The sequence below is a fragment of the Cibotium barometz genome, chromosome 10 (assembly GCF_041138505.1).
Source record: "Cibotium barometz isolate CiBa-2024 chromosome 10, ASM4113850v1, whole genome shotgun sequence".
In the NCBI taxonomy this organism is placed as follows: Eukaryota; Viridiplantae; Streptophyta; class Polypodiopsida; order Cyatheales; family Cibotiaceae; genus Cibotium; species Cibotium barometz.
In genome coordinates this window covers 46,952,383-47,096,561 of record NC_141055.1, presented here as the reverse complement: position 1 = coordinate 47,096,561, position 144,179 = coordinate 46,952,383, and the positions used below count along the sequence as shown (strand labels likewise).

The window sequence follows — 144,179 nt, the reverse complement described above, 5'->3', positions numbered from 1 at the left end:
ATTCCGCATGTTGGCTGCTGAGGATAAGTTGGATGGCACCAACTATCCATTGTGGGCATATATGATGCGACATGTATTGGTAGCAAAGGGGTTATGGAACATTGTGCAGGGTATTGATGCACGTCCTATTGTGGCTGGGAATGCTGCAAACACATCAGAAACAGGTACTGTAGATGATGGTGCAGGCACAAGTGCTGTAGCAGCTGTTCGAGAACCACCACTTTCAGCAGAGCAGATTCGTTGGGATGGTAGAGATGCGCAGGCTCATGCCTTGATTGCGCTGTCTGTCAAACGTACCATTATCCCACATATTCGCTCCTGCAGGACTTCTAAGGATGCTTGGGATGTACTTGCCACATTGTATCAGGCAAGAAATGAGGCTCGTGTTGCTTACCTCCGAAAACAGTTGGAGAATGAGCATATGAACGAAGGTGATTCTATGGATAGCTTTTTGACAAAGATCAAGGATTTCAAAGAGCAGCTCATTTCTGCAGATGAAATCCTGTCAGACAGTTCACTTGTGCAGACTGTTTTGAATGGTCTACCAGATTCTTATCAGGGTTTTGCTTCCACTCTTCGCTTGATGATGAAAGGCAATCCCAATGCCTTATCATTTGAGGAGTTAGTTTCTGTTTTGCTGCAAGAAGACCAGTCAAGGCAAAACAGGAATAATATGCGTGTCGCAGATCAAGCTTTCGTTGCTAGTCAGAGAAGCGGGAAAGGTAAAGCTGGCTTTTCTTCTAGTAAGCAGAAATCTGCAAATGCTGCGCAACCAAAGAAGGAAGACAAAGATGAGAAGAAGGGTGACAAACAGAAGACATTTTGCAAGTACTGTAAGGGAAATGATCATGTCATCAAAGCGTGTCCTAAGCTGGCTGCGAAAGAGGCTAAGAAGAAAGAGGCTGGTATGGCTGTTGCAGATGCCTCTCCTTCTAACAATGAATCTGCTAATGTTGTGCTAGATACAGAATGGGCATTCAATGCGCAGTGCAGTTATGACCCATCTTTGCATGACACATGTATGTCTGCAGTAGATTCAGATGTATGGTACTTTGACAGTGGTGCCACTAAGCATATCACCTCGCAGCGCAGTTTATTCACTTTCCTTGAGTCTGCTCCCACAGGGAATACTGTCACTTGTGCCAATAACTCCTCTTATCCCGTTGAAGGAGTTGGACAGATTGTGCTGAATGTTGCAAATGGCAACACCTTTACACTTTTTGATGCATTGTATGTGCCAGGGATCAAAAAGAATCTGCTGTCAGTCTCCGCATTTGCCAAAACAGGTTTGGTTGTAAAATTTGTGGATGACAGATGTACTGTTCATGATCTCTCTTGTGGTGACATCATTGTAGCATCTGGTTCACTATGTCGAGGGCTGTATAAGCTCAATATGGATGGCAAATGTGTAGAGGATTCAGCATGTGCTATTATGAATACGCAGGCTATTTCAAATGCAAAACTGTGGCATGCACGTTTTGGTCATCTGAATTTTGCAAGTTTGCTGCGCCTGCAGAAATCTGAAATGGTGTCTTCTTTGCCTAAGCTTGAGGCACCTGTCAAGCATGTTTGTGAGGGCTGCATATTGGGTAAAATGCAGCGTGCTTCCTTTCCCAAAGATGGATCAGTGAGAGCTGAACGCAGATTGCAGCTTGTTCACAGTGATGTTTGTGGACCCATGCAAACTCCATCATTTGGAAACTACCTTTACTTCGTGACTTTCATTGATGATTTTACCAGGCATGCATGGGTATATCCTTTGAAGGCAAAGTCCGAAGTGTTTTTGTGCTTCAAACAGTTTTTGGTTATGGCTGAAAATGTGTCAGAAAGTAAGATGGGCACCCTCCGTTCAGATCGAGGGGGGGAGTATATGTCTTCAGAATTTAATGCATTTCTGGCTGAGCGTGGGATAAAACACCAATGTACAGTGCCGTATACACCACAGCAAAATGGTGTGGCTGAGAGAAAAAACAGGTCTCTCATGGAAATGGCAAGATGTATGGTTAAGAGTCAAAGTCTACCACATGGTTTTTGGCTTGAGGCTGTCATGTGTGCCACTTATGTACTAAACAGGTGTCCCACCAAAGCATTACAGGTTGTCACTCCATATGAGGCTTGGCATGGCTGTAAGCCATCTGTTGGCCATTTACGTGTTTTTGGTTGCCTGGCATATGCATTAGTGCCTGTGCAACATCGCAGAAAATTGGATGACAAAGCTGTCAAATGTATTTTTGTTGGATATAGTGCTGAGAGCAAAGGCTATCGTTTGTATCATCCACAGACAAAGCGCATTTTGGTTAGCCGTGATGTTGTATTTGTGGAAGATGCAGTTCAGCCCTTGGTTTCATGTACTAAGGAGACAGATATCAGCTCACGTGATGTCTATGATACATTGTTGCCTCTTTTCAGTGGTGCACAGTCAAGTGCAATACCTCATGAGGCAGTTTTTCAGCCTATGCAGGTTTTAAATGATGGCACAGATCAGCCTATATCTGATGCAGATGTGCATGATGCACTTGAGGATGAGAGACAAGAGATTGAGGGCTCTAGGAATATGCCTAGATGGCTGGTGCAGACTTTGCGTGACAGCAAGTTGGATGCCCCTTTGTCTAGTCGCACTCGTTCTGGCTCTCATGGTGCCTCTTATGCGTCAGATTGTTATGCATTGGCTGTTTCTAGTATGTGCGATGAAAGTGAGCCTGTTTCATTTGATGAGGCACAAAGTTCAGAAAATTGGATGGCTGCTATGCAAGCAGAATACGATGCTATTATGAAGAATGGTACATGGTCTTTATGTGACTTGCCCCCTGGCAAGAAGGCCATTGGCACTAAGTGGGTATACAAATTGAAGCGTAAGCCTGATGGCACAGTGGATCGCCATAAGGCTAGGCTTGTTGCAAAAGGTTATGCTCAAGAGAAGGGCATTGATTTTGATGAGACTTTTGCTCCCACATGTCGTATGACCACTGTTCGTAGCATCTGTGCATTAGCAGCTCATAATGGTTGGAATGTACATCAGCTGGACATAAAGACTGCGTTCTTAAATGGAGATTTGCATGAGGAGGTGTATGTATCGCAGCCTCGTGGTTTTGTTCAAAGAGGGCAGGAAAACAAAGTGTGCAGGTTAAAAAAGGCTTTATATGGTTTAAAGCAAGCTCCACGAGCTTGGTATGAAAAAATACATGCATATTTGACTGCACATGGGTTTCAGAATAGTCCAACAGAAAGCACTTTGTATGTTAAACGTGTGGATGGTGTACATCTAATCATTGCTCTCTATGTCGATGACATGCTGCTCACAGGACCAAATGAGAGTCATATTGCTCATTTTAAGGCTGATTTGAATGCCTCTTTTGAGATGTCAGATTTGGGGCATTTGCATCATTATTTGGGGATACAATTTAAGCAGTGTGATGGAGGTATTGCTTTGTGTCAGACAAAGTATATTGAAACATTGTTGCGGAGATTTGGCCTTGAAGACTGCAAGCCTATTGCTACTCCAATGGAGACAGGTTTGAAGTTGAGTCTTCATGATGCTGGAGATCACTTTGATGTCACACTCTATCAGACAGCTGTTGGTTGCCTCATTTATCTATGCATTACGAGGCCAGACATTCAGTTTGCAGTCTCACAGGTGAGCAGATTTATGCATAGCCCAGGCATTAAGCATTGGCAGGCAGTGAAGCGTATCTTTCGCTATTTGAGTGGTACTCGGCATCTTGGGTTGTTTTATCCCAAGGGGGGATCATTGCCGCCAGATTTACATGCTTTTTCAGATTCTGACTGGGCTGGTTGTTATGACACACGCGTGTCCACGAGTGGTTTTTGCTTCATGCTTGGAAGCTCATGCATATCATGGTTGAGCAAGAAGCAGCCTACTGTGGCCACTTCTAGTTGTGAAGCTGAGTACAGGGCAGCTTTCACAGCTACGGTTGAGTGTGTGTGGCTCAGACGCCTTATGGCTGATTTGGGTGTTGGGCAGCCATCTGCCACCACCATCTTCACTGACAGTCAGAGCGCATTGGCAGTTGCGCGGAACCCAGTGTTCCATGCTCGTACGAAGCACATTGAGGTGCACTACCATTATGTCAGGGAGAGACTCTCTGCAGGAGAGATCAGTTTGGCTTATGTGCCAACACAGGATAACCTTGCAGACCTTTTCACAAAGGCTCTGCCTCGTGAGAAGTTCGAAGCTTTTCGCAAAGCTTTGGGCTTACTCCCTTTTGTGGATTCGTCCACATAGCTAGACACTTCCCTATACATGAGTGCTAGCTCTTGTTCACCGCATCACTCCAGGGGGGATTTGTTACCATATTATAGTAGTGATGTGTGTGAACACACTTAGGACCGCCGGGGCACTTTTTCCCTCACTAGGAGGTTTTTTCCCCCGTGCATTGTATATACGCCCATTATCTTCTAGGGCTTGTTATCTTTCATTTTTGGCACTCATAATACACTACTGTGTTGTGCTCAAGCTTCCTCATCTTCTTGAAGTTGTGTGTGCATTCCTGCAACCCTAATTCCAACAGGAAGCCTCCAAAACAGTCCCCAACAGACGGTATTCTTCATGGACAACCTTCAAGTGAGAGAGAAAGAGAGTAGCCATCATTAGGGCAGCCTGTACGGTGGTAGAGGCTAGTGTGCAGCAAGAGAGCCTCTATTAATGAAGAGAGAGAGCTCTAATTTATAGATTTGGGCCTCCCATGACCTAAAATGGCAAGAGAAGGCTACAACGACAAGTGGAGAGCCACACAATAGCTGAAGTGACAAGTGTGAGGCCACTTGTTTCACTTTGATCCACTTTCTAACAAGTGTCAAGCCACTTGTCTCACTTTGGTCCACTTTCTTGCCACATGTCCCAATCTAAGAGATGGGTCCTTCCATAAACTTTATCTCTAAAAATATCCCAACTGGTAGACATTCTGTCATAGGCACTTTGTCAACTCTTGGTATCTGCTCAATTCCAGATGTAATGACGCGAACAGAATTTCCATCGGAGTCAGGCCAAAAATAGCAACTCTCCTAAATTTTAGGAGTGCGGTCCTTTGTATTCTAGGATGATCCCCCATTCCCAAAGCTTGTACTTTCCAAATATTTAGACATCCTAGAGTCCACCAGACCCCTTTCATACTGGGAAATGTCTAGGCTGGTGACACCCATAAGGGCAAGGAAGGCCCTGGTTGAACCCACCAGCCATGGAGGGGCTGTAGGACAGCCCTAGGGGCAGTCTAAAGGCAGACATTCAGGAGATGCAGCCTTTGTATGGCTATAGGGCAGGTATGGGGCAGCCCATACAGGCTGCCCAACCCTCAGATCGTTTGCAAAAGCATTGTTCAGCCATGTAGAAGCATGCGCATAATGACCAGCCAACAAGGGAAAGAAGCGCTGGAATTTATGTCATTTTTTCAGCATTAAATGCTGAAATACTCAGTCATGGGACATTTAATGCTGGCCGCCCGACTGCTATTGCTGTAGTAGTATAAATAGGTGAGCCCACAATCACATTATTTCATCTCATTTCTCACCAAGAGCTCAAGCATAAAGGGGCTAGACAAGCCAAGAAGGCGCTAAGCAAAGGGGTGAAGGATTGCACGTCAAGGGCATGGAATTCCCATCCAAGAAAGGTCAAGGTTTTCTGTATTTTCTTTTCAGATTCACATCATTCTAATAAAGCAAATACACCATCCGTGGTGGGGGCCCTACAGAGGGTATTTGGGACCCAATACTGTGTCCTGTCCATCTCTCTCTCTCTCTATTTTCTACACATCTTCATTCAGTTTCTGCGTTAATTCCGTCACGAAAAGAGTAGTTTTTTCTGAGCATTGAAGTTACCGATCTTCTCCGAAGCTTTCGCATGTTACAATTAAGCAGGATTTCTATATTTTTTTTAGCATTTGGATTTTTTTTTTCGTACCGTATGAAACCCTGCGATATTGTATGGTACCGTACCATACGACACGAATGGGTTCGTACCAACAAGAAACAACTATGTGCCTCATATAGTGCCATCACACCCCATATCATCTCATGTGAGAACTGGAGCTCCTGCAAGCATCCTATGAGATGGGATTGAGGGACGGAGTCTCCTACTTTGTGGACGAGGACAATGGTGTTGGTAGTCCAAGAGGGTGGGAAGCCTTCACAGAGTGCTCTGTTAAAAAGACTTGCAAGAATGGGAGCCAACACGTCGTGCCTGAGGACAAAATGTTCCGTGCGTAGATCCTCATGATCTTTTGCTCTCCCATTATGCAGCTTTTTAAGAGCCCTAGTGACATTGGGAGAATCAAAGAGATAAGATGATGTAGGCCGAGGGATGTGTGACATTTGTGGTATAGGTTGGTTTGGCACATCATACAGTTGTCGTGCATAGGCTTTCCAAAGGCTAGGATCTGTGATAGGTGTACATGCTCTTTCTTCTTCAAGAATGCGCCAAGCTTCTGAGTTGTCCTCGCTCAAAAAGAGCTAGTATAACTCTTGTTCTCGTCTAGCAAGAAATGCTCATTCTTTCAAGTGAATGTACAAAAGATGCGTTGCATCTTATGTGTTGAAATCAGCAGATGTTCCCTCTCACATAAGAGGCGAAGCCTGGTGGTTTTGCACTCTTCATCATACCATCCATTCTGGGGTTGGGTGTCACAAAATTTGTCATGTGCACAGTGTGTATCTACTGTGTGCTACACGCATGCAAGACTAGTTTTGAGGCTTGGGGAAGCTTGGAACTAGGCACACGTGTACCTGCTTTACGCAGCCGAGGGGAGGGCAGCTTCGTGGCGGTATGGGACGTCGCGAGGAGATTGGTCGGTATGTCAACCAAGTTAGCTCAGCTCGTGGCTCGGTGGGTACAGCCAAGATTGTGGGCTTGCCCATGGCTGTTATGGTTGGGAGGTGAGTTAGGCCTGCACCCCCTTCTTGTTTGTTTGTTCGTTTGTTTTTGCAGGTTTCGAGTCTCGAACCGAGAACGATCACGAGGAGATCCGTGGGGATTTGACAGTGGTATCAGAGCATACCTCGTGAACAAGCAAGTCGGTAGGTAGAGAAGATGAGGTCGAAGAAAGGTATGTGTTAAAAAAGCTTGCTATTTTTTTGTCCATACTGTGGTTTTCAAATTCAGTATGTGTTTTTTCTTCATCAAAGAGACCCATGTTGATGGGGATGGTAGATGGTAGGGTCGTTTGCTTTGCAAGGAAGAGGAGAGTCGTTTGTGCAGTCATACGCATGAGCAAGTCGGGTGAGAAGCAGAAAAAAGAAAAAGCACGATGCTTTTCTGGTTTGATTGAGAGAGAGAGCGTATGTGAGAAGGAAACGTTGGCGAGTGGGCATGCTGGCCGAGTACTGCTGGTCACGTGTGGTCGACGTGTTGCAGGCGGGTAGTCAATCGGGCGCCTAGGACTGTGTATGCAGGCGGCCTAGGCCTACGCAGCCAGACGGCCAGGCCTGTGTAGCCAGCCCAGGCAGCGCCTAGGCCAGGCGGGCAGGTGCCCAGGCCACGCCAGGCCGGCGTCCAGGCCACGCAAGGCAGGTACCCAGGCCCACGTGGCCTTATGGCCACGCTTTCATAGACTGGCGCAGGCACAATCTCCCATGCAGGCGCGCCGGCAGCACATCAGCTGCTGACGACTGCATCCGACGACAAGAACGCAAGTGCCAGCAGCTTTAATCGCCAACGTTAATCCTGGAGGGAAGAAAAAAAAATAAAAACAAGAAAAGCACTCGTTTTGGGCTTTCGTTTTTTTTAATTTTTTTAAAGGTTTAAATCCCCCCCCTCTCCAAGGTTAAATGTGTTTTATTTTTTTTTAGAAAATTGAATATATATATATATCCATATATATATATATATATATATATTTAAAAAAACACAAAAGCAAAGCAAAAGCTAAGCCTAGCTTTTGGAGATTTTTAGCTTTAAGGGCTATCTTTATAAACCCCTTAAGTGGGCTCCTTGCCACAGATCTCTCGGTTTTCCAGCTCTCAAGCTCTCAAGTTCACTCGCACTTTTATTGTGCAAAGATCGAATTTTCTCTCCACGTACCCTCTTCACGATGTCGACCCAAGAATCGGAGTTGGAGCCCCTTGTGGAACGCGAAGGCTTGCCGGCTACGGAAGGTATCGATGCCGATCTTTTTGACAATTTTGTGTCAAAATCAGATTTCCAAGAGTTCAAAGTAGCTCTCGAAGCTTCTTCGACGGAACGTAAGGCACAAATCGCAGCCCAGATGCAAGCTTTGCAGAACTCCATATTGCTCTATTGACCACTACCCTCTCTACTTTCTCGTGTATGGATACCTTGGCTTCAGCTTTAGGCCCCAATATTACTCCGGAACCGTTCTGGGGCGAGCAAAAGCAGCGCACCAAGGAGATCGTGGACACATGGCTACATAACTAGCAAGTTCACTTTCAGTTTCATCCATATGATGACAGAAAGAAGATCCAGTTAACAGCAGGTTTCCTGTTCCGGAAAAGCTTTGCTTTGGTGGAAGGAACTCAACCCTAAGCCAACGACTTGGGCACAATTCAAAGACATCTTCAAGAAAGAATTCCTCAAGAAAGAGGATGATTATGATGTTGTTGCCCGGTTTTCAGCTTTGACCATGAACTCGCAGCACCTCACTTATGAGGTCTACCTCCAGAAGTTTCGTGACTTGCAGATGAAAGCTACAAAGATGGATCCCACTACTCTTTTGGGGTTTTTCGTAGCTGGTTTACCAAACTCGTACCGATTACAGGTTAAAAATAACAAATGTAAAACATTGGACGAGGCCATTCGTTCAGCTCGTATCTATAATGATACAATGGTCTCTTCCAAGTCGAAACCCGTTACCGAGCAAGGAAACAAGCATAAAAGAAAGTTCTCTGCCTATGGCTAACACGACTGAAGGAAAGTCTTCGGACCAACCTTCGAAGAATTCAAGTTCGACACCAGCGAAGAAGAAACGACTCCCTAGGGCTTTAAAGCTCAAGAAGGAAGAACGTTGTTTTATCTGCGAAGAAAAAGAACACATGCGTAACGAGTGCCCAAAGCAAAAGGGTACCAAGACAAACGCAGCACCCAAGCCAAAGGCAGCTAAATGATCACGAGGAGATTCGTGAGGATTTGACAGGTATGTCAATTACTGTACTTCCTCGCCCTAGTACCTGTTCTGATTGTTTGTTCAATTCTGAAGTATTTGGCTTGCATGATCTTCTCCGAGTTTATGGAGAAGTGAATGGCCATAAAATTCACATTCTTTTAGACCCTGGCAGTTCACATAACTTTGTTAGCTACAAACTTGTGCAGAAATTGAGTCTTGATACGACACTCAGCGACCATACTTATGAGATACGCCTACGTGCGGGAAGACAAGTTTAGGATCGCAAGGTGGCGATGCTTCCAATCCAGATTCAGGACTACAAAGATACTCTGGAATGCTATGTAATGCACCTAGAGAATGTAGACTTGTTATTAGGGATTGAGTGGTTTAAGACTCTTCAAGTCCAGATAGATTGGTCGTCATATTTTTTCTTTTCAGCATACGGACACCAAGTATAGTATTTTAGGTGATTGTATTCATCTCTCTCAGGGATCTCTTGAAAATACAATTGATTTTGGAAATATAATGGATTCTTCTTCGTATACCGCTTTCCATTGTGTATTGATTCGACTTTCTTCCTTTCTCATTCCTTCCTTGGACGTAAATGAATTAAGTGTGTTTGAAAGCAAAGAATTACAGAAGATACTTGATTCGTTTTAAGACGTATTTCCTAAGGAACTGCCATCCGGTTTACCACCTGAACGAGCAGTAGATCATCGTATTGACTTGATCCCTGGTGCTCATCCTGTCAGTATTCCACCTTATAGGATGAGCCAAACTGAGGAAGATGAGTTGGCTAAACAACTCGCAGATTATTTGAGGATGGACCAAATCTGTCCAAGTAAATCACCTTGGGGTGCACCTGTGTTGCTTAGGAGAAAGAAGGACAACACCTGGAGAATGTGTATAGATTACAAGAGATTGAACAAGCTGACCATTAAGAACCGTTATCCTCTCCCTAGATCAGATGACCTGATTGACCGGTTAGCAGGAGCGAAATATTTCACGAAGATCGATTTACGTACTGGCTATCACTAGATACGTATTCATGAAAGGCATTTGGCAAGAACCGCCTTTCGGACTAGGTATGGCCATTACGAGTTTCTCGTATTACCTTTTGGGTTAACCAATGCTCCAGCCACTTTCCAGCAAATGATGAACGATCTTTTTCATAAACATTTGGGAAACTTTGTGGTGGTGTTCCTGGATGAAATTTTGATATATAGTCGTACTCTTGAGGATCATGTTAGACACCTCACGATTGTCTTAGCTATTTTAAGACAGAATCGCATATATGCTAAGTTAAGTAAATGTGAGTTCTTTATGACTGACATCATTTACTTGGGACACAAGATTACTAGAGATGCATTGAGCATTGACTATGACCGAGTTCAGAAGGTTCTGAACTGGCCTATACCGCGAACAGTGAAACAACTTTGTTCTTTTCTCAGTTTTGTAGTTTTTCTTGGGAAATCTGTACGGGAGTACTCCCAGCCCACATGATGACCGACTTATTAAAAGGTCGTGGACGTAAGTCAAATCAGCCTCTCACTTGGAATAACGATTTGGATATGGCCTTCAGACTTCTCAAAGATAAAAGTCAAGGAAGCACCTATCTTAGCATTACCTGATCCTGGTCGGCCTTATGTTAAACTGATGCCAGTGACTGCTATCGAGGCTGCTTTATTTCAAGATGGTAGACCAGTTGCTTTTGAAAGTAAAAAGCTAGACGACACTCAATCTCGTTGGCCAACCCTTGAGAAGGAGCTTTATGCTGTGATTCATGCTCTCAAGGTTTGGAGACATTATTTATATGGCTCCAAGTTTGTGGTATTGACTGATCATCAGTCAATCAAGTATGTGTGTGATGCGGATGATTTGAGAGGAAGGAAAGCTCGTTGGGCAGAGTTAATGCAAGATTTTGATTTTGAGATCCATTATCGAAAAGGGTCCATGAATAGTATTGCAGATGCGCTTAGTCGAATTAGAGAGGTGAATTCTTTGTCGTTCACTGAGATTTTTACGGACTTATTTCAGTCATTGAGAGGGATTTGCAGGACTGATAGTTATTTTGGTCCATTTTGGCAGAAGATCCAGGACGGGAGCTCGTTGACTGACCAAGACTCGATGACTGAGCAGTCTATCATTCAAGCTGCAGGAGGCCAGTGGATGATTCGGAATGGTTTACTGTTTCGTAATGACAAAATTTGTGTACCACAGATCTCGGACATTAGGTCCAAGATTCTTAAGAAGTGTCACGACGCCCCTTCTGCTAGACACCCTGGGGTACACAGGACACTATCATTAGTGAAACACACTTTTTATTGGCCAAAGATGAAAGGGTATGTAGAAGATTATGTTCTCAAGTGTCAAATTTGTCAGGAAAATAAAGCTGAACGCTTTAGACAGGCTGGGTTGTTGCATCCTTTGCAAATCCCAGGTAATAAATGGAAAAGTATTTCCATGGATTTTATTACCGGATTGCCAAGAACACATCAAGGCCACGATTCTATTTGGGTTGTGGTAGATCGCTTGACAAAAATAGCTAGATTTTTACCGACCCGGAAGGCTATTACAGATACGCAATTAGCTCGGCAGTTTATCGAGCAATTGTTTAGACTGTACGGGTTACCGCAGGACATAGTCAGTGATAGGGACTTTAAGTTTACGAGTGATTTTTGGAAACTTGTTTTTGAGAAGTTGGAAACAACTTTGAATTTGAGTTCCTCAGATCATCCTCAATCTGATGGCCAGACTGAAAGAGTGAATCAGATTTTAGAGGATATGCTTCGAGCATATGTATCCAAAAGATAAGAGTTCATGGGAGGATTATCTTCCCATGTTAGAATTTGCATATAACAGTACTAAGCATACGCGTACAGGGTTTAGTCCTTTCATGCTTATGTATGGTTTTCAACCTAGATCACCTGTTATAGTAGGATTCTCAGGACTTCAGCATGATGCAGCACGTAATTTTTTGCAAGATATACAGGAAAGGTTACAAGTTGCAAAGGAATCTATTAGAAGTGCTCAAGACCGAGATAGGTTTTAATCTAATAGACATCGTTCACCCAGAGAGTTCTCTCAAGGAACGATGGTGTATTTGCGAGTTCTGAAAGATTCCGAGACTTTACGGACAGGTAGATCTCCGAAATTATTCAGACCATTTCGTGTTACACGACGGAATGGTTCAGTTGCATATGAATTGGATTTGTCTTCTCATGTGAAAGTTGATCCTGTATTTCATGTCAGTAGACTTAAGGAAGTACTAGGTGGAGCAGATCAGTTGGTTACTCCTCAAGAAATTATAGATGTCAAGGACATGACATTTGTTCCGCACGAACCTCAAAAGATTCTTGGATTTCGTGTGAACGAGGATTGCATAATACGCTTATCACTCACGGAATACAAGATCAAGTGGAAGGATCGTGTTGAGGAGGACGCTACATGGGAGACATTGACTACTCTTCAGAGAGATTATCCTGGTTTTTAGTGAGCTCAGGAGTTAGCTCTTAGAGGAAGGGGAGTATGTCATGTGCACAGTGTGTATCTACCATGTGCTACACGCACGCAAGACTAGTTTCGAGGCTTGGGGAAGCTTGGAACTAGGCAGGCTGATTGACGAGCTGAGTTAGTGAAATACTAATGGGCGGGCACTCAAGTATGGACGGGCGGGCGCCCAAGTGTGGACGCCCGATGACCGGCCATGAGCCTATAAAAGAGTGGCTATTGGGATTTAGAGAGTCTCGCGAGTTTGTGAGAGCTCTATGGTCTTGGAGCCTGGATCTAGTGCAGACGTGCACCTGCTTTAGGTAGCCGAGGCCGGCAGCAATCTCGAGGCCCGCGAGGACAGCTTCGTGGCGGTACGGGACATCGCGAGGAGGAGATTGATCGGTACGTCAACCTAGTTAGCTCAGCTCGTAGCTCGGTGGGGACAGCCAAGACTGTGGGCTTGCCCACGGCTGTTACGGTTGGGAGGTCAGTCAGGCACCCCCTTGTTGTTTGTTTGTTCGTTTGCTTGCAGGTTTCGAGTCTCGAACCGAGAACGATCACGAGGAGATCCGTGGGGATTTGACAAAATTCCTTACAACTTCTATTTTTCTATTGTTCATGTGTGCCATGTGGAGCCTGACATGACACACGTATGGCTGGTGTAGCCTGACATAGTGTCTCTGTGTGGCATATGGAGCTTGACATGACAGTACATGTATGGCTGGTGTAGCGTGGCATGATAGTACATGTGTGGCTTGTGGGGCCTGACATGGTGTACATGTATGGCTCATGAAACCTGACATGATGTAAGTCCCTGGGACTAGGTCCTGGAGATCTTTTGTATTTATGTTCTGGGAAGGTTCCGAAAGGATCATGAGTCCTGGACATTTTATCGGATACAACTGAGCAGATGGGTGTTTCTTCCAGTCTAGCTGCACTAGTGTGTGCATGACTTTGATTTTATCTTTGGATGACTTGTCTTGTTTGCCTGGACAATGCTTGAGATTTCTCCCTGCGTTGTCATGGGGTCAGGGACGCCTGGGCACCCTATGGACATGTATGTGCACACCTGTTTGGGACTGACAGGTGGTCTACATGTGTTTTGCAGGCGCTAAGTGTCCCCAAAAACCCAATTTACAACTTTACGTTTTCACATACTAATAAATATGGGTGCAAGTTCACACACACTTATAAGTGGCTGGACAACTTATAAGTTGTACACACTGGACGGGACTTATTTATTACATGTGGCAGCCATAAGGTGGCTGAAGACTTTCAGTTGTTAGGGTTAGGGTTTGGAAGTATTGCAAACACAAGCGTGGGAAGCAGAGAGAGAACACGACTCTTGTTGTGTATTCAGTTAATAATGTGAAGTACAATAGCCACATAATAAAGTGACCTAAAAGATGTGTTCACATGTCCGGCCATAAAATGTGTCGGGTGGACCAAAACACTTATAAACTGTTTATAAGTGTAACTAAGCTAAATTGGGGGGAAAAAACTCCACTAACTGAAGTAAAAAGTGCCCCTGATGATCACTAGCACTCCTCTGGGTGCATACACAGCATAAAACCCAACAAACCCCCCTGGAGTGATATGTGATCACTGTACATCATCCACCAAAAGGAAACAAATTCAAAGCAATGCGGAATGCTTCGAATTTCGGACGTGGTAATGCCTTGGTGAGGATGTCTGCCACATTCTGATCTGTAGGAGAGTAGATCAGACTGATATCACCTGCCTGGAGTCTCTCCCGAACAAAATGATAGTGAATCTCAATGTGTTTCATGCGAGCATGAAACACACGATTCCTGGCCACAGCAATGGTACTCTGACTATCAGTATAGATAGGTGTAGGCTCCTCCACTGAAATATCCATATCAGTCATGAGACGGCGCAGCCAAACACACTCAACAGTAGTAGTGTAGGCTGCTCTGTACTCTGCCTCACAAGACGAGGTGGCCACTGTGGTCTGTTTCTTGCTTAGCCAAGAAATGCGTGAAGAGCCAAGAAAGAAACAATTTCCACTAGTGAAATGTCTGGTATCAAAATCACCAGCCCAATCTGAATCACTGTAGGCGTATAACTGCATGTCACCCCCCTCAGGATAAAGCAATCCAAGAGACAAGGTACCCTGCAAATACCAGAATACACGCTTCACAGCTTGCCAATGTGACAACTGCGGGCTGTGCATGAATCTGCTCAACTGAGATACGGCATACTGAATATCTGGCCGTGTAGTACACAAATAAATAAGGCACCCAACAGCTTGAGCATATGTAGTGGCATCAAAGGAAATACTGTCATCTTGTAGTGACAGTTTCATCCCAGGCTCCATAGGAGTGCTAATAAGCTTGCAATCCTAAAATTTAAACTTCTCCAAAAGTTTAGCAACATACCGAGATTGCAACAACCCAATGCCTCTGTTATCCTGCACAAACTGTATGCCCAAATAGTAGTGTACGAGCCCCAAATCAGACATGTCAAATGTCTGTTGCAGTATCTCTTTAAAAGCTGCAATTTTGTCATCATTTGATCCCATGAGCAAGAGATCATCTACATAAAGACTGATGACCAGCAGATCTTTCTCTTCTTTCTTTACATACAAGGTGGCTTCTGATGGACTGTTCACAAAACCTTGAGTGAGTAGGAAAGCATCTAATCTTTGCATACCAAGCTCGTGGAGCTTGTTTCAAACCATACAAGGCCTTTTTCAACTGCATACTTTCCCTTCATGACCATGTTCTGCAAAACCTATGGGCTGATATACATAAACTTCCTCCTCGAGGTCCCCATGTAGGAAAGCAATCTTTATGTCCAACTGGTGAACAACCCAACCACGATGTGCAACCAATGCAATGACACACCTAAGTGTCGACATACGGGATGTAGGAGCAAATGTCTCCTCATAATCAATGCCCTTCTTCTATGCATAGCCCTTTGCAACTAGACGGGCTTTGTACTTGTCAATGGATCCATCTGCATGTCTTTTCAACTTATAGACCCACTTAGTACCAATTGCTTTCTTGTCTTTGGGCAGATCAACCAAATCCCATGTTTGATTCCTTTTAATAGAATCAAGCTCATCCTGCATGGCTTTGTTCCAATGCACATTGTCTCGTGCATCCACAAATGAATCAGGCTCATCATCATCCTGTAAACTGGCTGCCATAACCAAATTCAAATCCATGATGTGTGCATGCTCATTGGTCCGTGTCTCTCTACGAGTTCGACCAGCAAGAGGACCCTCTAGATGGCTGTCCTGTAATGTCCTCAAATACCATCTAGGTATGTGTCTGGCCTGTGGTGCCTACTACCCCATATTTGGTTCAGCTTCTGGCTCAATTTGCTGCTGAATTTCTGCACCACCTTCATGATTTGCTGGCTCTCCTGTACCCTCATGAGTTGGATCACCAACTGTGGAATGAAACTCCATAGGTAGTAGACCTTCAAACACATCATTTTCAGCCTGATTTGCATCATAACCAGCCATGGATATTTCTGATTTTTCATCAAAAATCACATCCCGACTAGTGAATATCTTCCTGGATAGTGGGTCATATAACCGGTAGCCCTTGCTCTCACGGCTATACCCAACAAAAATGCATTTTGTGGCTTTATCATCCAACTTCCTCCTCAACTCTTTGGGTATGTGTGTATATGCAAGACACCCAAAGATACGAAAATGTGATACCGAAGGCTTGCGGCCATGCCAAGCCTCAAAAGGAGTAATGGAAACCAATGCCTTTGTGGGACATCGATTCAAAATATGACAAGCACACATGACAGCTTCCACCCAAAAGATATGTGGTAGCCTCTTTGCCTTTAGCATACATCTGGCCATCTCCATGAGTGACCGATTCTTCCTTTCTGCAACCCCATTCTGCTGTGGAGTATAAGGAGTAGTAAACTGATGTTTTATACCTCTACTCTCAAGAAAGGAATTCAACATGTGTGACATATATTCCCCCCCTTGGACAGAACGGAGAGTCTTAACCTTGCATCCTAACTCTGTTTCAGCAAGTGCTACAAAGGCTAAAAATGCATCATATACCTGTGATTTCTGTGTCAAAGGATAGACCCAGCATATACAAGAGAAGTCATCAATAAATGTAGCAAAATAGAAGCAACCTCCTAATGACTTCGTCTGGAAGGAAAACCGATGCATTTCTCCCAAAATACATCCTTCACAAATGTGATCTGGAGGCTTCTCCATGAGAGGTAGGTCTGTAAACATATTATGTCGCTGCATAAGCATAAGACTACCAAAATTTACATGCCCCATGCGAGCATGCCATAACTCCGCATCAACCATAGCTGGAGTAAGAGTGAATGCATTATAAGCAGACTGATCCACTGGCTCAATGCATCCAACTGATAAAGTCCATGACATAATGTACCAGTAAGCATCAAGGTCAAAGCATTAGCTTTGTCTCTGACCATGCATTTGTCATCGTCAAAGTGGACTTGCATACCACAATGTGCTAAAGAAGAAATGGACAATAAATTCTTCTTTATCCCTGGTACATATAAGGCATCTGTAAGGCGAAGAATGGAGCCATCAATGGCTGTGAGCTCAATCTCCCCAATGCCACGAACAGGATATGAAGCATTGTTGGCACATTGAACAGTTTTGCCAACAGGGGCAGGGCCTACATGACAAAACAAATCCCTGCGAGATGTGATATGCTTTGAAGCACCACTATCAAAATACCAAGTACATGCATGCTCTGTCATACTGAGTGCCTGTGAAGACCAAGAGGCATCATAGCTGTAGGTATAGAAACAGTAATCCCTGTCCTCAACAAAAGAAGCAGTCTCTAGAGGAGCTTTAGAGGCGTCATTTACAGACATCCTAGATTCCTTTGCCTTCTCTTTGGCAATCCTCTTTCTACACCCTGTGATGTAGTGACCTGGCTTCTTACAGTAATGGCATTTGCCCTTCTTCTTGGGCTGTCCATCACCTTTCTTGGTATCCTGAGATGAACCACCATCACCTGAATTCTGATTTAAACTCTTTGGCTGAGATTTGCCTTTCCTCTTTTGACCTGTAGTAAATGCTTGTTCAGCACTTGTGTTCATATTCATATTCTTCCTCATTTGCTCTTCTTGTAGCAAGAGAGCAACAAGTTCCTGATACTTAAAGGGTTCAGCAGCATTCCTCATGCTGAGGTTCAAAGAGGTATGAAAAGCCAAGTAAGATCTTGGCAAAGCGTGCAAGATGGTGGACACAAGCTGTGTCTCAGGAATAATCTCATCCACATTGATGAGTTGCTCTCTCAAATCCTGCAACTAGTTTAAGTGGCTAGACATATCATCTCCATGCATTTTCTGATTTTCCAACTCTCTTTTTAAAAACGAGATCCGAGCCTCATTACGAGCAGCATACATCTGCTCCAAAGTCACCCATGCATTCTGTGAAGAGCCAGTTGAACGAATATGAGGTATAATAGACCTCTGTACTGACAATGCAATGAGTGACAAGGCTTGTGCATCTCTGGCATTCCATGTCTTCTGAGCATTTGTTCTTTGAACAGGCAATGGCTAACCTGGAGCCTGTACCTGCTGTCCTCGTCCACGAGCACCCCCTTGGGGAGAAGTCTCTAGAGCCAATGGACCTGGACGTGGTTCATCACCACTAACAAAATCCCAAAGACCTTTTGCCACGAGCACATTTTTCAGCATAAAACTCCACAAGGAGTAGTTCGTGCCGTCCAATTTGTCATCCTTAGACAAATATGTGAATACATCACTCTGCTGTTGATTTGCCATTATACCAATGCACAATGTTGTACCTGTGTATCAAAAAACCCAATAGCAAGAACCCTGAAAGCAACTGTACTCCACTGAATACGGTTAACCCAAATATGCCTGCACTCTCAATCCTCTGAATGTGCAACACAATGCACCACTGACAAAGTAGAGCAGCAAAAATGGCTTACACAGTGCCAAAAGATCTAACCCAACCTGTGTTGGTTGTAGGCTTATGGGAACTTCACCAGGTTCTTCTTATTGCTCGTCATAGTTTCTTGCTCCTCCTCCTTCTCGTTGACCTTGTTTATCCATCAAAATTTAGACGATCTTGCATCTCTTCATCTTCTTGGTCATCCTCTTCTTTTTCATTCAAATCCATGGAAGCTCGAATGCACATGGCTCTCATTCTTTCCTCTAGTTCTTGATTCATGTCAATAAGTCTCATAACTTCCTCTAGAGTTACGCACACACATAACAATCCCTGTAAAAGCTCCTCTTCTTGTCCGAGGTTGACTATTGAATTTTCTTAATGTGTAGCCATCTTATGACTGTACAACAAAATTGTAAAAGATTTTAAAAAGAAAAGAATCTTCTCCTTGTATCACAAAAATAAAAAATAATATGAGTCACCCAAGACCTACAACGTCCGCAATCAAGTGCAGATTGCCCAACCTATGCTCTGATACCAACTGTGATATACCCATGTTCTAGCCATATATTAATCGTACAGCTTAATCTAAGCAAACATTGAAACTCACTTAATCGTGTTATTTCTACATAGCAATACAATCAAATCAACCTTCTCAAATAACAAACAAGCATGCATGCCATATCCAAGATTCTTATCTCACAATCACGTAATCTCAAACAAACATTCACATAATATAAATCTCTATCAATTAATGCATAGCATCTCAATCAATTAACCATGTATGTATCTATCTCAAAGAGTCTATCATCATCACCATGCTCGACAACATGGTTAGTCATAATGACCAAAATCTAACCAATCTAGGGCTTTCTCCAATGCCCATCCACCCAACCTTCGCACTGGACATCGCGACTATCTCGGGTATGGCAAACCCTCAGTTGATGAGTACTTGCCGACGAGTTGCTCCCCTCCAGTGATGACTTACTGGCTTAGTAGAGTTTTGTACCAACACTTAATCCCATGTCACAAGGCTGATCAGCTTGCTCATATTCAAAAGTTGCACTTTTGCAAGCTGTGGGCTAATACGGGTCAATACTGGTGAAGGTTTCGACAAAGGTCCCAGCTAAGAAGCGGTATTGGCCTCTTTTTGGGCGGTACTGTTAGAGTACGGCATTGGTCGCAAAAGAGCTTTCTTTGAAGATAGTTATTGCAGTTGAGGGTCTCTCCATGGGCCTTTCTTGTATCTCTGCTGGTTCTTCGTCGGTCATAAGCACTGTGACATGCCCAGCCACTACTAATTGGAGGGTGGCTGTTCGGGAGTGCCAATCGGTTTGGCAATGGTTGTGGCCCATCCAGCCTTATCCTAGGAGGGCGTCTTCCTTCATTGGAGGGTAGCTGTTTGGGACTGCCAATCCATTTGGCAACTGTTGCGGCCCATCCAGCCTTATCCTAGGAGGACGTCTTCCTTCATTGGAGGGTAGTTGTTTGGGACTGCCAATCCATTTGGCAACTGTTGCGGCCCATTCAGCCTCATCCTAGGAGGGTGTCTTCCTTCATCGTGCCTGTAGGCATTATGTAAAACTTCCCTTCTAGGGGAGTATTTCCTATGTGGAAGATGATCTTCAAAGCACCTAAACATGCATTTTCAGTAGAGAAAGCAAGCCACTTGCCCAACCATCAATAAACGTGGAAGAAAAATAGCTTTCCCTCTACAAATGTGGGTGCAACTTTCATGCGCTAGTCTATACTGCGTGCTTGCAACCAGTTGGTTATACCACAAAAAAACAAAATTCAATCTCCTTTTTGGAGGAAGACCAGTTGGCCAGCTACTTTTTCTCATTGCAATCTCCTCCCTCCCACCTTGATCTGCCCTCATGCAAATTCAGCTTCTGCAAGAGTTCCTGGATCCTACAACGTAGGTAGAAAAGCAACAGCTCATAAAGCAGTTTCGACAGCATCATCAATTCCTCAACAGCTCTCTACAAACTATAAATAGCCATTGCCTCTAATAACCACTGGGCCTTCCCTATTCAATCACTTGCAGTCTCTTTAAGATGCATACCCACATGCCTGAGCATAGATTTCTCGGTAAATTCCTCAGTGCAAAAGGCTATTTCAAATTGCCTTATGAAAGCACGTGCCTTGGTGGTATCCAGCTTTCCATTATAGCTCTCGAATTTGATGTCCTTGTCCCTTGACTTGAACTCTTTGGCCTTCTTGCTGTGACGAGTATCCCGACGCTCTAAAACATCCTCCTCCTCATCATGTCTACGATGGCGACAGTGCCCAGATCTAGGGTTGATTTCCCGTGCAACACCCTCCACTCTGGATGGAACTCTGAGAGTAGGAACATACCTAGAAGGTGGAGATACCATTGACAATGCATGAAGGTCTTCTGCATCTCTCAAATGGGCTGAAAACCCCTCATCATCTCTTCGAGTTGCATGTCGATGTACATCATCTCGGCGGGCTGCATGCCTCCTCATATCTGTTGCATGGGTTGCAAGTCCCGTCAAAACACTTGATCGGGCTGAATGCCTGCTTACATCACTTGTTCAGGCTGCATGCCCTCTTACATCACTGGTGCGGACTGCATGCCCTTTCACATCACTCGTACGGGCTGCATGCCCTCACAACATCATCGGAATTCCCTTCACGTGGGAGACATACACAGAGAAGAAGGGAGAGAGAGAGAGAGACATATGTGGGGATAAGTCAACTCAAGGTATGAGTGTGTGACTCCCCTATCACACATGTATATTTGTTCTAGTACACAGTGCACTTAGTACATTAAAAGTACTAAGTGTACTATGTACTATAAAACTTATGGGCTTGTATACACTACAAGGGTGGGCATAATGCCTTTATCCCAACAACCTCCCACTTAAAGGCAAGGTGCCCTTAAATGAAGGAAAAGAAAAATCAGCATGTACATGATAATATACAAGGCCATATCAAGGCTGAAACTGGCCTCATCCAATTCCCATCAAGTGTCTGCAATAACTGCTCTGGAGGCAAACTCTTTGTCAACAGATCAGCCGGGTTGTCATCCGTATGAATCTTGACAAGCTGAATTTGCTTGTTCTCTATCACCTCTCTGATGAAGTGATACTTCACATCCACATGCTTCGTCTTTGCATGAAAGACAGGGTTCTTGGCCAACTGGATAGCACTCTGACTATCACAATGCAACAATGGAGTATCCCCTGTATAACCCAAATCAACCACTTACCGAGATAGCCATAATGCCTCCTTGTTGCAAGCCTCTGTGGCTGCAATATACTCGGCCTCTGTAGTAGATAAGGCAGTGCACTTCTGCATCCTGGATATCCATGACACAGCACCTCCTGTGACTCTAAACACATAACCGGTAGTAGACTTCCAGTTATCTGGATAATAATCCGAATCCATGTATGCACTAATGCATCCTGTTTGCCAAAGCATATGCACATATCCTGTGTGCCCTTCAGGTATCTCATGACACCTTTCACTGCTTCCCAATGCTTCTTACCAGGGTTGGCTGTGTATCTAGAAACCACTCCCACTGCAAATGCAATGTCCGGCCTGGTAGCAACCATGGCATACATGAGACTGCCACAAGCCGAAGCATACGGAATCTTGGCCATATCAGCCCTGCCACTATCCGACTGTGGGCTGTCCATAGCACTGAGTTTCACATATGGAGACAAAGGAGTACTAGTCTTCTTCCCCCCTTCCTCTGCAAAACTTTGCCAATGTATTCCTTCTGAGACAAATACAACACATGCTGATTTCTGTCCCGAAGTATCCGCATACCCAAAATGTGATTTGCATCACCCAAATCCTTCATATTAAAGGTTTGATGCAGCCTCTTCTTCAAGACATCCATCTCTTTACGAGATTTCCCGGCAATCAACATATCATCAACATACAAGATGAGGATCAATAGACTGCCATCCAAAGCTTTCTTGGTGTATAAGCAGTGATCTATGTCACTCCTCCTGAAATCCTGGGATTTCATGAATGTATCAAATTTATGATACCATTTCCTTGGTGCCTGTTTGAGCCCATAAAGACTCTTTTTCAGCTTGCATACAAGCTTCTCCTTTCCATTTATTGCATAACCCTCTGGCTGTTGCATATATATCTCCTCATGGAGATCACCGTGAAGAAAAGCAGTCTTCACATCCATCTGAATCAAATCTAGATCATCATGAGCAACCAAAGCTAATACAGCTCTAAGTGTGGTCATTTTAACCACTGGAGAGAAGATCTCATCAAAGTCCACACCATAGTCCTGCTTGAAGCCCTTAGCCACTAACCTGGCTTTGTATCTGGGCTTTGCATCAGGTGCAACTTTGAGCCTGTAAACCCACTTGCATGGCAAAACCTTCTTGCCTATAGGCAAATGCACCAACTTCCATGTTCCATTTTTGTGCAGAGAATCCATCTCTGACTTCATAGCACGCTCCCAAAGAGCCTTGTCTGCCCTCTGTAAAGCCTCCTTATAGCATGAGGGCTCCCCACAGTCAGTGAGCATCAAGTAGTCAACCCCTGGAACAAACCTGTCAGGGGGTCTGGAGAGTCTTGTGGACCTCCGTACCCAATGATCATCATTTGCAGGTTGCTATCTAGCCTGCATATCACCTATTGGTGGCTCCTGTTCCATGCCATAAGGTTGAAAGATCATGCCCGGTATCTCCTCTAACTGTGGGATATCCATAGAGATATCTTCTGCCATCTCTGGCTGTCCATTTGGACCATTTCCAGCAGCATTTAAGGGCTGGTTTTGTTGCTGTAATGGCTGATTTACAGCCCTTGGTTGTTGTCCATGATGTCCATCATCATCAAAGATGACTCTGCCAGGCTCCTGTTACCTTGCAGGCTCCTTATACATGCATGTTTCATCAAAAATGGCATCATTGCTGCGTATAATCTTTCTATTCACTGGATCCCAAAGTCTATACTCCATTTCACCTCTGTCACCATATCCTAGGAATATGCATTTGTGAGACTTAGGATCAAGTTTGGTGCGTATTTCCCTGCGTATGTGCACGTACGCAACGCAACCAAACACTCTCAAGTGCTTGTAGGACGGAGGCTTCCCTGTCCATACTTCCTCTAGCACTTTCCCACCAAGCCTCGTGTTAGGTGACTTGTTTATAAGATGAACGGCTGTCATAACAGCTTCAGCCCAAAAACCATGAGGTAACGCAGCATGTGACAACATAGAACGGACCTTCTCCTGAATGGTCCTGTTCATCCTCTCTGCTGTCCCATTTTGTGGAGGATCATAAGGAGAAGAGAGCTCCCTCTTGATGCCTTTAGCATCACAAAAGTCCTGAAACTGTTTGGACGTATACTCTCCACCATTGTCGGAACGCAAAGCCTTCAGTGTTTTGCCAGTTTGATTCTCAACATGAGCAACAAACTTCTCAAACACTGAGAATGTATCACTCTTCAAACGAAGAGGATAAACCCACACCTTGCGTGTGGCATCATCAATAAAGGACACAAAATATTTTGACCCTCCCAAAGAAAGCTGAGGCATCTCACATACATCTGTATGCACAAGCTCTAACTGAGCATCTTTCTGTCCAAGAGCTTTCTTGTGGGGGCACTGAATTTGCCTACCATATATACAATGCTCACAAAACTGAAAACTTGAGAACTTTAGAGAAGGCAAGTAACCAAAACGAGACAATTGCTCCATTCCTTTGACACTCATGTGTCCCAACCGGCTATGCCACATAGAGATTTCCGACAGCTCGGTTGCATTTACATTAACATGGTGACAAACACCAGCATGCATGAAGTAAAGAGTGTCCACCTTAGAGCCTCTGGCAACAACCAGTGAGCCCTTACTAATCTTCCACTTTCCACGACCAAATGTGGTAACATAATCAGCATCATCAAGCTGTCCAGTAGAAAGCAGGTTCTTCTTGAACTCAGGCACATGCCTGACATCATGGAGCATAAGCTGTGAGCCATCTGAAAACACAAGCCTCACATCACCTCTGCCAAGAATCTGGCATGCATGGTTGTCACCCAAATAAACTACTCCTTCATTGCCAGCAGTATACTTGACAAACAAGTCTCTGCAACCTGTGACATGAAAGGAGGCACCTGAATCAATGATCCATGAGTGCATACCATGACCATCTCCTGCAAGGAGTGAATGGACATCAAGTGAAGACGTGAATAGGACTTCATCCTCACTGTCACCTGCATGTGACACATTGACTTCTTCAATCTTGACTCCACTTTTGCCCTTTGGCTTTGCATCTTTGGCTTCATCTTTGTCTTTGTCTTTTCCTTTGCCCTTTTCCTTTTGATCATTCTTCCAATTGTAGCGTTGCTTTTTGATATGTCCCTTCTTGCCACAATAATGGCATTCCAAGTCCTTTTTGGAGCGGGACTTGCTCCTTCCCCGTTCTTGGCTTTTACCCCTTTGCTGGGATCTCCCACGTGAATTCATTGCATTGCACTTTCCAACAGAGTTGTTCTTCGTGTTCATCTCCTCTTGAAGGAGAGCACCCTCCACATCTGCATATGACAGCATAGCATTTGAATTGCTTGTGGCTGTCCTGAATGTGTCCCAACTCTCTGGCAAAGTGCATAAGAGAAAGGTGGCTTTGAACTCATCGTCCATTGCCAACTTTTGATTGATGACCTGGCTGACAACACCATTAAACTCATTTAGATGGGCTGTCATAGACACCCCTTCCTTCATTTGAAGACCTATGAGTTTCTTCAACCAATACACTTTGCTTGAGGCACTTTGCTGGGCATACAAGTCCTGCAATCTTTGCCACATTCCCCAAGCTGTCTTCTCTTCACGTATGCTGAAAAGTAAAGTGTCTGACACAGACAACATGATAGTGGATCTTGCTAGCTCATCCATATCTTCCCATTCTTCAACAGTAAGAGAAGCGGGCATCACACCCCTTTCTTTGATGGGCTTGTGCTGCTTCTTCAGGAGCAACACATTATAGCACTGGGTTTGCCAAATGTCATAATTATGTGAGCCTTCAAGCTTCTTGATGTGAAGCAATGAAGAGCTCTCACCTGTGGTTGCCGTAGCAATATGCAACCTTTGTCAATGCCTGACTCCCTGCAAGATGTGCAAACACTGCACCAAAAGCACACAAAGTGCTCACGGTTGTTCTCCCAAAGTTTATCTCCCACTCACGAATGCAACTCTCCTCCCACTGAATGTGATAAAATCACCAAAATCTGGTTGCTGCAGATTTATGACAGCACCTTAAATGTGCTATGTTCCCCTTCCAAAGTACTGTACAACAGTACTAAGTGCTCACCAATGATGTACCAAATCTGTACCGGCAAGTACAGTAGCTAAAAATGAGCCTTTTCCTCACTCAACACAAAAGCCCTTTGATTTGCACTCCAGTTTCCTGCAATTTTGGCCCGAATGTGAGATTGCTCACATCATACAGCATGTATGAATGCCCAATGGCACAATTACATCAAAAGCCCCAAATGTTGACACCCAATTTCCTGCAAATTGACCCGGAATGTGACCAATGTCACCCAATGTTGCCAATTTTGCTCAAATCTGAGCCATTTGGACCTGTACCTGCTCAATTGATGAAAATGGACATGCAAATCCAAAATTGAAGCAAATACCTCGTACAAATTTAGTAGGCGGGATTTGCTGACCGGCTGTTGCAGGCTGATGGTCGGCGGCAGCACAATCTCAAAGTTCTCTGAGCCCAGACGGTAACAATCATGGCCGCTTCTCTGACATTGCGATTGGCCCCTTCCTTCGTCCAGCCTGCACTCGAGAAGGGCTCTCTGAAGGGCTCTCTGGCTGCTGCTCTCCAGCCCGCTTCTGTGGCTACCTCCTTCGTCCTCAAGCCCTGCTCTGCAGCCAAGGTCTCCTGCTCTTAGTCAGGATGATCTGAAGGACCTGGCCTCCAAATGCAGCGAGGCGGGCAAGCTTGCCGCCGTGAGCTTCATGACCTCGGCGCTGCCCTGGAAACGACCCCTGCCGCCTGCGTTGCTTTTGCTTTAAGCTGCAAGTGGGCGTATAAGCACCGGGGACGCCGATGACGATGACCTTCTTGCCGGCCGCGTCGGAGAAGTGAGGATTCTCTGGGAGCGTTGGACACGTGGAACGGCGAGGACGTGACACCCTGCGCTTGGGCGGGCGCGGTGTGTGTTGCTACGCCTTGTGGCCAGGCCGTGTTTGTTGCCGCCGCCTTCGCCTAGTGGCCAGCGCTACAACCACTCCCCCTTGTGGCCAGGCGTCTGACGCCCAACGCCTTGCTGCAACTCGTGGCCAGTCCTGCACACAGGTGACCAGTTCTGCACACAGGCGACCAGCGACCAGTTCTGCACACGCAGCACACAGGTCCGTACAGCACACGCAGGGAGCACACGCAGGCGACACCACACGCAGCTCTTCTACAGTCAATTTCCAGCGCTGCAACTCAGCACACGATTTTCCTCTCTGAACGCTTCACAGCTCTGCTGGCTGTACATAGCACTCCTCCAGGCTCTGATACCAGTTGAAGGGAGAGAATTAGGATTTCATGTGGGAGACATACACAGAGAAGAAGGGAGAGAGAGAGAGAGAGAGACATATGTGGGGATAAGTCAACTCAAGGTATGAGTGTGTGACTCCCCTATCACACATGTATATTTGCTCTAGTACACATAGTGCACTTAGTACATTAAAAGTACTAAGTGTACTATGTACTATAAAACTTATGGGCTTGTACACACTACAAGGGTGGGCATAATGCCTTTACCCCAACATATCCTAGCGTAGGGGCATCCTTGGATGGTTAGATTGCATTCCGGCACGACCACTGACTTCAGCATCATGCCTACAGAAGAGAGTACTCAGCAACCGGAAGATGTCTCCCTCGAAGGAGACCATGTTCTTCCGCCTACAGCAGACACCATAGCTCTTCTGAGAGCTCAAAACCAGCTACTCATGGAGCGTCTCCAACTCTTGGAGGCAGCAGCAACACGTCCTCCTCCGCCTTCAACAACACCCGACTACATCTCTTTCTTCTTTCAGATGGAACAACAAAGGAGAGAGGATGAGGCCCGAAGGAAAGAAGAAAAAGCAGAAAGATGGGACTATGAGAAAGCCCAACGCACGATCGACGAAGACCGGCGTCAGGCTGAACTCGCCGCTCGGGAACACCAACGTGAGCTTGATCGAGAATGTATGTTACTCGAGCACCAACGGGAAAAGGAGGCCATACACTCGAGGTATCAGCAGCACTCCTCAGTCTCCCCAGTCATAGGTGTCACCAGCCAGCAGTCCGTAGCAGCATCAACCACCGTCATTCGCAGTCAACCAAACTTCAGTAAGTATGATGGTAAGTGTGATCATTCATCAGTTAATCAATTTATTCATCAGTTTAATGCTCATTTTCCATTAGCTAGGATCTCAAACCCCCAAGATAAAGTCCACTTAGCGGCTCCCCATCTCACTGGTGAGGCAGTTACTTGGTGGCAACATTAGTCTAGTATTCATACAGACTAGGCCACAGGTGTCAGCCTTTGACTGGGACATCTTTGTCCATGACCTGAAGACCAGATTTCTCCTGTCCCAGTACATGACCGGTCTAAAAGATGAGTTCTATGGACTCAGACAAAACGGATCCCCAGTGCTTCGGTTTTTCAGAAAGATTATTACTTTAGCACAGTAGTTAGGGCTATCTTTGCAGGCCAAGATGGAGCAATTCATTCGTGGATTGGACTCTAACATTCAGTTCACAGTTCGTAACTTTGAACCAAGTATATATAACCGGGCTCTGACTCTCGCTCAGAATGAAGAAATGAAGATGAACAGAGGCAAGCCCAAGCAGTCATCACAGTCAAGTACCAAACCCCAACAGGGGAAGGGTAATTCGTCTTCTAAAGACACTAAGACGGACACCAGTCCTAGCTCTAGTTCAGGGGGTAAGGAATCCAAGCCTAAGAAGACCCCTGAGGAAAAGGCTCAAGCAGGCATCACTGGAGGCTATCTTCCTTCAGAGGAGCAAAGACAGTATCAGTCAGAAAACCGATGTTTATTCTGTCATACCATTGGGCATGGTAAGAAGGATTGTCCAAAAAGGCAAGCAGAGCAAGCCTCCAAAGAGCCTTCTGCCACAGTTGCCGCAGTATCCCCCGCTCCTCCAGACCCGTCTGCTACCACCAATGCAATTCAGATCTTACCTTCTATGCATTTCTTGCCATCCGTGTGGTACTTGATGCTAAGTAGGAGGGTGAGGCAACAACCACATAGAAAAGCCTGATCCGAGCTTATGGCTCTACCAAGGGCCGCCAGTTTATAATCCTTTTTGAGATGGGCAGTTCTGAGGACGCCATCTCTCCCCAGTTGGCTACCAACATGAGTTGTACCTTAGTGCCCTATCATTTGGAGGTAAACGGTGTGTAAGCATCCACATATCTCAACAGGCACAACAATTTTCTTTTCAAGTTCAAAAGGCCTCATTCCAGCGAGATTTCATTGTCTCTCCTCTTTTGGAATGTGACATGATCTTAGGAATCCAGTGGTTTCGTCAGCATGAACCTATTCCCAATTGGGGGTAGGACACCTTTATTATCTCTAAAGGTTTTTCTGAGCATGTCATGATTCGGGGGGATAGGAGCATTCTTGGCGTTCCTATGATTTCTCATCTCCAGGCCCGACGAGCTATGTGCAAGGGAGCAGAAGGAGCATTGATTTATGCTCAGACAGCTTCTATCTCATCGATAACCGCTGTCTCATCCTCTTCAGTCCCTCAGTTAGCAGATCTCCTTTCTCATTCAGACATTTTTAAGGATGATCTCCTACCCAGTATCCCATAGTTAGTAGAACCTCCTAGCAAGTTTCCCTCTTGTCTTTCCAAGACTTTCATGGGCAAGCTAGAACAGCAGTCAGTTCGCAAACATTTGAAACATGTTCCCTATGGACGCATTTTCATAGTCATCACAGACCACCAAGCACTTAAGTGGCTCCCGATGATGCCAAGCGCCCAGTGGAGTGCTCAGCACACTAGACAGGGTCAGCTCTTCCACCAGGTTGGTAGAATGATCAAGTACATCCCTGGTCCGCATAACCCAGTAGTAGATGTTCTTAGTAGAAAGACCAGCATCCAGACCAGTCAGGAGTCTACCATTCTCAACATCTCTGGAAAAGACTTAGAAGATCAATATGTCGGTTCCGCAGAGTTTGGTACTCAATCCAGTTTGGCCCTCAATTTTGAGCCTGGCCATTATTCAGTTCACAGACAGGCATGTAAGTTTAGACGAGATATCCACTTCAAGGAAGGGGATTGGGTCTCTCAGTGCATCATGAAACAAAGATTGAAACAAGTGGGCAAACATTGTCCCAAGCTTTCATTCCATAGTTTTGGCCCTTTTCCAATAGTTAAAAAAGTTAAGTGATGTCTCCATGAAGTTAAAATTGCCTACCAGTTGGACAATGCATGATGTTTTCCATGTTTCTTGGCTAAAACCATATGTTGGTCCAGAAGTGTTTGATGTTTTAGATGAACAGCAGCCAGACATGGTAGATGAAGCAGAAGTTATTGAGCCCGAGTAGATCCTTCTTCATCGTTGGAAGCATGGTTCCGGTATACGGATACGTCAGTTCTATACGAAATTCCGAGATCGAGGTACCCACGAAGCTGTATGGCTAGACGAGGAGTTCTTCCAGGAGTATCCCCGGTTGTTGGCGGACTACTTGGAAGCCATGAACCTGCCGCCAAGCTAAGCAGCAGGGAATGTCACATGCACTCTGCACTCAGTGCATGGTGACAAGATAGCTCATCATCAGTAGTGCAACATTTGTACATTATTAGAACCCAGTAGGATGATATTTACTTAAATAATCTTTCATACATACACCTACATATATGTATTTATATACATACATATACCTTGTTGTACGCCGTGACCCTATTGTACATTCTCAGTCCCCAGGATAAGTCAGGCACGAGCTTCGTAAGTCATTCCTCAGCCTTAGCGGGTCATGCAGTCAGTCAAGTCCCTTAACCCACTTGGAGAGAATCATTCATGCATATAGAGTCAGTAGAAGCCTTAGGGTTTGCATCAAAAAGCACTCTGCATCTTGCATAATATGCATTCATATGCTTGTACATCATTTAGAACATCTTAGAAGCCTTAGGGAATTTACTAGGATTTACCTAGTATTTTTTCCATATTTTATGGTATTTATTTAAGCATTTTTTGTCATTTATAAACATAAAGTTTATTAAATTATTCACTAGCCAACTTGACCAACCCCTATCTAGTATAAATAGGCTTGCATAGGGCTTAGTTCTTCATTCAGTCTTCAGTAAGCTAGGCGCCTTACTCCTCGGCACTAGGAGCATTCCCCGCCTTCAGCCTAGACTGGTCCCTGCCTTTGGAGCTTGTGTTTTTTTCAGCCTTCCTTGCAGCTTAACGCAGCCCCTTCTTGCAGTCTATTCAGCATACAGTAGCCCCACAGTCAGCAGGCGCAGCTATTGTACATTAACGCAGCCATCTTTGCCAAAACCGCAGCAGTTCAGGTCCAGCCATTTGCTTAGCTCTAAGGCGCCTGCATAGAGCCTTCTGCCGGGCCGCAGGACAGCGGATTACAATCTGCGTTTGAGCACATAACACCACTAGCAGCCATTCCGTCCCCTCCAGGCCTGCGTTTGCAGATCTACAGCCGTACAGCAGTGCGTTTCAGCCCTACATGCTGCGTTTCAGTCCAGCATCAGTTCTACAATAATATTCTACCTTCTGCGCATCATCCATACATGCAACAATCATCTAGTGAAGGTAACCTATCATTCATAAGCATTTACAGCATAGTTACATAGCTTAGAACAGTCCACCGCAGTCCTTTCTCAACCTCAGGTGTGCAGCCCTTCCTCATGCCCTTGGGAAGAGTGCATAGGCTCGAGATGAGTTCATTGAGGTGTTTCTACAGCCGTGTACAATTCAGCCAGGCTTTTGATCCTCCGAGATCTTGCGTTTGGCTTATCTACAGTCCACAGTCATTCTCTCTAAAGTAATAAAGCAAATACTACTCGTTATCAAGATAGGGGCCCTTCAGTGGGTAACTCGGGACCCAATCTGGTGTACAGTTCTCATATATATCTCTCTAATCTCTTTAAAGTTTGAAGTATTAAAGTGGATTGCTAAACTCATGAAACTCAGGATACAGAAGACAGTGTGAGCAGGATCTTCCAATACAAAGACTTCCACTGCATATTACACGGAAGGACAACTGTACACAGAAAATCTTATCAATCAAATGAAAATACACATAAGCATGCCAGATAAAACAAGATGACAAATTTGCACAGTACACCACACTAGGGGCCAGAAGATGGGCTGACCCCTCCCCCTTTATGGTTAAATTACCAAAGAGGAGTCTGCTTCCAAATAAAACTTCACAGTGCCCAAGGATTCTGCACTGGCTAGCACTTGTCTCTTCCAATACAATATGAAAGCAAAACAAAAACACAAGCAGAATTTGTTGATGGTCCTCAGCACAAGAGAGCATTCCTGGCATAAAGCATATGTAGGACAACCATGGACAGCCCATAGCACTCCCACGTCAGCGCGGGACAGCTTTGCATCTTCATCTTCCTCTTGTCTGGCTCATAGAACTAGTCGACCAGCCTTATAGGGCTGTTAGTAACAGTCAACCAACTCTCAGTAGCCACAGAAGGGGTCGATTGGCAGCAACACACATTCCAGGAGGACTCCGATCAGCAAAAGATGACTCTCCCTCAAATCGGCTAGCTTTCTCCCCTCTTTTGTGCCCTGACCAGCAGCTTTCTAGGCGGCCAACAGCAAGAAAGGCTCCCAGGAGTAGTCGAATAACTTCTACCACACACCTGGATGGTTTCCGTCGCAATGGATAGTGAGAAAAGGCTACCCATAGCTGCAAAACTGATCGACCAGCTCCCATGCACCCAGAAAAGGAGGCGCATCCTCCAAATCTGAGTTTTCTACCAATAATAAGGGCTTTCCGTCGGAAGTAGCTCAAACGTGTGCTTTTTGGATCCAGAAAGGGGGCGCCTACTAGAAGTGGGTATAAATGAAGTCGGGTGCCCACCTTATCGCGCTGCCACATGTAATAAATAAGTCCCGTCCAGTGTGTACAACTTATAAGTTGTCCAGCCACTTATAAGTGTGTGTGAACCTACACCCATATTTATTAGTATGTGAAAACGTAAAGCTGTAAATTGGGTTTTTGGGGACACTTAGCGCCTGCAAAACACATGTAGACCACCTGTCAGTCCCAAACAGGTGTGCACATACATGTCCATAGAGTGCCCAGGCGTCCCCGACCCCATGACAACACAGGCAGAAATCTCAAGCATTGTCCACGCAAACAAGACAAGTCATCCAAAGATAAAATCAAAGTCATGCACACACTAGTGCAGCTAGACTAGAAGAAACACCCATCTGCTCAGTTGTATCCGATAAAATGTCCAGGACTCATGATCCTTCCGGAACCTTCCCAAACATAAATACAAAAGATCTCCAAGATAGCTAGTCCCAAGGACTTACATCATGTCAGGCTTCATGAGCCATACATGTACACCATGTCAGGCCCCACAAGCCACACATGTACTATCATGTCAGGCTACACCAGCCATACATGTACTGTCATGTCAAGCTCCATATGCCACAGAGACACACTATGTCAGGCTACACCAGCCATACATGTGTGTCATGTCAAGCTCCACATGCCACACATGAACAGTAGAAAAATAGAAGCTGCAAGGAATTCGGTGACACCCAACCCCAGAATGGATGGTACGATGAAGAGTGCAAAACCACTAGGCTTCACCTCTTATGCGAGAGGGAACATGGGCTGATTTCAACACATAAGATGCAACGCATCTTCTGTACATTCACTTGCTCGAAAGAATGAGCATTTCTTGCTACATGAGAACAAGAGTTATACTAGCTCTTTTTGTGCGAGGACAACTCAGAAGCTTGGCGCATTCTTGAAGAAAAAAAAGCACGTACACCTATCACACATTCTAGCCTTTGGGAAGCCTATGCACGACAACTGTATGATGTGCCAAACCAACCTATACCACAAATGTCACACATCCCTCGGCCTACATCATCTTATCTCTTTGATTCTCCCAATGTCACTAGGGCTCTTAAAAGGCTGCATAATGGGAGAGCAAAAGATCACGAGGATCTACGCACGGAACATTTTGTCCACGGGCACGACGTGTTGGCTCCCATTCTTGCCAGTATTTTTAACAGAGCACTCTGTGAAGGCTTCCCACCCTCCTGGACTACCAACACCATTGTCCCCGTCCACAAAGTAGGAGACCCCACGGACCCAGGTAACTATAGGACTATCATGATTGGTCACACAATGGCCAAAATCTATGGGGCAATACTAGAGGACATGATGAGCTCTATGACAGCGAGGATGGGAAATAGAGCATCAGGCCAGGCAGGCTTCAAGAGAAACTTCTCCACGCTGGACCATATCTTTACTTTATGGGCTATCATAGAGGAGGCGAGGTTCTCAAAGAGACGTGTGTATTGCTGCTTGGTGGATTTCCGCAAAGCCTGACTCCGTCCCTCAATCCCATCTCATAGGATGCTTGCAGGAGCTCCAGCTCTCACATGAGATGATATGGGGTGTGATGGCACTATATGAGGCACATAGTTGTTTCTCGGGTACGAACCCATTCGTGTCGTATGGTACGGCACCATACGATATCGTAGGGTTTCATACGGTACAAGAAAAAAATTCCAAATGCTAAAAAAAATATAGAAATCCTGCTTAATTGTAACATGCGGATGCTTCGGAGAAGATCGGTAACTTCAATGCTCAGAAAAAACAGCACTCTTTTTCGCGACGGAATTAACGCACAAACTGAATGAAGATGTGCAGAAAATAGAGAGAGAGAGAGAGAGATATGGAGAGGACACAGTATTGGGTCCCAAATACCCTCTGTAGGGCCCCCACCACGGATGGTGTATTTGCTTTATTAGAATGATGTGAATTTGAAAAGAAAATACAGAAAACCTTGACCTTTCTTGGCTGGGAATTCCCTGCCCTTGACGTGCAGTCCTTCACCCCTTTGCTTAGCACCTTCTTGTCTTGTCTAGCCCCTTTATGCTTGAGCTCTTGGTGAGAAATGAGATGAAATAATGGGATTGTGGGCTCACCTATTTATACTACTCCAGCAATAGCAGTCAGCCAGCTGAAGTCCAGGCAGCATTAAATGTCCCACGACTGAGTATTTCAGCATTTAATGCTGAAAAAATCACATAAATTCCAGCACTTCTTTCCCTTGTTGGCTGGTCATTATGCGCATGCTTCTACATGGCTGAACAATGCTTTTGCAAACAATGTGAGGGCTGGGCAGCCTGTATGGGCTGCCCCATACTTGCCCTACAGCCATACAAAGGCTGCATCTCTTGAATGTCTGCCTTTAGGCTGCCCCTAGGGCTGTCCTACAGCCCCTCCATGCTGGTGGGTTCAGCCAAGGCCTTCCTGGCCCTTATGGGTGTCACCAGCCTGGACATTTCCCAATATGAAAGGGGTCTGGTGGACTCTAGGATGTCTAAATATTTGGAAAGTACAAGCTTTGGGAATGGGGGATTATCCTAGAATACAAAGGACCACACTCCTAAAATTTAGGAGAGTTGCTATTTTTGGCCCGACTGCGATGGAAATTCTGTTCGCGTCATTACATCTGGAATTGAGCAGATACCAAGAGTTTGCAAAGTACCTATGACAGAATGTCTACCAGTTGGGATATTTTTAGAGATAAAGTTTATGGAAGGACCCATCTCTTAGATTGGGACACGTGGCAAGAAAGTGAACCAAAGTGAGACAAGTGGCCTAACACTTGTTAGAAAGTGGATCAAAGTGAAACAAGTGGCCTCACACTTGTCACTTCAACTATTGTGTGGCTCTCCACTTGTCATTGTAGCCTTCTCTTGCCATTTTAGCTCATGGGAGGCCCAAATCTATAAATTGGAGCCCTCTCTCTTCATTAATAGAGGCTCTCTTGCTGCACACTAGCCTCTACCACCGTTACAGGCTTCCCTAATGACGGCTACTCTCTTTCTCTGTCACTTGAAGGCTGCCCATGAAGAATACTGGCTGTTGGGGACTGTTTTGGAGGCTTCCATCGCGAAGAAATACTGAAGGCAAGGGTATTTAATCATTTATTATGATTTCTAGCCATTGTACTTGTTGTACCAGCCCTTGTATTGGCTGTACCAGCTTTTGTACTTGCTGTACCACCCATTGTACCGACTGTACCAACTTTTGTACTTGCTAAACCACCCATTGTACCGGTTGTACCAACTTTTGTACTTGCTATACTAGCCACTGTATCTGCTATACTAGTCACTGTACATGATGTACCAACATTTGTACTTGCTGTACCTACTGAACCAACCATCGTACTGGCTGTACCAACCACTGTACCTGATGTACCAACCACTGTACCGACTGTACCAACCATTGTACCTACTGTACCGACTGAATGGAGATTTGTACTTGCTGTACCAGCTCTATTGCATGAAGACCCGTGGTTTCTGGGGAAGAATCAGTGCCCACACGGAGGTATATGGATTATATTGTTGGCTCGGCATTTCTACAGCCTATGTTCGGGCTTGGTTGCCTCGTGTTGGGCTGTGTTATGGCATTTGTATTTGAATAATCCGGCATCTCCCGTGGGGAGAGTAAGGCCCTCAAAGCTTGTACATGATATTACTCTCCTTGGGTAATAAAATACTCCAAGGGGGGGTTTGGCCCATTCCGGCCTCTATGCGGGTGACTTGGCTGTCCTTGTATTTCACAGGGAGGAAGGCATTCATGTCATCGCTTTCAAAGTAATGGCCCAGCTATTTCACCGGTACCTTTGGAAAGGCTTGGTGAACGGCCTCTACTTTAGCAAGTTCATCATTTTCAGACTCATCCTAGGAGTCTTAAATCGGTTGTTGTTCTTCTTGCTTTTAACATTCTACCCATTCAATACTTTGTCCTTCCATAGGCTTGGACTTCCTTGGAGTAGGGACCCAACATAAATTTGCACTTGGGAGGAAAGGAAGGCGGAGAGTCCAGCTATGTCTCTAGGTCTATCGATTATCACTTACATAGTTTTCGGAGCCGATAATGGTGTATGGAATGTGTATGAACCCTGTTTTTTTTGCCCTAGAAAAAGATCCTTCCATTTGTTACCAAAGAAAAACAACCAAAATGGCTAAGTACAAACTCATCCCCAAATGAGAAACATAGTGTATGGGTCCCGTTGAGTGTGGTACCCTTCGATCATCATCCCAGAGTTTGGAGACATGGATTCGTAGCTTTTTCCTTCATCCCCTAATCCCTATTTCGAGTTTCCTTGGCTCATGGGATGGATTAATTTCTTCCATGGTCTTCTCCTAAGCAACATGAAACTAGTTTCTGCAGTGGCGTCCTCTCCAATGTTTGGGTCCACTAGAGGTTCAACCTCTAGTTGAGCTTGGCATGCTCTAACAAATTGTTGGGCTTCTTCAAAATTCTTAGGCAGGTTGCTAGGGTCTATGACTAGTTTGTCCAGGTCTTCGGCAGGCTGGGGATTCACTTCTTCCTCCGAAGAGGGTGAAGAGATGTTGGAAATTGTGTCCTCACATGATCCTTCTTGAACTGTCACGTTGTCTTTCCCTTGTCCTATCTTCTTGGTTTTTCATCTTCTAGTCTTCGGGACAACTATAGCCTATTCTGAAACGTCGCCAACTTGCAAGACTCGAGCAGCTTTCATGGCCTTTGAGTATGAGAATCTACAGCGTGGGTGGCTTCATGAACAGAAACTCTTCTCCTATTCTGCATTCTAGTCACAACATTCAGAGGAACCGTTTATAACAACCCGTCCCAATGCTTAGCAAATTAAAGCTTGTACTTGGTTTGTGCTTATGGGATGAACCTGGATTGGGTGCTCTTAACAAGAAATCCTCGTCCATGTAGCCAATGCCACGTCCAATATAGAGTGGGACTAAAGGCTATTGGTTGGTTGGTGCAAATGCCATAATCTTCTTGATGGGACACTCTGCCACCCAATGGGGCCCCTTGTAGTGATGATAGCGTTGTAATGGTATGCGGGATCCTAGAGCATTGATTTAATTGTATTGTGGCAATATATACAAGGTAGACACTATCACCAGCTTGAACGTAGTGACTTAGGATCTCACTTTGGGGACTCTGAGCCTCTAGTGGTTCTAGGTAGTTAATGTCCCCTACTATTAACTCTTCCTCACCCTCAGGGATTTTCGTTAGGATCAATTGGTTCATGAGGGGGTCACTCGGAAAATGGATGGTTGTTGTGGACATATCGAAGGCGGTAGGGGTAGTTCTGCGACTCTTAGGACTCCTCTTTGGGGCACATACTGCCTCGGGTGAGGTGTGCGTTGGCAAGCATGGATCCTCTTGGTGAAGCTCGCAAGGCCAAGTGTTGGTCGCGTGGAGCTGGCTGACTTTTTTAGTAATGGATAGTATCATGGTTTCCCATCCTCATACAGTATGTGTACCAGATACCTCGTTGCCTCGATCTTAGGTGGGGGTATTCCGTGCTTGTGTGGTTGGTGTGAGGTGAAAAAAAGAAGAAAATACCTGCCTCTATAGCCCTTCCACCTCGCAAACTTGGAAACACTACCATGAACGGGGCACCACCAGCCCCACCGGCTGGAACACTCTCTCACAATGCACCACCCACCCACACCATAAGGACAGCTCAAAACCCCAATAAACACATGATTATTTCAGCAAAAAGATACAAAGCACCAACCATGTACAACTCAGAAAATACACCAAAGACCAGGACTCTGGCCAGGATTTACTGCCAAGGGAATATACCCTTGCGTCTGACAACCAAGCCTCTGTCTCCTGGTCTCTGCACTCTCCAGAGGGCACCCACACCAGCAACCCTTCTTCACTTCACGTCTGTAGCCCAGCTACTCTCTGTCCCCAGCTGCTACCTGCCAAGTGTCGTAGGCGAGCCCCACTGTCTCCAGCCCACACATCAGCACCTCTGCAACCAATGCACACAAAAAACCAAGGCTCTCTCTCTGGTCAGCATCCACGCACTGCCTGCAATCACCGCCCACACAAAACCAGCTACTCTCTCTTCAGAAGGCGCCCACACCAGCTAACCTTCAACTCAGCAGCTCCCACATCTGTGTGTCGTGACCACCAGCTTTGCTAACACCAGAGCCTCTCAGCTCGTCAGTTCCTCTCACTCTTCACACTGCAGCTCTCTCTTCCTCTTGTATCCAGCCCAAGCCACATCAACTCAAGACATCGTCGGCTCTTCACGGCTCCCTTCTCACACGGCCCACACCAGCCTGTCCTTTCTTTACCTGCATCTCTTAGCCTCACTTGTGGTACCAACTGCCTTCCAGCCCTTCAAGAAGCTTCTCCACCTACAGCTTTCACAAGGCGGCCATACAGCGCTTCTTCGCCAACCTCTCCTCTCCCAGCGTCCTCTGCATGGCGATTCTCTCTCTACCTGGCGGTCCTTCTACTTGGCGACTCTTCTTGCTTACGAGGCGACCAAAACTACTAGGCGGCCATACTCTCTCTTCACAGCGCCTCCTTCTCAGCGACCTCTGCACTGCACCCCTTCAGAACCCGGGCTCCTAAACTTGGTGGTCCTTTTACTCTTGCCTCTGGCTGCTGCAGCACCTCTGCGCTGTCTCTCCAACCACCTATCCATGCTCTCCTTCCTCAGCGCCTGCAGCAAGGCCGTCGCTCTCCCTTCTTACCCAGCTCTCGCCAGCCTCTGCTCCTTACACCGTTTGCTCCAGCGTCCCTCCAGGCGGCCTTCGCCACGACGGCTTCACCGGCCCTTGACCTGCAGCTTGCCTCCACGCACCAGAGCCTCTCAGCTTTTCGCGCCCCTCCAGACTCTCGACTGCACCTCTTTGGGTCTCTGCAGCACCTCCGCGTATGTCTGCATAAGCGCCCGCCTGCAGCCTATTAACACGAAGCGACAACATCGCCTTGAATCACCACCAGCCCTGCAGCTGCAACAGTACCTGCCCCGGCACTTCACACACACAAGGCGGCTGTGTCTCTTGTTTTTGTCTGCAACAGCCTCAGCAAGGCCGTCGCCTTTAGGACCCCCGTCACCTTCTCGAAGCGGCCATCCTCTTCCTTCTTCACGCCTTCTAGACAATGAGTTGGCAGCCCACCATGCCTTCACGTAGCTATTTTTAATTGGCCATGTTATATTATATTTTTTATTTTTTTTAAAGCCTCAAAGCCACAAAATAATGGCCACCCACTAATGCTAAAAGACTCTCCTTCTCCTTATGCTCTGGGTCATCGCGCCGCGCCCACAATTTCCAAAATAAATGCGAGAGCTGCCCACAGCCTCGTCATCAGCATCATTATTTCTAAACACATCCATTGCTATAAAACTTTCAGATCACCAACATCTGCTCCGAAAAAAACACGTGCATATACCAGCTTACTGTAAAACCACTCGGCCTGTACATTTGCCAGGGCATTCAGGGCAAAGTTTTATTGCACACCACGCATCCCATATGTACACGGACTCAAAACACCTTTACAGAAAAACACCTGACATACTTTGCCCAACCCCCAGACTGCTGAATCATTCATGATCGGCAGTAAAAAGCATTTCAAGACTTAAATCCATATCCAAAAACTACCCTTCATCTGAAATTACATCTTCAGACACTGCATCCTGCACAATCACCATCAAACGTGCATAATACTTCTTCAGTCTGTATCCATTTACCCTGGAAGCATGTAAAGTCCCATCTAAATCTGCCAATTAATAGGTGCCATTTGCAAATCCTTGTATCACCAAGAAAGGTCCTTCCCACTTAATTTGAAACTTCTTATGAAAGGAATTATCCAGCCTGCTATTATAACGTAATACCAAGTCATCCTTCATAATTTCTTTGCTTTTAATCTTCTTGTTGAGCTTCTCCAACGTCCTTGCCTGCATATCTTCATAATGCTTCAAAGCATTATCCCTGTTTAGCTGTGCTTCTTGTAAATATAACAGCCGACATTCCAATGGCACACCAAACTTACAACAAATATCCTCATATACAAATTTTGCCACCTCCTTAGCAGTAATTTGTTTCACAGCCTTTGCTTCCGCCCATCTAGAAAGGTAATCAACTGCAGTCAAGATGTAGCACTTCCCTCGGCTAGTAATAGGCAATGGTCCCACAGCATCAATTCCCCATTTTTCAAAAACATCATAAGCAAGAATTGTCTTCCTCATTTCAGGCTTTAATATCCGTCTACTGTGAGCTTGGCATTGTTTGCATGACCTGCACCAATGATTAACATCCTTATGTACACTTGGTCACACATAACCTTCCTGCAATACCTTATGCAAGGTAATCTTTGAGGCAAAATGTCCACCGCATGCTCCTTCATGATTTTCCTTAAGAATTTTGTAGATTTCTTCCTTCCAAGGTACCCGTCACATTATCAAGTCAATTCCCTTCAAATACAAAGCATCACCAACCATCACATACCTTGCAGCTTTCTTGATGAAACCATATTTTTTTGATTTGTCAATACCATTAGGAATCATCCCTGTTAACAAAAACTCCTCAACATCCTGTAAATTCTCCCTGCCACAATAAAATGGTGCATGAGCTTTAAGAACAAAAACTTCACCAATCATTCCCTGCGCTGCTTCATGAGCCTCCTCATTATAGCCTCGATTCACATGCTTAAGACTCCAAGCTTCAAATTCCTTCAACAGACCTTTAATCTTGAAACACATCTCTTTGAGTGACATATTCTTTGACTTCCAAACTCCCAATACCTGTTTTACCACAAGTAATGCATCTCCTCGAATGCGAATCCTGTGTACACCATGCTTCAAACATATTTGCAATCCAACTTCCAGAGTCAGATACTCTGCTTCATTGTTGCTATGTGCATCCACCTTAACACCCTTTTTAAAAACAAGGCAACCTTGTGGATCATAAAGCACCAACCCTCCTGAGGCTGCATCATGGCTTTTCCTGTAGGAACCATCAAAATATAATAAGTGTGCATTCACCAACTCAGTCGCATCCTCACCTGGCTTCTTGATGGTTTCCTCCTTTATAAGAAGAGGACTCTCCTTATATGTCAGTAGATCAGCTAAGGTAGCCTTGGTACTCTCCTCCACCAAGAATGAGAAAGTAAATTCCTGCAACTCAATCACCCACTTCATCATAGCCTTAGATAAATTTGTGCCATTTATCAACTGAGGCAAAAAAGTGTAGCTCGTCAAAAACACAAAGGGGCGAGGCAACAAGTAATGGCGGAACCGCCTACATGCATACATCACACTAACCATAACAAGTTCCACCTCTGATAGCAACCTTTCTCTGGCAAGTTTCACTCTGCTAGCACAGTAGACTGGTTGCATATAATGTGATTCTTTCCCCCTTTTGTAACAACATGGCTCCAATTGCATCTTCACCTACTGAAGGATTGACATAAAATACCTGTTCCCAATTAGGCGCCTGCATTGTAGGAATAGCACCCAACACCTCTTTCACTTTCTGGAAGACTACCTCACACTCCTCCGTCCAATGCAAAGGATCATGCTTTGCTGCTTGCTGCAAAGCATATAACAACTGTGAAGATAGAGAGATAAATCGAGCCATATACTTCACCTTTTGCACAAAAGTAGCCAGTTGCCTTGTATTCTTTGGTGTAGGAAGAAGAAGAAGAGACTTCACTTTATCAGGATCTGGATCAATACCATTCTCTGAAACAACATGGCCCAAGAGCTTCACTCTCGGTTGAGCTAAAAAACACTTTTTTGGATTTAGTTGACCACCACACTCATCATAACGCTGAAAAACTGTAGCCAGCTTATCACAATGCTCTTGCCTGGAGCTGTATATACAAAAATCATCAATAAAATCCTTCACAAATTTGTTCAAAAAAGGAGATAATACCCAATTTGCCCTTCTTTGATAGTAGGCTGGTCCATTCATCAATCCAAAAGGAAGAACTTTGTAGCAGAAACACCCCCACGGTGTAATGAAAGTCGTTTTGCGCTGATCTTCTTCTGCAATCTTTAACTGGAAATAACCTGAATACCCATCACAAACACTATACCTTTCATATCCAGCTACAGTATCTAAGATCTCATCCAAAAAAGGTAGGGGGTAAGAATCCTTCTTTGTAGCAGCATTCAAAGGTTTGAAATCCACACATATACGCCACCTGCCATCCTTCTTTGGACTCACCACTGTAGGACTTACCCACTCAGCTGTATCCACTGGTGTAATGAAACCTGCACTCAACAGCTTATCAACTTCCTCTCTCAGGGCCTGCATTTGTTCTCGTCCCATCCTGCGAAGCTTCTGCCTAACTGTTTTTACACCTTCTTTCAATTCAATCCTCAAATCTGGCCCTTTAAATCCTCGAATCTCCCTATAAGAGGTGATGAACAATTCTGGAAAATGAGACAGCATATTAACATATCTAACCTTTTCTCCATTCGAGAGATCCGGACTCAGCATTCCTTCAATCAGCTCCTGCTTCTTCTTCACTTCTGTCTTTGGCTGCAGTAATTCCTCGATCACTTCATACGACCCCAAAGTATCTTCTCCCTCAGCACCCATTTCATACACTTCTTTATCTTCATTACCTTGTTGCTCTGATATTAGGAAAGCCACATCTGCCTCTTCTCCACTAGAAGCAGTGGTCGATGAATCCATCTCTGATTCAGAAGTACTGGTAGTAGTTTCCTCTTCACTTGAATCCTGTGGCCTCTCCCACACATCATTCAAAGATCTCCTACTATGCATCTCAAAAGATTTTTTATTACCCTGCTTATTATGCAAAGAAATGGTCCCATACCTCCAGTCCTGTACTGCACCCACCACTCGCAACCAGGGTCGTCCAAGAATAATTGGAAAAGCACCAAGACCCGCAGGCATCACATGAAAATCTTCAGTAGCTTTGACATTAAAAGCTTCAATTTCCAATTCCTTTATCATACCAAGACATTTTACCTTTTGATGATTAGCCATCCTGATTCGAAAACCAGAAATCCCATACAACCTCAAGCCTGATTGCTCCACACATGATTGGGTGATCACACAGATTTGAGCTCCTCCATCTATATAGGCCTGACCAAGGTTCCTACCTTTACTCCACACCTCCACAATAGGGCAAATATCTGGAAGATCTTCTAAAGATAGTACTTTGACTGACCTCTTCTCTAACTCCTTTTCCACTGGATTCACCAGTCTCTTCCATTGCCTTCTTAACTTTGGCACCATCTCTACCAACTGCCCAAAGGTGATGTTGGCCTTCCTGTTCACCAAATCAGATTTCAAGTAATAGCTGGTTTGCCCATCCCCCAGTGGGAAGTCTGATACCTGGAACCTTCTACGAGGCTTCCGTTTCCTTTTAGCTTTCACATCTTCTCCTTCCTGCTGCTTCCCCTTCTTATGACTGGGTCCAGCCACCCCTTTTCCTTCTCTTGTATCCGTTGTGCGCTTGCCAACAGGCATCACATCCCCTTCTTCTCTCACCTGAACATTCTCCAGAGTAACAACATTCATGACCTTTGCCTTCCCCTTCTCCTCAACTGTGATTCCACTGGGGCCTGCTTGATCCCTGATATCAATACCATAATCATTTGACCTGTCAGGTAGCTGTGAAGGTAGTGGGTACATATCACCACCCATACGCTGAGGCTTATCACAATCTGTACTCAGATGACCAAGCTCACCACAGTTCCAGCATGTAGGGATGAAACAACGGCCCCTACCGCGACCACGTCCATACCCTGCTTATCCATCTCCCCCTTCAGGATTATTGCCACGGCCTCTACCACGTCCACCACCTGTACTTCCCATCAAATTTAAGCTCAAATTCTTCATAAGATCAACCATCTGTTTCATATCCTGTCGCAATCCCTCATCAGAACCTGCAGAAACCATAGGTACTCCTTGACTAGCTTGTGGCACCATCTGCATAGCCTGGGCTTCAGTGGGCTTCATCCTCTCCATCACTGCATTCATGGGTGTAGCCTCCACTCTACGAATCTCCGGCTGTGCTGCAACTGGAATCATCCCCAGCTGATTCATCCGTTGCAACTTCCAATCTTTTGATTTAGCAATTTCCACCGCATCCTCATAAGACCTGGGCTTCTTCAAAAATTCCTTTGCCCACACGACGTCGCTGCTCGCTGAAGCTCCCGCCTTCACCCCTGCGCTCGCGCTGCTCGCCCTTCGCCTTCCCTCCCTCGCGTCCCTTTCCTTCCTCCCCCCGCCTGCCATTGCTTCTGCGTCCCCCCCTCTTCTCGCCATTGCGCTCCCCCCCCCCCTTCTTCTTGCGTACTCGCCCTCTTGCGCCCCCCCTTCCTCGCTGCTGCGCCTCCCCCCTCCTCGTCATCTCGCCCCCCCCCCCCTCCTAGCCTCTTCGCCTGTTCGCCCCCCCCCTTTTTTCGCCTGTTTGCTCCCCCCCCTTTTTTCGCCTGTTCGCCCCCCCCCCTCCCTCTCTTCGCTTGTTCGCGCCCACCTCTCTTCAGCAGCGCCCCGCCCCCCCTCCCTTTCGCGTTGCTGCCGCCCCCCCCCCAGGGCTTCTCCTTCGACTTTTCGCCCCCTCCCTCCTCTTTCGTGCTTTTTTTCTTTCTTTTTTTCTTTTTTCTTTTTTTTTTTGGGTCCGGTCTTCCGCCTCTCTGTGTGCAGCCCGTTTCTTGCAGGATTTCCGCTTTCGCCTCGCCTTCGCTTGAGCTTCAGACTCTAATGGAGACTCCTCCCGCCTCGCCTCAGAGGGACTCATCCGCAGCCCCCTCGCCCGCCCCCGAGGACATCCCCATCAGGCTTTCTCTTTCGCCGGAAGAGGAAGCGAGCCTCACCGCAGAGGTGGAACGCCTCCAGGCTCATTCCACCATCTGCCGTATAGTCGGCACTCGCCCCAGCAAAGGGGAGATCAGGGATCTTCTTCAGGCTCGCCTTCTTGCAGATGTGGGCAAGATCCTGGATGTACAGCTCCTGGGCCGGGGACATTATCAGATCGAGGTCGAGGCCGCCCAGAGCGTTGCCAAGGTCCTTGCCATGAGTCCCCTGGACATCAGGGGTGCTCGGGCTTTCTTCAGACCTTGGCAGCATGGATTTGACCCAGCAGCGACGGAGCAGGGAGAGCGCCTCTTCCATGTTACAGTTTGCTTCCCTGGACTCCGCCGGGAGTATCTTCCGCTCCTCTCCAGGCTCGGAGCATTGGTGGGCTCGGTACTAGAGACTGGCCCCTCAGCAGCTTCAGTGGTGGCCAGAGCAGCTGGGCTACCTTCGGTCACAGTGTTGGTGTCTGACATCTCCTCCCTTCCTAAGGTCATTCAGCTACCTAGGATAGGGGGGGGGGGATGAATAGATCAAAGAGTGGAGTTCTCGGGGCTCCCGAATCAGTGCTTCATTTGCAGGCAGGTCGGTCATCTGGCCAAGGCCTGCCCTCGCAGGAGACCCCGACCCTCACCACAGCAGCAGGCTACTGATGGCCCGCCCACAGATTCGGCTCGACAGGCTGCCTCCGGGACACCTGCTCAGGCCACAGAGACCTCGGAGTGGCAGCCTGGACAGGGGCGCCGCCGAGGGAGACAGCCACAGCAGCACGCCCAGAGACCGCTGCAGCAGCAGCCACAGTCTCAGCCTCACTGGGTTCCCATGAGGAACAGCTTTTCTCCCCTCGAGGAGGAGACCCCCGCGGCGACGACTGAGGGCCAGGAGATGCCAGCACCCCCTCCTTCACCCCCCCCACCCCCGCCCCCCCCCCCCCCCCACCGCCTCGCTTCCACCTTCGCCTCCTCCCGTCTCCGCTCCGGTTTCGGCAGCGGCTCCCTCTCCATCCCCCTCGCCTCCCCCTCCTCCCCCTCCGCCCGCCTCTCCCTCCCGGGAGGCCCTGGCGGTTCCCTGGCGTTCACCTGCAATCCGGAGAGCGCTGAGCACTGATCTCGCTCGAGCATCACAGAGGAGACCTATGCCGATTAGGGCTTCACGGATTTCATCTATCCGCAGTCGGCTGAGTCACCTTGGCATTAGACAGCGCTCCGAGGCTTTTGATTATACTTTCACACGGCTTTTTGGAGCAGAGGGCCCCCATGAGCCAGCACCCATCCGAGTTCATGTAGTGATACCTCCGGCCCGCGGAGAGGAGGCACTAGACTCAGCGGTGGCCTTCTCTTTCCCTCTATGTGGCCCTTGCGACCGGGAGTGGACTCTAGAGCTCGCTCTCAGCGCTTTGAAGACTCAGGCAGTTGAGTTTTCTCATCACATGAGCGATCTGGAGGTGACAGATGTGATAGGCCGACTTTGGGAGTTGGCTCATTTTTTCTTGGATCCCGGGGGTGTGGATACCTCAAGGATTCGGCATTTGGTCGTGCGCATAGTGGCCGACTTAGCACGCGACCTTGGATATGTGTGTATACACGAGGTTTCTCTGTCAGAGCAGGAGGCAGTCGCCATGGGCCACAGCCACTGGCGCCTGATCCGGGATTCTTGCAGTACACCGGGTGGGCAGATTCGCAGCCGCTCGGATGGGGACTACTCTCCATCCAAGCCGCTTGCGAAGGCCCGCCGCACGGCTGAGACAGCATCCACCTCAGCAGGACATCCATGAGGATCATCTCATGGAATGTACAGGGCCTTGGCGGAGCACACTTTATACGCTATCGTGGTTGCTTGAGGCAGGAGCTTCAGAGATGCCTGGTTGGTGGCAGCATTGATATTTTGATGATGCAGGAGCACCACTTGGGTGAGAGCAGGATCAGGAGATATGGTTCGGTGATGCCTGGTAGATGGGACACTTTTTGGTCTGCAGGGTTTGGTCCTTTGGGTGGACAGGGAGGAGTATGCATGGTCATTGCAGATGTATGGCGGCAGGCCATTGTGGATAGAGGGATCATTGTGCCTGGTAGAGCACAGTATGTCATTCTGAGGATGCATGATGAGCTATTGGGTGTGCTCAACGTCTATGCGCCCAATCATGCTAGTGCCAGAGCAGAGTTCTGGACCCAGGTTACGGATGCATTGCCAGAGGCCACACATTGGTGTGTCGGGGGAGACTTCAACATGCTTGAGGACCCGGCAGATAGGGTGGGAGGCAGTCATGTTACAGTGCACGGCACGGAGCTTGCAGCTTGGGATCGGTTTTGCATGTCACTGAGGATCACTGATGCATGGCAGCATGGGGCTTTCTCCCGGTCTCAGGACAGTCTTAGTTTCTCTCGGTCGGATCGCCGGCAGGGAGGGACTAATCTATCACGGATTGATCGCTTTTATGTGGGCGACTGGTTAGGGGAGCGAGGGGGCTCCGTCGGCATTCTCGCTGGCACCTCATTTTCAGATCATGCGCCAGTTATATTGACATTGGAGGAGGGGACACGGGAGCCCAGCTTGCAGTTGAGGATCCCAGAGAGGATACTTACAGATCCTAGTCTCGCTGAGGACATTGAGAGGATCTGGCATGATAGTCAGTGCTCTGACCAGGATGCAGCAGGCCAGTGTGCTCAGGGACTCACCGATCTTAGCTCTTTTCTTCACGCTGCAGCTTTGACACGGCTGGGAGAGATTCGCGAGCGGGAGCATCAGCTGAGACGCAGCCTTGCTTCGCTACAACGCCTTCAGGAGCAGCAGCCTGCATGTGAGTGGGTGGCGTCCCAGCTGCGCCAGGCACGCCAGGAGGTTAGAGAGGTAGAGGAGCAGAGAGACGAGTTTTACTATCACCGCCAGGCCTCTCAGTGGACGCAGCTTGGTGATAGAGTGACTGGAGAGTTTTTTGAGATCACTGGACCCCGTCATGCGCGAGCAGGAGTCCGCCAACTTGGTAGACCGGATGGATCGGTAGCTACTGAGCTTGGGGAGATTAGAGCCGTTGCCACTGCATTTTATAGAGACCTGCTTTCAGCGGAGCCAGCCACTGAGGATCGAGATGTATGCAGACAGACTGTGTGGGCCCATGTGCAGAGGAGGGTCACAGACCGGATGCGTACAGTTCTAGGTGCGCCTCTGTCAGAGATTGAGCTTGCCGAGGCCTTGAGGGTCCTGCCGCGACATAGTTGCCCAGGGGAGGACGGACTGACGCCGGCCTTTTTTATGCGCTATTGGGACCTTTTGGGGCCACGCCTCCGCAGGGGTTTTCAGCATGTTTTGGACACTGGGGTGATGCCGCAGAGCTTTTCAGAGGGCTTGATCTATCTTATCCCCAAGGGGGAGGGAGTATCAGATGATATTCGGCATTGGAGGCCTATTACGATCCTCAATACTGTCTACAAGGTCTTAGCAAAGGCCTTGAGTTTGAGGATCCAACCCTTCCTGGGGGAGTTGATTCATGCTACTCAGATAGGATTTGTCAAGGAGCGCAGTATCCTTGACAACATCTTTACTTTCTGGGAGGCGACGGCCCGAGCTAGATTTCTTGGCGAGGACTTGGTCGTGATGCTTCTCGATTTTGAGAAGGCATACGATAGAGTTGATTGGGGTTTCTTAGAGGGCACTATGCTTCGCCTGGGCTTTGAGCCAGGATGGATCAGAGGGGTGGCGGCTCTGTATTCCACAGCTCGCAGCCAGGTGCTGATTGCAGGAGGACGGGGGCCGAGTTTTGAGCTGACCAGATCAGTCCGTCAAAGGTGTCCCCTCGCTCCTTTTCTTTTTCTCTTCTTTGCGGAGGCTATGAGCATGTATTTGACGGCAGAGGAGGTTGGTTTGAGAGGACTGCAGCTCCCAGTCCGGGGGGAGGACCTGCTTGATGCTGAGTTTGCAGATGACACGGGCTTATTTTTGCATGGCCAAGAGGCCAATCTTCTTCGGGCAGAGCAGTCGCTCCAGGTTTTTAGTGCAGCTTCGGGAGCATTGATCAAATGGCGCAAGACAGTGGCCTTTTGGATCAGTAGTGCTCCCACTCCGGCATGGAGCCCGGACCCCGGTTTTAGATGGATTCCTCCAGGCACAGCAGTGCGGTATTTGGGATGCCAGATTGGCCTAGATTTGTCACCTGAGCAGCAGATTGCCCCGCTTCTTCTGAGCATTCGGAAGAAGCTTTTGTATTGGAGTACAGCTCGACTATCCTTGGCCGGAAGGGTGGTGGTGGCAAATCAGGTGCTGTTAGCGACCATGTGGTACATTACGTCTTGCTGGATTTTCTCGAGCTCTTGCATCAGCCAGGTACAGAGGCTGACCAGGAACTTTCTGTGGTCTGGGCGGGACGGTCAGCCAGCTCGGGCAAAGGTTGCATGGGCAGTTATTACACTTCCGTTGGTTGAGGGAGGTTTGGGCATTATAGATCCAGTCGATCAGAGTAGAGCCTTATTGGGGAAGCTTATTGTTCGGGGCTTGCTTCCAGGCGCTGAGCCTTGGAAAGAGCTCCTCTTGCAGCGGCTGCAGGCTCGGGCGCCCCCAACAGGGGGTACTTGGGCACCAGAGATTCGCTGGATCTTCATAGAGATGAGGAGGACATGCCTCAGTAGAGGATGGGAGGACAGATTTGCTTTGAGTATCCTGAGAGCTTGGGAGCTGCTGAGACCGGGGCTCTCAGCGTCCTCCTTCTTGTGTTGAGGAGCGGGCCAGACAGCTGCTCATCTGGAACCCAGCGGTTCGCACGGAGCAGGGTCATATGCTGGGTTCTCGGACTCGTCTAGCCTGGGGACCTTTAGCGGCAGGCCCAGCTCGTAGTTTTGGAGACTTGCAGACCTTCTGCAGTCTCCCAGAGGAGATCCAGGTGAAGAGGCTGAGTCACTTCAGAGGGGGATTGATTATGAGGGATGATATTCAGGAGGCACTCACAGAGGAGTGGTTCACGCCTCTTGAGCCAGTGGCCCCACGGTGGATGGGAGCTTTTACACAGTTGGAGATCCTGATTGCAGTCAGAGCTTGCACTGAGGATGGCGGTTGCCTCTACTATGAGATTCAGGATGAGGGCAGACTCCAGAGAGTGGAGATGGAGTCGCCTTTGGTTGCAGAGTACACCTTTCAGAGGATTCGGGTAGTGGCCGCCGCTTCTCGGAAGTGGCATATTGACCCCGACCCTGCAGGTGTGCTCCCGGATTGGCGCATATGGGCATATGCAGCGCGCCCTTTGGCCCGGCTACAGTGGGACCCCGGGGAGTACGAGTGGCATGATCCTTATGCATCCCTTGAGGCCACAAAGATTACCTTTTTCCAGTATACTGTTCGGCTGGGACGGCATATTTTGACGGCGAGGAGGACGGTCTCTCCAGCGGCAGCGGGGCATTGGCGGCTGCAGGGACTCTCACAGGAGTTCCTGGAGGATTTTTTGGCTCGGCTCTGGGCTGGTCGACAAGCCCGCAGGATCTCGACTTTTCAGTGGGGGCTGGTCGCCCATAGGGGCTCAGCAGTTGGCACTTGGCTTGTTTACAGCGGTCTTCCGGCGGCCTGCGTCCGATGCGGCCACCCTATGGAGACACAGAGACATTGCCTTTGGGATTGCCCTCAGGCGCAGCAGATTTGGCTGCGGATGCTGCGTATTCTGGCTCCCCTCTCTCCAGAGGGTATGTTTACGTGGGGAGCCGCTGCTTGGTCGACCTCGTCAAGGCCTGCGATGGGCTAGGAGATGGAGCAGGGCAATCAAGCCATCAGATTTATTAGGGACCAGCCTCGCCTGGTTCCGGCACCGGATTTCTCGTCCGCCAACTGGACACAGGAGAGGGATTTACGATGGGAGCTCCTCAGCAGCCTCACCATCTGGTTCACCTGGAGGGTCCAGTGCTTCACGGCCTTTGAGGGGAGATTGGAGCCACCAGCAGAGACTGTACGGGGGATTTGGCAGGAGTTGATCCACACCCTGTGAGGACAGTACGACCGCATCCGGGGAGACTCGGATGAGGCGCGCGACGCCAGGCCTTTCACACCACTTGGCGTTGTGGCCCCTTCTACACCTCACACACGGGATCCCCCCGTTGGCACTACAGGCCACCTGTTTGGCTCTTCCCCCCCCCTATTGTATGATTTAGCCTCTCAGTCCATTGTGCTGATGCTTGTATTTTGCAGCACCTAGGGAGAGTCTCCCGGGCTGCCATGCTGTATTCCCTGCTCTTTTTCTCTTATGAGCAGGAGAGATTTTTTTGTAGCCCTACGGGCGTTTTTTATATAACTAATGAAAGGATCTTTTCTCGGAAAAAAAAAGACCTGGGCTTCTTCAATTCCACTTTCCAGCGAATACTCCTCTTAAGCCCGGCTACAAACTTGTTTTTCTTCATCATATCAGGAGGTACCTGATCTTCCCCTAAAGCCCTGCATAAAGTCTCCCATAGCAAAGAAAATTTCTTCATATAATCATCAATTGATTCCAACTCACCTTGTGTCAGAGCTTGCACCTCATGCCAAACCTTGTCGGGGTCTTCTACCTTCTTGAACCTGTTGCTAAGTGTTGTCTTTAATCCATTCTCAGTCATATCAATACGTGGAACAGCAACCCTCAATGACTCCTCATAAGTCCTGTACCAGGTCCTTGCATCCCCTTTCAAGCAGATGCTCAGTAGCCGCAACACCTGTACCGACTCATTAATATGGTTGCTTATGCATGCAACCTCCATTCTTTCCAAGAAATCTGCCACATCCTCATTAGGGCTACCATAAAACTCTGGATAAGACATCATTTTAACCCCTAAACTTCACCTCGAAACCCAAGAAAAACCTTCCCTGAAACTCTCAACACCTAGGGCCTACACCCTGGTAAACTGAAGAAAATAGCAAAGCAATCCTCAGTCAAACAATGCCAGAGCAACTCCTCAGTGGGAGCACCAGAAGGATGTGAGGTGAAAAAAAGAAGAAAAGACCTGCCTCTATAGCCCTTCCACCTCGCAAACTTGGAAACACTACCACGAACGGGACACCACCAGCCCCACCGGCTGGAACACTCTCTCACAATGCACCACCCACCCACACCATAAGGACAGCTCAAAACCCCAATAAACACATGATTATTTCAGCAAAAAGATACAAAGCACCAACCATGTACAACTCAAAAAATACACCAAAGACCAGGACTCTGGCCAGGATTTACTGCCAAGGGAATATACCCTTGCGTCTGACAACCAAGCCTCTGTCTCCCGGTCTCTGCACTCTCCAGAGGGCGCCCACACCAGCAACCCTTCTTCACTTCACGTCTGTAGCCCGGCTACTCTCTGTCCCCAACTGCTACCTGCCAAGTGTCGTAGGCGAGCCCCACTGTCTCCAGCCCACACATCAGCACCTCTGCAACCAATGCACACAAAAAACCAAGGCTCTCTCTCTGGTCAGCATCCACGCACTGCCTGCAATCACCGCCCACACAAAACCAGCTACTCTCTCTTCAGAAGGCGCCCACACCAGCTAACCTTCAACTCAGCAGCTCCCACATCTGTGTGTCGTGACCACCAGCTTTGCTAACACCAGAGCCTCTCAGCTCGTCAGTTCCTCTCACTCTTCACACTGCAGCTCTCTCTTCCTCTTGTATCCAGCCCAAGCCACATCAACTCAAGACATCGTCGGCTCTTCACGGCTCCCTTCTCACACGGCCCACACCAGCCTATCCTTTCTTTACCTGCATCTCTTAGCCTCACTTGTGGTACCAACTGCCTTCCAGCCCTTCAAGAAGCTTCTCCACCTACAGCTTTCACAAGGCGGCCATACAGCGCTTCTTCGCCAACCTCTCCTCTCCCAGCGTCCTCTGCATGGCGATTCTCTCTCTACCTAGAGGTCCTTCTACTTGGCGACTCTTCTTGCTTACGAGGCGACCAAAACTACTAGGCGGCCATACTCTCTCTTCGCAGCGCCTCCTTCTCAGCAACCTCTGCACTGCACACCTTCAGAACCCGGGCTCCTAAACTTGGTGGTCCTTTTACTCTTGCCTCTGGCTGCTGCAGCACCTCTGCGCTGTCTCTCCAGCCACCTATCCATGCTCTCCTTCCTCAGCGCCTGCAGCAAGGCCGTCGCTCTCCCTTCTTACCCAGCTCTTGCCAGCCTCTGCTCCTTACGCCGTTTGCTCGAGCGTCCCTCCAGGCGGCCTTCGCCACGACGGCTTCACCAGCCCTTGACCTGCAGCTTGCCTCCACGCACCAAAGCCTCTCAGCTTTTCGCGCCCCTCCAGACTCTCGACTGCCCCTCTTTGGGTCTCTGCAGCACCTCCGCGTCTGTCTGCATAAGCGCCCGCCTGCAGCCTATTAACACGAAGCAGCAACACCGCCTTGAATCACCACCAGCCCTGCAGCTGCAACAGTACCTGCCCCGGCACTTCACACACACAAGGCGGCTGTGTCTCTTGTTTTTGTCTGCAGCAGCAGCCTCAGCAAGGCCGTCGCCTTTTGGACCCCCGTCACCTTCTCGAAGCGGCCATCCTCTTCCTTCTTCACGCCTTTTGGACCCCCGTCACCTTCTCGAAGCGGCCATCCTCTTCCTTCTTCACGCCTTCTAGACAATGAGTTGGCAGCCCACCATGCCTTCACGTAGCTGTTTTTAATTGGCCATGTTATATTATATTTTTTATTTTTTTTTAAAGCCTCAAAGCCACAAAATAATGGCCACCCACTAATGCTAAAAGACTCTCCTTCTCCTTATGCTTTGGGTCATCGCGCCGCGCCCACAATTTCCAAAATAAATGCGAGAGCTGCCCACAGCCTCCTCATCAGCATCATTATTTCTAAACACATCCATTGCTATAAAACTTTCAGATCACCAGCATCTGCTCCGAAAAAAACACGTGCATATACCAGCTTACTGTAAAACCACTCGGCCTGTACATTTGCCAGGGCATTCAGGGCAAAGTTTTATTGCACACCACGCATCCCATATGTACACGGACTCAAAACACCTTTACAGAAAAACACCTGACAGTTGGCACAACATATTGAACACTAGACCAACTCACATCTGGGGTACAAATATGATTGGCCTACGTTATCTTTCCATACCTGAACCTTCTATTTCTCAGTCATTCGCTGCATGAGCATGGCCGCTAAGTCTTCTATGGGGCTGGTGTGGCATGTGGCTCTTTCCCTTCGACACCTACCTTAGAAGGTATTGTGCCGAATGATGCTTCAGAAAGGGATTCCTTCAAGGATATTCCTTGAAGAAGTTCCCATGAAGTTATCTTCAAAGTCTATCATGGCACTCTTACAACATTGCTCAAAATTCTTATGCTTTTCTGAGTACAGGATGTTATGCAAGGTTCAATCAAGGATTCCTTCCAAGAATGTACCAATTAACTAATCGTCAAAGAACTTGTCATTATCTGAGCATAATGAGTGAAGGTATCTCACTATGTTAATATAGTCTCTGATGGATTCTTTCTCTTGCTGTTTGACATGGTAAAGCTGCATATGTGTGTTCAAACACTTCCAGGTGTACAATGGGATCTCCAATGCCATTAACTTAATGGTGCATATTTTTAGATTTTTGTTTTGATATCATGTATTAGATTTTCCTAGCCTATCTTATGATATGCACAATGCAACGTAACTGTGTTTATGCAAAGATTAATGGTAAGATTAAGTCCTATGCTGAACAAAAACTCAAAAAAATACAAATGCAAGAAAGAATCAACCAAAATCAAAGGAAATTGAACTAGAAAATTACTTGTAACCATGAAACTTGAGCCAGAAAGATTGCTCCATTGCATCAAGATAAGCAAAATAAACCATAAAACATCAACAAACAAACATTAAAACTGGTGGATTTGAGATAGTCTAGGCTGATTTCCTAGCCGACATTATGCAAGTCGTAAGCTCAATGTTTGACTTTCTTCCAACATTACACAAGTCGTAAGATCAGAGATTTTCCATAATCGTTTTACATGAAGCGCATTGTGCAGTACAAGAAATATGGCTTGAAGAAGTTGCCACACGTGAAGTAATGTTAGCCAATGTGGTTAACGCATCCCTTTGGTCTTCCTGAAGCCTATCTAATTCTCTTTTATGGTGAGTGCGAGGGAGCATCTACTAGAAAGACAACTGTGAGAGGGTGCATCCAAGAAGGTCAGCATAAAAATTATTTCTTATGCTAGAGAGAGAAAACGAGACCTAAGTTGAAAACAAAATTTTTATTGATTATTGGTTTTTTAAGATGCTTTACTTTTTCAAACTCGGTTCGCACAACGGTGCACAGGATCCACCAATTTAATCTCTCTCTCTCTGTCTCTCTCTTTCTGCCATTACTTTTCATCTGGTTCTTTACCAGTTCCAAACCTATATGTTCCACTCCGAAGTCGCTTCTGAAGTTTCTTGAACCGCTGAACGTCAATGCCTTCCATAGAGTCTTCATCATCAGATTTCTCTATGAGGTAAGTTGGCCTCGATTGGGCTTTCAAGCTTTGATATGCAGCTATGAGCATATTCACATCTGAGGCCACCTCCAGAACATTGATAAAACGCCCATCAGGTCCTTTCTTCAGCTTCGCCAGGCATTTCCTGATACGTTCTCTTCTCGGCTGAGGCTTCATGTAATCTTCGTCAGAAGCCTCTCCTTGAGAATCATCTTGATCCATCCCTTCTCTGGTTTCCTTGGAGCTTGCAAAGGCTTCACGGGAGCCATTGGTGTTCAAGTGTTCATCTAGAGGAGTGGCACTGGCCTGTATGTTTCTCTCAGAACTCTCAGGTTGATCTGTTGTACTTCTTGAACAAAAGTGAGAGAAGGTGCCTGCTGCCACAGCAACACATTAATGTCAGGCAACGAGGCACAATCTGTTGATGCAGCACAACCAAAAACTTACATGTAATTTTCAAAGACAATCCTTACTTCCTACTTGAATTTAGCTCTTCATTAGATTCTTGATTAGCTTTAGGATGTTAATCCTCCTTAAGTAGCTTTTAATTACACCTTGCAATTGGCACCTGTTTTTAAAGGCACATATCATAACAGTGAAAAATTCTCTTGCTGGTTCCGCCATCTCTAAGCAAAAACAGTGAAAAATTGGAAGGCCTTCATTCTCTCCATTTACTGCACCGATTTTTCGTGTGTATAAGAAAGATAAGACTGCATGTCTTTGTGTGGATTATCGAGCCTTGAACAAGTTGACAATCAAGAATAAGTTCCCCATGCCAAGGATAAGAGTACATCCTTGAACCGTTCGCTCGCTGAAGCCTTCGCCCTCACCTTGCCCGAGCTGCCGCCTGCTCGCACCCCCCCTCATCGCCCTCGTGACCTAGCCTCTCCCCGCCTGCTCGCACCCCCCCCCCTCCTCCTCCTCTCGCCCCCTTCCCTCCTGTTTCTTTTGCGCCCCCCGCTCCCTCCCCTTCCTCCACGTCCCGCCTCCCCTACCTGCCCCCGCCCTCTCCCCCTTGCGTGCTTTCCCCGCCCCCCCTTTCGTTCCCCGCTGCCCCCCTCCCTCCTCCGCCTCTGCCCTTTCGCTCCCCGCTCCCCCCCCCTCCCCCTTTCTTTTTTTCTTTTCCCTTTTTTTTTTTCTTTCCCTTTTTTACTTTTTTTTCGCCCCCCTCTCCCCTCTGTTTTCTCCGCCCATCCCTCTCCTCCCCTCCCAGCTCCGTTTTCTCGTGCAGCTTGGCTCTTGCAAGACCCCCCGTTTATCGCTTCGCCCTCGACTCACATCAGACTCTGATGGAGGCTCCTCCCGCCCAACCTCAGAGGGACTCTTTCGCAGCCCCCTCGCCCGCCCCTGACGATACCCCCATCAGGCTTTCTCTTTCGCCAGAAGAGGAAGTGAGCCTCGCCGCAGAGGTGGAACGCCTCCAGGCACATTCCACCATCTGTCGTATAGTTGGCACCCGCCGCAGCAGAGGGGAGATCCGGGATCTACTCCAGGCCCGCCTTCTTGCAGATGTGGGCAAGATCCTGGACGTTCAATTATTGGGCCGCGGACACTACCAGATTGAGTTCGAGACAGCCCAGAGCGTGGCCCAGGTCCTAGCCATGAGTCCCCTTGACATCAGGGGCGCTCGGGCCTTCTTCAGACCTTGGCAGCATGGTTTCGACCCAGCAGCGACCGAGCAGGGAGAGCGCCTATTCCATGTTACAGTCTGCTTCCCTGGACTTCGCCACGAGTACCTTCCGCTCCTTTCTAGGATCGGATCATTGGTGGGCTCGGTGCTTGAGACTAGCCCCACAACAGCTTCAGTGGTGGCTAGAGCAGCTGGCCTGCCTTCAGTCAGAGTTTTGGTTTCTGACATCTCCTCCCTTCCAAAGGTCATTCAGTTACCTAGGATAGGGGGGGGATGGATTGATTAGAGAGTGGAGTTTTCGGGGCTCCCGAACCAGTGTTTTATATGCAGGCAGGTCGGCCACCTGGCCAAGGCCTGCCCTCGCAAGACACCCCGGCCTTCACCGCAGCAGCAGACCCCCGATGGCCCGCCCACAGATGCGGCTCGGCAGGCAACCTCCGGGACACCTGCTCAGCCCACAGAGACCTCGGATTGGTAGCCTGGACAGGGGCGTCATAGAGGGAGACAGCCACAGCAGCATGCCCAGAGACTGACGCAGCAGCAGTCACAGCCTCAGAATCACTGGGTTCCAGTGAGGAACAGCTTCGCTCCCCTCCAGGAGGAGACCCCAGCGCAGGCTGAGGATCAGGAGATGCCAGCACCCCCCCCTTCGCCCTCACCCCCCCTCCCCCGTCCCCCCCTCCCGCCTCGCTTCCACCTTCGCCTCCTCCCGTCCCCGCTCCCGCTTTTTCAGCGGCTCCTTCTCCACCCCCTTCTCCCCCCCCTCCGCTCGCCTCGGCTCCTCGGGAGACACTAGCAGTTCCCTGGCGCTCACCTGCAGTCCGGCGGGCACTAAGCACCGACCTTGCTCGAGCACCGCAGAGGAGACCTACCATGCCGATTCGTGCTTCACGGCTATCCTCTATCCGCAGTCGGCTGAGTAGTCTTGACACTAGACAGCGCTGAGAGGCTTTCGACTACTCCTTCACACGCATCTTTGGAGCGGAGGGCCCCCATGAGCGAGTACCCATCAGAGTTCATGTGGTGATACCTCCGGCCCGAGGGGAGGAGGCACTTGATTCAGCGGTGGCCTTCTCCTTCCCTCTTTGCGGCACTAGCGACCGGGAGTGGACTCTTGATCTCGCTCTTAGTGTGTTGAAGACTCAAGCAGTTGAGTTTTCTCACCATGTGAGCGATTTGGAGATGACAGATGTGATAGGCCGACTCTGGGAGTTGGCACATTTCTTTGATACCGGGAGTGCAGATGCCGCCGGGATTCGACATTTGGTGGTTCGCATAGTGGCAGACCTAGCACGAGACCCTGGCTATGTATGCATACATGAGGTTTCTCTCTCCGAGCGGGAGGCAATCGCTATGGGACACAGCCACTGGCGCCTGGTCCGAGACTCTTGCAGCACACCGGGTGGGCAGATTCGTAGCCGCTCGGATGGGGATTACTCTCCATCCAAGCCGCTTGCAAAGGCCCGTTGTATGGCTGAGACAACCTCCACCTCAACAGGTCATCCATGAGGATCATCTTATGGAATGTACAGGGCCTTGACGGCGCACACTATGTACGGTATCGTGGTTGCTTGAGGCAAGAGCTTCAGAGATGCCTGGTTGGGGGCAGTATTGATATTCTGATGATGCAAGAGCACCATTTGAGTGAGAGCAGGATTCGGAGATACGGGTCGGTGATGCCTGGTAGATGGGACACATTTTGGTCTGCAGGCTTTGGCCCCTTGGGTGGTCAGGGAGGAGTATGTATGGTCATTGCGGATTTATGGCAGCAGGTCATTGTGGATCACGGGGTCATTGTGCCTGGTAGAGCACCGTATGTTATTCTGAGGATGCACGATGAGCACTTTAGTGTGCTCAATGTCTATGCGCCCAACCATGCTAGTGCCAGAGCAGAGTTCTGGACCCTTGTTACAGATGCATTGCCCGAGGCCGCACATTGGTGTGTTGGGGGAGACTTCAACATGCTTGAGGACCCGGCCGATAGGGTGGGAGGCAGTCATGTTACAGTGCACAGCACAGAGCTTGTAGCTTGGGAGCGATTTTGTATGTCACTACGGATCACTGATGCATGGCAGCATGAGGCTTTCTCTCGCTCTCAGGACAGTCTTAGTTTTTCTCGATCGGATCGCCGACAGGGAGGGACTAATCTATCACGGATTGATCGCTTCTATGTGGGCGATAGGTTCGGGGAGCGGGGTGGCTCCGTTGGCATTCTCGCTGGCACCTCTTTTTCAGACCATGCGCCAGTTATATTGACACTGGAGGAGAGGCCACGGGAGACCAGCTTGCAATTGAGGATCCCAGAGAGGATACTTACAGATCCCAGTCTTTCTGAGGACATTGAGAGGATATGGCATGATAGCCAGAGCTCTGACCTGGATGCAGCAGGCCAGTGTGCCCAAGGACTCATCGAGCTCAGCTCTTTCCTGCACGCTACAGCCTTGACACGGCTGAGAGAGACTCGAGAGCGGGAGCGTCACTTGAGACGTAGCCTTGCTTCGCTTCAGCGTCTTCAGGAGCAGCTGCCTACATGTGAGTGGGTGGCGTCCCAGCTGAGCCATGCACGCCAGGAGGTTAGAGAGGCAGAGGAGCACAGACATGAGTTCTACTATCATCGCCAGGCCTCTCAGTGGACGCAACTTGGTGATAGAGTGACTGGGGAGTTTTTTGAGATCACCGGACTCCGCCATGCTCGAGCAGGAGTACGCCAGCTCAGGAGGCAGGACGGATCGTTAGCCACTGAGCCCGGGGAGATTAGAGCCATTGCCACTGAGTTCTATAGAGACCTGCTTTCAGCGGAGCCTGCCACCACGGAGGCACGTGATGCTTGCAGACAGATTGTGTGTGCCCATGTGCAGAGGAGGGTCACAGATCGTATGCGCGCAGTTTTGGGTGAGCCCCTTTCAGAAAATCAAGAATTGGTGCTAAATGGAGGTAAGCCCAAGAAGGTGCACTCTAGTCCTAAGCCCCAGTAGCCCTCTACCCAGCAGTCATCCAACCAGGGTAAGGGGGCTCAGAATAGCAAAGACTAGAAGGACCAAAAGAAAAATTATCAGGGTCCATCAGACAATAAGAAATATTCCACACCCCAGAAAAAACGCAAGGAAAAATCAGAGGGCATCTCTGGAGGTTATCTCAGTCGGATGAGCAGTCATGGTGCAAGGCAAAGAACCATTGTTTCTTCTGCCACACTGTGGAACACAAGAAGAAGGATTTCACTAAGCGGCAAGCCGAAAAGTGTCCCAAGACACCCACTTCTATAGTAGCAACCGTGACATCCACTTCCACACCTCCACCGTCAACCTCTAATGCCGTTCAGCTATTGCCAGCTTTGAATCTGGTGCCACCAATGGTATTTGATGATAAGCAGGAATCTCATCTGGCACTGATGACTTACTCCTAATTATGCACGAGATCATTGCCACTAGGGGCCTCTCCATCAGCTTCCACCCATCATATACCTCCTTTGTATCTGTCTCGTCCGGCTCTCCCCTCTATCTCCTCCTGTGGTATAAGCTGGGACCCCAGATGGGGGCACCATACAGTAGTGCAGGTGTAACTAAAGTATCAAATAGCCATAGCTTCGTCCTCGGCTCCTAAAACTGTATCTGTGAGCATTGCCTCGCTAGCGAGCCAAGGGCTGCATATCCCCTCATCAATCTAGCTTCGGCCGCCTTCCGCATCGAGAATTGAGGTCCAGCAAAAGTGATCCCAAGGTATACATATGAGGTAACATACTCCACAAGCTCTCCACAGTATGTAAACTATACTGCAAATCTACTTATCCAATGTGAGGAGGTATTAAAGGTCATGACCTTGGTCTTTCCAAGGTTCACAGTGAGGCCCCGGTCCTCGCAAAAGGCCCGTAATGCATCCAAATGCCTCTACAGCCCATCTGGTAAATCAAAAATAAGAACAATATCAGCTGCATACAAGAGGATCGGTATGAGGACTCCTGCTAAATGTGCTCCTAGTCCTCCCTCTCTGTCTATGTAATCCGAGATCTTGTCAATGTATAGACCAAATAGAGTAGGAGACAACCCTTGTGTCTGCAACCCCGTAGCGCGACATCATGTCTCCCCCCCTCATGTGGTGCTGCCTGCGCCTCTCCCCCCCCCCTTCCTTCTTCACAGCTACGCCTACCCCACACCCCCCCCCTCTACGCCTTCCGTTCCTCATTCCCGCCAGAAACCCCCCCCCCCCCCCCCCTCTCTCCGGTAGCCTCACTTCCGTTCGCTTCCCTCCCCCTCTCCGTGTGCACGCACCCCCCCTTCCCGTAGCCGGTTTTTTGTTTTTTCTTTTTTTCCTTTCTTTTCTTTTTCTTTTTTTTCTTTTTTCTTTCTTTTTTCTTTTTTTCTTTTTTCTTTTTTCTTTTTTCTCTTTCTTTCTTTTTCTTTCTTTCTTTTTCTTTTCTTTCTTTTTTTCCTTCTTCTTCTTCTTCTTTTCTTTTTCTTTTTTCTTTTTTCTCTTTCTTTCTTTCTTTCTTTCCTTCCTTCTTCTTCTTCTTCTTTTCTTTTCTTTTTCTTTCTCTTCTTTTTTTCCCCCCTTTTCTTTTCTTTTCTTTTCTTTTCTGCGCCCTCCCCCTTCCTTTCCTCTCTTCCTCGCCATCTCTAGCCCGTCATTGTCTCTCCGGCAACACCCTCAAGTTGTGGTTATTTCTTCATTGTCTCGGCAAGTTTCGGGCTCTTCTGGTGTTCGTCCTTAGGAGGACTCCATGGCAGCCGCTCCATCTCCCCAAACCGAGGCCGCCGTTACCTGCCTTTCGTTTTCCGAAGCGGACCTACAGCTTCTCGCTACAACTGTCGCATCCCTAAAGGCCTCCACTCTGGTATGCAAGATTGTCGGTAGCCGCCCGGTGCATGGCCAACTAAGAGATCGGCGCATGGCCAACTAAGAGATCTTCTTCAGGCTAGCCTCCTAGGTGCGCGAGCAAAGATCGCAGATATTCATCCTTTGGGACGTGGCTACTACCAGGTTGTCTTCGACTCACCAGCGGCGTCTAATCTTGTCATGCAACTGAGCCCCATTGCACTACGTACGGCCGAAGCCTTCTTTGCATGGTGGCAGCACGGCTTCGACCCGACATCTGACCCATTAGCTGGAGTTTCAGGCTTTCCCGTGACAGTCTGCTTTCCAGGCCTCAGGAAGGAATACCTTCCTCTTCTCCCAGTGATTGGTGGTGCCATCGGGAGAGTGATGGAATCCGCCCCCACTGCTGCCTCGGCCCTCGCACGAGCAGTGGGGATTCCATCTCTACCCATTTGTATTGCCTCACCGGATTCTGTGCCTCACATGATATCTATTCCCAGTCTTCAGGGCGATCCCATTATGCAACGAGTGGAGTATTTAGGCCTTCTAGGCCAATGCTTTATTTGCAGACACATGGGTCATCTGGCGAGAGTCTGCTTTCAGCGTCAGACTAGGCGACTGTCCCCAGTGGTTCCCCCTCCTACTTCCCACTCAAACCTCATCAAGGGGCCGAGGGAGGAGCAGGTTCCCAAGCCGGGGAGCACCAGGTTCCGACCATGGATGACCCATTAGCCAAACAGTGGCAGACGGTTGGCCGCTGGCCGAGCACCAGAGCTGAGCGTCGGACCGTGCGCACCAGGCTGGCAACATGCAGGAGGATTCGGTTCTATCAGAGAACCATTTCGAGCACTTATCACGGCACCCACCCGCAAACTGCGGACCCCCTCCAGTCACAGAGAAGGTCCCCCCCCTCTCCCGAGGTGGCAGCCGATTCCTCGTCTCGCGACTTCTCCTCTAGCCTACAATGCCCAGTGGGGCAGGTTGACCCCACCCTCGCTTCGTCGAGCCTTTCCCAGCAGCCTTCCTCTCCAATGGATACCTCTCAGTAGCATCCCTCTCCAGCCTCTCGGCCTTCCCCCCTCTCCCACCCTCACCTCTGACTCTTCCCGCAGTCACTCCATTTGCCCCTTCCTCTTTCTTCGTGCCTACGATCCCTTCCCCCTCCGCCTCTCCAGAGCATTCCCGTCGGCCCCCTGCAGCCCTTGACCTGGAGAGTACAGTTCGCCACCTGATTCATCGTTTCTCAGAGTCGATGGAGATGACCATTGCGGCCTCACTAGTGAGGGCTCTCCCACCTGAGTCCCTAGGCGGGGCCCCCAGGATCTTGGGCAACCTGTGGATTATAGTTTCTTTCGGTGTCTTCCGACGGAAGGGACAGACAGGTTCGAGGAGACCATAGCCCCTATTCGGGTATGTGTGGTCTTCCACCACTCCAGACCCTCTACGCCAGAGAATGGCGCGATGATCTTCTCTTTCCCCTTGAGCGCAGCCCCCGGGACAGAGCTGGATCCAGAGTCGGTGGCCGCTACCATACAGGATCAAGCAATTGAGCTATCGCATCATCTGCAGGATCTTCGGATCACCGATGTTCTTACTCATCTATCATAGCCTTTGGCCAGGATGGAGCTTGGTGGATCTGCCCACAAAGACCAGGGAGGGGGACCTCCAGCCTAGAGGTGCTTCTTTTCATGTTCATGCATACCTCTCACAATACCTTTCCCCCCTTCTTACAGATACCTCCATTGTGATCGATGGAGCACGGAGTATGCATACTCTTGCGCTTGGGCAAAGTGGCAGTACATGGATGGCAGGATCCACGCCCACTTGGCACAACTCCACACCACGACAGATTGTGACTATTCCCCGTCTAAGCCTACGCCCAAGACTCTTCGAGTGGAGGGCAGTTCCGGTAGTTCCGCCTCACACAGAGATTGATATGAGGATTGTCTCATGGAACATTCAGGGCTTAGGGGGGCCTCAGTGCTTTTAGAGACGACGTGTCCTTAGAGGAGAGCTGCATCGTGCTATGGTGGGGAGATCTATCGACGTTCTTTTCCTTCAGGAGCACCATCTTACTGAGGGGCGTACCCGCCAGTGCGAGAAGATTCTACCAGGCAGGAGTCGTACTTTTTGGTCTCCATCCTTTGGCCCTTCAGAGACGCAGGGAGGAGTGCCTCTCTCTGTCAGTGAGCAGCTTCTGCCGTCTGTGACAGGATCAGGAGTCATAGTTCCAGGATGTGCTCAATGGGTTACCATTCTAATTGGAGAGGATAGCGTTGGCTTCCTCAACATTTATGCCCCGAATGCAGCTACAGGTAGAGCTATCTTTTGGAGCACTGTTTGACAAGCCCTTCACCAGGCTGATTTTTGGTGCATGGGCGGTGACTTCAACATGATAGAGGCAACAGAGGACAGACTTGGAGGTGGCACGTCCACTGTCTCCGGGGTGGAGTACTCTGCATGGGAGGAGATGATATTGATTCTTAGGGGACAGGACCCTTGGCCTATTCCAGAGTTTGAGCACAGCCCTGGGAGTCTTAGCTTTTCTCGATCGGATAGGTGAAGCATTGGCCCCAACCTCTCTCGGCTGGATAGGTTTTATGTTCACGAGTGGGCTTGCAGCCGTGGAGGCATTGTTGGTATTCTGGCAGGCACTACATTTTCACATCATGCCCCAGTTATTCTGTCCCTTGAGGACCCATGGAGGCATGACAGACATGCGAGCTCCAAGATTCCAAACATCCTCATTCACGACCCTGAGATTTTTTGCCGGATTGAGCAGATATTGGTGGTTCTGGACTTTTCCTCAGGATTTGCAGCATGCACTTTGGATGAGGGCCTTGGGGAGGTCAGTATTTTCTTGCCAGAGTAGATTGAAGGGATTTCAAGAGCAAGAGAGGAGTCTAAGGAGGGGCCTAGCCTCTTTACAGTGTCTTCAGGAGAGTTCCCCGGACAGCCCATGGATTGAGAGTCAGATCGCTGCTGCCCGCATGGAGATTCGGTCCATTGAGGAGAGGAGGGTGGAGTATAGATACCATGCCAGGGCCTCATTCTGGACTCACGCCGTTGACAGAGTTATTGGAGACTTTTTTGAGATAGCCGGCCCTCAGGAGGAGAGACAGTATTCGCAGGCTACGCGGCCAGGATGAAGTTATTGTTTCCGATCCCCCGCAGGTGAGAGCCATCGCCACGGATTTCTTCCGGTCTCTTCTCACTGGTGCCCCATTATCCCCCCAGGTGATGGATGCAAGTGAGAGAGTCTGGAGACACACGAGAGAGGTGGTTCCCCCCTCCCTTCGGTCTTTCTTATCGACTCCTTTCACTGCAGAGGAGCTGGCGGAGGCGGTGAAGGCATTACCCAGGGGCAAATGCTCGGGGGCGGATGGGCTTCCTGCTTCTCTCTTTCTTCGCCATTGGGACCTCATGGAAGGTGACCTTCGCGCTGCCTTCAATGAGATTATGCTCACAGGTGCCATGCCAGAGAGGCTCACAGAGAGCTTGATACATTTGATTCCCAAGGAGGGTGGTGATAGATTGGAGATCTGGCAGTGGAGACCCATCACTCTTCTAGGCACGGCCTACAAGATTTTGGCCAAGGCCATTAGCAGGCGACTTCAGCCTTCCCTCCCAGACTTGATCCATGACACTCAGACTAGTTTTGTTCAAGATCGGATTATTCTGGACAACATCTTTACCTTTTGGGAGGTGACAGCTTCGGCCAGGATGCGACAGCAGGACCTCATTGTGCTACTCCTTGACTTTGAGAAAACTTATGGTAGAGTGGATTGGAGCTTTCTAGAGGGCACTATGAGCCGGATGGGATTCCCCATGAAGTGGATTCGCGGAGTCTGAGGACTTTATTCAGCATCTCACAGCCAGGTTCTCATTCAGGGAGCCCGAGGCGACAAATTCCCCCTTTCATACTCGGTTCGATAGGGCTGTCCTCTGGCAGCGTACCTCTTTCTATTTGTCGTCAAGGCCATGAGTAGTTTTCTCTCCGCCCAAGAGACCGGACTTCAGGGATTGAACCTTCCCCTCCGCACGCAGGAGGAGCTGCTGGACTCAAAGTTTGCAAATGTCACAGCAGCCTACCTTGCTGGAGATCTTGGGAATCTCCAGAGATTCGTGGAGGCAATAGAGATTTTTTGCCGAGCATCAGGAGCGCAGATCAACTGGCACAAGTCGTGTGCTTTTTGCGTGTAGGCTCATCACCCACCCCGACTTGGAGACCAGTTGAGGCTTTCCACTGGATCTCGAGGGACACTCTAGTCCGATACCTCAGCTGGCAGGTTGGCATTGATCTCTCTCCTGAGCAGCAACTCGGTCCGCTTCTTCTGAGTATTCGGAAGAAGCTTCTCTACTGGAGCTCGGCGAGGCTATCCCTAGCACGCAAAATGGTGGTGGCGAACCAGGTACTGCTTGCCACCATGTGGTACATCACCTCGTGCTGGGCCTTTTCTCGAGCTTGTATTGGCCAGGTATAGCGTTTGATCCGGAACTTCTTGTAGGCTCGAAGTGATGGGAGGCCAACCAAGGCCAAGGTGGCATGGAGAGTGATCATTCAGCCACGTAGCAAAGGGGGGCTAGGTCTCATTGATCCAGCTATACAGAGCCGTGCCCTGTTGGGCAAGTTGATTGTGAGAGGACTCCAACCCGGTGGTGAGCCTTAGAGGGATTTCCTCTTGGCCCGGATTTCAGCCCGCACTACGAGCCTTGGAGGCCCGTGGCCACAGAGTACTAGATGGATCTTCACAGAGATGTGAGCCTGTGGTTTTAGTCCTGCCTTTGAGGACAGATTCACAACTAGTCTACTTCGTGCTTGGGATCATCTCAGGCCAGCCCTCAGACAGATTGTTCCAGTGGCCTCAGAGAAGCAGCTTCCGGCAACCTTTGATCTGGAACCCCCTAATCCGTTTACCCACAGTGGCCACATACTAGGGGCCCAACCGCACATATCCTGGGGTGCCTTGAGCATGGGACCAGCCAGGTCTCTTGGAGATTGGGTTGCACACAAGCAGTTACCTCAGGAGGAGCAGGAGAGAGGCCTGACAGGGATCCGGGGTAGAGATAGGCTCAACATCGACATTGACTCAGCTATTCCTCCAGAGTGGCTGACTCCTATTCCAGACCCGACCCCCCCCCCCCCAATGTGGCTAGGCGTGTTCACCAGACACGATATTCTTGTGGCGGTCTATGAAGCATATGAGGACAGTTGTCTGCTCACTTTTTCTATTGGATTACATGGCAGATTAGAGAGATCAGAGCACCCCTTGAAGGATTTCAGAGGCTGCACCTTGCAGAGGGTGAGGGTGATTGGTTTTCGGGCACGTGCATGGCACATAGATCCAGCACCGGCCAAGGTGGCCAAGGAGAGATTTTGGCGGTTATAGATTTGGGAGTGCTCACCACTCACGCGGTTGTAGTGGAACCCTGGAGAGTGGACATGGCATGATCCTACAGATCGGGTGGAGACTCTGGATACCCCTTTCTTTGCATATACAGCGAGGCTCGGCCACAGGATCCAGATGTCGGAGATAGATGGCACACTAGCAACAACAACACACTGATAGTCTCAGGGCCTATCACAGCGCTTCCTTTCAGATTTCTAGAAGAGGCTTTGGGATAGCTTTCGGCCGAGGAAGATCACTCTCTTCCTCTGGTTGACGACACACAGGAGTCTGGCAGTGGGTACTTCGATGGCAGTCGGAGGGCGGTCAGCAGCTTGCCCGAGGTGCGGCCACCCCCAGGAGTCTCAACGACATTGCCTTCGGGATTGCCCGAAGGCTCAGCAGATTTGGCAGCGGATTCTCTGCATCTTTGCTATGGACAGAGCATCAACCCGGATTATCACTTGGGGTACTGTTGCTTGGGCCACCGAGGCTAGAGTGGTTAGGACTTACGAGGAGGATGGGGGAGGCCATGCCCCTCAGGTCTCCCACCATCGTATTGCAATAGTACCATTGACAGCCCCACCTGGTAGTGTTTGGCGTCCAGGCTCATGCCAACGCTGGGAGATTTGCAGTAGCATAGCAACCTGGCACATCTGGCGTGCTAGATGTAGCGAGGCCATCGAGGGTACCCACACTCCACTGGCCGAGACCATCAGGAGCATATGGCTCGACATCATTCACACCCTTCGTGATCAGTGGGGGAAGCTGCACGGAGGTTCTAACCGCATGCGGAAGCGGCGGGAAGCCTTCTTGACACTTTGGAGGCTTGGCCATTTCCTCACAGATAGAGGTGGTGACCCCATTTGGCACTACAAACCACCTGTGTGGTTGTTTCCCCCCCCCTCTCCCTATATGAGATAGCCTTCTCCTCATAGAGCGGCCAGCCCGAGGAGAAGCATCTCTCCCCCTTATGATCACTTGTTTCTCCTCATAGAGCGGCCAGCCCTTCGTGGTTGTACAGTGTGCTTAGCCCTTTGTGGCTGTTTTCTCTTTAACTAATTGAAGGATCTTTTTCCTAGAAAAAAAAAATAGAGTAGAAGACAAGGGGCAGCCCTGCTTCACCCCAATAGTGTTGTGTATGGTCTCTAAGTCACCTCCTGGAGCCCGTACTCTGCATGTGACTGACTCATAGAGTGTAATGATCCCCCAAAGCATCTTTGCTGACACTCCCATATATTGCAGTCTCCTCATCAATCTGGCCCGTGGGACGGTATCAAAAGCTTTGCGGAAATCCACAAAGCAGTAATATATCCAATGCCCGTGAGCTCTCCCCTCCTCAAATGATCCCCCGTAATGTAAAGATATGATCTAGTGTGGAGTGCCCTCTCTTGAAGCTTACCTGCCCCGGTGCTCTAAGGCTCTGCTCCTCAGACCATCTACTAAGTTTATGCTCCAAAATCGAACCATAAATCTTGGCCAGGGTGTGACCAATCATGATAGTCCTGTAGTTGCTGGGGTCCATGGGGTCACCTGCTTTCAAGATAGGTACAATAGTATTCGATGACCAACTGGCGAGGAAGCCCTCACATAGAGCCTTGTTAAACATGTGAACCAGTAAAGGGACTAGCGTGTCCCTAGCATGAGAGAAATGCTCGGTGAGCAGTCCATCATGATCCTGTGCTCTCCCAATCTGCATCCTGTCAATAGCATCTCTCACCATGCTCAGGTGAAAGAAGGAAGAGTGTGGGGGACGAGGTTCGGGTGGATGGGGGAGAGGTGGCTGCTCAAGGGCATGGTAGAGAGAGGTGGCATAGGTGTGCCAAGTGCCGGGTGAAGTAATCGGAGTCAGCAGACGATGATCTTGGAAGACCCTCCATGCCTCCTTACAGTCCCTCCCAAGAAATAGCTAGTATAACTCTTGCGCAAGCCTGGCTAGGTAGGCTCTCTTCTTTCTCCGTGTGAGACATCGAAAGATCACTCACACTTGCTGGTGAGTGGTGGCTCCTAGCGCCACCTCCCGATGTAGACGAGCTTAGGTATCACGACATTCCTCGTCGTACCAGCTATTCTGTGGGACAGTCAACCAAAGTGTGTGGTGATCACAAATGCAAGTCAACCCTTGTGAGTCACATCCATATGATATACAAGTACAAAAGTTATATGGATAGAGTGTCCTTTCACACTTGATATCCAAGGGCGAAAATCACATGGGAAAGAGTGCCCTTGATTAAGCTCTGTTCAGACATAGCACTACTATAATTGAGCATATGCCTACAAATCCCCCATGTAGTGCAAGTGTTAACTTGTACAAGGTAGCAAATCACTCTCTGTATGAGAGTAAGCACAAAGCTTTGCGGAAAGCTTCAAACTTCTCTCGAGGTAAAGCTTTTGTGAACAAATTTGCAACATTATCCTGTGTAGGGCAGTAAGATAAACTAATTTCCCCTGCATGTAACCTCCCTCTGACATAGTGATAATGAATCTCAATGTGCTTGGTACGTGCATGAAATACGAGATTTCGTGCCACGGCCATAGCACTCTCGCTATCATTGAGAATGGTGGTGGGTGTCTACTGACACTCAGACGAAGATCAGCCAATAATCTCCTCAACCATACACAATCTACTGTAGCTGTGAGAAGACTGCCCTGTACTCGGCCTCGCAAGTAGATGTGGCAACACTGGGTTGATTTTTGCTCAACCAAGATATGCATGAGCTACCAAGGAAAAAAAATTCCCACTGGTGGATTGCCTGCTATCATAAATACCAACCCAATCAAAATCATTGTATGCATAAAGCTACAAGCTACCCCCCTGTGATAGAACAAACCAAGATCCAAGGTACCTTGAAGATAATAGAAAATGTGTTTGACTGCTTGCCAATGCTTTGTGCCTGGGATGTGCATGAATTTGCTCAACAAAGACACCCCAAAAGATATGCCAGGCCTCATGTTACACAAGTAAATGAGGAAATGCCGGCCTCAAAAGACTCACCAATATCATGCATAGTAAGCCGTACACCTAGTTCTACCGGAGTAGAAATTGGCTTACATTCTTCCATGTGAAACCTTTTTAGCAAACTTTTTATATACTTAGTTTGCTGCATAACAATGCCATCATCTCTATGCATAAACTGTATGCCAAGATAGTAGTGTAAAGGCCCCAAATCTGACATATCAAATTCAGCTTTCAAATCAGCCTTGAAATCTGAAATTTGTTCTTTGCTAGTCCCTGTTATGAGCATGTTATCTACATACACGATGACTATGAGAATATCGGTACCAGTTTTCTTCACATACAATGTGCTTTCAGCTGGACTATTAACATAACCCTAGCTAGTTAGATGAGCATGTATTTTATCATGCCAAGCTCTTGGAGCTTGCTTCAACCCATACAATGCTTTGTGTAACCTGCATACTTTATGTTCCTCACCAGGAACTACAAAACCAATGGGCTGATTACATATACTTCCTCCTGTGAATCCCCATTTAAGAATGCAGTTTTGATGTCCAACTGATGCACTTTCCATCCTTTATGCGCAACCAATGCAATCACTGATCTGCGCAGCCAATGCAATCACTGATCGGATTGTGGTCATCCTCAAAGTAGGAGCAAACATCTCCTCATAATCTATTCCCTTTTTTTGAGAATAGCCTTTAGCCACAAGTCTTGCTTTGTATCTATCAATTGTACCATCAAACTTTGTACACCCACTTTGTTCCAATGACATTCTTGCCTTTCGGCAAGTCCACAAGATCCCAAGTATTGTTCTTCATAATAGCAAAGATTTCATCCTGCATGCTTTGTACCCAGTGCTCATTCTCATGTGCTTCTTCATAAGAAGAAGGCTCTTCTGAATCAAAGAGACCAGCCATGGCTAATGCAGACTCCCTATGATGCATATTCAATGCATGGCTGGAACTTGCCCTTGTTCTACCTGTCAGTGGAGTTGTAAGTTTGCTATCTTGCAAGGTTTTCAGCAACCATCTTGGCACCGACTTGGCTGTGTCTATGGCTGTTTGCTCTTCCCTGACAAGATCTTTAACTTCGTCCATAGAAAGGGGCTGAATCGCTGGTTGTTCCACATGTTCTACATGAGGATTTTCTTGTGTAAGGGCTGGCTGATCTGAATCCCCGGTAATTGCAACGGGTAATAGCCCATCAAACATGTCATGATTTGTATACAAGTTGTACATGGGCTGAAATGAATTTTCAGCAAATACCACATCTCTACTGACAAAAATCCGGTGTGTTGTTGGATTATAAAGATGGTATCTTTTGCTCTCATTGCTATAGCCCACAAAAATGCATTTTATTGCTTTATCATCTAGCTTTGTTCTGAGTTGTTATGGCACATGTGCATATGCCAAACACCCAAACATACGCATATAATCCACTTTTGGCTTCGGCTATACCAAGCCTAAAATGGTGTTATGGTTTTCAAAGCTTTCGTTGGTGTCACGTGCATCCCACACTTGGATGCCACGTAGACCTTTCTGTACAGAAGGTGCAAGACCTGGGATGGTGAACTGGTCCCATGTGAGTCTCCCTCTAGAATGATGTCAATGGTTCTGTGTATCTAGTATGGTACCGGATGCCAAATCACGGAGTAGATAGTGGTTAGGACAAGGGGCCAGCCCATAGGGCTAACCCGGATCTTAGTGTGGGCATGGGAATGGTGTGGAGCCACCCCCATGAGGGCCAGGAAGGCCCAGGCTAAAACCACCAGCCATGGAGGGGCTGTAGGACAGCCCTAGGGCAAAGATAAGGCTATTTCCAGGAGTTTACAGCCTTTATATGGCTGTAGGGCAAGTATGGGGCAGCCCATACAGGCTGCCCAGCCCTTGGATTGTGGGCAAAGGCTGTGCCCAGCATTCTGGAAGCAGGCGCATGATGCCCAGTCATCTAGGGAGTAATGCGCAGCATTTTTGGTGATTTTTCCAGCATTTATTGCTGACTTTTCACATGTCATGGGACATTGGTGCTGGCCACCTGTTTATCTACTAGCCGACTGCTGTTGGGAAGTAGTATAAATAGTGGAGGCCATAATCCCATTCATTCATCTCATTCTCCACCAAGAGCTCAAGCATAAGAGGCTAGACAAAGCCAAGAGGGTGCTAAGCAAAGGGGTGAAGGATTCAGGTCAAGGGCAGGGTATTCCTAGCTAAGAAAAGGTCCAAGATTGCTGTATTTTATTTCAGATTTTCTCATCATTCTAATAAAGCAAATACACCATCCGTGGTGGGAGCCCTACAGAGGGTAAATGGGACCCAATACTGTGTCCTCTCCACCTCTCCCTCTCTCTCTCTATTTTTTGCACATCTCCTTTCAGTTTGTGCGTTAATTTCCGTCGCAAAAAGAGTGCTGAATTCTGAGTTTTGAAGTTACCGATTCTTCTCCGAAGCTTCCGCATATTACAGTTGGACACCTGTTCAACACATGAGTTGCACACATTATAGCTTCCATCCAAAAGTTGTGAGGCAACTTTTGTGTTTTCACCATGCATCTTGCCATCTCCATGAGAGATCTGTTTTTCCTCTCAGCCACACCATCTTGCTGTGGTGTATAAGGCACAATACATCGATGTTTGATGCCCTTTTGAAGCATATAATCCTTCGATGCATTTGACATGTTTTCTCCACCTCTATCTAAGAAGAGTGTTTGGACTTTACATCCATGCATATTTTCAGCCATTGCTACAAAGTGTCGAAAGCATGTAAACATCTCTGCTTTCGCTTTCAAGGGGTAAACCCAAGCAAACTTGGAGTAGTCACATCAATGAATGTGACAAAATAAAGATGCCCCCGTATGGATGGTGTCCACATTGGACCACATGCATCATTGTGTATGAGCTGTAATTTATTTTCAACTCTAACAGCTCCATCTCTGAGGAATGGTTTTCGATGCATCTTTCCCAAAATACACCCCACATACATGTCTTGTTGAAGACTCAAGAGGTAGCATATTATCATCCATATGATGCTTTTGCAAAAGCATCAAACTCCAAAACTTTACATACCCGAAACGAGCATGCCAAAGCTCTGCATCATGCATAGCAGGAGTGTGGGTGGCAGCCACTGTATGTGCATCATAAGTACGTCACCAATGAAGTTTTTACATTCTTAGTCATAAAACCAGCAAAGCATAGGAATTTGATTAACGAAATCAATTATAGTCCAATCCTAATCCCTTTTCTCTTTGGGAGTTCTTTTTTAGCAGTCTAGCTTATACAAGCCTTTGTATCGTGTTTCGGAAGTGACTATTGCATAACCCTTTGATGGGTCTTTTGTTAGCACATTCATCCCCAGTTTCTGCCCATTTCTGGTGTCCTTTTGGTCCCTTTTGCATGGCCCTTGATTGTGGGCTGGCCACCCCTATTTTATATATTTTTTTGGGATTTTCCCACCCTGTATGGTATTTTCCCAGTCGGCCAGCTATTCAGCTCCACTCGGCCAGCTCTCCCCACCTATAAATAGGTGGGGCTGGCCTCTCACTTTTGTATCTTGTCTTGTATATCTTTTGCTCCCTCACTTATGAGACTGCTTGTGTCTCTTGCTTGGGACTGTTTTGCTTCAGTATATTCAGCATAGTTGCTCCATATCTCTCTCTCTCTTGCACTCTCTATTCAGCACACTCTAGTGCCCTTTTGCTTCCGCTCTGTGCACTCTTTCATGGTATCATCGCCCCCGGTTCAGCGATTCCATCTGCTACCCCAGATTTAGCCCTATTTCCAGCCCCTTATCCTCTGAGTTTTTCATGGATTTGCAGCCTTCTTCTTGCTGCGTTTTGTGGACAGCTTTTGCTGGTTGGATCTCCTTCAGTTTGGCTTCATCGCTTGCAGCCAGAAGGTAACTTTTCATCAGCGTTTCTTTCCTACTTGGAGTTTGGATCTAGGCGGCCTGTTTTTCCAGGACAGCAGCCCCTCTTTAATTGCGTTTTCCACTCCGGTGGACATTCCCTTTTGCAGAGGGGGTTTGTGGTGTTTCAGGCTTTGGTGGCACCCTTGGTACCTGTGGAGGACACTACTTCTGAGATTGTGCGTTTTTTTCTTGAGGAGAGCCCAAGCTACAGTCCTTGTTGATACCTTTCCCTCTTGCATCCTCTTACAGCATGTTCCGAGGCCCTATGTGGTTGCCTTTCCTCTCTATATCAAATCCACATTTTTTGCTTCCCTCTTCTGGTGGCCTCAAGGTTGGAGGTACAGTAGACAGAAGCTTCTGCGTTTTTTGCTACAGGATATATTTCGGGTGCTGTCCAGCCTCTTAGGGCTGCGTTTTGGTGGGAGGAAGGGATCTACATCAGCATTTTCTAATTTGGACAATTTTTTATTTTACGAGGTTTGGTCCTGTTGGTTGGATCAATGATGACAGCTTCAGATTTGGCTCCCGTACCACTTTCTTGTTATTTCCTAGATGAGGCAGACAAGTTGGATGGTGGTAACTTTCAGTCATGGAAGTTGCAGGTTACTTCTATTCTCAGGGAGTATGGTTTGATGGAGTTTCTCTCGTACAAGAATCGGTGCTTGCCAAACCTTGCCTCTGCGGAGGATGTGTGTCGGTGGAGGAAGACTGACGGCTTTCTCCTCCTGAATTGTCAGGATTCGGTTCTTCGACACTTCATCTATGCTCCTGATGATGCTTCTACTTTCTATGTGTGGCAATTGCTTTGTGACCTGTATGGTGACGCCAATGATCGGCAGATGGTTTCTGCTTCCTTCTGAGTGCTATGCAACCAGTGATCTTGTGGATACTTCTTTTGGAGATGTTCTTTCAGCAAAGGATAGTGGGCTAGTTTTGCTCACTGCATCTGAGGAGTTTGTTTCTTCTATTACCTTGCCTTCAGGTTCTGTGCATACTTCTCCTTGCCAGGATGATATATCTAGTAATGTTTTTGAGGAAGATAGTGGGCTATCCTTGCTCACAGCTTCTGAGGGGGATTTGTCTCCTATTGCTTCGTCTCCAACTCTTTCTTCGACAACCAGTGACCAGGATGTGTTGCTGGTCCCTTTGCCTTCTATGGAGGAGCCTGCTTCTACGTTGTGTGATGCTATTGAGGAGGCTACCACTACTATGAATGTTCCTATTTCCCTTACTCTGTGTGAGGATTCTGGATTGTGGTCAGGTGTGTCCGTGACCGTGCCTGGGGCACAGTGGTACTTCCAGGGATTGAAGGATTGGGATTTGGATTTGGTTGGGCTTGTGGGGTCCCGACATCAGTTTTCAAAGGCGGCAGTTGAGTTCTTACATTTGGCGATGCCAACCTTCGAGGAGGGTGCTATTGTACAGCATTTGGCAACTCTTGGTACAGAGTTGGAGCAGATGGACTCTATTTCTTTTGAAGGTATTATCTTCTTGGAGCTACAAGCTTCTAGGGATCTCTGTGGCACTGTGTTTATATTTGGGTTTGGCACCGATATTTGGAGCAACACGACACAACCTACATGGTTGTTTTCTTCTAGTGGAGCAGTGTACCTGGTAGCTTGTTCTGTTGCTTTTGTAGCTGAGTTGCTGTGGAGATTGCTTGTCGAGCTCTCCTGGTACCTGTTGTTGCTGCATTCTTTTGTCTTTGACAAAGGACGACTTCTTCGGCTTCTCGGAGTTTGTTCAGCATCTGGTGTTGAGAGGGGGTGTTAGCACGTTCATCCCCAGTTTCTGCACATTTCTGGTGTCCTTTTGGTCCCTTTTACATGGCCCTTGATTGTGGGTTGGCCACCCCTATTTTACATATTTTTCTGGGATTTTTCCCACCCCGTATGGTTTTTTTCCAATCGACCAGCTATTCAGCTCCAGTCAACCAACTTATTCAGCTCCACTCGGCCAGCTCTCCCCACCTATAAATAGGTGGGGCTGGCCTCTCACTTTTGTATCTTATCTTGTATATCTTTTGCTCCCTCACTTATGAGACTGCTTGTGTCTCTTGCTTGGGACTGTTTTGCTTCAGTATATTCAGCATTGTTGCTCCATATCTCTCTCTCTCTTGCACTCCCTATTCAGTACACTCTAGTGCCCTTTTGCTTCCGCTCTGTGCACTCTTTCATCTTTCACCAAACACTTTCCATCTTCAAATTCAACCTTTAAATCTTGGTCGTTTATGGCTGAGACGGAGAACAGATTTTTCTTTATCCCTGGAATATACAACACTTTTGTCATACATATATTTGCACCATTGGCTACAACAAGTATGATATTGCCAATTCCCTTTACTGAATAAGTGGTATGATCTGCACATGATACAGTGCGGCCATTAGAAGTATAAACCAAGTGCTGAAATACATCTTTGCATGAAGTGATGTGGCTCGAAGCACCACTATCAAAATACCATGATACATCCTGTCTATCAGATGCAATGCAAGACATATCATTCCCTGAAGCGCTTGGTGAGTCACTAGTGCATGTGACCAAAAAAGTGTACTCTTCCTGAATTACATTAGCCGATTGCTCTGCATTGTCATCAGAAGAGTCTGCTACTGCATTGCCTACATCTTTCTTCTTCTCTTTTGCAATCCGCTTTCTACATGCATTGATGTAGTGGCCACGCTCATGGCAGTAGTGACGCTTATGGCAATAGTGACATTTTCCCTTCTTTTTAGGCTTGTTTGCATCCCCTTCGACTGACTTTTCACCACCAGAAGAGGGCTGTCCATGACCAGCCTTACTAGACTGGTGTCCCCATTCTTAAAGCTCTTTGCTTTACCCTTATCCTTGGCTGTAAATGCTTTGTCTCCACCGCGGTTGCGAGATAGGTTTGCTCTTGTGACGAGCAAACCCACCAGCTCTTCAAAAGTGACGGGATTAGCACCTCCTCTCATAAAGAGATTGAGAGAGGTGTGAAAGCCAAAATAGGAAGGAGGTAAAGAATTAAGAGTGTTGGTGACCAGCTGTCTGTCTGGGATAACCTCATCAATGTTTAGCAATTGTTCCCACAAATCTTTCACTTTGGTGAGGTGATCTGACATGGAGTCACCCTCATCCATAGAAAGAAGATCCAATTGCCTCTTCAAGTAGGCAACTCCTGCCTCCTTGCGCACCTGATACATTGCTTCCAAAGTGTCCCACGCAAGCTTCGATGTCTTACAGGACCGAAAGTGTGGAATAATAGACCTTTTCACTGAAAGGGCTATCAAGGACATGGCATGTGCATCCCTGGAGTCCCATCTCTTCTGCTCTTGTGTGGGAGTAGGTTCTACTTCAGAAGCTCTTTGAGCACCTCCCCTTTGAGGCGTTGTTGGCTATATGGTAAGTGGGCGTGTGTCGTCACCACACATGATGCCCCAAAGCCCTTTGGCTACCAGCAAATTACGGATCATGACACTCCATAGGGAGTAGTTTGATCCATCCAACTTATCCTCCTGGGTGAGCACACCAAATACATCTGTTGCATTTTGAGCCATGTAGACAAAATACACCTGCAAGCAAACCAAGCACCAATGTGCACTACCAGGCAACCAAATGTCCTGTGTAAACTTTTGCCTGCAACTTCAAGCAAGTATACACCCGCACCAAATTGTCCAAGTATACTCAATGTGTATGCATATGTGACAAATCACTGTTGTAATCCCTTGTTACATGCTCCAAACTGAAAAGCCCCAATGTTTATGCACTGCAATTGCTTCAATGTGCAGTTAATTGCCCAATTTTCACAAAAGCCCTAAATTTTTGCAACTGGAAGAGGCTCAATTTGTTGATTTTGACCTCAATTTGAAAAACCCCCAAATTCTAAGAAAAGCAACATGTTCATTTTTTCCGATTTGGCATCAAATTCAGAAATCCCTCAAAATTCTCTGAACCCTATACTAGAATGTCTGCAAACTGATGTGTGTGCAACAAATGTTATTTTTATTTTTAAATACCTGCAGTAGTTGACCTGCAAGTAGCTGCAGACAGTGACCTTCGCAGTGGGAAGCAGACGGCGATGTACAGAAAGAGACAGGCTAAAGACGGTGGTACGCTGGAGACAGCAACGGTGAGCTGACTGCTAGCGCGTCAGAGCTGCAGGGCAACGGAGGTGCAGGCGGCAGACGGCTAGGCTTCAGCGGCGAGATCAACAGCGAGCAAGGCAACACAAGCTCGTGTGACGGAGACGGTGGTAAGGTAGCTGCAATCCTTGTGCGAGCTGCAAACGGCTGGTACTCTCTGGCACAACTTCAGCTGGCGAGACGGGGTTGGACAGCAACAACGAGCAGCACTTTGGGTTCGACAACAACGACGAGCTACACGCGTACCGACGGTGAAGTGGAGACGAACTGAAAGACCCAAAATTTCACAAATTCCGTCCGATGCCACTAAGCCACAAGTGTGGCTAAGCTCCGCCGAGGGCCGCCCGCTACGGTGTTAGCACCACTAGGTGGCCGGGCGGAGGCAGAAACGGGCTGAAGAGCGCCAGTTGGGCGGCGCACAAGAGGCAGGCGTGTAGAGCACCAGCAGCGGACCGATAGCTAGAAACAGCAGTTGTGGACGGAGGTCGAGCGACGGACGAGGCTGTCGATGGAGACTGCTAAGCGTCCGACGGACAGAGAGGCAGAGCCAGAACAGCAAGCTCGGATACCAAATGTTGGGACTCACACTCACACACAAATTAGGGTTAGCTGCAGAAATAGGAAGCTCACACAGAGAAAGAAAGAAAGAAAGAAAGATATATTAAGCATCTACTAAAGACCCAATGGGCCTATGAGACCAAAGTCGTACAATAATGTCCATGGCATATCTCATCATGGAATGGAAAATAAAACAGAAAGAAAACATAAACATAGCTATCTCACTTGGGTGATACAAAACTGTCCATGGAAACTTATCATGGAAATACTAAGAACATAGAAACATGAGAGCAGCATCAGCTCTGAGTAGATGGTATACCACTCTCCAAAATATCAAGCATGGGGCTAATGAGTATGGCCAAGAGGCCTCCCTCAGTTATGTCCCGTGGAAAGGTAACTCGATGGCGGTGGAGGATGTCCTGGATCTCGAGCTGATGAGGTGATCTAGGTCGACCGGGGGGGGGGGGGGGGGGGGTGGCAGGCACGCTGGAGTGCGGAGGCTCGATCCAAGGTAACTTCTCTTGGGCGAGGTAGGTCCGGAGCAGCTCGTGGAGGGTCCACAAGATCCACTTATATCGATGTCCTCCACCTCCTGGGTCCGGAAGAAACTGGTGATGGTTGGCTGGCGAGGGACGGGGCGGGGTGGCTCGGACCGAAGCTCTCTCAAGAAGGTGTCCCTATGTCTACGGAGCTCAAGCAAGAAGAGGCTTAGCCAACGCTAGTCTTGGAAGGCAATGATCCTAGAGAGTGAGAGAGAGAGAGAGAGAGCAAGACACAAAGTGTGTGGTGATCACAAATGTGTTGAGATATCGAGCTCTAGTGAGGCGGTGGACACTGATGACCCGCCTGGGGGATAGGCCCCACACTTACACCACTGGCATGGTTGGTGAGATCTTGGGTCATATGTGGCCAGTGGGATGACAGGCTGTGTGACAGCCATTCTAGAGACTGGCATAGTTATAGCGCCAGCTCATTTAGTCGGGTTCACATTATAGAGAACCCGTGTATGTATTGGTTGAGTACCTTTCATATTGTGTGTACTCTTATTCTAGTATATGGTGTGTTGAGTGTTGAGTAGAGAAGAAGAAGATTTTCAGCCTCTCACCTTGTGTGTTCTCTATTAGGGTTTTGTGAGTGTGTGTGTGTGCTTGCAAGAGCTCAAGCTCTCTTCCCCCCTGCATCTTTTCATGGTATCAGAGCCTGGTTCGTGCTAAGGGCTGAGCTGCAAGCAAGAGAACCACAGGAAGCGGTACGAGGGTAAGAGCTTCAACTACTCTTCCCTATTGTGTTGGTGACTACACCCTTGTCGGGAGCTCTACGGGAGGCACCGGCAAACGATCTCCGATTGAGGAGATTTCTTCGCGGGAGTGAAGCTATAGGGCAACTATACAGTCCTTCGGACTGAAATTTCCGGGCCGAAAACGCGTTTCGGGCGCGTCTGAAATTTCAGTCCTTCGGACTCAGTCCTTCGGACTGAAATTTCCAGGCCGAAAACGCGTTTCGGGCGCGTCTGGACCTCCGTTTTTCAGAAAGCAGGCGATTTCGAGCACTGCGGGTAAGTCATCGATTCTCTGCAGAACTCTGTTTTAAGAACTGCAGGAAGACAGATTGACTGTGCAGACACTGTGGGTGTTGCAAAGAGGTCTACAGTTGCCATTGGGTGTATGTATGTGCATTGAAGTCACTAGTTGTGACATTTGAGAGTACTACAGTACTGCTGCAGAAAATACAGCATTTGTGCAGGAAAAACCAGAGTGCAGTTTCTGGTGAAATTGTGTGTTTGGCAAGATGTCTAATGATGGCATAACACAGATTGTGGCTGAGAAGCTGGATAAGAATAACTTCCATGCTTGGAGGTTCAGGTTGACGAATTTCCTGATGGGAAAAGGCTATTGGGACTACATAGAAGGTGAGCATGAAGAGGCACCGGAGATACCGAATATAAATCCGACTGCTGCAGATGTGAAAGAGTTTAAAGACTGGAACCAAGGAGCCAGGAAGGTTATGTATTGGCTTTCCATTAGTATACAGGACACCATGATTGGGCATATTCAGGATGCCAAGTCCCCCAAGGAGGCGTGGGACACCTTGGTAAAGCTTTATGAAACAAATACCAAGGCTCGTAAGATACAGTTGAAGAATGAACTTCATACTGTGGAGAAAAAGAGCATGTCTGTGAATGACTATGCATTGAAGATAAAGGGTATTGTGGAATCCCTTGCATCTATTGGTGTGTCAGTAGATGATGATGATAAGGTGGAGGTCTGTCTACGTGGTCTCGGGCCACAATACAAGGCGTTCAAGACGTCTATTCAGACTCGGGAAAACATTCCCAACTTTACAGATTTGGTGTCTATGCTGATTATCGAAGAGAAGAGCTTGGGTGAAGACCAACAGTCTTCACAAAGCAAAAACAGCTCAGAGCAACAGGCCTTCTACACGAGTTCAGGAAGAGGACGAGGTAGAGGAGGCCGTGGACGCGGTCAAGGAGGTGGCCGAACAGGTAATCAGAATTATGGCCAGCAGCAGCAACAACAACAACAGTCCCAGAATCAACAACAACAACAACACGCAGGTGGAAGAGGCAAATTCAGAGGCAGGGGGAGTCAAAGAGGCCGTGGAAATTGGCAAAGGCAATATAATGATGCACGTGAATGTTATTATTGTGGTAAGCCTGGACATGTGCAGTCAGAATGTTATAAGAAGCAGGCTGACATGCAAAATGGGAAAGTGCAGCAAAACAACTATGCATCCTCAAGCAGAAATAATGAGGATAATGAAAGGTTGTTTGTTATGCAGCATGTCGTGAATGCCATGTCTGAAAATGTGGATGCAGCACAAAAAGATAATGTATGGTATGTGGATTCAGGCGCTTCGAACCACATGACGAGTCATGGGGAGTGGTTCAAGGAGATGAAAAACCCGGAAAGACCAGGTTTTGTGGAAACAGGGGATGACACTGCTCATCCAATTGCCCACGTTGGAGATGTGCCATTGTCTATGCAGGATGGCAAAGTGAAGTATCTTGCAGATGTACTTCATGTACCGAACATAACAAAGAATCTGGTTTCAGTTGGCCAGATGATTGAGCAGGGTTTGCAGGTTCGGTTTAACCCTGATGGATGTTATGTTGAAGATTTTAAAGACAAGTGCAGGTTGGTTGCAAAAGGCAACAGAGTGGGCAGAATGTTTACATTGGATGTAGACATGCCTGAAATGAGTGCTGCAATGTTTGCAAATGGTTCAGGAGTTGTTGCAGACACAGACATATGGCATAAAAGGATTGGTCATGTGAATGTGCACAGATTGAAGTCTATGCAGACAAAAGGAATTGTGACAGGGCTGCCAAAATTTAAAGTGGAAGGTATGCAGAAAATATGTGAAGCATGCCAATTTGGGAAGCAAACAAAGCATGTGTTTCCACGTAACAGGTATGTGAGCAGAAATGCACTAGATGTTGTGCATTCAGATGTATGGGGTCCTACGAAGACCGTGTCTATGGGAGGCTGCAGGTACTATGTCACTTTCATTGATGACCACACAAGGAAAGTGTGGGTATATTTCATGAAGGAGAAGAGTGAGGTGTTCACTCACTTTCAGAATTTCAGAGTTTTGGTTGAAAAGCAAACAGGGAAATATGTAAAGTGCCTAAGGTCAGATGGAGGGGGAGAGTACTTCTCCAATGAGTTCTCTGAATTCTTAAAGAAGAATGGTATTCGGAGACAGTTTACATGCAGATACACTCCGCAGCAAAATGGAGTTGCTGAGCGGAAAAACAGGCACATTGCTGAGATTGCGCGAGCATTGATGGAAGAGAAGAATATGCCGCATTGCTATTGGGCTGAGGCTGTTTCTACAGCAGTATACATCATGAACAGGACTCCAACTGCAGCCATACATGATGTAACTCCAGAGGAGAGGTTTACTGGCAGAAAACCAGATTTGTCTCATCTGAAAGTTTTTGGATGCATTGCATATGTGCATGTGCCAGATGAGCTGAGAACTAAGCTGGATCCAAAAGCTGAAAAATGTGTGTTTATTGGATACTCCCTTGAGCAAAAGGGATACAGGTGTTATAACCCTACTACACGTGAGTTGAGGGTAAGCAGGGATGTTGTGTTTGATGAGATGAGCAGCTGGTATGCTGCTGAAAAAGAAGCTATTGGGGCTGATGTGAGTGGAAGTGTGGTTGCACAGAATGCAGGTCAGCAGCAATCACAGTCTTTGAGTGGACCAGGAGAGTCCTCATCTAGTGGGTCTATTGATAGACCATGGAGTGGCAGGCTGCGTCATAATACCAGTCCTGCAAATGTGATTAGTACATCACGTAAAGGAAAAGAGAAAGTGGTTGAGCCCCTTGGTATGCCTGACATTTCTGCAGGGCATTCTCATGTTGATGGAGAGTCTAGTGGCTCAGATATGAGCCTTGATGAGGAGCTTGGGATCCCAGCTATGAGAACACCTGGTGTAAAGAAGGCTATGGAAGCCATGAATGAAAAGCTGCGAAGATCAGGGAGAGTGAAGAACCCTGTGCAGAGATTTACATATGATGGTTATGTGGCACATCACTATGCATATATGGCAAAAGTTGTGCAGGTTGTTGAGCCCACATGCATTGATGAGGCTGTTGGAAATGTATGTTGGGAGAAAGCTATGGATGAGGAGATGGATGCACTATATGGAAATGAAACTTGGGATTTAGTGCAATTGCCAGAAGGCAAGAAAGCCATTGGATGCAAGTGGGTGTACAAAGTTAAACATAACAGTGATGGAAGCATAAACAGGTACAAGGCTAGATTGGTAGCCAAAGGATATGCACAGACATATGGGATTGATTATGAGGAAACTTTCAGCCCAGTTGCCAAGATGGCAACGGTGAGAGTTGTGATAGCAGTGGCTGCGTCAAAGCAATGGTCTTTACATCAGATGGATGTAAAGAATGCATTCTTGCATGGGGATTTGCAAGAAGAGGTGTATATGTTGCAGCCACCAGGATATGAGGATGTGGGTCACCCCGAGCATGTTTGCAGGTTGAAGAAAGCCTTGTATGGCTTAAAGCAAGCACCAAGAGCATGGTCTGACAAGATTTCTGAATATCTTGTCACTATTGGCTTTCATGTAGCCAATGCAGATTTCTCATTGTATGTGAGACATGGTGATAGAGGGGTTGTGCTTGTTGTCATCTATGTAGATGACTTGATCATTACGGGGGACCATGATGCAGAGATCTTTGATGTAAAGATCTTGCTTAGACAGAAGTTCGAGATGAAGGATCTGGGGGAGCTCAGATATTTCTTGGGCATTGAGGTGATTAGGTCACCACATGGTATTGGATTACTGCAGAGACAGTATGGCTTGGACATGTTGTCCAAGTATGGTATGACAGGCTGTAAGCCTATTTCTGTGCCATTGGATCAGAATGGCAAGTTGAGTGCAGATTCAGGAGAGATCTTGGAGGATCCTACTATGTATAGGAGCATAGTAGGAAGCTTGATCTACATGACGATCACCAGACCAGATTTGAGCTATGCTGTTGGGTTGGTGAGTCAGTTTATGCAGGTTCCACGGAAACCGCATTTAGATGCAGTGAGACGCATACTGAGGTATGTGAGGTCTACTTTGCATTGTGGACTATTCTATGAGACTGGGACAGAGATATGTGTACATGGGTACACAGATGCTGATTGGGCCGGTAGTATCTCAGATAGAAGATCTACCAGTGGATTCATGTTTTCTTTGGGGAGTGCTGCTGTGACTTGGAGCAGCAAGAAGCAGCCTACGGTTGCTCTATCGAGTACAGAGGCCGAGTACAGAGGAGCTGCTATGGCAGCATGTGAGGTAGCTTGGTTGAGAAAGCTACTTGCAGATTTGGGTCTATCAGTGGATAGACAAGTTGTCATTTTCTGTGACAACATTAGCAGTATACAGTTGGCCAGGAACCCAGTCTTTCATGCTCGTACGAAGCACATAGAGGTCCACTACCACTTCGTCAGAGAGAAGGTCTTGGCAGGAGACCTTGACCTTGTTTATGTCAGCACAGAGGATCAGGTAGCTGACATCTTCACCAAAGCATTGGGTACAGAGAAGCTCCGCAGATTCAGGGCTTCACTTGGTGTACATGAGATGGAGTTGAGCTCGAGGGGGAGTGTTGAGATATCGAGCTCTAGTGAGGCGGTGGACACTGATGACCCGCCTGGGGGATAGGCCCCACACTTACACCACTGGCATGGTTGGTGAGATCTTGGGTGATATGTGGCCAGTGGGATGACAGGCTGTGTGACAGCCATTCTAGAGACTGGCATAGTTATAGCGCCAGCTCATTTAGTCGGGTTCACATTATAGAGAACCCGTGTATGTATTGGTTGAGTACCTTTCATATTGTGTGTACTCTTATTCTAGTATATGGTGTGTTGAGTGTTGAGTAGAGAAGAATAAGATTTTCAGCCTCTCACCTTGTGTGTTCTCTATTAGGGTTTTGTGAGTGTGTGTGTGTGCTTGCAAGAGCTCAAGCTCTCTTCCCCCCTGCATCTTTTCAAAATGCAAGTCAACCCTTGCACGTGAGTCACATCCATATAATATACAAGTACAAAAGTTATATGGATAGTGTCCTTTCACACTTGATATCCAAGGGGAAAAGCCACATTGGAAAAAGTGCCCTTGGTTTAGCCTTGTTCACACATAGCACTACTATAAGTGAGCATATGCCTACAACATTGAAGCCCCTCTTCAGCATTCAGCTAGCATATGTGCAGTCCTACAACTATCCTGGACTTGCATCACTGGCCCAGAAGAGTCTTCTACAGTGCCCTTGGATTGGTGGATTCTCAATCGACGAATGGTCTTCCACATCCTTGCATTGGGCAATCATAACTCTTGTTCTCAAGCATTTTACAAAAGTTCTCCAAAGAAGTAAATAAAAGCAAATACTCCTGCTTGCAAGGGGAGGCCCTTCAATAGGTATTTGGGACGACCCAATATTCTGTCGTCTACATTCTCTCTTCTCTCTCTCTACTTAATGAATGGATGCTAAAGATCTCACCAAAGTAAAGGTTTAGAGAAGGCTTTGTTGCGTGTTACCACGGTCAACCTCAGTGCATGTAACAAGGCTAACCCCATGCTCGATATCCTTGATGGGACCCTCCTCCTACCAGGGGGTTAGCTCCATACGTTGTATGATGATGGTCTCACTTTGTATGATATGGCTTAGATTTGACATTCCCAGCTCATAGCTCTAGTCTTTGTTTTCTTTTGTACCATGATGAGATTACATGGACACTATTGTATCACTTTTGGTCTCATAGACCCACTGGGTCTTTTGGGGTGATATTAGAGCTGGGCACTTTTTTTTTTTGGGATCAGATCTGACATTTCAGCTCTTGTTACTTTCATTGATTTTATTTTTAGTACTTTTTACCATGATGATGTATTTCATGGACATGTTGTAACCTTTTGGTCTCATAGGTCATTTTGGCCTTTTGTAGACATTAATACAACTCTCTCTCTCTCTCTCTCTCTCTCTCTCTCTCTCTCTCCACGGGTACCCGAGGCTTGCCCTAGAGTCCTCCAGACAGCTAGCACTTGAGGGGCACTCTAGAGTATGGTATGCACTAGTTTCCACTTGGTTCTCAGTATATGGGCTCTGCATGGACCGCCTACCCCCCTCCTTCAGTACAGTTTGGACTCCCCTTTTCTCCGGTTGTCTCACGAGGATACCAACCGAGTTATCCGGTTAGATCTTCTCAACCTCTACACACATTGCACATGGATCACACCTCCGGAGCTCCCCACGAAGATGCACTTCTACAAAGATCACTTCCTCACTCTCACTGAGGATGGATTCATCCAACAGCCGAGCTACTTGAGTGTTCACATGTTCCATGCCATGCGGATTGCGATTGGCCAAATACAGGTTTCATCCCACCGCCTCAAAGTGGAGACAGGTAGAGATGAGCGCATCTTCAGAGCCGGGAAGCTCATACGGAGACCCAGAGAGGAGAGGATCTGCCGACTATGCCACACAAATGTTGAGATGGAGGAGCATTACATATGCCGCTGCCCAGTATACTATGAGATCCGCGGGAGGTTTCACTGTCTATTTCGTGAGGGATTCGGTCCACTCTCCAGGATCATTGACTTCCAAGACCAACGTTGCCTGGGCCTCTTCCTGCTTGAGCTCCGCAGACACAGAGACACCCTCTTGAGAGAGCCTTGGCCCCAGCCACCCCGCCCCCTCCCTCGCCAGCCAACCATCACCAGTTTCTTCCGGACCCAAGAGGTGGAGGACACCAACATAGTGGATCTTGTGGACCCTCCACGAGTCGCTCCGGACCTACCTCAAGAGGAGTTATCTCGGACCGAGCCTCTACACTCCAACGTGTCCGACGCCCTCGACCCCCCCGTCAACCCACGATCACCTCATCAACTCCAGATCCATCGAGCTACCTTTCCACGTGACATAACTGAGGGAGACCTCTCGGCCATACTCATTAGCCCCATGCTTGATATTGCTCTCATGTTTCTATGTTCTTAGTATTCCATGATGAGTTTCCATGGACAATTTTGTATCATCCCAGTGAGATAGCTATGTTTATGTTTTCTTTCTGTTTTATTTTCCATTCCATGTGATGAGATATGCCATGGACATTATTGTATCACTCTGGTCTCATAGTAGACCCTTAATATATCTTTCTTTCTTTCTCTCTCTTCTCACATTACACCAAGGTCCATTTTGATCATGAGCTTGACCTTGTTTACTCCAATCACATCTACTGTTGATAGGTTTCTTGTGGCCACACTTGAATGTCCAAGATATGTGCCTACCCAAACCCTAGGAAAGAGAATAAGCCCGTAGAGTATGGTTAGAACCTTAGGGAATAAGGGGCTTATGCATGGCCAACTTCTAAATAGAACTTGATGTTGCCAGCTCTAGTAGACTAGTTAAGAGGAAGAAGAGCTTTGCATGGACGGAGCGGAGGATCGAGAGAGATACGGGGTTGAATGAGAGAGAAGAGGACGAAAGAGCCAGGAGAAGAGAGGATTGTTGGGATTGTGTAGAAGCTATGTGGAAGCTTGCTTGTGAATTCAGTGTTTGGGAAGAAGACGTGGGAATAGATTGAAGAGGTTTGGGTCTGCCAAAGCAAAGGGTGCAAAGGTGATAGAGGGTCAAGTAGGAGGTTGTGGTGCCCTAGGACCTCTAGGAATAGCAACTCTATTAGAACTTGGACCAGACCAAAGCTTTGCTCAACAATTCTCTGTTGTGTTTGATGGTGGAAGTCTGCAGAGTGTGGCTGCAGATCCCTTTGTTGCTAGTTCTTGTGAAATTGAAGAAAAAGGCTTGAAGAGCTTTGTTGGGATATACTTGTGGAGGATCCCTCTTGTTCTGGATGATCTTTCTTTTCTGCTTAAACCCCAGGTCTCATGGTTGTTGTGACAAGCTCTTTTATCATCTATATGTAGAAGGTTCCCTATGGTTTTGATTGAAGAGTTGTTTATGCTCTGGTATATGTTGGTTGATTTGAGATTGTTGAGAGAATTCATGTGTGAGTGAGGATCTGAGGTTTGCTGAATCAGGTCTAAGTCAGTAAGCCTAAATTTTGAGTCAGTAGTATCTGGCCGAGTCAGTTGGAGTCCATTGTATATCAAGGTTAGTAGTTGATGTTGTTGAAGGGTATATTTTTGTCTTGTTTGATATTTGTGAGGTTTGGTCTGACAATCTGAGAATAGTAGAAAGTCAGTCTGATAGATTGTGGGCTGGATGGTAGTCAATGTCAGTTGAGGGCTGTTTCAGGTCAGCAAGGTGTCAGCCATGGTCAGCTTAGTATCAATAGGAGTGAGTTGAGGGTATACAAGGGTAGATTTGGTTTTTTTGGGTTGAGAGGAAGTGATACAGGGTTTTTGTATGACTGTTAAATTTTCAATCAATCAGCAACAGTCGGTTCTACAAAATAGAAGGGGAAGGTATTCCAGAGTCAGCAGGAAGTCAGAGGGGGGTACTAACAGGTTCTATGAGGATCTGAAGCAAGGTATTTGAAGTTTGCTGATACTAGTGGACCTTTTTGGAAGCTTGGAGGACATATTTCTGACTAGGGTCAGCAGCAGCATGCATCCAACTCAAGTTACAGTCAGCAAAACTGATCAGCTGAGTGTCAGCTGGGAGTTTTTTTAGTCAGTTGAGTGTTAGGTGAGGTCCACTAGGGGGTTAGGAGTGAGGATCAGAGCTATTGGAGGTCAGATCTGACCTGGGAGGATAGCTGGCGCAATCAGTCGAATCAGCTTGAGGGGTTTTAAGGTGTCCGCCCGTGTCAACGGAAGGACTAAGGATATCAACTGAGTAGATTGGTACTTTGGATGTGTTTTGCTGGTGTTGTGGTGCTAGTTTATAGAGCCCTTCCTACAGTGGTGTGTTCAGACGAGTTATAGAAGCACACTCCCCCAACACATCACCCGCCAACTCCAGGATGTGGAACCCACTATCCCCCTACCGACCCTCACAACACAGCTCACCACCATACTCCACAGATCCGCCACCACTTCTTTCATCTGCATGTGGCGGTTTACCGCCAAGCCACTTTGCAGTTCCATGCCCCACAACTGTTGGTATGGTGACAAATGCTGACCACTCGCTCCCATCTTAAGCATGAGGTACGGATTGGGCAAATCACGAAGCGCCAAGTGCAACGGATTTGTCAACGGCTCACCCAACGCAAGAAATGGGAGTTCTATGCTTGGCAATAGGACGAGTTATACCGACTTTTCTTAGGGCCGAATTGCAAAGAGGCCCAGGCAACTCCCAGAACATCGCCCCCCCCACACCTATCACCTACCCGGACACATGGCACTCCTATGCACTCTATCATATCCCCCACCAGCCACCCCTACCCTCACCACCAGATCCTTGCCCTACCACGTCCACCTTCACAAAGAGCATGGTCCTCAAGGCCATTCGTAGACTATGTAATGGGCGAGACCAAGATCATCAGGCACTCACTGCCAAGTACATCTCGCATGCCGATGATACCCTGACGTCCCTACTAGCCTACATGTTCAATAGGGCCCTTTGTGAAGGATTTCCACCCTCTTGGTCGAAAAAGCCGGAGATCCACTTGATCCTAATAATTACAGGACGTTCAAGATTGGCCACACATTGGCCAAACTCTATGGCGGTGCTAGAGGTGGAGCTCAATTCATTTGCAAAGAGATAGGGATGCAGAGCCTCAGGACACGTAGGCTTTCGGATGAGCTACTCTACCCTTGACCACATCTTCACCCTCTGTGCCATCATCAAGGAGGGTAGAGCACGACATCAGAGGAACATCAGAGGATTTACTACTGCTTTGTGGATTTCTGCAAAGCTTTTGATATTGTACCCCAAGCCCGCCTCCTACACCGTCTACAGGAGATAGGAGTCCCATCTAACATGGTTTGGAGCATCATCGCCCTCTATGAATCTATCACTGGATGAGTGAGAGCCCTAGGACGTAAGTCACAGGAGATTTCCAGCATTATTGGGGTGAAACGGGGCTGCCCTCTATGTAGACGACATCGTCCTCCTCTCAGATTCAGCCAACGGGCTTCAAAGACAATTGGATGCTTTACAGGACTTCTGCACTCAGTGGGGCCTCTCTGTTAACTGTGGTAAAACCAAGGTGATGGTCTTCAATACTTCCCGCCAATTCACATCCAGATTGAGCTTCACATACAAAGGGGATCCTGTGGAGATTGTCTCATCCTATGTCTACCTTGGTGCCACGTTCAGTGGCCCATGCTTCCCGCAGCACATGCGAGAGTGACATGGGGACATGCAGCCTTGAGCTTACTTGAGCGGCAGTGCTTCCAGGCACATTTCCAAGAGCCCAGGACGAAGGGTTTCTATGTTCCTAGTTGTTGGGTGTTGGACTCACACTGTAACGGGAGGCGGACGCGTGTATTGGAATCGTATAAATGTGAACAAGATTCTGAGCACTTAACACTTGAGCATTAAAACCACAAAGCTGAAAATGACAGTACACCACATAAAGGGGCCGATGATAGGCTGACCCCCCCCCTTTAGGTTATATTACCAAAAGAGTCGGCAAAGTACAAGATTACGGGTGCCTGGGGATTCACCACCAACCTGCACCTGATTCTTCCAAATACATTATGAATGAATACATTTCAAACAAGAGAATCTGTAGGTACATCCGCCCTACACACAGGTACATCCGCCCTGCACAAGCCTCTTCACAGGTACATCCGCCCTGCACAAGAGTATCACAATCCTCACAAGTACTCCGCCCTGCACAAGATGTAAATGGATCTTTAGGTCCTGTTTCCACGCGAGAAACTAATCCAAAAAACCTGTGTTCTCCGCGAGCAAGTGCCCCCAATGCTTGCCCTATGCACCTGCTATACCAGGAATCCTTGAGACACATCCATGCTCACATATTCCATTGCTGTCCGGCCTGTTTTGTGCAATAACCAGTCCAAAACAGCAACTTTCTGTCACGAGAAATCCACCTGTAAAGGGTCCTACAGCCCTGTGGAGGTCCCTAGAGCTGTCCTGTACTGTCCAAGTTGACTTTGGACACCTGTAACCAGCCCAAAACTCGCAATAACCAGAAATTGCAAGTCTGGAATTTCCTTTAGAAGAGTGTGGGGATCGTTGTCCAGGCTTGTGTGAGTCCGGGAAGCAAGCAACCAGCCCTGTAGCAACTCCCAAAGCTCCAACCAGCTTTCCAATATGTTGAAAAATGAGTAAAACAGCCCAAAAGGGCCTCTTGAGGGAGGCGCCTTTTTCAGGTGCCACCTCAGGGACCTGGTGGGTACACATGCTGGCTGACATGTGTCCCCATAAGGTGTCCAGGTAGGTGTCCAGCCCATAGTGCTCCATTTGTCCTGTTTCTATAAGTTTAGGTCCAACCAAATGGGAAATGGCTATAAGCTGTCCGGACTTCATTAATTTTGGTCCAACCAAATGCGAACGCATTATAAGTTGTCCGGCCACTTATTAATGAGTGTGGACCTGCAAACCAATAACCTTAGTAGTAAATGAAGTAAGCTGTAAATTGAGTGTAGACGCACTTACCACCTGCAAAACCCATAAGCCCACAGTTTTAGGCCCAAACAGGAGTGCACACACGTGTCCACAAGGTGCCCGGGCGTCCCCGGTCCCTCGGACTTCACAAGGCAGCAAGACAATGACACACAAAGTAAAATAAAGTTATGGCATGCATCATTTATGCATTGTGCACATGTAAACTTGGAGAACCACCTATCATCATTCTTGTACTTGAAAATATTCCGCCTGCCATCATAACACACCATGTGTGCATGGCCGGAATCCACACGGGCACCGCCCGAAAGTCCACAAATGTCCTGCCATGTCCTTGGACTCATATGCATCCACTCATATGATCCATACACATGCCCAGGTATAATACATACATGCATCCGCATGTTTCTAGGCCTGACACGCATCCGCATGTCCCTAGAATATAGGGGTTTGTGACATGCCCCCCGGCTTCTAATCAGTTAACCGCAACTGAAAAGCCTCCAAATAGGCCTTCAAAAGATTTGGGTAATCCTCGAAGTAGGCCTCATCCATCCATTTCGCATCCAAAGCTGAATAATTCTTGAACTTCACAAGGTACCTACGAACAAGTTTGCCTCCCGCAAGCTTTCGTTCCTTGTGAAAAACAATCTGTTCAGGTTGAAGAATCTCTTCCAACTCATCCACCTCGGATGGGTCTTCCAAAACCGGCTCAAACAGTGTCGATCCCACATAAGGCCTCAATAGGCTCACATGAAAAGCATTATGCATGTTCCAATGATCTGGGAGTACAAGCCGAAATGCAACATCATTGATCTTTTCCAAGATCTGAAAAGGTCCATAGTACCTGTTGGAAAGTTTAGGATACTTTCCCTCTTTCCCTGGCCTCTTCTGAAGGCGTGCCTTTTCAAATTTCAGCAAGACCCAATCACCTTGTTGGAATTGTACATCCCTTCTATGCTTATCAGCTGCCTTTTTATTCTTGGTTTGAGACCTCTCTATGGCTGTCCGTAACTGTGCAAATGCAGTATCCAAGTCTCTGACATACTCATCTATTGCAAAAATCTCATCCTTTGTACGAAGGATGGGTGGTAGTACCACCTTGCCATAGATAATCTCAAAGGGCGCCTTGCCCGTAGAAGTATGTCCCGTATTGTTGTAGGCAAACTCCACAAGTGGTAAATACTTCTCCCAATCCGATTTGCGGTCGGATACATAAGATTTCAGCAAGTCGAGGACGGCTGAATTTGCTATTTCACTTTGCCCATCTGTCTGTGGTGATGGTAAGCTGATGAGAAGTTCAGCTTTGTACCCATATTGTCAAACAATGCGCGCCAAAATAAGCTTGTGGTTCTAGGATCTCTATCTCCCACAATAGATTTAGGCATGCCATGGTGTTTGAATATCTGTGCCAAAAACATCCTAGCCACACATACGATTTTGCATCATGAGATATCCATCTCTTATGACATAAGATGAGACAGCAATACCCTCTTGCAAATCAGCCCATACATGTGCAAAATCCTCATCCAAATGATAAGTATTACGCATATCCGATAAGTCCTCATGGTATGCAACTGTAATAGCATGAACCTGTGGTCGTCTAGAGGCATCTGCCACCACATTCTTTTTCCCTGGAGTGTGTAAAATCTGAAAATGAAACATTGAGAGGAAATTTGCCCATCTCATATGCTTCTCTGAGAGCTTACTTTGAGTCAAAAAGTATCTCAAACTTTGATGATCAGTTTTGACCATAAAATCAGCCCCTAAAAGATAGTGTTTCCAAATAGTAAGGGCATGAATTACAGCCAACAACTCCTTCTCATAAACCTGTAAGTGAAGCTCTGCATGTTGCAAGCGTCTGCTCTCATAGGCAATGGCATGTCCTTCTTGGTTCAAAACAGCCCCTATGCAGTCCCCACATGCATCACATTCCACCACAAAAGGTTTGTGCAAATCCGGAATAATGAGTACCGGTCCCGAGGTGATTGCACTCTTCAACTTTTGAAAGGCATCTCTCTCTTCTTGTGTCCATTTAAAGATTGCTTTCTTCTTCGTTAACTCATGTAACGGAGCGGCAATGAAAGCAAAATGCTTGACGAACCTCCTGTAGTAAGCACATAAACCAAGGAAGCTCCCCACTTCATGGACTGATTTCAGCTCTGGCCATTCTTGCATGGCTTGTATCTTTGCGGGATCCATGCGCACACAATCCTTTGATACAAAGTGACCAAGATAGTGAATCTCTGGGAGGAAGAATTCACTCTTTTTTGCATTTATGTAGAGCTGATTTTCCGTAAGCTCTTTAAACACAATAGCCAGGTGTTCACGATGTTGGGCTTCATTCTTTGAGAATACAATAATGTCATCAAAGAATATACCCGTGAACTTTCTATGCTTTCTGAACACCCTGTCCATCATCCTGTTGAAGGTAGCGGGTGCATTTGTAAGGCCAAAAGGCACCACCAAAAACTCATAAAGACCAAAGGCTGTCCTAAATGCAGTCTTGTGTACATCTTGAGATGCCACTCTCACTTGATGATACCCACTCTTGAGGTCTATTCGGCTGAAACATGCCGAACCTTCAAGCTTGTCCAAGATGTCATCAATGCGTGGAATCGAAAACCGATTCTTGATGGTTATCTTATTGAGGGCACGGTAATCAACACACATCCTGTAAGTACCATCCTTCTTTTGAACAAGAAGTACCTGCGAGCAATATGGCGAGGAACTAGGCCGAATCAAACCCTTTTCCAAAAGTTCGTTCACATGTGCCATAATCTCTTCTTGTTGACTAGCACTCACTCTGTATGGTGGCCTATTAGGTGGAGAGCTACCGGGAATTAGATCTATGCAATGATCTTCCAGCCTCTCGGGTGGCAACCTTGCTGGCAAAGCATTCGCAAAACAATCTTTGAACTCATTCAAAAAGTTAAGCTTGTCTTGATCTAATGTACTAACATCAACACTAGAATGTTCAATGGTATCACGTACAAAAACCAAGTAAGAACAAGCTGATTTCTTTATTGCCTTATTAATTTGTACATGGCTTACAAGAGGTATGGTACTTCCATTAGTACCAACATCTATAGAGTGCTCACGGCCTCTATGTACAAAGCTAATTTTCTTCTCTTTGTAAGCCTTAATAGGCTCTAAACGGTGATGCCAAGGCATCCCCAACAAAACATCACAACCTGTAAGAGGAGCCACTAAAAAGCTCTCATGGTCGAGGTAGTCCTGTATATGTACACGGAGCTTACCAATGACCGGAGTTACATCAACCTGTTTGCCCTCAAAGGCGGCATCTGCATTCATTTGCATTCCCATGTCTTCCACATTGAGACCTATGGCGGCAGCCATCTGTACGGATATAAAGTTATCTGTGGAAGCATCATCAAAAAGAAACAAAACGGGCTGATCCTTCAATTTGCCCCAAGCCTTGCATATGACTCTACTCTTGGGCTCATGCCCTGTATTACCCTGCACATCGGGTACAACATTCACAAGAGGCTTTTCCACATTAGGCTCAGCATTCTTAGGATTCTGTGGGCATTTAGGATATATATGATCTTTACTGCCACACTTAAAGCATTTTCCAGCCTTCCTGTACTCTTCCAATTGCTGTTTTGAGAGCCCAAAATTGTGGCGTTTACCCCCCGGCTTCTTTTCGGAGTCATCCTTTGCATCTCGGCCATCTTTGGGAGCATTCTTAGGTGGCTGTCTACCCTTTTTCTGGTCATAACCAGCCCTGAATTTGCTCTTGTTTCGACCTGCAAATGGCTTATTTGTGGGTGCTTTCATGTGCAAGTTCTCCGCAATCATGGCTAAGTGTATAAGCTCTTGTATGGTCTTATTTGGGTACACTCCCAAGCTTTGTTGGATGATGTGATGGAGCCCCGATTCAAACTTTCTCTTCTTCTCGTCCTCTCCAATCTTCATGAAGGGAGTAACCTTGAGAAGGACTTTCCAAAACTTTGCTATGTATGAAGCAACGGACTCTCCCTCATCTTGGGACAGCCAATCCCACTCCTTGCGTATATCCTTTGCAAAGTTTGGTGGTAAGAATTGATCATAAAACTGAATTTTGAAAGAAGACCAAGTTGGGGCAGCACTTCCATCAAGTATTTTTGCAAGCCACCAATCACTTGCCGTATCCTTGAGATGCATTCCCACATGCCTGAGCATAGACTTTTCTGAAAAGTCTTCATTGCAAAAAGCTATCTCAAACTGTCTAATGAAAGCAAGTGCTTTGGTAGAGTCCATCCGTCCCCGAAAGTTTTCAAACTTTACATCCTTGTCACCGGACTTGAACTCTCGAGGCTTCTTCTTCTATGTGCATCCCTATGTACATCCTGTTCATCTCCATGGTGATGATGCCGCGATGAAGATTCACAATCCCTCTTCGTTCTCTCTTGAGCCACACTCTCCGAATGCGTGGAAAGCTCAACACGAGAATGGATATGTCTTCTTGGAGCAAAGCGGGAATGAGTAGAGGATCCCTCATCCTTACTCTTCTCTTGACCTGCATCAAGCCTAGCACCAGGGACTCTTGTCCTTTCAGCATCTGGCACTTGTTGTGCTCTTCCTGCTTGTTGTGCATCATGTGCACCACCACGGGCATCCATGAGGGGTGGCTTCTTGAAAGCCAATCTACCATCTGCTTCGGTGTATACATCACACTTAACCATTAGGTATGCAAGTGCGAGCTCTCGGGGTTTCTCAACATCCATTTCCTTTGCAATTGCTTCAAAAGTGACTTCATGGACCGAAGCCTATGCCTTCGCAGCCAACACCCTTTGTACATCCGGGTCATTTTTCAACGATCTGAGCTCTTCGGTTTCAGCCCTATAGCGTCGCACTTGACGCCTCAAAGATTTCAAATCAGAATGCATAGTGTCATGAGTACCTGCATCTCCATAGACATCATTGCCTGCAGCATCTCTTGCATCCCTTGTATCATGAAATTCACAGTCCTGTGTGTTCTCCACACTGTCAGAAATGTGGCTGTCCATGACACTCAAATCAGGTCACCAGTTATGATTCCAAGCCTCAGACCGTTTTCCAATGAGGAGAAAAAAACTGAGCTCTGATACCAATGTAACGAGAGGCGGACGCGTGTATTGGAATCGTATAAATGTGAACAAGATTCTGAGCACTTAACACTTGAGCATTACAACCACAAAGCTGAAATGACAGTACACCACATAAAGGGGCTGATGATAGGCTGACCCCCCCCCTTTAGGTTATATTACCAAAAGAATCTGCAAAGTACAAGATTACGGGTGCCTGGGGATTCACCACCAGCCTGCACCTGATTCTTCCAAATACATTATGAATGAATACATTTCAAACAAGAGAATCTGTAGGTACATCCGCCCTACACACACGTACATCCGCCCTGCACAAGCCTCTTCACAAGTACATCCGCCCTGCACAAGAGTATCACAATCCTCACAGGTACTCCGCCCTGCACAAGATGTAAATGGATCTTTAGGTCCTGTTTCCACGCGAGAAATTGATCCAAAAAACCTGTGTTCTCCGCGAGCAAGTGTCCCCAATGCTTGCCCTAAGCACGTGCTATACCAGGAATCCTTGAGACACATCCATGCTCACATATTCCATTGCTGTCCGGCCTGTTTTGTGCAATAACCAGTCCAAAACAGCAACTTTCTGTCGCGAAAAATCCACCTGTAAAGGGTCCTACAGCCCTGTGGAGGTCCCTAGAGCTGTCCTGTACTGTCCAAGTTGACTTTGGACACCTGTAACCAGCCCAAAACTCGCAATAACCAGAAATTGCAGGTCTGAAATTTCCTTTAGAAGAGTGTGGGGATCGTTGTCCAGGCTTGTGTGAGTCCGGGAAGCAAGCAACCAGCCCTGTAGCAACTCCCAAAGCTCCAACCAGCTTTCCAATATATTGAAAAATGAGTAAAACAGCCCAAAAGGGCCTCTTGAGGGAGGCGCCTTTTTCAGGTGCCACCTCAGGGGCCTGGTGGGTACACATGCTGGCTGACATGTGTCCCCATAAGGTGTCCAGGTAGGTGTCCAGCCCATAGTGCTCCATTTGTCCTGTTTCTATAAGTTTAGGTCCAACCAAATGGGAAATGGCCATAAGCTGTCCGGACTTCATTAATTTTGGTCCAACCAAATGCGAACGCATTATAAGTTGTCCGGCCACTTATTAATGAGTGTGGACCTGCAAACCAATAAACCTTAGTAGTAAATGAAGTAAGCTGTAAATTGAGTGTGGACGCACTTACCACCTGCAAAACCCATAAGCCCACAGTTTTAGGCCCAAACAGGAGTGCACACACGTGTCCACAAGGTGCCCGGGCGTCCCTGGTCCCTCGGACTTCACAAGCCAAAATAACAAGCATTGTCCAAGCAGCAAGACAATGTCACACAAAGTAAAATAAAGTTATGGCATGCATCATTTATGCATTGTGCACATGTAAACTTGGAGAACCACCTTTCATCAATCTTGTACTTGAAAATATTCCGCCTGCCATCATAACACACCATGTGTGCATGGCCAGAATCCACACGAGCACCGCCCGAAAGTCCACAAATGTCCTGCCATGTCCTTGGACTCATATGCATCCACTCATATGATCCATACACATGCCCAGGTATAATACATACATGCATCCGCATGTTTCTAGGCCTGACACGCATCCGCATGTCCCTAGAATATAGGGGTTTGTGAACACACACTCACACACACAAACCTGCACATTAGGGTTAGGTGCAGGGTAGAGAAGCTCACACACAGAAATGAGAGAGAGAGAGAGAGAGAGAGAGAGAGAGAGAGAGAGAGAGCCAAAAGTGTGGTATCCACAAAATGCAAGTCAACTCTTGCATGTGTGCCACATCCATATAATATAGAAGTACAAAATATTATATGTTAGAGTGTCCTTTCACACTTGATGTCCAAGGGAAAAAACCACATGGAAAAAAGTGCCCTTGGTTAAGCCCTGTTCACACATAGCACTACCATAAGTGAGCATATGCCTACAAATCCCCCCTGTAGTGGAAGTGTGAGCCTGTACAAGGTAGCAGATCACTCTCTGTATGAGAGTAAGCCCAAAGCTTTGCGGAAAGCATCAAACTTTTCTCGAGGTAAAGCCTTTGTGAATAGATCTGCAACATTATCTTGTGTAGAGCAATATGATAAACTGATCTCCCCTGCATGTAGCCTCTCTCTGACATAGTGATAATGAATCTCAATGTGCTTGGTACGTGCATGAAATACTGGATTTCGTGCCACGGCCATAGCACTCTGGCTATCAGTGAGAATGGTTGTGGGTGTCTGCTGACACTCACGAAGATCAGCCAATAGTCTCCTCAACCATACACAATCTACTGTAGCTGTAAAGACTGCCCTGTACTCAGCCTCACAAGTAGATGTAGCAACAGTGGGTTGCTTTTTACTCAACCAAGATATGCATGAACTGCCAAGAAAAAAACAAATCCCACTAGTGGATTGCCTGGTATCACAATCACCAGCCCAATCTGAATCACTCTACGCATAAAGCTGCAAGCTGCCCCCTGGGATAGAACAAACCAAGATCCAGGGTACCCTTAAGATAACGAAAAATGCGTTTGACTGCTTGCTTTGTGCCTGGGTTGTGCATGAATTTGCTCAACAAAGACACCCCAAAGGATATGTCTGGCCTCGTGTTACACAAGTAAATGAGGCATCCCACTGCCTGGCTGTAAATGCCGACCTCAAAAGGCTCTCCAATATCATGCATAGTAAGCCGTACACCTGGTTCTACCGGAGTAGAAATGGGCTTACATTCATCCACGTGAAACCTTTTTAGCAAACTTTTTATGTACTTAGTTTGTTGCATAACAATGCCATCATCTGTATGCATAAACTGTATGCCGAGATAGTAGTGTAAAGGCCCCAAATCTGACATATCAAATTCAGCTTTCAAATCAGCTTTGAAATCTAAAATTTGTGCTTTGCTAGTACCTGTAATGAGCATGTCATCTACATACAAGATGACTATGAGAATATTGGCATCGGTTTTCTTCACATACAATGTGCTTTCTGCTGGACTATTTTCATAACCTTGGCTGGTTAGATGAGCATGTATCTTATCATACCAAGCTCTTGGAGCTTGCTTTAACCCATACAATGCTTTGTGCAACCTGCATACTTTATGTTCCTCACCAGGAACTACAAAACCAATGGGCTGATTCACATATACTTCCTCCTGTAAATCCCCATTTAAGAATGCAATTTTAATGTCCAATTGATGCACTTTCCATCCTTTATGTGCAGCCAATGCAATCACTGATCTTATTGTGGTCATTCTCGAAGTAGGAGCAAAAGTCTCTTCATAATCTATTCCCTTTTTCTGGGAGAAGCCTTTAGCCACAAGTCTTGCTTTGTACCTGTCAATAGTACCATCAGACTTTCGTTTGACTTTGTACACCCACTTTGTTCCAATTACATGCTTGCCTTTAGGCAATTCCACAAGATCCCATGTATTGTTCTTCATGATAGAAGAAATTTCAGCTTGCATAGCTTGCAACCAATGCTCATTCTCATGTGCTTCTTCATAAGAAGAAGGCTCTTCTGAATCAAAGAGACCACCCATTACTCCCCACGATGTATATTCAAAGCATGGCTGGAACTAGCCCTTGTTCTACCTGTGAGTGGAGCTGCAAGTTTGCTTTCTTGCAAAGTTTTCAGCAACCATCTTGGCACTGACTTGGCTGTGTCTATGGCTGTTTGCTCTTCCCTGACAAGATCTTCCACTTCTTCCATAGAAGGGGGCTGAATGGCTGGCTGTTCTACATGAGGATTTTCTTGTGTAGGGGCTGGCTGATCTGAATCCCCCCTAATTGCAATGGGTAAAAGTCCATCAAACATGTCCTGTATGCCTGTATCATTGCTTTTATACAAGCTGTCCATGGGCTGTTCTGAATTTTCAGCAAATACCACATCTCTATTTACAAAAATCCTTCATGTAGTAACTAGTTGGATTATAAAGACGGTATCCTTTGTTCTCATTGCTGTAGCCCACAAAAATGTATTTAATTGCTTTGTCATCTAGCTTTGTTCGGAGTTGTTCTGGCACATGTGCATATGCCAAACACCCAAATGTACGCATATAATCCACTGTTGGCTTTCGGCTATACCAAGCCTCAAATGGTGTTATGGTTTTCAAAGCTTTTGTTGGACACCTGTTCAACACATGAGTTGCACACATTATAGCTTCCATCCAAAATTTGTGAGGCAACTTTTGTGATTTCACCATGCATCTTGCCATCTCCATGAGAGATCTATTTTTCCATTCAGCTACACCATTCTGCTGCGGTGTATAAGGCACAGTACATTGGTGTTTGATGCCCTTTTGAAGCATATAATCCATGAATGCATTTGACATGTATTCTCCACCTCTATCTGAGCGGAGTGTTTGGACTTTACATCCACATATATTTTCAGCCATTGCTACAGAGTGTCGAAAGCATGTAAACACATCTTCTTTCGCTTTCAAGGGATAAGCCCAAGCAAACCTGGAGTAGTCATCAATGAATGTGACGAAGTAAAGATGCCCCCCTATGGATGGTGTCCGCATTGGACCACATACATCACTATGTATGAGCTGTAATTTACTTTCAGCTCTAACAGCTCCATCTTTGGGGAATGGTTTTCGTTGCATCTTTCCCAAAATACACCCCTCACATACATGTCTTGGTGGAGACTCAAGAGGTGGCATATTATCAACCATATGATGCTTCTGCAAAAGCATCAAACTCTGAAAATTTACATGCCCAAAACGAGCATGCCATAGCTCAGCATCATGCATAGCAGGAGTGTGGGCTATACATCGTTGCATGAAGTGATGTGGCTCGAAGCACCACTATCAAAATACCATGATGCATTTTGGCTGTCAGATGCAATGCAAGACATATCAGTGTCTGAAGCACTTGGTGTGTCGCTAGTGCATGTGACCAAAAAAGTGTACTCTTCCTGGATTACATTAGCTGATTGCTGTGCTTTGTCATCAGAAGAGTCTGCTACTGCATTGCCTGCTTCTTTCCTTTTCTCTTTTGCAATCCGCTTCCTACATTCACTGATGTAGTGTCCAAGCTTATGGCAGTAGTGACGTTTGCCCTTCTTTTTGGGCTTGTTTGCATCCCCTTTATCAGACTTTTCACCACCAGAAGAGGGCTGTCCATGACCAGCCTTGCTAGACTATTGTCCCCCATGCCTAAAGCTCTTTGCTTTACCCTTATCCTTGGCTGTAAATGCCTTGTCTCCACCATGGTTGCTCGATAAGTTTGCTCTTGTTTACTCTTCCTCCAAGAGTAAACCCACGAGCTCTTCAAAAGTGACGGGATCAGCACCTCCTCTCATTGAGAGGTTGAGAGAGGTGTGAAAGCCCAAGTAAGAAGGCGGTAAAGAATGAAGAGTGTTGGTGACCATCTGTCTCTCTAGGATAACCTCATCAATGTTGAGCAGTTGTTCCTGCAAATCTTTCACTTTGGTGAGATGATCTGCCATGGAGTCACCCTCATCCATAGAAAGAAGATCTAATTGCCTCTTCAAGTAGGCAACTCTTGCCTCGTTGCGTACCTGATACATTGCTTCCAATGTATCCCATGCAAGCTTCGATGTCTTGCAAGAACGAATGTGCGGAATATTAGTCCTTTTCACTGAAAGGGCTATCAATGACATGGCTTGTGCATCTCTAGAGTCCCATCTCTTCTGCTCTTGTGTGGGAGCAGGTTCTACATCAGGAGCTCTTTGAGCACCTCCCCTTTGAGGCGTGGCTGGCTGTATGGTAAGTGGGCGTGTGTCATCACCACACACGATGCCCCAAAGCCCTTTGGCTACCAGCAAATTACGGATCATGAAACTCTAGAGGGAGTAGTTAGATCCATCCAGCTTGTCCTCCTGGGTGAGCACACCAAATACATCTGTAGCATTCTGTGCCATGTCAACAAAATATACCTGCAAGCAAACCAAGCACCAATGTGCACTGCCAGGCAACCAAATGTCAACAAAATATACCTGCAAGCAAACCAAGCACCAATGTGCACTGCCAGGCAACCAAATGTCCTGTGCAAATGTATGCATGCAAACCAAAGCAAGTGTAAACCTGCACCAAATTGTCCAATTACACACAATGTGTATACATACGCGACAAATCACAGCTGTAATGCCCAATTACATGCTCCAATCTGAAAATCCCCAATTTTTATGCACTCCAATCACTTCAATGTGCATCTAATTGGCCAATTTTCACAAAAGCCCCAAATTTCTGCAGATGAAAGAGGTTCAATTTGCTGATTTTGACCTCAATTTTGAAAACCCCCAAATTGCAATTTTTCAATTTTGTTTCAAATTGAGAAATCCCCCAAATTGCACCTATAATTTTCCTTTGAATCTGACGTGCACAAAGTGTTTGCAAAATCTGTATATGACCTGCACTGGAATGGCTGCAAAATCTGTATTTGTATTTGGAAGAAAATGGGAAGAATACCTTTTGGGGGCAGCACGCGTAAAGCAGGTGCTAGGCGGGGAGCACACAGTCGAGAGGCCTGCAGCCAGGCGTGCAGATGCTGTTGAGGAGGAGCACAGAGCACGACGAGCCGTGGAGCTGGAGCACACAGAGCTGCTTACGTGGCCCAGGTACGAGGCAGAGTGGAAGCGGGCGCTGGGCAGGTGTCGGGCCAGTCATAGGCGGGCCCAGGTGCAGGTGTCGGGCCCCAGTCAGAGGCGCAAACACGCATAGGGAAGCGGTACAAGCAGAACGCACAGCGCTGGAGTCGGGCAGGACCTGCCGGCCTTGGACTAGCACGGAGGGCGCACGGCGAGCGCGCAGGTGCAGACGGAGCAGGTTAGCGGGGCCAGGAATCGTCGGCGCAGGACGGACGGTGGGGCGGCTACCTGCAAGCCGGAACGGAGCCTCGGACGGATGAATAGAGCAGCAGCCGGAACGGAACACAAAGCCGGAGCAGAACGGCGAGCGGGGTCGATGCTGGGCGACAGCGACGAAGGCCGGAACGGAACCGTGTCGGGTGAACGGACCAACAGCCGGAACGAAACGGTGCTCGACGACGGCAGGGCTATGGGCCTAACGCCGCCGGCTGGACAGGGCGCTGCCGCCCGCGAGCTGGGCGGTGGTGGTGGAGCAGCGACAGAACCCGATGGACGGAAGCAGACAGTCCGGCGACGAAAAAACACAGTCGACGGAAATTCACAGTCTGTCAACGGAAATTCGCAGGTTTTCTTCTAGCAGCAGAATTTCAGGGCCAGCTCCCAGCTCCCAGCTCCCAGCTTTGATACCAATTGTTGGGTGTTGGACTCACACACTAACACACACAAATCTGCACATTAGGGTTAGGTGCAGGGTAGAGAAGCTCACACACAGAAATGAGAGAGAGAGAGAGAGAGAGAGAGAGAGAGAGAGAGAGCCAAAAGTGTGGTATCCACAAAATGCAAGTCAACTCTTGCATGTGTACCACATCCATATAATATAGAAGTACAAAATATTATATGTTAAGAGTGTCCTTTCACACTTGATATCCAAGGGGAAAAATCACATGGGAAAAATTGCCCTTGGTTAAGCCCTATTCACACATAGCACTACCATAAGTGAGCATATGCCTACACTAGTATTCCATGATGAATTTCCATGGACAGTTTTGTATTACCTTAGTGAGATAGCTATGTTCATGTTTTGTTTCTGTTTTATTTTCCATTCCATGATGAGATATGCCATGGACATTACTGTCATTTTGGTCTCATAGGCCCATTGGGTCTTTAGTAGATGCTTAATATATCTTTCTTTCCTTCTCTCTTGCCAATATCAGTTTGATTGGGCTGCTTTTGTGGCTGACCTCAAGGCCCGTTTTCTTCCACCATAGTATATGACCAATCTCGAGGACGAGCCACCTTCCCACGCCTGGTGGATCTACAAAGCCTTCTACAGGCTAACCCCATGCTCGATATCCTTGATGGCCCCCTCCCCCTACTTGGGGGTTAGCTCCATAGGTTGTATGATGATGATGGTGCCACTTTGTATCATATGGCTCTGATTTGACATTCCCAGCTCATAGCTCTAGTCTTTGTTTGCTTTTGTACCATGATGAGATTACACGAACACTACTGTATCACTTTTCATCTCATAGACCCACGAGGTCTTTTGAAGACGTTTCATATAACTTTATTTCTTTCTCTCTCTCTCATGAGAGAATTAGCAAGACAAAGGAGGGGCAAAAAAGTCTACTGTGCATAGTAGCAACAGAACAGGAACGGGAATGGAACGAAAGCCCCATCAGGGGAACGGGAACGGGCCACAAGGGGAACGAGAACGAGGGGGAACGGTAAGGGGGAACGAGAGAAAGAAAGAAAGAAAGAAAGAAAGATATATTAACGTCTACGAGAGGCCAAAGTCGGCCTATGAGACAAAAAATAATACAACTGTGTTCTTCCGGTCATCGGAAGAAAAGAAACAAAAGAAAAAGTGTGCATGTGTCTGGATACAACTGTGAATCATCATGGATCGGTGGAGCCCATATACAAACAATATAAGGGGGGTGGGGATGTGCAGATCTATGTCTTACTCCATCCAGTGCCATAAGAGGGATATAAGATATCATACATCGCCGATGCTGAGGCTGTGAATGGCATGAACATGTACCCTGAGTCTGAATGAAAGCGAGCTAGCCTCTCCTGTGTCTCCATCTGGTGTCTCATTCGGATAGCTGCTATCTCTCGATGACGGAGTCGGGGTGCTCTATGTCCGGTCTGTCTAGGTCTCCTCCTGGCTCTCAATTCCTCTGCTCTCTGTGCGGTCACCCCACGTGGTACATCAGCTGGCACTGGCATAGCTCTCTGGAAGAAATCTGTGAGCTGGGACTGTCTCCCACCCCTAGTGGGAGCGAGTGTCTGGAGGAGTCTCTCTCGAGAACTATGAAGCTCTAGTAGTAGTCTGCCAAGCTGTCGCTGGTCCGAGGCCTCCATCAACTGATGTAGTGAAGAGTGCTCCTCAAACAATCCTGCATATCTATCTCTGACCCCCTGGTGGGCTCTACATCTACATACAAAGTGATCCTCAGTCTCCACCTCGCGGCACAATCTGCATATCCGCTCAGCTCTAGGAACCCGTGCCGCTCTCCCAACCTCTATCTCTAGCTGATGTGATGAGACTCGTAGCTGTCCAATAGCAACGCGAGAGCTGTGTGGCATGTATACATCCATGTACCGCGGTCGATGTATAAACCCATCCCCTGAGATGCTCATAAAGTGGTCTCTGTAATACAGCATCTTCGGTGGTAGTGGGCTCTCTGGTACTGTCCATGTCTCCTGTATGTAGTGCTGCCATATGTCCTATCTCATCACTCTTCCTCTCATTGAGAGAGAGGTAACCCCGTGGAGCAGACTGATCATACTGAAAAGGTGGCAACCGCTCAATGTCTATACCATGATGTGAGAACCACTTTAGCATCTATGCATACCAAGATCCAGTGTGTCCAGCCTCGGCCAGCTGTCTGGATGCCTCAAAAGCTCGGCGGGATAATCTCTCCATGGGCATCTCCCTCATCCTGTATATAAAGGAGATCGTCTGGAACAATGCCTCCACTGCCATAGGTGGTGCAGCAAACTCAGCTCGAACAATGTCGTGCGGGACGGATGGTTTGCTGCGTATCATCCTCGAGAGCATCAAGATCTGTGGTCTCTCCAGTTGTACCCATGTGGAGGCTGCAAGCCCTGGTGCCCAAACCGCTACTGCATACATCAAGGCTGGTGTCACTAATGTATCAAAGAGCCACCCCTTCGTGCGGGGTTCCTGAAAATGTGCCTGATGACACTGACGCTCAAGGCCAGCAAGAGCTGCATACCCCCGGGTCACTCTGTCTCGGACTGCCTGAGCCATGGAGAAGCGTCCAGCTGAGCTAGTAAATGTGATGCCAAGGTAAACATAAGAGCTCACCACCTCGACCCGCCCTCCTGCTAATGTGAGAGTAGTGTGGCTCCTGACTGCGGGTGAAGTGTGGAAGATCATAACCTTCGTTTTCCCAAGGTTCACTGTGAGCCCCTGCTGTGCGCAGAAGTCATCAAGAGCCACAAGGTGTCTTTGAAGCCCAACCTGCGTGTCGGATACCAAGACGATGTCATCAGCATAAAGCATAGCATGGACAGTAATACCTGATAGCTCAACCCCAGAGCCTCCTCCCTGTGTGATGTAATCGACCACCTCATCAATATAGAGCCCAAAGAGCGTGGGGGACAGCGGGCACCCCTGCTTCACACCAATGGTGCTAGCAACTGTGTCGGACAAGCCTCCTGGGCATCGGCGGACTCTCCCAAAGACCTGCTCATATAGCCTGTATATACCCCACATCATGTCTGAAGGTATGCCTAGTGTCTGTAGTCGCCGAAAGAGGCGCTCTCTGGAAAAAGTAGGAGTCCAAGTCTAAAGAGACTCGAGAGAAAGAGAGAGGGAAAAGTAAGTAGCCTTGCTGCCTTGCCTTGGAAAGTAGGAGTCCAAGTCTAAAGAGACTCGAGAGAAAGGAGCCCACTCGTGACTTAGAGCTATCAAGTACGCACGCCGCACGGGCCTAGGAAGTATGCGGGCAAGCAACAATAGGGTACGTCTTTCAAGGATATCCACAGGCAGCTCGCAACAACAGGTACACTTTCTCTCTTTTTTTTTTTTTCTTGGCCAAACATAAAAAACGTTCCCCAAAGGAGGAACGGCAGCCAAACGTTCCATGAAACCGTTCCCCCACATTCCCCTGGCCGTTCCCATGCCAAATCGTTCCCCCATGCACGTTCCACCCGGTTTAGGCATCTCAGCCTTGGGGGAACGCGTTCCACCGTTCCCAAGGGGTGGAAACGGCGTTCCCCTGCTACTATGCTACCGTGTCTGGCCTTACCTTCCTCTATGCTCAAGGTGACGCTGAATGTTGGTATGCATGGACTGCACATTGGGTCACATTTCATAGACTTTTTATGGATGCATTACCGCCTTTCCAACATACACAATCAAAAGCAGCCATACTGACCAAACAAGAGAGAAACATAGTTGGTAGAGATGACCTTTGGGAGCTGTACATCCACATGAGACGGGTTCAATCTGATATACTCCCATCCAAAATGAATCTATATAGAGACCACTTTCTCACACTGACAGAGGAGGAAGCTATTGATATGCCCAAATACTTGGGGATTCACATTTCAGATGCAGTGAGGATTTTCTTTTCCAGAGACGCATTGAGGATTTTTGTGTGGAAGCTCCCTGTTTTATCACATAGGTTGCATGTAGAGAGGCCAAGATGGGAGCCTGGAGAGCTCCAAATATGCATGGTATGGAGCTCCGAATATGCATTGTATGGAGCACACAAGAGGTGGGGACAGAGGAACATGCTTCACACCATTGTTCAGCATACATTGAAATTTTCCGGTGCTATCATTATTTATTCTTTGAGGTTGTCCTTTACAAAGAGTCGCATCATGTATACTGCTTTTGGTGTCTCTTGCTTATTCACAATCTCTTTTTGACCAGAAGATGCCTCCATTGCAATGTTTGGCCTCCACACACTGTGTACGTCCTAGGATCTTACTTCAGGTAGCTTCAGCTCAGTTGTTATCTTCATCTGTAGTGGTGTATCACACACACACACACACACACACACACACACGTGCCAAGGGATTTTTTATTACTCTTGTATAGAGAAGTCCAAATATTGTAAGTCCATGACTAGGGATATAAGGATCAACAATAGGGCCTGCTATGGCAATGCCAAGGATATGGATGTTTACAAATAATACACCCAGAGTACATCACAGACTACAGAGCAACAAAATGTACTTTCTTCAAGAGGCATGCCAAGCTCCCCACTGACCTTTCTGAAGAGGCTTGCAATTTGATGTGGCTAAAACCAATCTACATAAATTGCTTACATCTCTTTGAACAAGCTTCGCAAGCATTGTAGTTTCCTTTCAAAAGACCTGCAAAGCAAAGTTTTCTTAGAAAGAGTGTCACATTTTCCAAGGAGAGCATAGGAAGAGACTTGAAATACCCACTGTATGGCATCACAATATAAAAGCACGACAACATTATCCATGACCCTTGTGGACCATCCATGCAACATCTGCCCTAAATCTTGAGCACCTCTTCAAATTGCCATCATTCCTACAGTAAGAAAAACAAGTGACTACCTATCTATTTGCATCACCATGATGCCCCCTGTTCCTCTGGCATATTAGCAGCACTGCTTAATTCCATTCAGTAGTATTCAAACTGGTTCCTTCGCTACAAGTGTGTGCATGCATGTGCATGATTACGTGCATGCACTATATAAACAGCCCGCAAATTGATATTATCACTTGTGCATCTAATTTGTGAAACTGTCCATGTAAAGGCCTTTGTAGTTGTAAAATCTAAGAGGGACATGGTGGATGCTCATAGGGCACCACCTTCTGCACCCTACTAGCCTAAGCAAGTTATGCAATAAATCGATTATCTTTAATCTTCAAGCTCCTCATCTCTTCAAACTGTGCAGGTTGCTGTGTCTTTTAGATGGCTGGCCTTTGTGTGCTGCATTGACTTGTTTCGTTCCTTTCCCACACTTCCATAGGCTGTGCATTCTTGTGCATTCCCCTCACATTTTCATATTTTTTTTGTCATTGATTTCAGAGCCACAGATCTGTCTTGTAACATCTTTTCCAAATGTAGCTCTTGGCCCCAAAATTTCCAAATGCATCTAAATTGTTGGTGGTATGAATGTTGACAAGACAGATTGGGTCATCGCGGAGGCACACAAAAAAACGAGAGAGAAAGAAAGTTATATTAACGTCTACAGAAGACCCCAAGGGCCTATGAGACCAAAAGTAATACAATGGTACCATGGATATACTGAGCCATGGAAAACTAAAAGAAAAAGTAAAATGAAAACATCTGACAGTACATGTGATCAACAGATGATCCTGTGTAGAGTGAGATATGTTGTGATCAGCTAATGACGATACCCACCTCTACCAGAACCAATCTGATGGTGGAGTGAATGTCAGGCCTCTTTGATGGAAGCATGTTATGTCGACAAAGAACCTCACGAATCTATCTCTGTGTGGTGGAGGGTCCTGATGCTCTGGGCCGGGGACGTCTGGCTCGTAGAATGGATCGAGCTCTCTCGCTAAGAACTCCTCTGGGGCATGGGGCTGGAGCATGGGTATGGGTGGTGGGCTCTGATGTCATAGTAGAGGAACTATTGTGGGCAATGGATTCCGATGTGGATGTGTGTACCACAAAGAAATCTGTGATGGCTCTCTGTGAGGTGTCTTGTCGGAGCCGAGGATGTCTCTCAGCATGCTGCCTCAACACTACATCCCTGTGTCGACTAAGCCCCATCAAGTACATGCCCAAGCACCTCTGATCCTCAAACTCTTATCACCCGTGTGAGTGGTCCGAATCCCTCTTGGAAGAGGCAATGGAATCTGTGTGAAAATATACCCAAAACAGGCATTTATTCAGCCCAAAAAGGGCGGACTTCTATGCTGGCCGCTCAAACTCTCATATAAATAGGCTCTTCTCATGTTCATCACCACCAACCTACATGGACTGGGCGCATCTGTGTTTTTCCTCACATCAGCGTTTCATCGCTTGCTGGCCTGGTCGCCTCACATCAGCGTTTCAACGCCTGTGGACTGGTCGCCTAACTCAGCACAACATCCACGTGGACTTTGGCGCCCTGCACCTCAGGCTGTGTTTCTCTTCTGCGTTTCATCACCTGCTGGACTATTCGTGGACTGCGCCTCACGGTGTGCAGCACCACCTCCTGCTGGTCAGAATACGCCGCCTTACTACAGGCACATCTGCTGCGTCAACTGCTGTTGAACTGGCCGCCTATATTAGCCTCACATCAGTGTTTTCGCAGCCCACTTCAGGTTCGCCTACTGCTGCTGGACTTCATCGCCTACATCAGGCTCACAGCAGCGTTTACATCGCCTACATCAGGCTCATATCAGCGCTTTCATCAGGGTCACTCCAGCGCTGTTAACTGCGTTCTATGGGACAGCAGCTCTCTCTGCTTGTTCGGAGTCTCACATAGAGCTCCTGTACTAGACTTCATCTTTTATATTCACATCACCAGTGCATGCTGTGTGTTTTACTCTGATCTTTCATATATTTGGTCCTTTGGTCTCTTTTGCCCTCACATGGTATCAGAGCTATCGTGAGCAAAGGCATTGAAGACCTCGAAAATACACCATGGATCGTCTACCCTCGATTCCGGAGGATCAGCTTTTCATACCAGATACTGACTGTCAAATCCCCACGGATCTCCTCGTGACCGTTCTGGGTACGAGACTCGAATAACAAACCAATAAACAACAAACAAACAAACAAGCAAGGGGGTGCAGGCCTGACTCACCTCCCAACCATGACAGCCGTGGGCAAGCCCACAAACTTGGCTGTCCCCACCGAGCCACGAGCTGAGCTAACTAGGTTGACGTACCGACCAATCTCCTCCTCGCGACGTCCCATACCGCCACGAAGCTGCCCTTGCGGGCCTCGAGATTGCTGCCGGCCTCGGCTGCATAAAGCAGATGCATGTCTACACTAGGCTCCAAGACCATAGAGCTCTCACAAACTCACGAGACTCTCTATATCCCAATAAGTAACCTTGGCCACCCTTTTATAGGCTCTTGGCCGGTCATCGGCGCCCGCCCGTCCATACTTGGATGCCCGCCCGTTAGTATATCCCTAGCTCAGCTCATCAATCAGCCTGCCTAGCTCCAAGCTTCCCCAAGCCTCGAAACTAGTCTTGCGTGCGGTAGCACACGGTAGATACACATTGTGCACATGACATACTCCCCTTCCTCTAAGAGCTCACTCCTGAGCTCACTAAAAAGCCAGGGTAATCTCTCTGAAGAGTAGTCAATGTCTGGCGTCCTCCTCAACACGATCCTTCCACTTGATCTTGTATTCCGTGATAAGCGTATTACGCAATCTTCTTTCACGAAATCCAAGAATCTTTTCAGGTTCGTGCGGAACAAATGTCATGTCCTCGACATCGATGATTTCTTGAGGAGTAACTAACTGATCTGTTCCACCCAATACTTCCATAAGTCTACTGACATGAAATACAGAATGCACTTTCACATGAGAAGGCAAATCCAATTCATATGCAACTGAACCAATCCGTCGTGTAACACGAAATGGTCCACAGTATCTAGGGGATAATTTCGGAGATCGACCTATCCGTAAAGTCTCGGAATCTTTCGGAACTCACAAATACACCATCGTTCCTTCACAGAACTCTCTGGGTGAACGATGTCTATTAGAATAAAACCTGTCTCGGTCTTGAGCACCTCTAATAGATTCCTTCGCAACTTGTAACATTTCCTGCATATCTTGCAAAAAATTACGTGCTGCATCATGCTGAAGTCCTGAGAATCCTACTGTAACAGGTGATCTGGGTTGAAAACCATACATAAGCATGAAAGGACTAAACCCTGTACTCGTATGCTTAGTACTGTTATATGCAAATTCTAACATAGGAAGATAATCCTCCCATGAACTCTGTCTTTTGGATACATATGCTCGAAGCATATCCTCCAAAATCTGATTCACTCTTTCAGTCTGGCCATCAGATTGAGGATGATCAGAGGAACTCAAATTCAAAGTTATTTCCAACTTCTCAAAAACAAGTTTCCAAAAATCACTCGTAAACTCCCTATCACTGACTATGTCCTGCGGAAACCCGTACAGTCTAAACAATTGCTTGATAAACTGCTGTGCTAATTGCGTAGCTGTAATAGTCTTCCGGGTCGGTAAAAATCTAGCCATTTTTGTCAAGCGATCTACCACAACCCAAATAGAATCGTGGCCTTGATGTGTTCTTGGCAATCCGATAATGAAATCCATGGAAATACTTTCCCATTTATTACCTGGGATTTGCAAAGCATGCAACAACCCAGCCTGTCTAAAACGTTCAACTTTATTTGCCTGACGAATTTGACACTTGAGAACATAATCTTCTACATACCCTTTCATCTTTGACCAATAAAAAGTGTGTTTCACTAACGACAGTGTCCTGTGTACCCCAGGGTGTCCAGCAGAAGGGCCGTCGTGACACTCCTTAAGAATCTTGGACCTAATGTCCGAGATCTGTTGTACACAAATTTTGTCATTACGGAATAGTAAACCATTCTGAATCATCTCCCACTAGCCTCCTGCAGCCTGAATGGTAGACTGCTCAGTCATTGAGTCTTGGTCAATCAATGAGCTCCCGTCCTGGATCTTCTGCCAAAATGGACCAAAATAACTATCAGTCCTGCAAAGCCCTCTCAATGACTGAAATAAGTCAGTAGAAATCTCGGTGAACGACAAAGTATTCACCTCTCTAATTTGACTAAGCGCATCTACAACACTATTCATGGACCCTTTCCGATAACGGATCTCAAAATCAAAATCTTGCATTAACTCCGCCCAACGAGCTTTCCTTCCTCTCAAATCATCCGCATCACACACATACTTGATCGACTGATGATCAGTCAATACCACAAACTTGGAGCCATATAAATAATGTCTCCAAACCTTGAGAGCATGAATTACAGCATAAAGCTCCTTCTCAAGGGTTGGCCAACGAGATTGAGTGTCGTCTAGCTTTTTACTTTCAAAAGCAACCGGTCTACCATCTTGAAATAAAGCAGCCCCGATAGCATAGTCACTGGCATCAGTTTCAAGAACATAACGCCGACTAGGATCGGGTAATGCTAATATAGATGCTTCCTTGACTTTATCTTTCAAAAGTCTGAAGGCCATATCCAAATCGTTATTCCAAGTGATAGGCTGATTTGACTTACGTCCACGACCTTTCAATAAGTCGGTCATCGGTAGTGTCAGCTGAGAGTACTCCCGTACAGATTTCCGAAGAAGAAAAACAAAACCGAGAAAAGAACAAAGTTGTTTCACTATTCACGGTATAGGCCAGTCCAGAATCTTCTGAACTCGGTCATAGTCAATGCTCAATCCATCTCGAGTGATCTTGTGTACCAAGTAAATGATTTCTGTGATAAAGAACTCACATTTACTTAATTTAGCATATAGTCGATTCTGTCTTAAAATAGATAAGACAATCGTGAGGTGTCTAACATGATCCTCAAGAGTACGACTATATATCAAAATATCATCCAGGAACACCACCACAAATTTTCCCAAATGTTCACGAAAAAGATCGTTCATCATTTACTGGAAAGTGACTGGAGCATTGGATAACCCTAAAAGTAATACGAGAAACTCATAATAGCCATACCTAGTCCTAAAGGTGGTTCTTTCGACATGCCTTTCATGAATACGTATCTGGTGATAGCCAGTACGTAAATCTATCTTCGTGAAATATTTCGCTCCTGCTAACCGGTCAATCAGGTCATCTAATCTAGGGAGAGGATAACGGTTCTTAATGGTCAGCTTGTTCAATCTCTTGTAATCTATACACATTCTCCAGGTATTGTCCTTCTTTCTCCTAAGCAACACAGGTGCACCCCAAGGTGATTTACTTGGACGGATCTGGCCCATCCTCAAATAATCTTCGAGTTATTTAGCCAACTCATCTTCCTCAGCTTGGCTCATCCTGTAAGGTGGAATACTGACAAGATGAGCACCAGGGATCAAGTCAATACGATGATCTACTGCCCGTTCAGGTGGTAAACCCGATGGCAGTTGCTTAGGAAATACGTCTTGAAACGAAAAGTATCTTCTGTAATTCTTTGCTTTCAAACACACTTAATTCATTTACATCCAATGAAGGGATGAGAAAGGAAGAAAGTGGAATCAATACACAATGGAAAGTGGTATACAAAGAAGAATCCATTATATTTTCAAAATCAATAATATTTACAAGAGGTCCCTGAGAGAGATGAATAGAATCACCTAAAATACTATACTTGGTGTCCTTATGCTAAAAAGAAAAAATATGACTAGACCAATCTATCTGGACTTGAAGAGTCTTAAATCACTCAATCCCTAATAACAAGTCTACATTTTCTAGATGCATTACATAGCATTCCAGAGTATCTTTGTAGTCCTGAATCTGGATTGAAAGCATCTCCACCTTTCGATCCCATACTTGCCTTTCCGCAGGTAGGCGTACCTCATAGGTATGATCGCTGGGTGTCGTATCAAGACTCAATTTCTGCACAAGTTTGTAGTTAACAAAATTGTGTGAGCTACCAGGGTCTAGAAGAATGTGAATCTTATGGCCATTCACTTCTCCATAAACGCGGAGAAGATCATGCAAGCCAAATACTTTAGAATTGAACAAACAATCAGAACAAGTACTAGGGCGAGAAAGTACAGTAATTAACGACCTGTCAAAGACAACTGGTTAGCTCCCTTTGGCTTGGGTCCTGCGTTTGTCTTGGTACCCTTTTGCTTTGGGCACCCGTTACGCATGTGTCCTTTTTCTTCGCAGATAAAACAACGTCCTTCCTTCTTGAGCTTTAAAGCCCTAAGGAGTCGTTTCTTCTTCGCTGGTGTCAAACTGAAATTCTTCGAAGGTTGGTCCAAAGACTTTCCTTCTGTCGTGTTAGCCATAGGTGTGGAGAACTTTCGTTTATGCTTGTTCCCCTGCTCGATAACGGGTTTCGACTGGGAAGAGACCATTGTATCATCATAGATACGAGCTGAATGAATGACTTCGTCCAATGTTTTGCATTTGTTATTTTTAACCTGTAAACGGTACGAGTCTGGTAAACCAGCTACGAAGAACCCCAAAAGAGTAGTGAGATCCATCTTTGTAGCTTTCATCTGCAAGTCCCTAAACTTCTGGAGGTAGACCTCATAAGTGAGGTGCTGCGAGGTCATGGTCAAAGCTGAAAACCGGGCAACAACATCATAATCATCCTCTTTCTTGAGGAATTCTTTCTTGAAGACGTCTTCGAATTGTGCCCAAGTCGTTGGCTTAGGGTTGAGTTCCTTCCACCAAAGCAAAGCTTTGCCAGACAGGAAACCTGCTGCTAACTGGATCTTCTTTCCATCATCATATGGATGAAACTGAAAGTGAACTTGCCACTTATGTAGCCAAGTGTCCACGATCTCCTTGGTGCGCTACTTTTGCTCGCCCCCAAACGGTTCCGGAGTAATGTTGGCGCCTAAAGCTGAAGCCAAGGTATCCATACCCGAGAGAGTAGAGAGGGTAGTGGTCAATAGAGCGATGGAGTTCTGCAAAGCTTGCATCTGGACTGCGATTTGTGCCTGACGTTCCGACGAAGAAGCTTCGAGAGCTACTTTGAACTCTTGGAAATCTGATTTTGACACAAAATCGTCAAAAAGATCGGCATCGGTACCTTCCGTAGCCGGCAAGCCTTCGCGTTCCACAAGGGGCTCCAACTCTGATTCTTGGGTCGACATCGTGAAGAGGGTAAGGAGAGAGAAAATTTGATCTTTGCACAACAAAAGTGCGAGTGAACTTGAGAGCTTGAGAGCTTGAAAACTTAAGAGATGTGTGGCAAGAAGCCCACTTAAGGGGGTTTATAAAGGTTTCCACAAAAACTAAAAGCCCCCAAAAGCTATCTTTGGCTTTTGCTTTTGTGTTATATATATATATGTATATATATATATATATATATGTATATATACATATGTATATATATATATATGTATATATGTATATATATATATGTATATATGTATATATATATATGTATATATGTATATATATATATGTATATATGTATATATATATATGTATATATATATATGTATATATGTATATATATATATGTATATATGTATATATATATATATATATATATATTCTAAACTCTTAAAAAAAATAAACACTTTTGAACCTTGGAGGGGGGGGTCTTTTTGAACCTTTTAAAATAAATAAAAATGAAAGCCCATTAAAAAAAAAGGCGTATGCTTTCCTTGTTTTTTTTTTTTTCTTTCCTCCTGGATTAGAGCCGTCGGCGTGCTGCGTTGCTGACGTCAATACTGCCGGCTGCTTTCGCCAGCCATCCGGCCTGCGCCACCTTGGTTCATGCGTACTGGCACCCTACGCCTACGCGTGCCTGCTCAGGCCTGGCCCAAGCGCCCGCCCGGCTGGTCGCCTGGCTGCGTAGACCAAGGCGCCTAGCCGCCCGGCTTCGCAGGCCTGGCTGCCTGGCTGCGCAGGCCTAGGCCGCTTGCCTACACAGCCTTGGGTGCCTTCGTACACTTGGCCGGGGCTACAAGCCTGGCCGCTTGCACAGACACTAAAGTCCAACGCCTGCCTAAGGTGCAGATCTTCGCGACCAGCAACTCTTCACGACCAACGGTGCAGCACTCTCTCTCTCTCTCTCTCTCTCTCTCTCTCTCTCTCTCTCTCTCTCTCTCTCTCTCTCTCTCTCTCTCTCTCTCTCTCTCTCTCTCTCTCTCCGCGTTCAACCAAAAGCAACGAAGATGCTTTTTCTGTTTTCTCTCTCTACAGTTCGTGCAACTGCACAAACGTATCTCTCTTCTTTGCAAAGCAAACGACCCTACCATCTACCATCCCCATCAACATGGGTTTATTTGATGAAGAAAAACACACACTGAATCTGAAAACAGCAGTATGCACAGAAAAAACAGCAAGCTTTTTTAACACATACCTTTCTTCGACCTCATCTTCTCTACCTACCGACTTGCTCGTTCACGAGGTATGCTCTGATACCACTGTCAAATCCCCACGGATCTCCTCGTGATCGTTCTTGGTACGAGACTCAAATCCTGCAAACAAACGAATAAACAACAAACAAACAAACAAGCAAGGCGGTGCAGGCCTGACTCACCTCCCAACCATGACAGCCATGGGCAAGCCCACAAACTTGGCTGTCCCCACCGAGCCACGAGTTGAGCTAACTAGGTTGACGTACCGACCAATCTCCTCCTCGCGACGTCCCATACCGCCACGAAGCTGCCCTCGCGGGCCTCGAGATTGCTGCCGGCCTCAGCTGCATAAAGCAGGTGCACGTCTGCACTAGATCCAGGCTCCAAGACCATAGAGCTCTCACAAACTCGCGAGACTCTCTATATCCCAATAACTAACCTTGGCCACCCTTTTATAGGCTCTTGGCCGGTCATCGAGGCCGGTCATCGAGCGTCCACACTTGGGCGCCCGCCCGTCCATACTTGGATGCCCGCCCGTTAGTATATCCCTAACTCAACTCGTCAATCAGCCTGCCTAGCTCCAAGCTTCCCCAAGCCTCGAAACTAGTCTTGCACGCGTGTAGCACACGGTAGATACACACTGTGCACATGACACTGACTCCCCTTATTCTGATATAGATCACACGGAGGATGAAACTACTCATTCACTGGAGAGCCCTATTCAAGGTCTTTCATTGGGAGACGACCAGACTTCTTTTACCCACTCACCCTCTAAACCCTTGGCATATGGTTTTTCTTCTCCGAGCTTATCAGCCATTACTTCCAGAGGAGGATACATGCCCACAGCCAGTGTGCCAGTATTGGACCCAGGTATTCAGCCTCAACTGGAGAGCTCTGCTTCTCATTCTAGCAAAAAGCAGGACACCGTTTGCAGGTTCTTCAGCAAAGGCCGAATACCGGGCCCTCTATGATGCCACCACTGAGGTTATGTATCTTCGTCAACTTCTTTCTGACATGCGCGTCTCCATCGACAACGCCTCTACCATCATCGTTGACAGTTAGAGTGCGATTGCCCTTGCTGGCAACCCTATTTTTTCTAACCATACCAAAGCATGTGGGTGTCCATTTTCACTTTAACAGCTTGGTACCATCTGACTCCGGTACATTTCTATGGGAGACAACCAAGCAGACATCCTTACGAAGTCCGTCAACCGCCCCATTCTCAAGCGTCTTCGCAATCGCATTGGCATCGGTCCACCACCATCACCCTCCGCTCATTGAGAGAGGCCTTCATTTTTTTACCATTTTTATATCTGGCACATGAGTCAATGAAAACCTGTCACCATTTGGCCACCCGAATGGTTCACTCTTGCTTTCACACTATGTACATATTGGATTGGTGTCCATGGCTTATGGAATGTGCCTATGCATGTGATTGACACGTGTCATGCTGTATAGTTGGATATGATATTCCGTTGGGGCTTGATGTTATCATGCCCGGAATATCTGAAGGACTTAGCTTTCCGCTGGGACTTGATGTTATCATGCCCGGAATATCTGGAGGACTTAGCTTTCCACTGGGACTTGTGTCTTTGTGTACATGCCCGGAAACGCCTGGAGGATTGGCTTTCCACTGGGTCTGGTATCGCATATACTTGCCTGAAAACGCCTGGTCTTATATGGTTTCATGAACGGAAATTGCTCATGCCAATGTTGCATTGCATAGCATCTTTATGTGCTTGCTTGCAATTGAAATTGCATGCTGTTTTCATGCTTGCTTGTCCTATGTGTAGTTTCGGGCTAGGGGACGCCCGCCCGTGAACCGTGCATGTGAAACTGACATGGTTATGTGGCATGTGAACAGGTGGTTAGTATAACCCAATCTAGGCTCAAATAGCCCTTAGGACTTAGCCAATATTTATAAGTGAGTGCGTACCCACTTCATTAAAGTTTGGGCGCCCAAAAGTCACTTATAAATTATGACCGCTTCCAAGTTCACACTCACTGAAGTCCCGAGGCGGACAAGACTCAATGTCCAGGACTTGATCCTTCCCTTTTACTCATAAATGGGCATCTCCCCATGTCCCTTCACCTGATTGGACCCCAATTCACTTACTTATTAAGAGAAAATTCGTGTTTTCTCTTCATGAAGATTTTTGGAGGCTAAAAACTCTGTTTTTCCACCATTTCTCTCCATTTCCAAGCTCTCCATAGCCATACCCTTGCTAGGGTGTTTTCCAAGCTTCCAAGAGTGTTTCCAAGTGCTAATCACTCTCCTACTCACTCCCAATGACTGAAATTCAGCAAAACAGCTCTCATTTTTGCTGTAATTTCTGGTCTTTTTGCTGAAAACCCTAATTTCAGCCTTCCTTTCTCAAGTTGAACCATAGGGGAAGCTTTCCCAAGGTTCCCTTCATCCTCTTGAAGACTTTTGTCGCGAAGGATTGCGGCAAATCGAAGATATCAATACTCCAAAAGCTTCCAACGCGAAGGCTTCCGCTTGCAACAACTCCTATGAAGACTGGTAAGCTAATTGGACAATGTGTTGTCATTACTTATTCAGTAGAAGGGCAAGACTCCTTGTTTAGCCGCCCTGTGTAGTATTTCTCTTGTCCTATGTGCTCTTGAAGATGTTGCTACCTTGCTTGGTAGAACATAGAGCCAATGGTAGAGAATATGGGCACTAAAGTCGGGCCGGGCATCAAGGCAGCTCCTTGGCTACATCGACATACCATTGTTTTCTAAATGCTGAATTTCATATGCATTGGCATGGAGGATTTGGCAATGGATGCCTGTGAAGCTATGTATTGAATTTCTCCAATAGTAATACAATTTACTCAAGGGAGGGGTCGGCCGTTCCGGCTCATTGTGTGTCTCTTGTCAATTCAGCAATTTACTTCTTGTATTAGAGCAAGTGTCCTTCAAATCTTAGTGTATTTAAGTGTATTGATTAGCATTGTGTTCAACCAAGTTACAAAACCCCATGAGGACACGGCTCCTGTGAAAACCCACTGCATTGCATTTTTTTTCCATCCTGCATTCCCTATGCACAGCATTCTGTTTTATGTGTTTGGGGCGCATGTAAGAATGAAAACCCAAAAATGGGCATTCATGCATGTGAAAACCTCTTGCATTGTGGCATTCTTCCAACACTTCTCAATCCCAGATGCCTATACTCTGGTCAAATCACAGAAATCCTCATCTTCAACAACCAACTCTTTCCCCTCATCTTCTCTCATGATCCCTTTTTGGTCTGAGAGCGTGTGTGTGAAAATATACCCAAAACAGGCATTTATTCAGCCCAAAAAGGGCCGACTTCTATGCTGGCCGCTCAAACTCTCATATAAATATGAGGCTCTTCTCGTGTTCATCACCACCAACCTACGTGGACTAGGTGCATCTGCGTTTTTCCTCACATCTGCGTTTCATCGCTTGCTGGCCTGGTCGCCTCACATTAGCATTTCAACGCCTGTGGACTCGTCGCCTAACTCAACACAACATCCACGTGGACTTTGGCGCCTTGCACATCAGCGCCCTGCGTTTCTCTTCTGTGTTTCATCACCTGCTGGACTATTCGTGGACTGTGCCTCACGGTGTGGAGCACCACCTCCTGCTGATCAGAGACGCCGCCTTACTACAGGCACATCTCCTGCGTCAATTGCTGCTGAACTGGCCGCCTATATTAGCCTCACATCAGTGTTTTCGCAGCCCACTTCAGGTTCGCCTACAGCACCTACTGTTGCTCGACTTCATCGCCTACATCAGGCTCACAGCAACGTTTACATCGCCTACATCAGGTTGCCTTCATCATCTACATCAGGCTTATATCAGCGCTTTCATCATGGTCACTCCAGCTCTGTTAACTGCGTTTTATGGGACAGCAGCTCTCTCTGCTTATTCGGGGTCTCACATAGAGCTCTTGTACTGGACTTCATCTTTTATATTCACATCACCATTGCATGCTATGTGTTTTACTTTGATCTTTCATATATTTGGTCCTTTGGTCTCTTTTGCCCTCACAGAATCTCCCCCGTATCTCATAGTAAGCCGGGCAATTGAACATATAATGGGCCTCATCCTCTACTGCTCTTTGATGCATATTGTGCATGTCCTCTCCTCATGTGGGATATTCGCAGCTCTGCCTCTCTACTATGAGGCAATGAGAGGATACCCTAAGCTGGCCGATCGTGATACGCATAGCATGTGACATGTGTATCTGCATGTATCCCAGGATCTCAAAGAATCCATCCTCGGAGTCTCAAGAAGTGATCTCTATAGAACTCTCACTTCTTACCAATCTCTGACGGAGAAACCCATGTCTGGTGTATGTGTAGCCCGAGTAGATCTAACCGGATGATCCAGTTGATCACCTGTCATGAGAGATCAAGGTAGGGGGAATCTAGGCTATATTGAAACGGAACTAGTCCACTAGTTAAAAGGTTCCTAGTCTAGTTGTAAATTCTTCTAGATTGGAACTAAGAGTAAGATACTGCATAAAGAATAGACCTATCTTAAGAGGATTATTAGGACACCTCAGGCCTTAGAATGCCTAGTTGAAGACGTAGTTGGAGTCATCAAGTGATTGGGGCTGAAAATCAATTAAGAGACTTGGACAATGACCAAGCGAGACAAGTAAGCTTAACAGAACCACTAGAAATATGGAACAAAAGACTCGCATTCAAAGTATCGACTTGAGGAATGAGAAAGTCTTTCTCACACTTGCAGTGTTTTACTCTACGTGGGACAACATGTGTGATGCATGGTTGATTGTTGCCAATGTTTTCTATTTGAATATTGTATTCATTCGATTTCATTGTTTGTGAATTCTATGAAGGTACCTCATAGATTATTATTGTATCAGATGGATCTTGCCCAAGTGGGGGATCATGTTGTGAAGACACTCGACCAAGATCTTGACCCATCTCAGTGAATGTGGGTGTGCTCTACATGCAATTCATGTGATGGACAAGAGGCATCTCTGATTGTCCTTGGCCATGGTTACTATGAGAACCGATCTGAGTGATCGCTGCTCTATAAGAACCCTGGTGCATTGTCGGACCGAGCATTTGTGCCTCAAACGTGGTATGGCTGTCAGAAGCAGCTGTATATGGTTATTTACGACGCCTGTACTGGGTGTGAGACGTGTGGGCTTCTCATCGTGGCTTAGTGGTCTCAGAGTGTTCAAGCTCAGTAGTGCATATCTTTCTAGTCTAAGGATCGCAATTGTAGACTCAGGGATCTTATGGACATATGTTATTTTGATGTTATACTACATTTCTAAACTACTAATTAAAGACTACTTTTCACGGTGTGTGTGTGTACTCTGTTTTCTTGATTGTCGTTAGCATGTGTGTGTAATGAAAGGAATATCAATTATGGGTGTGTGAGTTCCCACCGACTCCACAGGTCCAATGGTCAACAGGAGGGCAACCAGACCCGCGGTGTGATCTTGGCTAAGCTATACCCTTGGAGTTGGTATAAGTTGAAAAAGGATTAAACCGCTAAAAAGCGGGAGGTAGGGTGGACCCGTGTTACGGGTGCTTTCCAAAATATAGAAGAATCAAGACAAAAATCATTGTGAACCTAGATAACTCAGGAAACACGAGATCATTTATTAGAACTAGTGTTATCCAGAAGAATTGTTAGCTCCATAATCAAGGAATAGGACATCGGCGATGGTTCCCTAAGCCACTGATATGCCTCCTATTTGTGAGAATTATGGAGGGACGACCCTTGGAGGAATCACACTCATTTCTCAATGATAAGCTTACGCTAGAGATAAAATTGTTGGAGTAGCCAAACATCAAGATACTATACCTACCCTTATGACAATCTTCTGCTGTAGATAATTGAGTAACTGTAAGGGGTAGGGGTCCCTCACACAATAACTAATCTTGATTTCCTTTTGCTTATATTTAAATAGTGCTAGTGCAAGGGGGCAAGAGGGTTTTTGCCAAGGGGGAGAAGCACTAAATGTTGAAATCCCATCCTTTCCCCCACACCCTTGGTTACAGAGGAATATGAGAGAGAGATCCATCTAAGAAGGGGGATAGGAAGAGGGAGAGGGAATATACATCCAAAATAATCAGAAGGAGAAGCTCCGAGAGAGAGGTAGGAGACATGCAACACTCTCGTCTTTGGAGGCATCAAACGAGTCAAGAAGAACTGAAGATATCAGCACAAAAGGATGCTTTGAAACTTGCCTATAAAAAAGCTCTTCGGGAGGTGGGCATAAACTATTTGAGAGTTAGAGCTGCACAGCCAGGTGCTAAAGGAGTGATGTATCCACCAGGACTACCAGTGTTGGAGCCAAGAATTATAAAAAAAGCCCAACTACTTGAATGGGAGCAACGAGGTGCACTCCCGAAAGGCAAGAATAAGGAAGTGAGGCAGTTGTTGATAAAAAAACAGAGGGAGGTCAACACACATGTCAAAACTACTAATGACACTCTGAATGCCATACTTGTTAAAGAAAACAAGCTCAAGTAAAAGCTCTTGGCTCATTGTTTTTTGATAGCCATTGTAAAAATAAAAATAGAAAAGCATGCTTTAGGATTTTTTAAGAAATCTATTTACTTTTAAACCATGTATATAAACGCCATTGGCCAAGCATAAGCAAATCAAGGAAAGAATTTACAAAGCTCCTCAGGTAACATTGGTATCAGAGCCTGTCGTGCCTTATGAATGCTTTAATTACGTGGACGTTAGCGTTTAAAAAAAGTCTTTAATATTTTTGTGTAAAGCTGTAAAAGCCGAGTCGCATGCGGCGACCAGGAGATGGCGAGCACATCAAAGCAGAGAGAAAGTGCCTAACTGCTTTGGCCAACACCGATCTACTGGTATCATCACACAAGAAAGTAGCAAAGGTGTTAATCGCAAAGGAGTCAGCGCTATGGTCGTCGTCGGGGTGGATCCTTGCTGTGTGTGTCGCCGCCGGTGCACTAGAAGGAGTGGCCTTTACCTGAGTCCGATAGTGTAGCCTCTCCTTTATCTCCACTCTAGCTTTAATGCGAGTGATGAGGGGTGGAGACGTCCAAAAAAGCGATGCGGCTACCCTCCCCCCATCCATGGTGAAGGTGGAGGAGGGCAATAGGAAACAGACGATGACAAACCAAAGAGCGGTTGTAAGTAGTTCGTACCTGGGTTTACCTGCACATAGCGGGATTGATGTCGGGTTTAGTCGAGGTGAAGAAGTCCAAAAAAGTGAGGCTGATGGTGAAAAAAAGATAAAATGAATGGGGGCTGTACGACAGAGGGCACATGCTCCACGGTAGGTAGGTTAGGCAATCAAGGCATGGGATGCAATCCCCAATAGGAGCAACACGTTATGCTGCAACGTCATGCTGCAGGGTAAATTCATCCACGGCTTTTAGAAGAGGCATGTCAGGAGAGGTAAGACGAGATGACGGAGGTGATATGAAGATGTATACGGGAGGGTTATGATGCCAATGTGAGTATGTGGGACATTCTTTTAATTGTTGTTGGTGGAAGACTTGCATGTCACGTCTGCTTTGTTCCTATGTAGCTGTATAATGGGTTTAGTACGAATAACACGGGTTATGCATCATTTTCTTGTTTAAATAGATGAATGATGTTTTTTATTTGTTATTTCGATCGATAACATTCTCGATCGATAAGTTTTTTGATCTATAATTTATTGATCGCGATAAAAGTATCGAATCAATACATTATAGATCGATAAATTTATCAATCAATAATATATCGATTGAAAACAATATCAATCGATACTTAAGCTTTTCGATCGATTATCTTTTCCAAAGCTTTGTGTGTGTGTGAGAGAGAGTGATTAGAGGGAGAGAGAGTGAGAGACTGATTAGAGTGCAGGTTTAGGGTGATTATAGCAAGTATATTTTTAATGCTTTTTTTACTTTTTTGTTTTTCTTTTTATGTTTTTGTTTGAAAAAAAGCTAGTTGTGTTCACTCTAGCACCCGTATGGGGTAGTTGTGACCACACTAGTTAAATTCTAATAGTTGCTTAAGCTTACTGTGTCCACTCTGGTCTTTAATGACTAGTTGTGTCCACTTTAAGTTCAATTTACAAGAAGCCACTTACTGTGTCTACTCTGGTCTTTAGTAGTGACCAATTGTATCCACTTTAAGTTCTCATCAAAGAAATCCACTTACTGTGTCCACTCTGGTCTTTACCTAGCAATTGTGTCCACTTTAAGTTATCCTCACATGAAAGCAACTTATTGTGTCCACTCTGGTCTTACCGACTAGTTGTGTCCACTTTAAGTTATCTTCACACACGAAGCCAATTATTGTGTCCACTTTGGTCTTTACTGACCAGTTATGCCCACTTTAATTTTTTCTCACATGAAGCGACTTATTGTGTCCACTCTGGTCTTTATTGACTAGTTGTGTCCACTTTAAGTTCACTGTATAGGATCCCTTATCATGTCCACTATAAGGTTAGGTAGGCTCCCTTTAAGATTAGGTGTGTTGATCTATAGTTTAGGTTCACGAGTCATGCGGTGTGTCATGTGATCAATCGTATGTCATCTATAATTTTTATGTTGTGCGATAAAATTACACACAATGTTGCTGGGAAAAACATTATGTGATGAAATTAATGTTTGAAATTTATCATGTGAATAATTTAAATCTTTTACATTTTGTAGATCATGGCCGATTCAATTAACAGGCCTCAACGAAAACTCCTTTCAGAGACTGTTTGCATGTATTTAATAAACATGCATGAAGATTAGCTCAGATATCATGTTTTGATCCAAAAAGGAAGGAGATTTTTGAGAGCATGGTAGGTGAAGTTAGCAGGAGGGCATTCAAAGCTCTTTGAGAGACCTGGGAAATTTTTGACAACCAAGTTGACTTGCTAACATCGGGCAAGATCCACATAAAGTGTATACGTACTTTGGCCAGCTTCAGGTGGTCGCAAAAGAATATGTCCATGGAGAAGACAAGTGAGGGTTTTGCTACCTAATTAGCATTAATAAAAAATTTATACAATAGCTACAAAAAGTCACATCCTACAAATCATTAATGGCCTCTTGGAAACCCTTGAGTACATGTATGATAAGGATCTCATGTACAATGATCTGCATGGTAGGAATATTCTTTTTCATTTTGATGAGAGCATAAGTAATGTTTATGTGGGGCTGGCACTGTGGTCGGGCAACACGCACACGAAGCACATCTCATTTTCCAAAGCTTCAAGATGAAAGACCAGAGACAAAGACAGAATGGCAACAAATACAAACATGTTGTGCCTAAATGCTTTTCTCTAAAAGTCCTCCCCCTTACAATAAGTCCCAAGATGTATAGTCTATGAGTTTCCAAATCAAGCGCTTGCTTGATTGTATTCCAAAGCTATTTCCAACTGATGAAGTTGCCGCATTAATCGCTCGGATAAGAAAAACCATGCGATTAGGGATGTCAATATATCCCCTATCAAGGTCATCAACAATTTAGCTTTGTGTATGCATGGAGCCCAAAAAGCTGGGCTAGACATTAATAGGTTCTCAGGCTTGCATCCATATGATAGCTAGTTGCCTTGTATTCACAAGTAACATGGATTTATTGTAAATCTCAGATTTGTATCTCAAAGAGTCTATTTAGATTTTTTCAAATATTAATGGCAATGTGTCTGTAAATTGTCTAAAAAATTCAAGTGTGACTACTGTGACTATGCATCTTTAAATTGTCTTAATTATTCAAGTGTGACTATACTAAATTGTCTCTAAATTTTCTGCATATTAATTACTTATTTGTATTTTATTTCTTTCGTTGTATATATTAATATCAACAATTATATTTTTTTGTGAATACAAATTAACCAAATGGCAGTTGAAGCAGCTGGTGAAGGATATAGACCTCCACATATTGAGGTATTAGATCATGTAGAGTCCCAATGCATACTACAAGAGGAGACTCGTCGATTTGGTGAGCAAGATCTTTCAAATTTATTTGAGGATATCTTAAATGAAGAAGGTTTAGAGGGAGATCCCCTAGCACTTAAGGATATCTTAAATGAAGAAGGTTTAGAGGGAGATCCCCTAGCACTTAAGGACGTGAAGACACTATGTTCTTCCGACTTTGTACATGACACTTTGTTCTGGATAAGTGGTCGAGCAAAGGAGGGGTCCTCGGCTCAAACTCTTTGATCTTCAGCATGTGGGATTGGCTAAGGTTTTGCTACTAAGGTTTATACAAAAAGAGAGCAATGCCAACTAACAATCAAATGGCATTATATTTTATTCAAGAGGTGTTCGTCCAAGATATCCTAAAGAGACGAGTAGATTGGACCTCCGTCCAAAGAATGCAGGGATTGGTCTAGGTAGACCTAAGGAACGAGCAGCTACTCTGCAAGAAGAGAAAATATTCCCTTACCAGCACGAAAGCATCCCATTATCTTGTTACGCAACGAGCATGAGAAGATCGTTGAGATGGCTAGCCAAGGAATTATCCTTGCAAGTCAAGGACAAACAGTACAGAGTGTGACTGAGAGGATTACTAGACTTGAAGCAGATGTTACATCACTACCTGCAGGAGAACCAAAAGCTCTATGCAGTGATTGCACGTTATCAAATTTCAAGAAATGTGTCAGGATGAGCTGTTCAACATATGATGATCTACTTGGAAGCCCAGCAAGTGTTGGTGTTGGTGCTAGTGGTGGCCACTGACAAGGTGCTTGTGGTGGTGATTTATATGGAGGCATCACCCAGGAGGATGCAGAAGACTTATCTTAGTGACACAAAATCTTTTTTTGAAGACTCAAAAACATTTAGTTGTAAAAGATGATTTAAAACTATAATGGAAACCTCTGTTTTTAAAAATATATACTCGCAAAAATTTGATGTTGTATTTCAAGTTGCATTGCATGTTAGTGATTGATTATTTCAAGTTGATGAGTATAAGTACATTATTTTTCTACTAGCACTGACACTATATCATCAACTTCATTCATATCTAAGGCATCTGATCGTACTTCCCATTCATTCTCATCTTCACTACATCTTTGTTCTGCAACTATGTCAGTAGTCAAAGGCAATGGCATACAAGATTGTGTAGCATGAGTAGCTATATTTTGAGGCATATATAGCATTCTTATATTGCAAAATATGTATCGATTTTGTCTTTTGGTATGAATGAAATCGAATGCTGACTAATTTCTTTCACAACTTCCTGACGAGGCTGAACTAAAAGCACACGTGTAACAACATGCTGCAGCTCAAATGTTTCACTACTGTACTCTTTCCATGTAAGATTCCTCTCCCAACCCTTTTTGATGTCTAGTATCTTCCCCTGTAATCAATCCCTCTTCAGAAATATAAAGACCTTGTTTCTAACTGTTTTAGCTTAGAGAGAGAAAAATATTCTAGAGAGAGAATATTCAGATTTTGAATATTTTTGGATAGAAAAATATCTCTTATAATTCAGATGAGTTCCCCTGAAACAGAAATTTAAAAAGAATTTTCCAATGTGCAATTGGAATTAATTGGAAATAGGTATAAAGAACCTTAGTCTAAGGGCCTAGATTTTCAGAAATCTTTAGACTATGGTCCAATTAAGGTTTCTATGGGCCAATAGCATCAATCCATGTGTAGGGAGGAGATAAATCCAAATTGTAAAAGAAGATACCCAAAAATGAGTAAATGCTCACATAAGATGAAGAGTTGAAAATGTACAAGGTTTATTAGTAAATAAACTCATATGTAAGGAAGAGGAGTTCTTTAAAGGAGGTGCATATTTCACATAAGATGAAGAGTTGAAAATGTACAAGGTTTATTAGTAAATAAACACATATGTAAGGAAGGGGAGTTCTTTAAAGGAGGTGCATATTTCACATAAGATGAAGAGTTGAAAATGTACAAGGCTTATTAGTAAAAAAACTATGACACATATGTAAGGAAGAGGAGTTCTTTAAAGGAGGTGCATATTTCACATAAGATGAAGAGTTGAAAATGTACAAGGTTTATTAGTAAAAAAACTATGAGCAATACAATTTTGACACATATGTAAGGAAGGGGAATTCTTTAAAGGAGGTGCATATTTCACATGCTTGAATGAGTTTTAAACTCATAAAAATTGAGATATTTTATCTCTCCTCTCTCCTCATTCAAGTCTAGTTCCAAAAAGTTAGCTTAACTGGCCTTAAAATGGTCAAAAAGTGACCAAACCGACTTGGAAAATTCTAGAATCAGTTTGTTTGGTTAGGAGCTCAAATTTTCCTATAAATAGAAGCCTCCCCTTGTTGAAAAAAACATAGTCTCTTATGCTTTGTTACTCTACTACAAAATATATAGTCTCTTATGCTTTGTTACTCTACTACAAAATATATAGTCTCTTATGCTTTGTTACTCTACTCCACCTAAGCCAAAGCATATAGAGTCTTATGCCTTGTTACTCTATTCCACCTAAGCCAAAGCATATAGAGTCTTATGCCTTGTTACTCTACTCCACCTAAGCCAAGAACTGTGAATTCTTTAATAATTCACTAGTTTTTGACACTTCTCTCTTTCTTCAATTCCCATTGGTGGCTCCATCAACATACTAAACCAATTGATTGGTTGGGGGCCTCTACCGTGAATAAAGAATCAAGCAAATTATAAGGTAAGTATATTGAATTTTGATCTTTCTATAATTTCTCAATGATTCTCCCTTCTCAACCCCTCTCAAGCTTGAGAAGTTTAATTGGTATGGTTTTTAAATGCTATTGAAGTTAATTGGCGAATAGTAGTGAAGAGTTACATAATTTAATAAATGCTATAGAAGTTAATTTCCATTTATGTTTAAATTCTAATGGTTTTTATGTAATTTTCTCTCTCTCACTCAAGAAATGGTCATACTCATGACCCATTCTCAATCCAAATGAAGCTTTTCATAAAGCCTTTCCCTAATCCAAAATTAAGCTATACTTGAGGCCAAATTAATGGCTTTTTGCTATGCTTTTAGTTTATGCACATTGATGATTCAATCCATTATGGATTGATGATCCAATTAGAGACTATTCTAATTATTTCCTTAATGATAAACCTTATCCCTTAGAAAAACTTGAGACTTATCAGTCATAGTAGCGGAGCTATGGCAAAATTTTTATAGAAATTACGCATAAAATAATTTTATTCAAAGTATAAAAAGAGGACTTCCTACCATATTCTAGGAACTATCATCCTAGATTAATTAAAAGAATATTATTATGCATGGAGATATGGATGTTTGCATGTAGATGTAGAGGTATGGGTGTGAGTGTGAATGTGGAGGTGGATGTATGCATGGAGATGTGGATGTATGCATGTAGATGTAGGTGTATAGATGTAGATGTGGATGTGGAGGTGGATGGATGCATGTAGATGTAGATGTATAGATGTAGATGTGAATGGAGATGTGGATGTATGCATGTAGATGTAGGTGTATAGATGTAGATGTGGATGTATACATGTAGATGTAGATGTATAGATACGGATGTGGATGTATACATGTAGATGTAGATGTATAGATGTAGATGTGGATGTGGAGGTAGATGGATGCATGTAGATGTAGATGTATAGAGGAATGCAGATATGGATGTATGCATGTAGATGTAGATGTATAGATGTAGATGTGGATGTGGAGGTGGATGGATGCATGTAGATGTAGATGTATAGATGTAGATGTGAATGGAGATGTGGATGTATGCATGTAGATGTAGATGTATGGAGGTGAATGTGAATGTGGATGTGGATGTATGCATAGAGATGTAGATGTATGCATGTAGATGTGAATGTACGCATATAGATGTGGATGTATGGATGTGAATATACGATATGCGATGTGAGGGAATCTGAAGTGATGAGATAGAAATGATGTGATGGGATGAGTATACATATAAATGGAATATGGAATAAGTAATGTAGATTGATGAGGGATAATGTGGAAAAATGAAAGTTAAAATAGAAATTGTGTTGTAAACTGTTTGTAAATACTGTTTGTAAATGCTGTTTGTAAATGATTGTTTTATGTCAAGAATGCTGGGGGGAGCATTTTGACCGTCTTGTGATTAAGGTCGTGATGAGAAAGTTGCAACTGCTGACGGGGAGTCAATGAAGGACGTCTCGCGTAGCAAGGTCGGCCGAGGTCTTGACCAGCCTCGGTGCGATTAAAATGGTGAGCTTCCGGTACGGTGGATGAGGGGCCAAGGAAGCGGCCTATGCGTGAAGCGCTAGGTTACCTGCGAAGGATCCTAGAGGGTGCTGACCATACGGTGCTCGGGCTCTGGGTCGCCTAGGATACCCACGCGTGCGTCGAGGAAGATATTGGAACAGAGTTGGAGTTGTTTTCTGAAATCGAGCATGGATCTGGTTGATTGACCTTGCTGGTCTTCAATGGATGAGTCCATGGCTCCTTATATGGATCTGTTGGTTGATCTTGCTGATCTTCAACGAGAGTCCATCTTGTTAAGTGATTATATTGCCAAGTATTATGGGCTAGGAACTATCGAAACGGCTCCTGAGCGTTCTAGTTGCCAATGATGCCATAGATACTCTGATGAAGGAATGATGGGAAATTAAGAATCAATTGGATAAATAGGAAGATGGTGATCAATGATACTATGGTTTTATTAAAGGATTGTTTTAAACTGGTTGAATCTGGTTGAAAAAGGCAATTTCATTTTGGGTGTGTGAGTGGTGTGACTAGTTTTATTTTGCATGAACATCCGGCTAGGGGGCCTTGGAACTCTTTTCCTTGGTACCCGGGACAAAACCTAACCAAATTTTTAATTGGATCCCATCACTACAGTGGTTGGGCGGTTGGCTAACCCATGGGATTGGATGGGGTTAGGCTGGACTGATGGATCCGTAAACCGAGACTCAAACTTTTGTTTTTACGATAGAAAAAAATAAATAAATAAATCCCGGACAGTAACTGTTCTATGGATAGGAATCAACGGCTGTGCCTCTTGAATGGGGAAAAAAGCGTTGATCCCAATGATCCAAGTGCAAGTTTCTTCCTTGAACTGACTAAGTATCTTATAGATGTAATCGGATCATCTCGATCAGAAATGATCTTGACTACGTTAGAGTAAAAAGTTATCCTGGTGGAATCGCCCGTGCTTTCCGGTAAAGGAAGTTTTTTCGGGTTCGGTTTTGGAACAACCGACGGATTAGTCTCTTATCCGGATATCCGTGGGCGAGGCCCCGAGTGTGGGACCCCTGTCCCGCGCGAGAAGCGCTACTTCCGCTGCCAGTACCCCGAATCCGTTGCTCGGTGGGAACAGGGATCTTACAGTTGGTATCAGAGCATTTGGTTAATAAAGATCAACTGAGAAGACAAATATGTCAAAAATTTATCAAGAAACACAAAAAGGTTATAATTGTGTGATATAATTCATACAATTTGATATTCAAACTGAAACTCGTAATTTTGGTAATTGGGTCTTCAGATGGAAGTACCGCAATTATATAGAAACCCTGACTTGCTTGAGGCCTAGACATGATAGTATTTACCTTATAATTCCAAGGGCCGTGACTACCCGTATATACCGAGAGTATACTGCAGCTCTTTACTGACAGTATATACGAGTAAATCTAAGACTTGAAATTATAAGCGTTAATGCTATCTAGATGATGATTTCGAATGTGATTGATATGATTTTTAATTCTGTTCGAGAATGAATGAATTGATTTGGATTCTGATTGAAAAATGCTGATTTTTAAAAATTAGTTGAAATATAATGAAACCACAATGAGGGGGAATGGGACGAGTCCCTGTGATGATATTCATAACTAGAATGATGATAACGAATTCAGCAAATCACTATGAGATTAGTGGGTTGTGTTGTCAGATTGCTACTGTTAATACTTGACCGGTAGATCAAGTTAAGGGATGTCAAATTGAGAACTTGCTTGACTGAAATTTCCGTGTGGAGGAATGTTCCGAAGGAAACTTTTCGGTCTAATGGACCATTATCATGTTAAAGATATGAATGATATAATCTAAATGAATTGTTATTTAATGATGAGTTCTATATAAGGGATATTTATCCCAGTGTTCTGTTGGGTTGACCAGAATATAAGCAACCCCAGAATAAAAATTGGATCTTAAGAATAAGAGCTGTCCTCTACCTTGCGAGATGAGGACATCTCGCACTTTTTAAGTGGGGTAGGATGTAAGATTCCTCCCCAGCCTTCGAGGTATATAGGAGTAAGAATCTCCCTTTCGGATCTTATAATTATTCCCTCTCTAAAATAAAAGAAAGTTTCTGTTTAAAAAAGGAATACCCTTTTCCTAAAATACTTCTCAGGAGTCACGCCTATTTTAAGGATTTAGAACAATGAGTTTAGAAGTGAGAATCGGTGTTTTGGATACCAAGGTTTTGGTTTTCATTAGAGTATGGCCCAAAAGAAGTTCTTTATCTTTTGGGGAGTATAAGAAGTTATCCCCCAGATATTGTGACCCTTATATCTGAATTCAATGAAAGTAGGTGACTTAGCCTACAAGCTTCTTTTATCTCCTCATCTCAAAATTCTTAATGCCTTCTATAGAAAAATGTGTCAAACTCAAATCATGGAAAGACGGTAAAACTTCAGTGGTAAGTTACCGTTGGCTTCTAGGTTACGCTAGCTCCTTCCTTTATATAAGTCGTAACTTTTACTTGTCGCTCACAGTAATCTTACTCCCATCAATCTCCTTTCTTTCTTAATCTCCTTCATGGCTTGGCAACAGGAATTAGTTTTATCCCTGATGATTTCTCACCTTCAAGACGCAAGAGAGTCTGTGAAGAAAGACTTTATAGAACAGTATGAGCGCTCACTTTTTCCTCACCTAGGAACTTCTGTAGCGCAGACCAAATGGCGGACCTATCAAAACATAACTAGGGTAACACCCTGGGGTCAGCAACACTTTCGTAACAATGTCCGCTTGGCCATGGTTATTGAAGCTTTGGGTTTGGGTCCCCGATACTACTGCGTCATGAGATCAAGGCATCGTGGGTTTTCTGAGCGGGTCTTCTTACTGGCATGTTTTCTTCCTCATGAGAAGATATGCCTTTACCCCGTTTTTGGCTTGCCTCTCAGAGGTCCTTTTGTTAGATCACCTCATACCACTGAGATAGGTGCGGCAATAACCAGCAGAATCATTCCCATAGATGAGTTACCCTATACTTGTGCAGCTTGTGAGGACTGCTTTTGTGACCATATGATGGACGGGCTTATGGAAGTGTAAAGAGTTCTTCTATCTTTACTGTATAAGTCCCGTGAATGAATAAAGTTTAAATCTTGCTCTTATTTTGAATCTTGCTCTCTTTAAGACTTTTCTTGGTGGTTAATCGTGATTAAAATTTTTCTCTAAGTCTCATATTCGTGCATCTTGCGAAATTATTCCAAGCTGCGAGATGAGGACATCTCGCGTTTTTTAAGTGGGGTAGAATGTAAGATTCCTCTCCCAACCCTTTTTGATGTCTAGTATCTTCCCCTGTAATCAATCCCTCTTCAGAAATATAAAGACCTTGTTTCTAACTGTTTTAGCTTAGAGAGAGAAAAATATTCTAGAGAGAGAATATTCAGATTTTGAATATTTTTGGATAGAAAAATATCTCTTATAATTCAGATGAGTTCCCCTGAAACAGAAATTTAAAAAGAATTTTCCAATGTGCAATTGGAATTAATTGGAAATAGGTATAAAGAACCTTAGTCTAAGGGCCTAGATTTTCAGAAATCTTTAGACTATGGTCCAATTAAGGTTTCTATGGGCCAATAGCATCAATCCATGTGTAGGGAGGAGATAAATCCAAATTGTAAAAGAAGATACCCAAAAATGAGTAAATGCTCACATAAGATGAAGAGTTGAAAATGTACAAGGTTTATTAGTAAATAAACTCATATGTAAGGAAGAGGAGTTCTTTAAAGGAGGTGCATATTTCACATAAGATGAAGAGTTGAAAATGTACAAGGTTTATTAGTAAATAAACACATATGTAAGGAAGGGGAGTTCTTTAAAGGAGGTGCATATTTCACATAAGATGAAGAGTTGAAAATGTACAAGGCTTATTAGTAAAAAAACTATGACACATATGTAAGGAAGAGGAGTTCTTTAAAGGAGGTGCATATTTCACATAAGATGAAGAGTTGAAAATGTACAAGGTTTATTAGTAAAAAAACTATGAGCAATACAATTTTGACACATATGTAAGGAAGGGGAATTCTTTAAAGGAGGTGCATATTTCACATGCTTGAATGAGTTTTAAACTCATAAAAATTGAGATATTTTATCTCTCCTCTCTCCTCATTCAAGTCTAGTTCCAAAAAGTTAGCTTAACTGGCCTTAAAATGGTCAAAAAGTGACCAAACCGACTTGGAAAATTCTAGAATCAGTTTGTTTGGTTAGGAGCTCAAATTTTCCTATAAATAGAAGCCTCCCCTTGTTGAAAAAAACATAGTCTCTTATGCTTTGTTACTCTACTACAAAATATATAGTCTCTTATGCTTTGTTACTCTACTACAAAATATATAGTCTCTTATGCTTTGTTACTCTACTCCACCTAAGCCAAAGCATATAGAGTCTTATGCCTTGTTACTCTATTCCACCTAAGCCAAAGCATATAGAGTCTTATGCCTTGTTACTCTACTCCACCTAAGCCAAGAACTGTGAATTCTTTAATAATTCACTAGTTTTTGACACTTCTCTCTTTCTTCAATTCCCATTGGTGGCTCCATCAACATACTAAACCAATTGATTGGTTGGGGGCCTCTACCGTGAATAAAGAATCAAGCAAATTATAAGGTAAGTATATTGAATTTTGATCTTTCTATAATTTCTCAATGATTCTCCCTTCTCAACCCCTCTCAAGCTTGAGAAGTTTAATTGGTATGGTTTTTAAATGCTATTGAAGTTAATTGGCGAATAGTAGTGAAGAGTTACATAATTTAATAAATGCTATAGAAGTTAATTTCCATTTATGTTTAAATTCTAATGGTTTTTATGTAATTTTCTCTCTCTCACTCAAGAAATGGTCATACTCATGACCCATTCTCAATCCAAATGAAGCTTTTCATAAAGCCTTTCCCTAATCCAAAATTAAGCTATACTTGAGGCCAAATTAATGGCTTTTTGCTATGCTTTTAGTTTATGCACATTGATGATTCAATCCATTATGGATTGATGATCCAATTAGAGACTATTCTAATTATTTCCTTAATGATAAACCTTATCCCTTAGAAAAACTTGAGACTTATCAGTCATAGTAGCGGAGCTATGGCAAAATTTTTATAGAAATTACGCATAAAATAATTTTATTCAAAGTATAAAAAGAGGACTTCCTACCATATTCTAGGAACTATCATCCTAGATTAATTAAAAGAATATTATTATGCATGGAGATATGGATGTTTGCATGTAGATGTAGAGGTATGGGTGTGAGTGTGAATGTGGAGGTGGATGTATGCATGGAGATGTGGATGTATGCATGTAGATGTAGGTGTATAGATGTAGATGTGGATGTGGAGGTGGATGGATGCATGTAGATGTAGATGTATAGATGTAGATGTGAATGGAGATGTGGATGTATGCATGTAGATGTAGGTGTATAGATGTAGATGTGGATGTAGATGTGGATGTATACATGTAGATGTAGATGTATAGATACGGATGTGGATGTGGAGGTGGATGTATACATGTAGATGTAGATGTATAGATGTAGATGTGGATGTGGAGGTAGATGGATGCATGTAGATGTAGATGTATAGATGTAGATGGGAATGGAGATATGGATGTATGCATGTAGATGTAGATGTATAGATGTAGATGTGGATGTGGAGGTGGATGGATGCATGTAGATGTAGATGTATAGATGTAGATGTGAATGGAGATGTGGATGTATGCATGTAGATGTAGATGTATGGAGGTGAATGTGAATGTGGATGTGGATGTATGCATAGAGATGTAGATGTATGCATGTAGATGTGAATGTACGCATATAGATGTGGATGTATGGATGTGAATATACGATATGCGATGTGAGGGAATCTGAAGTGATGAGATAGAAATGATGTGATGGGATGAGTATACATATAAATGGAATATGGAATAAGTAATGTAGATTGATGAGGGATAATGTGGAAAAATGAAAGTTAAAATAGAAATTGTGTTGTAAACTGTTTGTAAATACTGTTTGTAAATGCTGTTTGTAAATGATTGTTTTATGTCAAGAATGCTGGGGAGAGCATTTTGACCGTCTTGTGATTAAGGTCGTGATGAGAAAGTTGCAACTGCTGACGGGGAGTCAATGAAGGACGTCTCGCGTAGCAAGGTCGGCCGAGGTCTTGACCAGCCTCGGTGCGATTAAAATGGTGAGCTTCCGGTACGGTGGATGAGGGGCCAAGGAAGCGGCCTATGCGTGAAGCGCTAGGTTACCTGCGAAGGATCCTAGAGGGTGCTGACCATACGGTGCTCGGGCTCTGGGTCGCCTAGGATACCCACGCGTGCGTCGAGGAAGATATTGGAACAGAGTTGGAGTTGTTTTCTGAAATCGAGCATGGATCTGGTTGATTGACCTTGCTGGTCTTCAATGGATGAGTCCATGGCTCCTTATATGGATCTGTTGGTTGATCTTGCTGATCTTCAACGAGAGTCCATCTTGTTAAGTGATTATATTGCCAAGTATTATGGGCTAGGAACTATCGAAACGGCTCCTGAGCGTTCTAGTTGCCAATGATGCCATAGATACTCTGATGAAGGAATGATGGGAAATTAAGAATCAATTGGATAAATAGGAAGATGGTGATCAATGATACTATGGTTTTATTAAAGGATTGTTTTAAACTGGTTGAATCTGGTTGAAAAAGGCAATTTCATTTTGGGTGTGTGAGTGGTGTGACTAGTTTTATTTTGCATGAACATCCGGCTAGGGGGCCTTGGAACTCTTTTCCTTGGTACCCGGGATAAAACCTAACCAAATTTTTAATTGGATCCCATCACTACAGTGGTTGGGCGGTTGGCTAACCCATGGGATTGGATGGGGTTAGGCTGGACTGATGGATCCGTAAACCGAGACTCAAACTTTTGTTTTTACGATAGAAAAAAATAAATAAATAAATCCCGGACAGTAACTGTTCTATGGATAGGAATCAACGGCTGTGCCTCTTGAATGGGGAAAAAAGCGTTGATCCCAATGATCCAAGTGCAAGTTTCTTCCTTGAACTGACTAAGTATCTTATAGATGTAATCGGATCATCTCGATCAGAAATGATCTTGACTACGTTAGAGTAAAAAGTTATCCTGGTGGAATCGCCCGTGCTTTCCGGTAAAGGAAGTTTTTTCGGGTTCGGTTTTGGAACAACCGACGGATTAGTCTCTTATCCGGATATCCGTGGGCGAGGCCCCGAGTGTGGGACCCCTGTCCCGCGCGAGAAGCGCTACTTCCGCTGCCAGTACCCCGAATCCGTTGCTCGGTGGGAACAGGGATCTTACAGTTGGTATCAGAGCATTTGGTTAATAAAGATCAACTGAGAAGACAAATATGTCAAAAATTTATCAAGAAACACAAAAAGGTTATAATTGTGTGATATAATTCATACAATTTGATATTCAAACTGAAACTCGTAATTTTGGTAATTGGGTCTTCAGATGGAAGTACCGCAATTATATAGAAACCCTGACTTGCTTGAGGCCTAGACATGATAGTATTTACCTTATAATTCCAAGGGCCGTGACTACCCGTATATACCGAGAGTATACTGCAGCTCTTTACTGACAGTATATACGAGTAAATCTAAGACTTGAAATTATAAGCGTTAATGCTATCTAGATGATGATTTCGAATGTGATTGATATGATTTTTAATTCTGTTCGAGAATGAATGAATTGATTTGGATTCTGATTGAAAAATGCTGATTTTTAAAAATTAGTTGAAATATAATGAAACCACAATGAGGGGGAATGGGACGAGTCCCTGTGATGATATTCATAACTAGAATGATGATAACGAATTCAGCAAATCACTATGAGATTAGTGGGTTGTGTTGTCAGATTGCTACTGTTAATACTTGACCGGTAGATCAAGTTAAGGGATGTCAAATTGAGAACTTGCTTGACTGAAATTTCCGTGTGGAGGAATGTTCCGAAGGAAACTTTTCGGTCTAATGGACCATTATCATGTTAAAGATATGAATGATATAATCTAAATGAATTGTTATTTAATGATGAGTTCTATATAAGGGATATTTATCCCAGTGTTCTGTTGGGTTGACCAGAATATAAGCAACCCCAGAATAAAAATTGGATCTTAAGAATAAGAGCTGTCCTCTACCTTGCGAGATGAGGACATCTCGCACTTTTTAAGTGGGGTAGGATGTAAGATTCCTCCCCAGCCTTCGAGGTATATAGGAGTAAGAATCTCCCTTTCGGATCTTATAATTATTCCCTCTCTAAAATAAAAGAAAGTTTCTGTTTAAAAAAGGAATACCCTTTTCCTAAAATACTTCTCAGGAGTCACGCCTATTTTAAGGATTTAGAACAATGAGTTTAGAAGTGAGAATCGGTGTTTTGGATACCAAGGTTTTGGTTTTCATTAGAGTATGGCCCAAAAGAAGTTCTTTATCTTTTGGGGAGTATAAGAAGTTATCCCCCAGATATTGTGACCCTTATATCTGAATTCAATGAAAGTAGGTGACTTAGCCTACAAGCTTCTTTTATCTCCTCATCTCAAAATTCTTAATGCCTTCTATAGAAAAATGTGTCAAACTCAAATCATGGAAAGACGGTAAAACTTCAGTGGTAAGTTACCGTTGGCTTCTAGGTTACGCTAGCTCCTTCCTTTATATAAGTCGTAACTTTTACTTGTCGCTCACAGTAATCTTACTCCCATCAATCTCCTTTCTTTCTTAATCTCCTTCATGGCTTGGCAACAGGAATTAGTTTTATCCCTGATGATTTCTCACCTTCAAGACGCAAGAGAGTCTGTGAAGAAAGACTTTATAGAACAGTATGAGCGCTCACTTTTTCCTCACCTAGGAACTTCTGTAGCGCAGACCAAATGGCGGACCTATCAAAACATAACTAGGGTAACACCCTGGGGTCAGCAACACTTTCGTAACAATGTCCGCTTGGCCATGGTTATTGAAGCTTTGGGTTTGGGTCCCCGATACTACTGCGTCATGAGATCAAGGCATCGTGGGTTTTCTGAGCGGGTCTTCTTACTGGCATGTTTTCTTCCTCATGAGAAGATATGCCTTTACCCCGTTTTTGGCTTGCCTCTCAGAGGTCCTTTTGTTAGATCACCTCATACCACTGAGATAGGTGCGGCAATAACCAGCAGAATCATTCCCATAGATGAGTTACCCTATACTTGTGCAGCTTGTGAGGACTGCTTTTGTGACCATATGATGGACGGGCTTATGGAAGTGTAAAGAGTTCTTCTATCTTTACTGTATAAGTCCCGTGAATGAATAAAGTTTAAATCTTGCTCTTATTTTGAATCTTGCTCTCTTTAAGACTTTTCTTGGTGGTTAATCGTGATTAAAATTTTTCTCTAAGTCTCATATTCGTGCATCTTGCGAAATTATTCCAAGCTGCGAGATGAGGACATCTCGCGTTTTTTAAGTGGGGTAGAATGTAAGATTCCTCTCCCAACCCTTTTTGATGTCTAGTATCTTCCCCTGTAATCAATCCCTCTTCAGAAATATAAAGACCTTGTTTCTAACTGTTTTAGCTTAGAGAGAGAAAAATATTCTAGAGAGAGAATATTCAGATTTTGAATATTTTTGGATAGAAAAATATCTCTTATAATTCAGATGAGTTCCCCTGAAACAGAAATTTAAAAAGAATTTTCCAATGTGCAATTGGAATTAATTGGAAATAGGTATAAAGAACCTTAGTCTAAGGGCCTAGATTTTCAGAAATCTTTAGACTATGGTCCAATTAAGGTTTCTATGGGCCAATAGCATCAATCCATGTGTAGGGAGGAGATAAATCCAAATTGTAAAAGAAGATACCCAAAAATGAGTAAATGCTCACATAAGATGAAGAGTTGAAAATGTACAAGGTTTATTAGTAAATAAACTCATATGTAAGGAAGAGGAGTTCTTTAAAGGAGGTGCATATTTCACATAAGATGAAGAGTTGAAAATGTACAAGGTTTATTAGTAAATAAACACATATGTAAGGAAGGGGAGTTCTTTAAAGGAGGTGCATATTTCACATAAGATGAAGAGTTGAAAATGTACAAGGCTTATTAGTAAAAAAACTATGACACATATGTAAGGAAGAGGAGTTCTTTAAAGGAGGTGCATATTTCACATAAGATGAAGAGTTGAAAATGTACAAGGTTTATTAGTAAAAAAACTATGAGCAATACAATTTTGACACATATGTAAGGAAGGGGAATTCTTTAAAGGAGGTGCATATTTCACATGCTTGAATGAGTTTTAAACTCATAAAAATTGAGATATTTTATCTCTCCTCTCTCCTCATTCAAGTCTAGTTCCAAAAAGTTAGCTTAACTGGCCTTAAAATGGTCAAAAAGTGACCAAACCGACTTGGAAAATTCTAGAATCAGTTTGTTTGGTTAGGAGCTCAAATTTTCCTATAAATAGAAGCCTCCCCTTGTTGAAAAAAACATAGTCTCTTATGCTTTGTTACTCTACTACAAAATATATAGTCTCTTATGCTTTGTTACTCTACTACAAAATATATAGTCTCTTATGCTTTGTTACTCTACTCCACCTAAGCCAAAGCATATAGAGTCTTATGCCTTGTTACTCTATTCCACCTAAGCCAAAGCATATAGAGTCTTATGCCTTGTTACTCTACTCCACCTAAGCCAAGAACTGTGAATTCTTTAATAATTCACTAGTTTTTGACACTTCTCTCTTTCTTCAATTCCCATTGGTGGCTCCATCAACATACTAAACCAATTGATTGGTTGGGGGCCTCTACCGTGAATAAAGAATCAAGCAAATTATAAGGTAAGTATATTGAATTTTGATCTTTCTATAATTTCTCAATGATTCTCCCTTCTCAACCCCTCTCAAGCTTGAGAAGTTTAATTGGTATGGTTTTTAAATGCTATTGAAGTTAATTGGCGAATAGTAGTGAAGAGTTACATAATTTAATAAATGCTATAGAAGTTAATTTCCATTTATGTTTAAATTCTAATGGTTTTTATGTAATTTTCTCTCTCTCACTCAAGAAATGGTCATACTCATGACCCATTCTCAATCCAAATGAAGCTTTTCATAAAGCCTTTCCCTAATCCAAAATTAAGCTATACTTGAGGCCAAATTAATGGCTTTTTGCTATGCTTTTAGTTTATGCACATTGATGATTCAATCCATTATGGATTGATGATCCAATTAGAGACTATTCTAATTATTTCCTTAATGATAAACCTTATCCCTTAGAAAAACTTGAGACTTATCAGTCATAGTAGCGGAGCTATGGCAAAATTTTTATAGAAATTACGCATAAAATAATTTTATTCAAAGTATAAAAAGAGGACTTCCTACCATATTCTAGGAACTATCATCCTAGATTAATTAAAAGAATATTATTATGCATGGAGATATGGATGTTTGCATGTAGATGTAGAGGTATGGGTGTGAGTGTGAATGTGGAGGTGGATGTATGCATGGAGATGTGGATGTATGCATGTAGATGTAGGTGTATAGATGTAGATGTGGATGTGGAGGTGGATGGATGCATGTAGATGTAGATGTATAGATGTAGATGTGAATGGAGATGTGGATGTATGCATGTAGATGTAGGTGTATAGATGTAGATGTGGATGTAGATGTGGATGTATACATGTAGATGTAGATGTATAGATACGGATGTGGATGTGGAGGTGGATGTATACATGTAGATGTAGATGTATAGATGTAGATGTGGATGTGGAGGTAGATGGATGCATGTAGATGTAGATGTATAGATGTAGATGGGAATGGAGATATGGATGTATGCATGTAGATGTAGATGTATAGATGTAGATGTGGATGTGGAGGTGGATGGATGCATGTAGATGTAGATGTATAGATGTAGATGTGAATGGAGATGTGGATGTATGCATGTAGATGTAGATGTATGGAGGTGAATGTGAATGTGGATGTGGATGTATGCATAGAGATGTAGATGTATGCATGTAGATGTGAATGTACGCATATAGATGTGGATGTATGGATGTGAATATACGATATGCGATGTGAGGGAATCTGAAGTGATGAGATAGAAATGATGTGATGGGATGAGTATACATATAAATGGAATATGGAATAAGTAATGTAGATTGATGAGGGATAATGTGGAAAAATGAAAGTTAAAATAGAAATTGTGTTGTAAACTGTTTGTAAATACTGTTTGTAAATGCTGTTTGTAAATGATTGTTTTATGTCAAGAATGCTGGGGAGAGCATTTTGACCGTCTTGTGATTAAGGTCGTGATGAGAAAGTTGCAACTGCTGACGGGGAGTCAATGAAGGACGTCTCGCGTAGCAAGGTCGGCCGAGGTCTTGACCAGCCTCGGTGCGATTAAAATGGTGAGCT

The 144,179-nt window shown here is 45.7% G+C and overlaps 2 protein-coding genes across 10 annotated transcripts; both read right to left on the bottom strand.

The window, feature by feature from the left end:
• Window positions 1–55,037: 55,037 nt before the first annotated feature.
• On the bottom strand, window positions 55,038–125,071 carry LOC147634981 (uncharacterized). Of its 9 annotated transcripts, none has more exons than XR_015266824.1 (4): window positions 124,830–125,041; window positions 108,965–109,070; window positions 55,516–56,082; window positions 55,038–55,394 (listed from the first exon to the last, which is right to left on the bottom strand). XR_015266824.1 is itself a non-coding variant. In XM_086804251.1 (4 exons), exons 3-4 carry the CDS (start codon window positions 108,208–108,210, stop codon window positions 55,595–55,597), a joined length of 537 nt encoding a protein of 178 aa, XP_086660377.1. In that variant the 5' UTR covers window positions 108,211–108,715; window positions 108,965–109,070; window positions 124,830–125,041; the 3' UTR covers window positions 55,469–55,594. The 9 variants fall into 9 exon arrangements, 8 of the variants coding, with proteins under 8 accessions (XP_086660377.1, XP_086660378.1, XP_086660373.1 ...); XM_086804251.1 differs by lacking the exon at window positions 55,038–55,394 and adding an exon at window positions 108,159–108,715 and having other exon boundaries at window positions 55,469–56,079; XM_086804252.1 differs by lacking the exon at window positions 55,038–55,394 and adding an exon at window positions 108,159–108,715 and having other exon boundaries at window positions 55,469–56,079; window positions 124,840–125,041.
• On the bottom strand, window positions 94,418–96,355 carry LOC147634982 (uncharacterized). Its single transcript, XM_086804437.1, has 2 exons — window positions 95,375–96,355; window positions 94,418–94,674 (listed from the first exon to the last, which is right to left on the bottom strand). Exons 1-2 carry the CDS (start codon window positions 96,353–96,355, stop codon window positions 94,651–94,653), a joined length of 1,005 nt encoding a protein of 334 aa, XP_086660563.1. The 3' UTR covers window positions 94,418–94,650.
• Window positions 125,072–144,179: the final 19,108 nt, after the last annotated feature.

Bases quoted from the DNA above. Each gene is read 5' to 3' on its own strand.
- LOC147634982 (XM_086804437.1), bottom strand. From the start codon at position 96,355: ATGGACTCTACCAAAGCACTTGCTTTCATTAGACAGTTTGAGATAGCT. The intron at 94,675-95,374 runs GTTGATGTAACT...ACAAGCTTGAAG, and splicing joins CCGCCTTTGAGGGCAAACAG to GTTCGGCATGTTTCAGCCGA.
- LOC147634981 (XM_086804244.1), bottom strand. From the start codon at position 109,049: ATGCTTGCGAAGCTTGTTCAAAGAGATGTAAGCAATTTATGTAGATTG. The intron at 56,083-108,964 runs GTCAGTGGGGAG...TTGCTGTGGCAG, and splicing joins TTGCAAGCCTCTTCAGAAAG to CAGGCACCTTCTCTCACTTT.